Source organism: Rattus rattus, chromosome 2, assembly GCF_011064425.1.
Source record: "Rattus rattus isolate New Zealand chromosome 2, Rrattus_CSIRO_v1, whole genome shotgun sequence".
Classification (NCBI taxonomy): domain Eukaryota; kingdom Metazoa; phylum Chordata; class Mammalia; order Rodentia; family Muridae; genus Rattus; species Rattus rattus.
The window spans coordinates 129,793,739-129,937,917 of record NC_046155.1 but is presented as its reverse complement, the minus strand read 5'-3'; the positions used below and the strand labels follow the sequence as shown (position 1 = coordinate 129,937,917).

Sequence of the window (144,179 nt, the reverse complement as noted above, 5' to 3'; positions counted from 1 at the left end):
GAACAATTGGAAGTTAAAAGGTCTGTCAACAAAAAAGCATCAGATCAAGATACTTTACAGATGATGCTGTAGTCTTTTAAGAATTCAGTTTCAGTGTTATGTAAACTCTGTTTCACCAGAAAATGAAAGGTTATAATGGACCTGTTAATGTAGCTTCCAAGTGCAAAACTTGGTGACTAATTTTAGAAAGGAGCTATAAGCAGAAGACAGCCATACATCCCATAAGAATGTCAGACCAGGAGGATGACCATGGTCCCATAAGATTCAAAGGGAGCTGAAAATTCCCCATGATTTAGTGACATCACAGCTGTCCTCACGCTATAAGGCAAAGCATGACTTCCGTGTTGGCTGAGAGGCTGTAAATGAATCTGTGCTGCCAGTTATGTGAAGTGTAACAGTGCAGTTGTGAACCCGGAACAATGTTTGGATATGGACACTAAACAACTACGCTACTAGTTTATGTTTCTACTAGATTATATATCTTGTTGTTACCAAAGGAAGCTACTGTAAAGCCATCATTGCCTAATAATTCATTAGTCTTCATTCAGTCTTTAATTGAAATTTTTTTTCTGGAGCTGAGGACTGAACCCAGGGCCTTGTGCTTGCTAGGCAAGCGCTCTACCACTGAACCAAATCCCCAACCCCTGAAATGTTTTTATACGGTATATTTGGCTGCATTTTTCCATTCCCCTAATTTTTTCTAAATCCTCCCATCCTCCCTTACCGTCCAGTTTTGCTCTTTTCTCTTTCTCTTAAAACAAGACAAGAACAAAACAACAAAATTCAAGAAACACATGCTGCCCCCAAGAAAAACACAAAAGTGAAATTAAAAATAAGCAAAAGATCTCCCGTGCTCATGGATTGGCAGGATTACTATAGTAAAAATGGCCATTTTACCAAAAGGGATCTACAGATTCAATGCAATCACCATCAAAATTCCAACCCAATTCTTCAAAGAGTTAGACAGAACAATTTGCAAATGCATCTGGAATAACAAATACCCAGGATAGCTAAAACTATCCTCAAGAATAAAAGGACTTCCAGGGGAATCATCATCCCTGAACTCAAGCGGTATTATAGAGCAATAGTGATTAAAAAAAAAAAAAACAAAAAAACAAAAAACAACTGTATGGTATTGGTACAGAGACAGACAGATAGACCAATGGAACAGAATTGAAGACCCAGAAATGAACCCACACACCTATGGTCACTTGATTTTTGACAAAGGAGCCAAATCCATCCAATGGAAAAAAGATAGCATTTTCAGCAAATGGTGCTGATTCAACTGGAGGTCAGCATGTAGAAGAATGCAGATCAATCCATGCTTATCACCCTGTACAAAGCTTAAGTCCAAGTGGATTAAGGACCTCCACATCTAACCAGATACACTCAAACTAATAGAAAAAGTGGGGAAGCATCTCGAACACATGGGCACTGGAGAAAATTTCCTGAACAAAACACCAATGGCTTATGCTCTAAGATCAAGAATCGGCAAATGGGATCTCATAAAGCTACAAAGCTTCTGTAAGGCAAAGGACACTGGCCTTAGGACAAAATGGCAACCAACAGATTGGGAAAAGATCTTTACCAATCCTACAACTGATAGAGGGCTCATATCCAAAATATACAAAGAACTCAAGAAGTTAGACCGCAGGGAGACAAATAACCCTATTAAAAATGGGGTTCAGAGCTAAACACAGAATTCACAGCTGAGGAATGCCGAATGGCTGAGAAACACCTAAAGAAATGTTCAACATCTTTAGTCATCAGGGAAATGCAAATCAAAACAACCCTGAGATTCCACCTCACACCAGTCAGAATGGCTAAAATCAAAGACTCTGGCAACAGCAGATGCTGGCAAGGATGTGGAGAAAGAGGAACACTCCTCCATTGTTGGTGGGATTGCAGACTGGTACAACCATTCTAGAAATCAGCCAGAAAATTGGACATTGCTTTACGTGAGGACCCAGCTATACCTCTCTTGGTCATATTCCCAAAAGACGCTCCAACATACAACAAAGACACATGCTCCACTATGTTCATAGCAGCCTTATTTATAATAGCCAGAAGCTGGAAAGAACTCAGATGCCCTTCAACAGAGGAATGGATACAGAAAATGTGGTACATCTACACAATGGAATACTACTCAGCTATCAAAAACAATGACTTTATGAAATTCATAGGCAAATGGATGGAACTGGAAAATATCATCGTGAGTGAGGTAACCCAATCTCAGAAAAACACACATGGTATACACTCATTGATAAGTGGATATTAGACCAAATGCTCAAATTACCCTAGATGCCCAGAACACACGAAACTCAAGAAGGATGACGAAAATTCGGATGCTTCACTCTTTCTTTAAAAGGAGAACATGAATACCCTTAGGAGGGGATAGGGAGGGAAAGTTCAGAACAGAGACTGAAGGAATGCCCATTCAGAGCCTGCCCCACATGTGGCCCATACATAAACAGCCACCAAACTAGATAAGATGGATGAAGAAAACAGGTGCAGGCTGACAGGAACCAGATGTTTATCTCTCCTGAAAGACACAGCCAGAATATGGCAAATACATAGGCGAATGCCAGCAACAAACCACTGAACTGAGAACAGGACCCCGCCGAAGGAATCAGAGAAATGACTGAAAGAGTTGAAGGGGCTTGAGACCCCATATGAACAACAATGCCAACCAACCAGGGCTTCCAGAGACTAAGCTACTACCCATGGACTGAACCTGGGCTCCAAATCCATAGGTAGCAATGAATAGCCTAGTAAGGGCACCAGGGGAAGGGGAAGCCCTTGGTCCTGCCAAGACTGAACCCCCAGTGATTGTGATTGTTGGGGGGATGGTGGTAATGGGGGGAAGATGGGGAGGGGAACACCCATATAGAAGGGGAGGGGAAGGGTTAGGGGGATGTTGACCTGGAAACTGGGAAAGGGAATAACAATTGAAATGTAAATAAGAAATACCCAATTTAATAAAGATGAAGAAAAGAATAAGCAAAAGAGAGATAAGACCAAAAAATGCCCAAACAAATAAAAATGAGACAACAACTGCCTCCACAAACTATAACAACAACAAGATAACACAGGGTTCATTTTGTGTAGGACAACTACTCTTAGACTAGGTGCCTCTCCTAAGGTGTAGTTAATATACCTAGTAAGACCCTATTGGAGAAAAGTGATCTTTTCCTTAAGCAGTGAGTATCAATTGCAGATAGATCCTTGGTTAAAGGTTGGAGCTCCTGCCCATTTTCCCTCTCAGTACCAGGACACCATCCACCTTGAACCTAAGCAGACCTTGTGTGTACTGTCACAGTCTCTGAGTTTATATGTGCTTCGATCCTGTCGTATCCAGAAAGAACGCCGTTTCTTTGGTGTCATCTACCACTTTAGCTCTTAGAATCTGTTCACTCCCTCTTCCTCACAGATCCCTGATCCTTAAAGGGAAGGCTTTAATGGAGGCATATCATTTAAAACTCAGTGTTCTGAAGTTTCTCACTCTCTGCACTTTTTCTTCTTCTGGGTCTCTGGATTTGTTCTCAAGAAGCTTCTGCAAGAACCACCTTCTCTGATGTGGGCTGAGTGAGGTATTGGTCTACAGGTATAACAAAATGTCATTAACAGCCATTTAATTATTATATTCTTTAGCAGCATTATAGGATTAGGCTTTTCTCTAGACCCAGGACCTATTTAACCTCAAGTTCTTGACCTCCCAATCAGTATCGGATATGGGTTCCATATGATGGAGAGGGCCTTAAATCCAATCATAAAGTCATTGGATACTTCTGCAATGTTTGTGCCACTAATGCACTAGCTTGTCTAGAGCCAGGTCACTGTCGTAGGCTGCAGGTTGTTTCACCTGGGAGATATTGGCAATTTATCTTTCTCTTCTGGGAGAATGCAGAGTATCTTTCACTACTATGAATGCTAGTCAGTAGGGATGAAGCTTCTAGTTAGGTACCCACTCAACTTCTCTGCTAACAACACACTTTTAAGGTAATACTTGTTATTAATCAATAAATGGCCTATTAGCAAACTGAACCCATTCATATATGTAAAATGCAAGCATGTTATAGGACCACTAGATAAGATTTATCACTAGTATACAAGAGTGAATTCTAACCATTACTAGGATACAACGGTTAGTATATCCTAACCATTACAGCTGTATATATACAAATTAGCTAATCATAACATGTATAAATAATGGGCAGATTTGATTGGTTGTAATTTAGGTGATGGTGGTTAGTGGGTATCAAAACTCAGGATTCTGGCAGCTTGGATATTTCAGTGGTTGGAAGGAATCAAGGGTAGACATGGGGGTGGGAATGGAGTAATCTAACCTTAGAACAAGACTGTGGATCTTTGTGCTTATTGATTTATTTCCTGGTTTTTAAAGAATGTTTCCGTTTTGAAAATACTTTGAGGAATTCATATAATGTATTTTTAAAATATCTATTCTCTACTTCTTCTAACACCTACTCTTGCCTCCCTATCCACAATGAACACACACACACACACATACACACACACACACACACACAGACACACACACACACATACACACACACAGAGTTCAATATCTGTTGTCCATATATTTTTTCATGAATGTCCATCCATTGGAACATCATCCATCTACCAGGACTGTACCTTTAAATAAAAACTACTCTCCCTCTTCCAGGAGCTATCAGTTCCCAACAGCTCCTCAACTAGGGATGAGACACAGTGTGCCCAACTCCCCTCTTCATGCTGAGATTTTGTTTCCTGGCTTGAGATTTCAAAGGCCATGTGCATGCTAACTAATGGTTGAGAAGCATTCCTTTAAGTTGTTCGCCATGATACTTTTTCACTTTGTAGGATACACTCAAGAGAGGAGTGGTAAATAAGAAGCACTGACAGGAATTTCACTAGGTGTCATGAGGACAGTGCAACTTAGAGTTTTAATGGACCTGGTGTTAATATAGGGCCACACATTTTTACACTCATCATTAGCATGCAGTTTACTCCATCCTTGGTCAAAGAGCAGAAAACAATATATTTAAAGGGAATTTTGTAAGCTCCCTTAGAGAATATGATTGTTTAAGTTGGTTGCAAATAGTCACTTCAAATGCTTTCAAATGATTTCACCCATGGCACAAGACCTCCTGGTAATGTCAGGCCCCCTCCTGAGTCTATAGCTGCAGTCATTGTTTTTTGTAGGTTGTTAGAATGCTTTCACTGCTGGTAATTCCAGAGGCACACATACAAATGCTGGGAAGATATCTGTGACCCCTGATTTTCTCAGCTGTCTTAGCTGGACACATCTGCAGGGTGCACCATCTCTGAGTAAAAAATCTTCTAACCTCACCAAGAGGAGATATTTTCTTTCCTACTCAGTACAGCTCTATTTGAGTCCCTGGGACTCCTAGGGGACTCTAATGATGTCAGAGCAGGGAGGAGCTTTCCGGCTAGGTTTTTGTCACAGGCAGCCTTTAACCCTATTCTGAGGATGCTTTCTGCTTCATCTGTGTCTGGCATAATCTGAGAGTTAATTTAAAGGATTTCCCTTTGGTTTACCTTGAGAAAGTGGATTCTCTAGTCCACTTCTGGAGCCTTGAAAATCTGACACCTTTCCTCTAATGAGGAGAATCATCTTTGACTACAGGAGAGCAACAGTGTAGAGCTCTGTCTAAAAGATTCTGCTAAGGAAATTTAAACAAAGCAAATCATGGACACCTCAGATGCAGGACCCTGTTACTTAGGTTGGAATGATGGCTATTAGGTCAGTGACTGTAAGTCTATCCTATAAACACAGATTATAAGATTTAAACAGGGGCTTTACCTCACACAACAATGATGTCAGCAGCCAATGGTAGGAGCTGCCCTGCCATTTCTGCTTTATCATTTAAAGAGACAGTATCCAGACTTCTAGTCTACATCTATCACATAGACATATTGATTTCCTTTCTAGAGAAACACATATTTCTTCCCTCATGCTGAAAAGATAAATCTGACAGATTTAATCAAACGTAGTTGTTCACAACTATAGAAATGTGTATAGTACCTCATGCGAAAACAAATCACAGTAGCTTCTAAATGAAGAATTCTGTGCACTGTATTACGTGTAGACAAAAATTGTACTAGCACACATGTTTGGAAATATGTGTACAAACATACACACAGAGGCAGTGATAAGAGCTAAGTGTAATGTTAATTTGAGGTACTATGTCTATAATGCCATCAACAAATGTTGGTTTAATTAACATTTCTACTGAAACTTGGCTCTTGGGCTCAGTTGGTCCTGTGCTTGCCAAGCATGCATGGATCCCTAGTTCAATCCCCAGTACACATAAAGCCAGTGTACTTGTACATGCCGACAATTGCCATACTCATAAGGTGGGAGCAGGAGACTATAAGTTCAAAGTCATCCTCAATTAATAATTGAATCAAAGCCTGGGATAGAGGAGACACTCTCTAAATCAAAGTAAAACAACTACCATCAAATAAACAAAACAAAATTATTAAAAACCACAACCTCAAATAATTTTCAACTTCTTTATGAATCTGAGCGTCCGTAATGTGTAATGGTCCTAGAGGATGAATGTTTTCCTAAGATGCAACCTGACTTTCAGGCAAACATTATAAAAATGTGACTTGGGATCCTGAAGTGTCTCCATGCCTTTTGTCCGTCCAGCTCCTCTCCACCTTGGGTTTAGTCCTTGACTGTGATTTGAACAAATGCGATGCAGAGCAATTTCATTATTTCCCTTAGCAACTCTGAGTGGCTCTTATAGTTTTCAACACATTTGACGAGAGCTAAGACCTTTTTCTTCAGAATGTAGATGGACATTTAAGCTGATGACATTAAGATGATATTCAAGAGTCTGTGGGACAGAGACTCAACACAAAAAGGTTTTGGCGCTTTTTATCTCTTTCATTGATTAGTTTGGTTCCCATCATTTTAGGCAGAGTTGGTCTTAAATGGTAACTTTAAATATCTGAGTCTTCTTTTCTATGAAGTATAGATATGATTGCATATTCAGTAGAATTTCCCATTTTGGATGCCTCATTTTTGTATCTGCTAGTAATCTCTTGCTTTAGGATCTTGGCATACATCTTGTGCCAGCTCATTTTAAAGGTAAAATTTAAAAAATTAAAACAAAACCAAATCTGTATCATGAGTAGAAGTGTGCAAAAGCTACCCAAAGACTTTTTTAAGCATTTTATCATTCAACAAGCTCCACGTTTTGCATTTTATTCTCCAGTTTTGATATTATATTAAGATAAGTGATTTAAGAAGAACTATTTATTAGAAAGGAACATGTTACAGAAAAATAATGCATATATAGTGGCTTATTGTATGGGAAGAGTTATAATTGGTTTCATTGGACAAAACCGGAAAACAATTTCTCTTTTAAGATGGGAGGTTTAGAAATCTAACCACAGTATGTTGACATTGCAACACACACACACACACACACACACACACACACACACACACACAGGCACACACACACACACACACACACACAATAATTATGTCTTGTAAGCCAATTAAATTGTAAGGAATTACTGAGGATCCACCAATCACTTTGGCTGGAAATTGAGCATAGGAACTCAGTACTTTTCTTCTGTTCCATCTAGACAAGGTCCTTCTGAGAAGTACAGAGAACAGAAAGTGTGGATGCAGCATGGTTAATCAGGAGGTGCCTTGCCAGAATAGTTTTGTTGTTGCTTGATTAGGAGAGGCTGACATTTAAATTTTAAGAGAAATAGATGACAAGATTAAGATAAAAGTAAGTCTGCAAAATGGATGGACTCATTCTTTTAGATAATATGATGTCTTCTTTAACCCCCAGTCATAAACTCAGTAACTGAACATTTGTCTCAATTTCTGCCTGACTGGTAGAGTTTGAAATTTTAGCCCCAAATAAAAGGCCTTTCTGACCCAGAGAATATGTGACTCTTTCCTAAAAGAATGTTTGTGATTCTCCAAACCGTGGCTGCAAGACAATGTGAAGAGGAGGCACAAAATAGGGCTTAGAGGATGATTTAAACAAACTGCTCAGACAGTAAATTAGCCCTTCCCCGCCCTGTGTGGAGTTCTCCAAGACAGCTGTAACCCAGAATTGGGTTCTGAAACACTAAGTTTGCATGCTTAGTAAGGTTCCTTCCTTCCTTCCTTCCTTCCTTCCTTCCTTCCTTCCTTCCTTCCTTCCTTCCTTCTTCCTTCCTTCTTTCCTTCCTTCCTCATTTCTTGTTTACAAAAGAAGCAATTCATTTGTAGGGCATTTCAAGCTGGCAAATGGCCAACAATACTTTGTACCACAGCCAGGTGCAAAAGGTATTGAGAAACACACAGTGCAAGAATATTCTGAAAAGAGGAAAACAAAATGGAAAGTTATTCATCTTTCTATATGGCTTTTTAAAAAGCTACTTACAATTTCATGCTGTTTACAGGCATTTTTGTCAAGTTTCTTTGTTGAGAAGGCAGAAGAGTGAGGCGTTCGTGAGAGATTCACAAAGGGACTGAAGGGATTCCGAGTGACAGTAGAGTTTAGCCGGTGTTTGTAAGTCTTGCTAACTAGGAGAGGGGAAGGCTGATCTCCTTTACTTCTCCAGAGAGGAGATTTCAAGAACCTTACTGATGATGAAAGCTGCCTCTCGTGTCAAATGTAAGTAGTCCTATCCCAGCGACGCCTCTAACTGGAGCAGGTGGATAACTCAGAAGAAGTCTCAACACCAACAATTTGCTCACTTAACCCATACGCATGGAAATGAACTTCAAGAGAAAGGAGAGTGTGTGGGAGCCCTCACCAAGTACTTACTTATATCAGGGGTTCTCAACCTTCCTATTGTCACCTATTAATACATTTCCTCATGCTGGAGAGACCTCCGCGCAACGCAACCATAAAACTATTTTTGTTGCTACTTGTGATTCCGTAGCTCCTTTGTAGCTGTAGTTTTGCTACTGTAATGAATCATAATGTAAATATCTGATATGCAGGATATCTGGTACGGGACCCCTCTGAAACAATCATTCGACCACCATGGGGTCACGACTTACAGGTTGAGAAACATCCACTTGGATAATATTTTTTATATTACAGAGTACACAACTTTACCAGGTGTGCCATGCTACCAAGTCCTTGGCGTCATGTGACTAACTTATGCAAATTAGGTAAGGCAGCCAACTGTGGTCCCCGTCTACGTTCCATCCCACAGTTGCCAAGCAAAGTCTTTCTCACAAAGCTCCAGCTACACTATCAACATTTTATCCATCAGATTATTAATAGTTTACAGATAGTCGCTAACATCCCTAACTCTGGCATCATTAAGTAAACCCCACGTTTTTAATCTCAAAAAGGGGAAATTGTCATAATTTTCCTTTTGGGGGCTGGTGTTCCACTTAGGAATTAATTCTCGGAACTTTCTCAAAGTTCTCTGCAGCTGCTTTCAACCTAATTCAAAAGATGACATTTCCTCCAGTCCTCACCAATCCTGGAAAACAGCAGACATAGGTTTGTCCTTAGCTTGGCCTCTACCAGATATTTGACCTTAGGGAAGTCTCTAGCACATTTAAGCCCAGATTTAGAAATTAAATCTGTGAGGAAGAGTGATTTCTAGGACAGAGGAAGTCGCTCCAGGGTGTTCAGTTTAGTAAACTCCGACTCTGATAAGAGCAGCATCCCTTGGTCTCTGAAGTACCCGGGCTTCCCCAGGATTAGGTAGTTGGCTTGTTCACTGTACAGCTAGTAATTCAGAGATAATCATGTTACCAGGATGCCATTTAATCTCTGTTTGGCATATCTTGAGTTTTTATCTTCATTAATAGAGCCATCAAAGTGCAGGACAGACCAGTGAGTGATTCCTGAGGTGGGGGCTGCAACTTGCATGGGGAGCCTCTGGTTGCCAGATGGCAGGTGCTAATCTGCTTGCTGCAGGGATGGGAGGGGGTAAGCTTGCCTGGCCCCCAGCCAATGGGGCTCGCTCTCCCCTCCGATTATACAACAATCTTGGGGCTGGTATCTGTTCTCTGCTGCCTGCTTAAGGGTTCTGGGGCTAATGGATGCCTACCGAAAGGAAGCAATTGCTTTCTGGTCTCCCTATGAAAGGGATCGTTAAGAGTCTCCTTGCTGCCTCAGCTCAAGGCGACTGGAGAATAAGATCCCTAACCTGATCTCATGCTAGCATGATACAGGGCAAGGATGTAAGCCTGGGAGTCTCGGAAAACATGGCCTTGAACTCAAACTCCACCAATTAACTACTGTGTTAATTTCTCTTCCTATAATGACGTAGGAAAGTTTTTTTTTTTAAATTAAGCTCAGTCTTAGAGGAATCCAGACAGTTTAACACCAGCTCTATTGAGGGCTCCTGGCTGTATCACTCATGGGTCATCAGAACAGTGAAGTGCTTCTGAGAAGGAGAGATCGTGTGACAGACAAGAGGCCAGAATAAGAAGAGGAGACCATCCTGGGTCTCTTTCTAGTCTCAAATTCTTTTCTTTTAGATTTCTTGTTTCTCTCATATATTACATCCTCACTGCAGTTTCCCCCCTCTCCTCTCTCTAGTCACTCCCCATCTTTCCTCTCCCCCAGATCCATTCCTGCCCCACCTCCCCTCAGCCAAGAGCAGACCTCCCAGAGATATCAACTGAATATGACATAACAAGCCACAATAAGACCAGACACACATCACATCACAGGGGAATGAGGCAACACAGTAAAAGGAATAGGGTCCTGTAAGCAGGCCAAAGAGTCAATGATATCGGTTCCATTTCTTATAAGCCCACCACAGCCCAGCAGCACCCAGTGAAGACAGGCTCACAGCACATATTAGCATATTTACAATAGTCAGCAGTAACTGTGTGAATGGGTGCTGTGCCTTCCTCTCTTTGAGCTTCATATCCCCCCTTTGGCATCATGATATTACTTTGATTATATCAATCATCATAACTGGTATGCCACAGACTGGTCAAGAAGGTAGCCACTCCATGGGCCACTAGTTTAGCTGTGCCACCAGGAGAGACAAAAGAAGCTCTTTCTCGGGTCTTCTCAGACGCTGAGAACATGTATCTTATGATTGTATGTGGTTCTAAGGATAGAGACTCATGATTGGGAAGATGGATTCTGAGATGTCATAGGGATGATCATTCAATTTCATGCATTAGTTTGAAGGAATGTGCGTAAAGCTCAAAACTTAATGCTGATGGCTAGTGCCAATTGTCAACCTGACAAAATCTACAATTCCATGGTAGAGAGCTTCTTAGTGTACCCGTGGCTTATTATCTTGATTGGATGAATTGAGAGGGCAAGGCACATCTAAATGGGTGGTTCTATCCCCGGGCTGGGATCCCAGATTGTTTAACATGGAGAAAGGAAGCCAAGCGAGCCTAGCGTGCCTTCATCTGTGGCTCTGTGCTTCTTTGTTCTTTATTATGTGACTAACTGCCTCAGGCTCTCGCCACTGTGACTTCTGACAATGACTGACTGGATCCGTCATCTCCGAGAAGAAGTAAACATTTTCCTCCCTTTAGTTGCTTTCGTCTGAGTATGTTATCACAGCAACAGGAAAAGAAACCTTGGTACGTGTGTTAGGGAGGAGGAAAATAAAAGAAAACAGAAGTAAGTTAGTGCTACATGCACATCCAGGATGAGGAAATCCTGTCTTCAGAGGATGTGTACAGATTGACAGTTTATCATTCTTTAGTGCTTATAGGCTGAGAGAGAGAGAGAGAGGAAAAAGGGAGGGTATGGGAGGGGGTGGACAAATCAAAGGCTGTCTGATGATTTTGTGCTATGGCAAAGAATCATTGAGTGCACAGTCTGTACTGTTCTGTCCCTGGGTCAAAAGGAAAACAGAAATTCTGGTGAGGAGGAATCCAAAGAGGAGATTTTAATTTACAGTAGTGCAGTTGTGGGGGCAGGAGGACTGGCTTCAATCTCAGGGCACCACAACTAGCACCTGTTGTGTGCTGCTTGACTCCAAGTCTTGTTTCTCTCTCTCCTTTGGGTAGGAAGAAGTCTTAGGATCAACATGAGACTGGAATGAAGCACACAGTCTGAGAGCCTCAGTTCATCTCTCTCTCTCTCTCTCTCTCTCTCTCTCTCTCTCTCTCTCTCTCTCTCTCTCTCTCTTTCTCTCTCCGGTTTTTCAAGACAGGATTTCTCTATGTAGTAACCCTGGCTATCCTGGAACTCAATCTGTAGACCAGGTTGGTCTAGAACTTAGAGATCCACCTGTCTCTGCCTCCCGAGCACTGAGATTAAAGGTGTGCACCACTACACCTCGTTTGTTTTTTTTTTTTTAAAGGTTTTATTTACATTTATATTATGTGCATTGGTGTTTTTCTTGCATGTGTGTCTGTGTGAGAGTGCTATGTTCCCTGGGACTGGAGTTACAGACAGGTATGAGTTGCCTGCCATGTGGGTGCTGGGAATTGATGCCTGAACACTTAATCTTTCAGACTCTGGTTGTCTGAAGATATTTCCCCATTTTTTCCTCATTTCTCATAGCGCACAGTTTAAAAAAATATTTATGTCTTTATTTATTTGGTACTGGAGTCCCATGGAGCCCTCAGAAAGTGTGACGCCCTTTCACTTACAATCAGTTGAGAAGTATCTGGGTTCCTAGATGTTTGGCCCTGCAATAAAGTTTAACCATGCTTACAATCAATAGGAACTATGTATGTAGGAGGGCAGGGACACACTGCAGTGTAAGAAAGGACCACAGAGGACTCCCAACAGTTCTGAGTCTCCGAGAAATTATCAGTATGCAGTGGGACACACTTTGTAGTATCCTTTTGCTGATTTATGGTTTTAACTATGAGTGTAGGTTTATTGGAATGATGGCTTTTATCACCATGGTGTTGCACCAAATACAATGAAGAAGAGAGTTTCCACCAAATGATGTCATCCACAAAGGCTTTGTCTTGTTGGGAAAAAAAACAATAAAATAAGCAGACAAAAACAAAGAGCATCTCTGGAGGAAAGAATGATCTACTCACTTTCCACTTTAGAAACTAAATCTTGGGATAACATTGAAGATGAGAATCTGTTGGAAAAGTGTGGGCTAAGAAGCTAAATGTAGTTATTCTTCTGTTTACATGGATCTCTCTCTCTCTCTCTCTCTCTCTCTCTCTCTCTCTCTCTCGGAGGATTTTTCCCTTCTCTTCTTTATTTTTCTCCTTCTTGACTGACCTACAAGATGCCTCATCTGAGTGATTGCTGTTCTGGGATGAGGAAAGAGGCTGGCCACCCCAGTGCTTCCTTGGCATGCTGGTTAATGTTACGAGGAAAGAAGAATTCTCAATTCTAGAAGAGCCACACAGAGTCCATAACTGATGGTAACAAGATCATGGCCCAGCAGGAAGTTCATGAATAGAGCAAACAGAAGGGCATAGAGCAGAACAATGGTGAGCTGTCTGTATCACTCTACTGAATGCTTGGAATCATTCAGTCACGCCTAGTGCTAGATTACTCCAGACTCCACTCTTAGAGAAACTAGTTTTTTCTACTTTTAGTTTTAGTTTGTTTTAGTTGACTTTTTTTTTATCACTTTCTAATGAAAGATTTATAAGTAATATTCTATGCTAGGGACACAAACATATGCATATAGCCATTAAACGTTTAGAATATGCTTGTTTTATAGAAGGGATAGCCTCTGATGCAAAAGCACATGACAGATACCTTTAAATTATTTCAGATAAAGGAAATCAAATCTCTGCGAAAATTTAAGAATATTTGCCACATTGGGTAGCTGAGTTTGTATGTGTATATGCATATTTATGTGTGTATGCATATGATTAGGCAATAAGTTACATTCACTGATGTATGGGATATGCTTTTGCTTCAATGACAAAAACCAATGTGGCCTTGTGTTAGGTCATATGTATCCCATATTATCACCAGACAGAAGGAACTCATAAATACTCTGCCAATATTTTTATTTGTGACTACATTTGCCCCATGGCTGGAGGAACTATTTTCACAGTCATAGGCTGATATCTCTGACCTTAGACAACTTGCTTAACCTCTCCATGGTTTTTAGTTTTTATAGGTAAAGTGGAGATAATAATAGTAAATCCTCCAACCACTTGTTATTAAGTAATCAATAAGGAAATGCATATCAGGTACTTAGAGTAGGTGGGAGCAACGGTGATGGTTGTGATCAACTTTGTCATTGCTAGTACTCTTCTTACGGAGTGTGGTACCCTTGCACTCCAACAGTGCTCCATCTGCACATGTGGAAAACCAAACTAACAGTGCACACAGTCACATTCAAGTCACATTCTCCCTACTTACAGGCCAATGAGATGGAGACTGTTTTTCCCCCCTTCAAAGATGTCTTTTCAACAACAACCTCCAAATCCAGTAGCACGTATGAGTGCCTGGGAAACACATTTGTTTCTGCCGAAGAGTTAAAAAACATTTTTTTAAAAACCTAAATGTGGTCTGGTCTCCTTGAATGCCTTTAATGAAGATGGGAAGCCTCACAATTTAAACCTCTGGTTACAGCTGTTATCCTTGTGAGCAGACCTAATTACAGGAGATGGAATTTTTTTTTTGACAAGTTTCTCTCTCTTTAATTCATATCCCTCGAACTCAAAAATTAAGAGAAAAGTCTGAAGCAAACCAGTTTCCTATGTTGCTGGTCATTTAAAAATATATTTTTACGAAAGATCATGTGTTCCATGTTGCTGACATACACAGAATGTTGACTCTGAAACATCTAAAATTTTCTTTGTTTATCATTTTTTTTTTCATGAAACCATGCTTTTCAAATGCTAAAAATATCTACAGGAAGATCTTCCCTTGCGTAGAAAAATTCCTTTGATTAACCATTATGCAGTCCTTAATGGTAACACGTGACTCTCAGCCTTGTGTAGAACCAGAAAAGAACTGGACTTGCTAATTTCTCAGTGTTTGCTGTTAGTGTTTCTTTAGACGTTAGATCTGCGTGTTGCTTTATCCAATTCTGGGAAAATGGGTCTTTATCCAGTCAGTACTCAGGGATGGGGATGACGCTGGAGGACAGATTTCTTTACTTTTACAGGTGAGACTTTTAAACATTTGTTTTTCATAGCAAAACAAAAAAAAGGCAAAGTTTAAGAAACCAAGCTTCTTCCCTTCTTAGTCAGAGTTTGTCACCCAGAAATCTGGAAGCAGTCTGTCCTTTTCTTTTCTCTTCAAGATTCCATCACTGACCTCAGATGTTTTCACAATAAGCGAAGTTCTTCATTTTGCATCATTGATTGACAGATCTATTCCCAACCATTAATGTATGGAGAATATTTATTTCTCTGTTGTTCACTGGACCTTAAAACAATCGCCAAAGCTTCAGTTGATAGTTTAACAACCATAATTATAGATCCCAGGCGTTATAGAAAAATGAACCACATGTTTAAGGTTTGTAAATATCAAATACATTTTTAAAGATGGGGATGGGTGTTGCTGGTGGGATGGCTTATTGGATAAAGGCGCTTGCTACCAAGCCTGACCACCTGATCGACATGAGATTCCCTGGCATCTATGTGGTGGAATGAGAAAATCAGGTCCTGCAAGTTGTTCCCTGACCTGCCCATGTACAACATGACATATGTGCCCTGCCTCCTTGATATAAATGTCACACAGTTTTTAAGTAAACGTAGGATAAGGAGTTAACTTTTGCTAGAGTCTAGGAAGTGTCCTGTGCGACTTAAGAGCCACTAGAAGGTGTATTAGAATACTCATCATTTGTTGACACATGGGAGTGTTGATAACCAGTCAGTTCTAGAGAAAGGAGCCTTGGGGAAGGCTATCCTCCTGAGCTTGTTGGTGCTTTCTTTTTGTTTGAAGATAGGGTCTCTTGTATTGTAGGATAGTCTTGAAGTCACTGTTATAACCACAGATGACTTTGATCTTTTGGCCTCCACCCTTGAGGTGTTGGAATTATAGGCCTATATCACCATATCTTGTTTGATGTGATGCCAGGGATCTGATCTAGGGTCTTGGGCATGCTGGGGAAACCTTCCACTGACTAATCTACATCCCCAACCTCTCCGTGAACACTCATGACTTCCGAGCAGTTTTCCAGCGTGAAGCTCAAACTTTAAATTTAGATTCAGCAGATGTTGCGCAATGTGAAGTATTACCACATTCAAAACACTAAGTACCCCTGGGTAATACTTTTCATCCCACAGATCTACCTTCTAGTTGCCCATTCAGCTTATGCTTCTGTGTCTCCCATCATCCTCCTGGCCTCCGCTGGGTGTGGTCATCTGTCGTCTGTTGTGGGTGAGGCTGAGTTGCTGTGAGTTTGGTGACAGACTCTATCAGGAAGGTCTCTGTGAACCTTTCAGTATTCGAGCCTATACACAGCATCGTCCAGAGCCTACTTTCACAGTGATGCTCACTGCAATACCTGCCCCATCTTAAAACCTCATCCTGAGGTTCCTCTCTTTCTGGAGCACCACAATAAATCTGCAAAATCCTCTTCTAGCTCCTTGCTCTCACGTACTTGTCCATAAACTTTCAGTGCAAAATTCTAGAAGCATTACGAAAACTCATCATACAAATAAATGCCTTAGATAGGATAGAAGGATGGGGGATGTTGTCTTAGCACATTGTCACACAAATACACTTGAAAGTACGTTTTATTTTTTAATTTTTGTCATACCAAGGATTGATGATTGAATGTAGGACCTCAAGAATGTAAGGCAAGTGCCCTCCGATTGAATGCCAACCCCTGGCCAGTACGTTCCCCTTCAATGGATGGCTTTGGATAATGGGCTTAACCAAAGCGTTGATGAGTCTCAAGGGATGAACAGAGCCCTTCGTTTCCTAAGAAGTTTCTTTTGTAAATTTTGTGGTTATAACTTGGTGGCATTCTTGGGAAACTGACTACCTAGAAATGATAGCTGGACATTCAGAAACCGTCCCTGAAGGAGAAGGCTCAAAGATCTGTGGAGGATCAAACCCAGCCTCCACGCCGTTCTCTAGAGGGAGGTTCAGATATTGAAGAAGCGTGGGAGCATTCAGTAGTCAGTGGCTTCTGCATGGTATTTGCATGCAGGGAACTTTGAAAAGGTTACATTTCTGCTCTGTGTTCATATTTACTTTGTGTTAAGGTTATAGGATGTCTTTGGCGATCTTACTGTTGCTATTTTTATGAACTCCAAATCAGTGTTCAAGTGGAATAGAGTGAAATTTTGAGCTCCAGTGACAATAACCATATTTGATGTTCCCGTAACATTCAAGCTGTAGTATGTCTGAGAGTCAGAAAAAAACTTGTTCTTTGCCTCAAACTCTACAGTAAGAAAGAAACTTTTGGTTATACGTTTCAGAGATCCTTTTCCCCCCTTTATACTTAAAACAAAGTCACATGTAGATCTAACCTGCTTTAAGCAGTCTTGGCAAAATATCAAATATTTGCCTGGTTTTTGAGAGGGAGGAAAACCTTAGCTTTTCACAAACCCACATCCTCTCCGTGAGTTATAGACATAAGCCGTGTATTAGTGCAGCTTTTGATCTTGGGGTTACTGAATTCAGGTCCTACGCAGGCAGTGGGAGGAAAATATGAAGTTGGAATATTGTTCTGACCCATGTTCTGTGATCCTGCATGGATAGAATTTTACATAAAAGAATTCTGTATATAAAGACTTTATTCCTCTCTTTTAAAGAGGTAAAATTTTATATAACGATTTTGGTAAAATGGTCTGAGGATAATCAAAATCAACCCCCCAAATCGTGTATTAAGTAGCTTAATATTAACTATACTTAACTCTCTTCTAGGCACATTTAATCACAGAGGAACTGTATCTATGATGTATATGTGTTTATGTGATGTATTTATATATGTATATATAATATATGTATATGTTTTATGTGTATATATGTATGTATTATTTATCTGTCTATCAATCAAACTACAATCTATCTATGTGTTTTTGGTTCACTGTGTTTCAACATGTGGACTAGATTTTAACTTCTTTGACAGATGGGGCTCAGGAGCTCAAGAAATAAACACGTGTTCATACTGACATATATTTATATTGTAGACATGTTATTAGTAATCATATGCTGAGGTGAACTGGAAAGTTCTTATAGTAATTTTTGATGGATTCTGAATTTGAGCCTCAGATTGCGTGAGCCATTTACCGTTCCCTCTGCCCATTCACCTTTTGTCCTTCATACTAGAGTTGTGGGTGGGAGAGATCATGCTTAGAAAAGGTGATACCCTACAAGCCAGGCAAAAATAAGGTTTCCAGCAGATGATACATGTAAGTGTGTGGGTCAGGTCAGCGACAGTTGATGCAAGCCTCTTCATGGAGACCAGAGTATTGTTTATCACTGCTTGCACTTTCTTTTGGGATCAAAGGTATATCAGATGACACCTAGGACAATGGTGAGTGACCAGTAGCAGGAGTGGTAACTGTACACAGTAGACATCCGTCTTATAATCAAAGGTGGTCACCGAGTTGTGATAGTCTCAACTTCGCATCCTTGATTACCCCTTGAACTGCTGGACCATTTTACCTGAGTGCTACCTATCTGACTCATTGTAGACCAGGTTCAGTGGGACACTGTCTCAAGACAGGGCCAGCTTCAATAACTCTGACTACCCGGAAAAGTTCTACCTTATATCTTTGGGTGTCAGGTCAATATATATATATATACATATATGTATGTGTATATATATATATGTGTATGTATATATAAAACCTTTATCTCTAAGAGTCATAGTGATGAGAGCCTTACCATTCATTTCAAGTCCTACACGTAATCATGGGATGTTTATCTCTTGGCATTGTGTGAACTGATTAATTTCTGTGCAATTCATAGATTCCATGCTCATTTTATTGAGCACATGGTAAATGCTTAGTGGTTGTACTGAGTCTGGGAGCTGAGTGGGGAATGAGAAAGGCACTCTGATGGGGCTAGGCAAGCAGGGTGGAATGCCAGTTAGACATTGATATAATGAAAGATTAGATGTAGCTTAAACATCTGGGATATTTGGGATGTGGCAGATTACCTAAGCTTCATCCTACCTTCGTAAGTAGGTTTGAGTAGTTCTAAAACATTGTGAAAGTCTGTGAAATACAAGGGTTTATCCAGATGATTTAAAAACAATCTTTTATAATTCTAAATGAAGGTGTTGTCGTATTATTGCAACCACAACCTTGATCAGTGGCCGAGCAATGTGCAGAGGACTGTCCACTTCCTTTAATAAATTGTATTGTCAATTTGAAGACAAAAAGCCTTAAGCATGCCTATGGCTGGCACTGGGGTAGAATCTTGACAAAACTTTCACATCACCCCCTCTATGTGTGTGTATATGTGTGTACGCATGTGTGTTGAGGGGTAGGTGTACTTCCCTGTGCACATGTATATGAAGGTTAGACATTGATGTTCCAGGATCTTTCTCTATGGTTCTTTACTTATATTTGAGACATGGTCTCTCCCTGACCTCTAAGTCATTTTAGGGACACTGGATGGCCAGTAAGCTCCACACACCTACTTGTCCCCCCACTCCCTCTACTTCATCTGTAGTCTGGGATTACAGATGCATGCCACTGTGCCCGCCTTTAATACGGGTGTTGGTGGTGTGAGCTCGGGTCCTCATGCCTGTGTGGCAGCCATTTTATCTGCTGAGCTATCCCCCCCGGCCTCAGCCTATATGTTTTATTCACCTTTTTTGGAGAGGGGCTTGCATTACATAGATAAACATCTGTGTTCTGCTCTCATGGGGATAATGATTTAGTCAAGGCTTTTGTGTGCGACTTTCCCCTGGAACTTAGAACTTCCTTCGTGTAGCTATTGTCCCAACAACCCACAGAAATCTGTATTAATACGCTCATTTTACAGGGGACAAAACCAAGTCTTCACATTCACAACCATAGTCTATGTTACCCAGTAACTGGATAAGATGAGTTTTGAACCCATGTCAGTATAATTTCAGACCTCAGGTGATCAGTGGCTGGATAGCATTAACTTAGAGCTTTCCTCCAAAAATTTCTAACAGGCAAGGTGAACATGTTAGGCTATATTCAATTTTCTAAGGATTTAAATGTTCCTGATATCACCTTAACATTGTCAGTCAATACATTGAAAAGTCTCTTCAGAGGACAAGGAGCTAGAAAGAGCAAACTGTTACACGTGCATCAAATGCGTAATTGGGTCCGTGAGTGGGCAGATGTTATGACCCATGAGAAAAGAGCTTGAGGCTGGCCTGGGTTCAGATGTGGCCTCACAGGCAGCTGTGTAGGTGTTATCCTTGCTCCCTCTAAGCCACAGGTTTTTTTAATGGCAAAAAGTGGGGGTAAAAGTGTTTCCTTAGGGTTAGAGAGATGGCTCGGTGGGTCAGAGCTTAAGTGTGAGGACCCTCATTGGATCAGCATACCCGTGTGAGACTGTATTCCTGGTGTGAGTGTATCTAATACCAACGCTTCTATGGGAGGTCAGAGGTGAAGACAGGGGAAGCCACAGAAGCTCCAGGCCTGACATACACCTTTGCTCTGTTTCTCTCTCCGTCTCTCCTTCCTGTCACACACATACCGTACACTTTGTACATGTCTCTTAGGGTTGCTGTTGGAACCAAAAGCAAATGAGGACCAAAGAGCAAGTTGCGGAGGGAAGGTTTTATTTGATTTATACTTCCATATTGTTGATTATCAAAGGAAGTTAGGGCAGAGACTGAAGCAGAGCAGGAACCTGGAGGCAGGAGCTGCTGCAGAGGCCATGGGGTGCTGCTTACTGGCTTGTTTCTCATGGCTTCATCAGCCTGCTTTCTTATAGAACCTAAAGCCACCAGCCCAGGGATGGCATCACCCAGAGTGGGCTGAGCCACCTCTCCCCACCTCTAATCAATGACTAATTAAGAAAATGCCTTACAGCCAGATCTTATTAGTGGTATATATTTTTTTTAATTTCAATTTAGGTTCCCTCCTTTTAGATAACTCTACACTAGCCAGCACAGCATGAATATACAAACGTAAATTACTACCTTCAAGTGATATTAGAAAGACTATAGACCATAAGTCACACCTGTCCACTCAGTGCATGTTGAGTACTGAATGGCTGTCCCCAAGTTAATGGCAGGAAGTCGCTTCACCAGCTGTCAATCCTTTCCTTTTAAAACTAGAAATCAGCATCCCACCTTCCTGCAGCTGCTCAATACAACGATTGCCCAGAGGCTGGGCCTCCGTGCAGGTGTTACCAGTTCCAGATTAGCCGATCTCCCTCTGTGTGACTTCGTCTCCTTCCTTCTGTGGGCCAAGTGTCATCCATCTACCTCAGGGCCCTTGAACCTCTATCTATTGCTAAAAACCAACCAAGCCAAACCAAACCAAGCCAAAAACCAAACAACTCTTTAATCTTCTACTCTCTTTCTCAAGGCCTCAACTTAAATGTCACTTCCCATAAGGCATTATCTCTGAATATTCCCAGATATTAGCCTCTGTTCTGTCTTCCTTGCTCTCCCACTTGAGAGACTCCTCCCAGGCCTGCTAATACCCTCCATGCATCCGTCCCTGAGCATCTGCCTCCATTACACACACAGCGACATGCTATGCTCAGTTCCTGGTGTAGGGTATCAGCTTGTCCTTAATAAATACAGAATAAAGAAGTCCTTCCTTGCTTTTTTCTGTTGCCATGATAAACACCATGACCGAAAGCAACCTAGGGAGGAAAGGGTTTATTTCCCTCCTAGGCTATATAGTCCACCATGAGGGTAAGTCAGGGCCAAAACTCAAGGCAGGAACCTAGAAGTAAGCACAGAAGCAGAGTCGGTGGGCGAGTGCTGGTTGCTGGCTTGCATTTCATGGCTTGCTCAGCTTGCTTTCTTATACCTTGTGCTGCCATCTGTCCAGAGATAACATGGGTCACAGCGGGCTGGCTCCTCCCACGTCAATCATCAGCCACTACAAACTTGCCTATAGTAGGGCCTTTCTCAATTAAGGTTCCTCTTCTGAGGTGAATCTACTGTGTGTCAAATTGTCAACAAACAAACAAACAAAAAACAAAGAGAAGAAAAAAAAACAACTACTCAGAATAAAGTGAATTATTGAAAGGATTGCCTTCCCTCAAAGATTCCCCTTTTACATTTCCTAACCTGTGTGTGTAGAAAGAACACTGTACAATGTGAGTCATGAGATCTTTTCCCAAAGCTATAGAACTTTGCCCAGACTTTTGCCTTGTCCACTCCTGAAGAGGACCAACTATCCTCAGGGACCATCCATTCTCTGTGGCGCAGCTTTCTTCTCAGGTGAGCTGTATCCAGTCAGTCCAGAGAGACATTCTGGATCATAGGACGCTACCACCTCTCTGAAACAGATGCTGCATTCTATGAAGGAAGCGAAGCTGCCAGGGCCTGCAGGTGCTGGCTGACACGTGCTCTGTAGAGAATCACTAGAGTCTTTAGAAGAGGGTGCATTTACTCTACCCTAGGCAGAAGAAATGGCTTCACTTCAGCTTTATGAGAAGCATACCACGAAAGGAAGACAGATGGCCAAGATACCTTGCCGCTGGAGGCATGTTGTCTGAATTTGAAGGAACTACTAACCACGAAGGGAGCATGGCATGGATGAAACAGAGGACCAGCTAGTTCATCTTGCCAGCGTGGCCCCTTCGTGGAGAGGCAACACTCTCCGTGGAGTTCTTAGCCAATATTGTAAGGAAAGAGAGAACCACGGGACACACTACTGCAGCCCTTTGGAAGTTCCTCTGCCTGGAACTTAGGCCATTTTAGGAAGAACTTTTCTTATCTGAAAAGTCTGAATCTTAGCCTTCCAAAGGGCTTGGAGCCAATTTGCGAGAGGCCCAGGGATGGCAATGATCTTGCTGGTTGCCTTTGAGGGACAGTGCCAGCCTGTTGTTGTAGAAGTAGCTACCAACAGACACCAAGACACACAATGCATGGGTGCTTCCTGTTCCTGTGCAGTGGCAGGGCTCTTTCAAGAACTCAGTATTCTACCCCCTGGAACCCACTCCTAGCCCATTTTATATATGTATTGCCTAGAGTGGAGTTTTTCTACTCTATTGTTTAATTGCCTCATCTTCTCTGTGAGAAGAGAACATTTAGGGCCTATGATATTGGTTCAGTGAGACAGCTCAGTCACTGAGTGACTTGTCACACCTGAGTGTGATTCCTGGAACCACCATAAAGGTGGAAGGAGAGAATTGAACTTATAAAGCACAGTGGATCTTCTGCACTCCACATATATGCAATGGTACTCTCATGCTCACATGTACATATATGCACACAATACATATCATATGCACACAATAAATAATAATAATAATAATAATAATAATAATAATATAATAATAATAATGTATTTTCCAGTAAAAGAAGATCTGACTTTTCAAGGAAATTTCAAGTATGTAACACAGTATTACTATTGATTATTTTGGATTGTGAGATGCCGGGGATGGAATCGCTGGGGTTTCTCACATGCTAAGCAAGTGCTCTACCACTGAATTGTATGCCCAGGCAGACACCCTGCTACTAACTACAGTTGCCATAGGAGGCTTCAGGTCTTCAAAACATACCAATAGCTGAAGTGTCCTGCCCTTCAGCAGCACCTCCTGGTGTCCCCGTCAACCCATCCTCTGGGAGCCATCATGTGCTATCTGCTTCTCGGCTTCTATATGGTAGTCTTTTAGAGCTGTCCTTGGTGAGACATTCACCCTACATGTAGTTTCCCGATTGCCAAACACAGTTAAAAAGAGTGATAGAAAGCCTTCGCGAACCTAACACCCCTGCTTCTCTAAACTCAATGAACTTACCAGACCCTCACATTAGGAGCCAAAGCCGCTAATCGGTAGCGTGGGTATTTGTAAACAAGAAGATGGTTTAGAGTCATTTAGTGTCACTGCTATGTTTTCCTTCTATGCACGGAGTCTCTGGACAAAGAGACTTCCCAGCCCTCCCCACCCCAGTTACTCTTTTCCAGATGTTCTGAAACAATATCAAGTGACCCAGTTTACCCCTGAGAGGTTTATAGAGGTGCATTTATGGAAAGGCTGGCTGAGAGAGGCCGACACATTCCCTCAGCAGCTTAGTCCTAGATAATCTCCCCAAACACAGTATCGCATCTGACTTTCCCTACGGCACACTGGTAAGGTTTTCAGAAAACGAGATGCTAAATGCTACTGAAGTGAAGAAGAAACTTAAGAAGCTTAACAATGGCTGTCGAAATATTATCACCAGCTATCGGCGTAACAGTATCCAGTCATTCCCCACCTACAGGCACAGAATTTAGGCTTAAGCAGATGAAGACAATCCTGAGGAAGTGTGTGGTCTTAAGTGTTTAAGGATCAGCAAGTCAAGGGGAAAGGCTTCGTTAGTGTGAGACCTCAACATGTGTCATTGGCCTTTTATGTCGAATAATACGAAGACAAATGACAGTAGCCAAATCGAATATGCCCAAGAGGCATGCCATGGTTTACACAGAAATCATGGAGAAGTAATTCCACTGAAACTTGTGAGTGGAGATTGTTTTGTTCTCGGCTTGTGGGCAGCAAATACCAGAGCAATCCCTAGGGTCAGAACAGAGCTCTTGTAACAGAAGTGAGCTTCTTCTTCCTTATTTTATTTTATTTTTTCAGGAGAAACACAATGTGGCCTTCTATTCAGTCACAGCAAAAGACTCTCCAATTCCCCATACACAGGTTAGAATCTGCCAAGGAAGTGGGGTAATTCCTCCTCAATACATCCTCTATATGTCCAGGATATTGAGTGGACTATGTACATCCTATTCTTACAGTAAGCAACAAGGCAAAGGCTGGATGTGGAGATGTTGTACACCATGCCAGTCATCCAAAGGTCACTGAAGTGGAATGAACAACCTTCCTGGAATTCCCAGCAATTAAGCTGTTGAAATCCTACGCACGAAAGAGAATATGAGTTCCACACCCCAGATTGCCTGCTGGTAGCCTCCATTTGGAGTCATTTATAAAGAATACCATCACATCCTCAGCCAATTGCTGAATAGACCACAGGCCTTACGCTGAGTTCTTTGATACTTGGGCCTTTATCTTTTATCTTGTGCATCGTGGACCTGTCTGTCTAGCTCAGACACTACAAAAGAAGTGTAGCTTTGCACCCTTGAGATGGAAGGTCCACTTTTGGCTTGAAAGTGGATGTTATCGAACTACCAAGATCGGGTGTTCTGAGTCAGGTGCCACTGCTGGTCTCTGATCTGCTAATTAGAAATGTGACACTTTTACATTGCAACGTCTTTAACCATCAGTAGTGTTATTGGACATAAACTTAGTTGCTTCCTCTTCTTTCAAGGCCAGTGACAGGTTTGGGTGGTTTGAGTTGAGTGGGTTGGACAGAGGGAAATCGGCAATTTTTCTCTGCTTCTGGTAGAGTTAATCTCTCATCTAGACAGTGTTTATGCTCCTCTTTCAACAGCAGCTCCCAGGTTAGCAGGACGACAGTAAGAGCTAAGTTCTTTAGAATGTTCCAGTTCAAAGTCCAAATGATAGATGACTTCCACATCCTGAAGCAAACACTTAAGCACTTGTGTTTCTTGCAACAATTTATTCCAGTTTGAACAAGACAGTCCATTTCTCACCAAGACACGGAACCAGCAGGTTATACATTTGCAAACAAAAACATTGATTTCTATTCAATTATTGAGTTAAAACGAGAGTCCTGCAAAGGATATTAGAGTAGAGATATTATTTTATATTTTGCATTGTTCTGCATTTGGGGGTTATTCCCTGTCTGTACAGATCTCTGTTCTTTCAGGTTCTGTTTAGGAAGAGAATTGGCTTTGCTAACAATAGTCCTTGCATATTCCTGCTCTACTCTGGTCACCCCAAGATTTACTGTGACTTCTGGTGCATTATAACCTTCATTCCACCAAGTAGCCTCCAGGGCTATTGTGAAGTTGAGTTGGCTACAAACATAGAAAGTATCCCTAACCACTATTCTGACTCACTTCCTTTTGGCCACAGTGAGATACTTATTTTAGTCAATATGCTTTGTTCAAGAAGGGATAGTGAAATGGCAAAGTGTATGGAAATGCTTTCTGGAAACCCTGACAAAATGAGTTCCATGGTAGAAGGAGAGAACCAACCCCAGAAAGACGTCCTCTGATCTCTACGGGTACACTGTGTGTGTGTGTGTGTGTGTGTGTGTGTGTGTGTGTGTGTCTGTGTGTCTGTGTCTGTGTCTGTGTGTGTATGTATACATGGGACAGTGTATGTGTGTGTGTACACATGGGACAGTGTGTGTGTATTCAGGGGACAGTGTATGTGCATGCATACACATAAGATAGTGTGAGTGCATACATGGGAAAATGTATATATGTTTGTACACATGGGACAGTGTGTATATATTCAGGGGACAGTGTGTGTGCATGTGTACACATGAGACAGTGTGAGTGCGTAGATGGGAAAATGTATGTATGTTTGTACATGGAACAGTGTGTGTGCGTGATCACGCTCACGCCTGTGTGCGCAAGTCTGGAGATTGAAACCAGGTGCTCACACTTCCGGTTAAGTGCCGTGCCATGGATCTACAATTCCAGTCCTAGGTTCACTTTAACTGTACAAATACTTACCCACGGCTTCAGCCATCATACGGTAGACGGAAACTAACTCATAAACCCATAGCTGGACAGTATAGAGACTAAGAAACTTTACAATACTCAGTCCTAAATGAAATGTCTTCATTAAACCCCTCCCCTCAGGGCTCAAGCAGCTATGCGGAAGAGGAGGTGGAAAGATTGTGAGAAGCCAGAGGGGATGGATGACTCTAAGGAAGCAGCCGTCCAGACACACCGAAATGACGCAAATACGAACTCACAGAACTCTTGGCAACATGCATGGGCCCTGAATGTTCCAACCAGGAGCTGAGAGGGAGACGTGGAAACAAGCTCCCTACTCAAACTCAGAAACTATCTCCAGTCCACAAACATTTACATAGGAAAAATTAGTTTTTTTCCAACGGAGTCTTGCTGTGTGTATAGTAGAGGCAGGTCCTGTGCCCATCAGTGGAGAACCTCAAGGATATTTTTATAGATTGCTTTGTTTGGACATTTTAAATAATCTTACACACACACACACACACACACACACACACACACACATGTTTTTCAATTTTGTCTTTTTGTAGGTTTTGATTTGTATGTCTGTACCTCTGTTTATAGTGTGTGTTTATGTGTGTGTGTGTGTGTGTGTGACTGTGTGTGTATGTTACTTGTGCTTTCTACCCGTTTGTTACTTATTTATTTATTTAATTTGCCTGTTTGATTTTTATCACCAGAGAAAGAAGGCTTGTGTTAGATGGAGAGGGAGATGAGAAGTACCTAGGAGGAGATGGGATGGGGAACCCATGATCAGAATTTATGTAGGAAGCTGTACTTTCAATTAATAATAACAAATGGAATCCTTAATGCTTATACCACGAACCCCACGAAAGTCACCCCACTTCTTCCAACCAGAAGGAAAAGCTACAATGTCCATGTTCTCTGCTCAAGGGAGAGACATTCTCTAATTTTTCCAAGTGTACTTTGTAATCTATATTTTATCCACTAAGCCTCAAGGGAGCTGTACACCTTTGAATGTGGTAGTGGGTTAACTCATCTTATGATAAATCTCCCAACTGGCAAGTCCTCAGGGAATTGAATTCTGTCTCCCATGGGTCTGTCTCAGGGTGTCAATATTAAGAAGTGATATGTGCTTATTTCTCATATTTGTGGCCTATTCTGAAGGAATTTGTGTCCACAACTCTCCCTGATGTGGAATCTTCCAAGAGGCCCAATCCTACTGCAAGTCTAGGGAGGGGCTACTGACTTGCAGAAATGACTATCAATTTCCTTCCATGTTGTGATTCTAAGACTCACCTTAGTACAATTATGAGAACAACTGTGGCCCACCACAGCCACTAGCTTTAGAAAGAAGTTAAAGACAGAAATGCATCGGATACAGTTTCTTTTCAGGTCTAATACCATAGCGTCTCCTCCTGGCCCTCTATGTATCACCTTGTCCGAGTGACCAGGGCTAGTAATTTATGGCTCCCATTAAGAGGGTTGGCTAGATGTGCAGACAAGTCAATAATTATTTCTGCTGGAGCTCAAACAACAGAGGAAGTCTCTGTCGAATGCCTTGTTTTAACAGAAGACAGAACTGCCTGACCTGGGTTTTATGACAGATGTCAAATACATCGACATGTGTTGTGAAGCAGATCACCTTATTGGCAAAGAAATGAAAGCCCACCAAGAAGACAAATGGGAAGCTTCCCTCAGGGGCTTTCTCATGTCTGTGCAGGTTTGGCAGTGACCCTGAAGAAGGACCAATGCGCAGATCAGAACGGACACCCTGGAGACAGTCCTCTATCAAGGGACCTGAATACTAATAATGTCTTCATGTCCCAGAGGGCTGGGGAGAGAGCGAAAGGGAGGAGTGTGTGAGCTGACTTGAAGAAGAACACTATAGTGATCAGGAGAAACCAAGTACCCCCACTACAGAGGATACAAATTTATGTGTGCATCCTGGGGGTACCTGGGACCTGCTCGGGAATTGTTTTCTCCAGCCTTCCTTTTGTTATTCAGCTCTACACATATTTCTTGAGAGCCTACCATGCATCGTGTACCCACCAGGCACTGGGCATGTGCATGTGTACTTAGCATCAATGATGGTGCTCCAACCTGCATTCTATTTCTTAGGTCTGCAAATTATGGGTCATTGGAAAGCACTTGAGGTTTTAGGGTCTGCTTTCTGCTCCTCATTTTTCTTAACTGAAAAAAAGAAGGCTCAGGACTCATGCTTACACAGTTGCAAGGGTCGGACACGATGGCATTTCTCTGATTGGTGCATAGTAGGCATGAGAAGGGAGAGACAGGAAGCCATCCACACTCAGTGTGCCATTCCCTCAGCACTTCCCAAGGCTCCTGTGTGCTGATGCCCTCAACAGTGGAAAGCAAGCTGTCTCAAGCAATGTTAACCACATTATTCCAATACTGAGTCAGATATGTGACAATGGCTATCTATATAACTTTATGATGGAGTGGAAAAATTGCTCTAGCCTGACAGTATTGTAGTCAGAGTAAAATCAGAGAGTAACCATCACTTCGCCTCTGTGGGGATGCTAGTCTGAACTAGACCACTGTACTGTCAGGCTAATAAAAGTATAGCACATGCAGTTATAACACACAGTACATAATAAACTATGCTTATGTATCATAGGATGTATATGATATATGTGTGTGTGTGTGATATGCATATGCATGTATATGTAAGATGGAGTCTCCCTATGTATCCTGTTGCACTGATAAGTTATTTTGTTTGTTTGTTTGTTGGTTGGTTGGTTTTCATTGACTTGACACAAACTAAAGCCTTTTGGGAAGAGGAAATCTCAGTGGGCAAAATGTCTCCATCAGTTGGCCTTTCGAGAAGCCTTTGGGGAAATTCTAATGATTGGTAGTGGAAGGAACAGCCCAATGTGGGCCGGGTCATCCTGGGCTCATGCACCTGGGAGGAATAAAAAACACAGCAGACTTCGAGCTCGGAGAGCAAGTCAGATGGTTCTCCACAGCCTCAGTTTCAGTTCCTGCCATGCGTTCCTGCCTTGAGTTCCCTTCATGAGGGACTGTAAGTTGAAATCAATCTCTTTTTCTCAAAGTATCTTTTGGCTACGGTGCTTATCAGCTGACTAGAAAGTGAACTAGGACACACAGGTTGGCCTCAAACTTGCAGTCTCCCTCCTGTCATGATGAGATTATAGACATGTATCACAAAACTTGGTTTATGGTACATGTTCTATTATTTTAGAGTATATTCCTTGTACTTACTCGTTTTTAATCGAAAATCATTTTTTTCATATAATATATTCTGACCACAGTTTCCTTGCCCTTATCTCCTCTTAGGCCCCCTCCTATCTGGTAGAAAATAATTGAGTGTAGATGATGCTGTCATCGGTACTGGCACCCTTTAGGATCTGTTTGTCACCCCCTTGACTGCATCTCACATGCTGTCCTATGCCTTAAGTGACCTGCACTGTGTTGGGTGTCTGAGTCCACACCATCATGTTTACCCAGCCACAAAGCCACGTGACAGTGTGGCTTTTGACAGTTTAACATCATCTGTCCACTGTCAAGTGACATCCAGTTCTTACGAGTCTATTGGAATCAAGGAGGCAGAAGTGGGGATGGTGGAGAAAGGAACTTCTGTGTTTAGAGAGAGGCCACCCACAAGTTAAGTGGGTAGACACATGACAAAAGAGGAAACAATGACTACCCACTGTCTGCCTAAGGATGCCGAGATCCAGCTCATTCATATGACCTTTCACCAAAACAATCTTCCGCTCCACCCTGACCTCTCTGTATCCCTCAGTGGGAGGGAAGAAACAAGAGATTATGACAAATGAACTTTTTTGTAGGAAGGTGTCATTAGCACCAGTTTTCTGTACCCAGTGGGACAGGACATGATGATGCTCAGTGGTCCCGTCAACCAGGTACCTGGCCAGCACTGAGGCCCTCGTTGACAGTTTGCACTAGTCTCTCTGTTCTGTGGTACAGTGTTTAGCCTGACCCACATGCTCAGTAGAATGCTGCTCTGTAATCAATGATGGCATTATATTTTTGAAGAGATTGCTTAAGTCCCTGGAAAAGGCATAAGGGACCCATTATAGATGAAATATAAGAAAGTCAATATAACTGGACTTTTTATTTTTTTAAAAAACATTCCTACTTGTGAGATAGATGATCATAGAAGGGAACAGAACAGTTTCTTTCTGGGTGGGCCAGACATGAACCATTGAGTTCTTTGTTTCTATTTCTCTTCCTTTCCTCCCTCCCTTTCTTTCTGCCTACCTATTTATTTTGCCTGGTGTGTGTGTGTGTGTGTGTGTGTGTGTGTGTGTAGATCAGAGGAGAACCATGAGTGTTTTTCCTCTCCTTACACCTTCTTTGAGGCAGGGTCTTTTTGTTACTGCAGCAACATAAGCCTACCCAATTGACCCATGACCTTTGAGAGATCTCTGTCTCCCATCTCACTAAAGAAGTGTTGAGATTACAGACCTAACCTAACACATTCTGTCTTTAGATAGGTTTTTCAGGATGCCAACTTGGATTCTCACACTTAGTTCCCAAACGCCTTTCCACTGAGCCATCTCCCCAATCTCTCAAGGCTTAATACTTATTGAGGATCTATAAAATTGAGGGAGATGAAGCAGAAAGAAACCGAAGAACTAAGTCAATGGAAAGGTAGAGTAGAGGAGGAGGATATGGTCAACTAGCACTAAAGTATATTTGAAAAGCCTGTGTGGAAACTTACTACTGTAGAAGCTTCCTCTGCTTATTTAAAACAAAGTAGAAACAATGTTAGATGTTAACAATAAAACCTTCTGTAAATGGAAGAGCTGAGCAACCTGTTGCTTTGGGTCTTCTTTGTGGAATTATGAAGCAAGTTTGTATAGGGGAGATTCTGGCTCTGTGTGCAGCATGACCCATGAAGAGGAATGATGGGGGTAGAGCTGATTCCACGGGTTTCATTCTTGTATCCAACTGTCAGATGCTTTGTGCAGGGAACAGGACTGCAAAGCTCCTTGACTTTTGTGTGGGAAGGAAAGGGGACGAGAAGGAAGTTGGGACTCAAAGGAAGCACTGCAATTGCTTCCCTAGGATCCCGAAGAAGGTGGTGGGTCCCTGGAGACCTTTCTCTCTCAGGCTGGATGGAAGTACACTAAAAGGAAAGACTTTCTGTTTGCATTTAGGAAATGTAGGCTCTTGTCCCTCAGCATGCAGAGGAGAATGCAGCTCTGTAGTCCCTGGTGCAGTGTGCAAATTCCTATTCTCTCTCTTTCATTTTGACTCCATTATGCCCCCTTGTTCTTTTATTTCCCCCTTGAATTTGCATTAAATTCATTATCTGCTCCCAAGGGAAAGAGGTTCTCCAGGGTTTAATTGAGATGTAAGACACCAACAATAAAAAGGTGGGGAAGGGGGAGGAGCTCTCTACTGCATGTGGGACTACACCATCTCTCAAGTGTTCAAGTATTAAATGTCTTCTTCTTCTTCTTCTTCTTCTTCTTCTTCTTCTTCTTCTTCTTCTTCTTCTTCTTCTTCTTCTTCCCTCTTCCTCTTCCTCTTCCTCTCCTCCTCCTCCTCCTCCTCCTCCTCCTCCTCCTCCTCCTCCTCCTCCTCTTCCTCTCCTCCTCTTCTTCTTCTTCTTCTTCTTCTTCTTCTTCTTCTTCTTCTTCTTCTTCTTCTTCTTCTTCTTCTTCTTCTTCTTCTTCTTCTTCTCTTCCTCCTCCTCCTCTTTCCTTCTCCTTCCTCCTCCTCCTTCCTCCTCCTCCTCCCTCCTCCTTCTTCCCCCTCTTCCTCCTCCTTCTTCCTCCTCTTCCTCCTCCTCCTCTTCCTCCTCCTCCTCCTCCTCTTCCTCCTCCTCCTCCTTCTTGTTGAGAACAAGATTCTCCTCCAGGAAGCTCTAGTCTCGAAGACCTTTATTAACTTGATCCTTGGAAATGCTGTTTTAATTTTTTTCATAATCATCATACCAATTGATCATGCTGATCTCTGGGAAGAAAAGAAGTGAACCAGTGGCTTCATTAACTGGAGTGCAAAGGGACTGGTGTTCATCAGAGTTGGTGCCCTTACCCCATGGTGGCCCAGACCTCTTTCTGTGTGACTTGATCCAGTCCCCTGTGGGAAATGGGCATTGTTTCCTGCCCAGCCTGTTTAAATTGTCTCCTATATTTGCTCCCTTACAGAATAATAGAAGAATTTGAAAGGTCCCAACCTTAGCAGTGGAACTCTCTGATATATGGCTCTTTTCCAACCATTCCTTCATGACATCAAGGCTTCAAATTGCTAAGCTTTGGTCACTATCTGGGGTCAGTCAGTGTTAAAAATGTATGGCTCAAATGTGTAATTGTAAGTACTGTTTTGCTGAGCTAGAAGGGCTCCTTTGAAGCCCACATTTTAATTTTAATTTAGCACGCAGAGTGGCAAAGATAAATAGATTTATCCAAAATACATTTGGTAACAGATTTTTTGAGTCAGTTATTAATTTTATTTGAGTGGTTCCTTTTTTATTTTTTATAAACTGTGAAACTCGAGAGGAAGCAGAATCCCATGCAATGCCTTTTATTGATGGCCTGCTATGTGCCAAGAAAGGTGTTAAATGTTTTCCAATGCTGCCTCATTTATCCTGATCTTACAGACAAGCAAAAGGAGGTGCGAAGAGGTGAGGTTTCTCACCCAGCTGGAAAGTGGCAAAGTTGTTCACAGATCTGCCTCCGCTAAAAATTGCTTTATGCAACTCTTTGAAAACTAACTTCTTGGGAGCTACATACAGCTTCCCAAATGAACCTTGTTTTGCTAGCCTGGAACCAGGAAGTTACTATTCCTTTTGGGGATGTGACAGGTTCCTGAAGAAGGACTGGCCCTTGATGGTACCCAGTATCGAACCTAGTACATATGTGTGTCTTCAGCTTGTGTCTATGGTGTTCAGTAGCGGGTGCTTGGGAAAGCAATTAGGATCACATAAAGCAATATGGGTAGATATCCCATGATTTTTATGCCTGCAGCTTTATAAGAGGAAGACAGTCTCCTCCAGGTACACTCTATGCCCTTCTCTCTGCAATACTTGATGTTTTGGGTCTCTGTGTACAATAAGGCTGTCATCACCTGATAAAGTCCCTAGACTTTGCGTATACAGACCTGTAAGATGAATTAAACTTAACTTTCCTTATAAAGGACTTCATTATTATGAAAGCAGGACTCATTCAACCTCTCTTTGGAAATCTCTCAGCTACAGTGATGGAAGGGGTTTCATATTTTTAAAGTTACATATTTCTAACTCTCTAGAAAATGTATATGAATTTACTCTGACACCTACAATCTATATTGTATAAAAATTGAATGTAGTGCACACATTGCCTATTAACATATGTGGGATCCCTGATGCATGCTGGGTAGTGTGCTGTGCCTCAGGGCACACACAGTCCTGTAGGTAAGAAGAACTCTGGAACAAAATTCTGTGAGATCCAACAACCCACAGCAGGGCAAACACAAAGGAATCACTCAAGAAGAGCTTTAGATGGGCAGGAGTCACTGAAACCAAGGCTTAAAGCTTTTCAAAGGAGCTGTTATCACTGAAAAGCCAGGAAGTCACACTCTTTGGAAGAAAATATCTGATTTGACCAGAGAGTGTTATTACTCAGGAAAAAGTAACAACCATGATATGACTGATTCAAGAAGATGTGCTCAGTGGAGAAGGAAGTTTTAAGACCAAGTAAGATGTGAGAAACAGAAGCTCTCGTGCATATGTTGTTCCCTATGGGTCTTCTCACAGCCTTTAATGTGGCCCTGGGCAGCATGAATTTCCAAGGGTTCTGATCCCGTGATGAATGCTTCTTTAGGGTTGAGGCACATGGCAGCAGGCTTTAGAACTTCGGATGCGTACTGTTTCAGAGAGATAATTATGAGCCTTGAAGGAAGAATAGAACTGTCGAGAGATGAAGCCCGAGGTAACCTATAACTAGGCATTTCCAGTCTTCTAGACAAAGGAGGGTAAGGGTCACAATTCAGGCAGTGGAAGAGGAAAGCAGGATGGGTGGGGAGGATTATGAGCTATGGTGGTACCCCATGACGTAAGGGAGCTCGAGAGAAGGAAAGGATTTAAAGGGGACCCTGGGATTTTAGATGAGGAGCTTAGGCAGTGAAATGTTGGGAATGTGAGGAATTTAATTAAGCTTGAAGCATGTTATAATTTAGTTATGTGAGTTTCACACATACATATGTCTATTCTATGTTGAGTGTGTCTTTTCTTACTCCAGTCCGTCAGCTCTGTTCCTTTAGGCAGTTTCTCTTCTATTTCCTCTGATGCTAGATACTTAGGTCCTTCCATATTTTACATAGTACAGTGATGTGTAAGCTGTAAGACGAACCATCAGAGATTGTTAACAAGCAGCCGACAACTAAAAATACCTGTAGCCACACATACATGATCTTAATTTTATTTCAATCTGATATGTCAGGTGGGTCCTCATTATCTTGCAATATCTGAGGTATCCTCTCAATTAATATCAAATGTTGCTTGACCACAAGTGCATAAAACTGCAGATTATAGAGAGCTGTGTTTAAATGAGAGTAAGATACAAGACAGTTATTGGCCACGTACACTGAGAAAATGTGCCTAGCACAGCCACTACTAGCAACCACTGAAAAAAGCAACTAAAAGAACAAAAAGAAAAACAACAACTCTCGCTCAACTTGCTAGTTATACAGTTTAATTCTTTTCAATTAAAAATAGAGTGTGTGTGTGTGTATGTGTGTGTGTGTATATATATGTGTGTGTATATATGTGTGTGTGTGTGTGTGTGAATGTGTGTGTGTATATGTGTGTGTATATGTGTGTGTGTATGTGTGTGTGTCTATATATGTGTGTGTGTGTGTGTGTGTGTGTGTGTGTGTGTGTGTGTGTGTGTGTGTGTGTGTATATATGTGTATGTGTGTGTATGTGTGTATATGTGTGTGTGTGTGTGTGTGTGTGTGTGTGTGTGTGTGTGTGTGTGTGTGTGTGTGTGTGTGTGTGTACTTGCCAAAGGGTGCATCTGGAGGCCAGAAGGCAACTTGTGGGGATCTGCTCTTCCATGATATAGGACCCAGAGAAGGCAGGAAGCCTCTTTACCTGCCGAGCCATCCTGCACACCCTCTTTTAGGGTTTTTGATGTAGCATTTTTCTATATACCTCACAGTAGCCTGGAGCTCTATCTACTGTGTAACCCAGGTAGACCTCAAACTCCTCATCCTCCTACACTGCCCTAGTACTAGGTTGACAGTTGTGCCTGACTCAATTTGCTTGTCTTAAGCTCCCTGAAGACCTTCCACATGGACAGAGTAGTTACAGATGCTGGCCTTTTCTTTGCTGTGTGATCCAAGACAAGTGACAGAACTTTGGAGCGCTCCTCTTTCCCACTTCTAAAACTAACTTGAGCAGATACTTTGGGCAATATTAGTATCTTCAACATTAGGGTGTTGAAAGGATTAGGTAGGGTTAAAAGTTACCATATTTTGAATTTGTGAAATAGATTTCTTTAGGAAATAATGTATGCATTGTGATCCGTTAATAAATTTTATTATTCGTTTATTTGGTTTCCAGTTAATGGCACATAAAATCTATCTATTTGAATTGCAAAAATCAAGCTGGTTTGAATTAAGGAGGTGTGAAAAACTCTTGGGTAGAGAAAATACGTAACACTTCCATCAATTAAAAGTAGGTAAAATGTGTTAAAAATAATGAAAAGTTCATGTTGAATTGAACTGATTTTCTTCATGAGCTTATATTTTTATAAAGCTCTGTGAAACAGATTTGAAACAGTGCCCATTACGGAATCTGTGTTAATTGTTATTATCCCCATAAAGTTCAGATGATTAAGAAAAGTTTGCAATTATGCCAACCAAAAATGCACAGTACCTGCCTTTCATTCCACCCCTCCACCCCGCAGATTTATTTTTGGTACTGAAGACCAATCTCTACCTTGGCAAACAGAATGTGTGCTAAATTGAAAATTTCCTCCCAGTGCCCTGGAGACTTCAGACAGCAGATTTTCAAAATTGCAGGGTATTTTCACATATCGGACACAGTGTTCTTTGTTCTTCTTGCTTTTATCATGAGTGAAGACTGTTTCTGTACTTACCCTCATGCCCGTCACAATCTTAAATATCACTGTGCTAGAAGGCACTGCAATCTTAATTAAAAGAGCAGTCTAATTATTTACCCTGGTTGGTTCACACAAACCTCTACAGTATAAAACAGTGGACTCCCTGAAGGGGCTTCATGATATTTCAGAATGGAGTGGGAAAGTTTGGTACTGACTTGAGCTCGGCTAACATGTAATGAAGTCTGACCTACAATTCACCTTTAGGTCACCCGATCAAATAGAACTTATCTGGGCAATGTCTGAAGGCATGCACTGATATTGACTGAGTGCTGGTGGGTGGCACACTGAGAACACTTTGCAGTTACCTCCCAGAACCTCAGAGAACCTTCCATGTGTTTCTAAGGGACAGAGGGAAAGCAGAGGGTGGCCGGACAGGTCATTCCCTTTTTCACAGTCATCAAGAGAAGCCCATGAGGCAAGTTTGAGGACAGCTCAGATGACTGGAGGTGTTTTGTGACGTTCTCTTCCTGCACCTGGCCTGAGTTCTAACTGCCGATTGCAGGGTGTGCCTGGGGCCGAGTCATCTGCCTCTGGAAGTGAGGCAGAGATATTCCCAGGCCAAATTCAGGGATCACTTGTGTCCTTAAAACCTTTGTCCTTGGGTTTCTCTGGCATAATGATGTAAAGGTGCCTTACTGAAGGACACCCAAAGGGTCCTGGGGTTCTCTGAAAGTATAGTTGTGAAAAGCAGGTCCTAAAAACATTGACTTAAAGACATAAGATGAACCCAACTCCACCTTAAAACATACGTTGGTGCCAAAGGTCTACTCAGTTTGCATCATGGCCTTAGTGAGCCTGAGAAAGAAGCAAATAGTGCCCAAGCAACCCTCCTACAGCATAGCAAAAGAGCTTGGGGAGTGGGGAACAATCATAGGTATAAAATAATAAAAGATATTTAATGGAGAAAGCTATTAGAACTGTACATTTACTGAGAGGTATTGTGAGGTTTAAGAAGAGAAGGGTAAGGGGTTGGGGATTTAGCTCAGTGGTAGAGCACTTGCCTAGGGAAGCGCAAGGCCCTGGGTTCCCCCAGCTCCAAAAAAAAAAAGAACCAAAAAAAAAAAAAAAAAAAAAAGAAGAGAAGGGTAGATAGGGAAGAGAGCTTCGAATGTGCTGCTTATTCCTTTGACATGAGGAGATGTGACAACATATTTTTACTTACATAGATGATTCCGCAGCAAGATGGCAATTCATTCAGGTAACAAGGCAAGAAAAGAGATTTGATATGACCTTCCAGGTCTAATTCCATCTGCTGTCTTGGCTGAGGAAAGCCAGGACCCCAGAGTGGAAATTGACTAACTCTGTTTCATAATCCCACAGGCACTGGGAGTCAGGAAGGTCAACTGAGATGCAAAACGAGTGGAGAAGGCCTAGATGGAGCCTCCCTTGGGTGGTCTAACCAGGACGAAGCCCACATTAGGCCCTCCCTGATACAGCTCATGGATCTGACTCACAGACATAGGAATGGTAGTGTAGGGCATAAAGTCAAAGAGAAAGGCTTTATTTTGTAATGTGTTAATGTTCATAATATCGGAGAATTGGATGGGCTGTTCATAGAAGCAACTAGAAAGCACCCTTAAATACATCCTCTTGTCTCAGTAGGGAATTAGTCATCTATCTGCTTCCTCACGGCAATATTTATGACTCTTCTTACTATTCATCCTTTGCTGGAATTACAAAGCCAGACACACTCCAGACCCTACCAAGATTATAGTCAAATGAAGTATCCTGGGAGTGACACTTTTGCTGCTAAATACCTGGGGATGTGACCAAAGGGGCACAGGCTCTTGAGTATTTATTTGTTTATTTATCTAATTTATTTATTTAATATTAAGAGGACAATGTCTCCCTGGAAGAACCCGCCAGGTGGGCACAATGGATTTTGTTTGTGTCTGGTCATGCATCCACAGCTCATACGATGCAAGTTAAATCCAATGCATACTACGTTTCCTCCTTGCATTGAAATTGACAGAAGGCTCCATGAAATCCTGAAAAATTATTTCCTTAGCCTAACACTTCCCAATAGGGTCAAGGTCTAGCTCCTTTGTGCATGTAACAGGCTGGTCATCTTGTTGAACAGTTTGGGAAACACCCTTTGCACTAAGTCCAAAGCCTCCACCACCCTGGTCTCTTTTACCAGAACCCAACTTTTGAACTCCGCCTATCATCATTACTTATGCCAGCCCTCACTTTCGGACACATCCTAGTTACTTTTCCTATCATTCCAACTTTTTACCCAACTCTGATGCCACCTCCTTCTCAAAGCCATGCCAACCACCTCAGATCAGACTCATGTTGCTATTCTCTGGCCTTTGAAGACAAACTTTGGCTAAGTCACTCAGTGTTTATTTAATTATCACCCAATAATTACTCTGTACTATTTTGCTCTCTTCGCCATTTGTGCTTATAGCATTACTCTTTCCACTTTTAGGGTCATTGTATTAGCTTCTAAATCTTCTGAAGGGACTTTCATGTCAAAAGGCAGAGTATATTCATTTCTTTTCTTACTGTTGTGATCAAATAGCTGGCCTGAAACAACTTACCATAGGTAGGCTTCATCTGGCTTAACGTTTACAGCTTCCAGATCTTTTCTGGCAAATGTTAGGTTAAGCAAATAACTCTGCAGGACTTCCTGGAGCCCTTAGTGGAATTCGACCAGAGGAAGGGGTGTCATTAATCATGGTAGAAGAACATGGTGACAAGGGTGCTTGGTGTTGGTCACATTGTATCCTCAGTGAGGGAGTGAGGTTAGGCAATAAAATCTCAAAGCTTTCCTTCAGTGACTCACGTATTTCTATGAGGTTCCATGTCTGAAAGGCCTGCAAGCTTCTACACCAGGGCCACCAGCCAGGATCAAGTGTTCCAGCTTCCTGGGGGATATTTCACATCCAAACCACAGCACAGAATTGTGAAAGGACTCAGGAGAAGGCTCCATCCATCAAGTGCTTTTGGTTTTCAAAGAGACTGCCCTTGTCTTTAAAAAGGTGGGAAGTATGTCAGATGATCCACCCGTCCAGACTGTAATCATAAAACCAGCCGACAAACAAAGAATTAGTCCAAAGCAACATGACTTCCCTGTTCAGAGCGACTGTCGGGTTATATGGGAAGAGGTGCCTGGTTCCTGCTGTGGCTGGTGTGTGCACCTGGTGTTCATAGCCTGGATGTCTCAAGCATTCGGTCATTACTCAAGAGTCTGGGAAGACTCAGCTGTCTAGTGGGTCAGCTCAGTCTTCCACCCACATGGTTGCCTATGGTTAACAAAAGAGTCTAGAAAAAGAAACTTTGATTCTTCTTATATATATATATATATATATATATATATATATACATTTCAATTAAGAAAAATGAGTGTTAATTCACTAAACATTTATTGAATGCCTATTATCTGCTGCAAAGTTACTAACAGCTGTACAACAGTAAAAGAAAGACAGGTATTGTGGTGGAGGAGACAGGAAACAGGGAAACACATTAGCAGATAATAGCAGCAGTATTTACTAAAGAGTTAAATGCTAGTGGACAGTTAAAGCTGGGCATGGGAAAGAAAGGGCAGGAGGGTCAGGGAAGACTCCCCTTCTTAGGATGACATTTCAGCAGGAAGGTAAAGGGAATGTGGGAGCTATATGGGCTAAGAGTCACCTCATAGGCAAGAGAGGAAAGTGGTTTGAAGCAAGCTAAAGAAACATGCCAAGTGTTTTATTTGTAAGGGAATCAGGAGGCTATAGTGAATTCTAAGAGGACTACATTAGTGTTTGCAAAGGATCATTCTGGGTATGGGGGATGGAGAATGTGTTGAAGATCCCAAGAGAGGGGGGTGTTGGTAGAAGGACACGGCTTAGGTCATAGGAAATGTAAGATGCTAGTAGCTTGGATCAGAACAGGATTTCTTAGCACTTCGATATTTGGTGCTGGATAATTCTTAGTGTCAGGGATTTCTCATAGGATCCAAATCAGAGGTTCTCAATCTGTGGGTCATGTCCCTTTTGGGGGAGGTGTCAAATGATCCTTTCACAGGGGTCATATATCAGATATCCTGCTTATCAGATATTTACATTAGGATTCATAATAATAGTAAAATTACAATTATGACGTAGCAATGAATATATGGTTAGGGTCATCACAGCATGTGGAAACTGTATTAAAGCGTTGCAGTATTAGGAAGGTTGAGAACCTCTTCTCTAAGTATTTATCAACATCCTCAGTGTCTACCAACTAGATACCAAGATTTCCCCTCCAGTCCTTGCTTGAGTTGTGAGAACTCTAGAACAATTGCATTATTGGTAGAGGACAAATCTGAACACTAAGGAAGGAGAATTGGTGAGAAGTTCTGTAACCAGTCTGCCTAGGAAGAAGGAAGAGGCCAGATGAGAGGCTGGGTTTCCAACAGGACTACCTTTGGAAGGTGCTGGGGGAAGGATAGGCTTGTTGGGAAAGATGCCTGGTTAGCTTATGCTCCTGGGGGCAGCTCATGAGTTCCCTGAAGTATAGATTGGAACAAGAACTGAATCTCCAATTCAGGAGTACAGGAAAGGAGAGCTGCTTTGAGAGACACTTGATGGCCTATGCATGGTCACTTGGGCCATTCTGGAGAAGGGTGGTGGGATTGGTAAGAAGAGAGAGAAGAGAGCTGATGATACATCCATAACAAATCAAAAGAGCTAAAGCCTAAAGGAGGAGCTCCACCCCAAGAAGGCCCCAAGACTCACCAAAAGACCTAGTGATGAAGACGTGTAGCTCTGGAATCTGTGGCACTAGATTCCCTCACTTATACTTCCATTACCATATACATATAGTTTAGCCTTTCTCTGTGTGTGTGTGTGTGTGTGTGTGTGTGTGTGCGCGCGCGCGCAGAGCACCATTATGAGGTGTGTGCCCCTATGTGTGTGAATCTGTTGGAGAGCCAGAGGACAACTCTTAAGTGTCATCAGGTGTTACTCACCATGTATCTTTATTCATTTATTTACTTATGTGTTTATTCTTTTAGGCAGGGTCTCTCTCATGTTCTGGAACTGGTCTCACTGGTCTTATTGTTAAGTGAACAAGGTTGGCTAGCCAGTGGGCCTCAATGTTCTGCTTTCTTCCCTCATCCCCTACTCCCCCATCCCAGATCTGGAACGAAACTCATGGATACCGTAGCCAGCAATTTTTACGTAGGTTCTAAAGACTAAACTCAGTTCCTCGTCTTTACAAAGCAAGCATTTCATTGGCTAGGTTGTCTCCTCAGCTCTACTTTCTAAATAAACACTTCGAATTGTTGGAGAGATTACATGAATGCTGTGCTCAAAATCTTAAGCACAGTACCATGGACTTTAGTAGGTACTGGGTAAAATGGTAACTGCAGGAAGAGATGTGGAGAGACACAGCACTATGGGGGCTAACAGAGCTGGAGACGGTCGTTAAGACAGCATTTAACTTGGAGCCCTTGGCGGTGTGAGGAGAGGGAACCACAGCTCAGCTAGCGAGCATGAATAGGAACTGCTGTAACTCTACACAGCCCAAAGCTCGCCATGCCCCTGGGTAATGTAATGAAAGGTGTTTTCCTCCTTCTCTTCCAGGACAGGTGCTCAAGTGATACAATTTAGGGTCTCAAATTCCACAGCTTAATTGTTTGCTCTACGCACAAGTTAGCCCTGCTCAGAACACCTGTGGACGAAGTTCTTTTGATGCACCAAAGCCTGTCTTTTATTAAGCTCTTTGCGAGCAGTCAAAATAAGACCAAATGTCCATATGACGCCCCCCCCTCCAACCCCATATCCACATGGGCAAGAAATAAGCCCTCACGGGGGCTGCACAGTTAGTACTTAAAAGAGCCATCAGATCTGTGGGCTTTGGAAAATAAGGTTATGCAGTTAATGTAACCAGAGTTAGATATGAAATAAAATGAAATCTTTTATATGTATAGAAACTTGCCTAACACACACACATACATAAAATACCCTGTTAGTTCTACTTGAGGTTTATTCATGTTGAATCGATAAAAAATGATTTAGACCGGATGGCTTCCAACAGCTGGTTGTGCTTTCAGTCTTCCATAAAGAAGTTAAAATTAATTTTAATATGTTGATGGTGCTTATTGATGATAATATTCATAATAAATATCCATCGGAAAAATCCTCTGGCATATGTATGTGACAGAAAGGTCAGGAGTGCTAATGACGATCGCCACACAAAATGCAATTCAGTCAATTACTTTAATTAAATCTAAAACTACTTTATGTCTTCTCATTTATACAGTAAACTGATAGAGAGAGGGAAAGGCCAGCATCTTTATCTGGCTCCTTTTAGAGTCCAAAGTTGGGGGGTGGGCTCTCAGACAGTGCTGTAAGATTTTAGCTTTTGTATTCATTTTGGAATATTTAAAGTAATTATGGGTCTTACAAGTAACATTCTTGCTATAATAAGAGGAAGAAAGGGTGGCGATTTCCTCTTGAATGCATTTTACAGAAAGGGAGCTTTGCCTCTGCAGACTCTAATCTTGTATTTAACACATTGGGTGATAAAGGCTACAGCCAACATTCCAGAGTAAATGGTAGAAATGTCTATATTTCTTTCATTACAGAGTTGGGGATCAGAAGAGAAAGAACGTAGTTATTTGAATTCTTTACAACCTCATAGGCCCAATAGTTTAAAATTCACTTGGCATTTTCACTACACACAATGCTCTTTCATTAATGGAGGTATCCTACAGAACTTCGTATTTCTTATTATGTTGTTAAATTTGGAAACTGGAAAACTAGACTTTTTTTTCTTAGTGCATCAGACCTGGGGAAATGTCTCAATGGTGAATCCTTACCACCTACATAAAAGTGGGGAAGGTGTGGCAGCCATCTCTAATCTCAGCCCCTGGGAGACAGAGGCAGGGGATTACCCCAAAACAGGCTGGCTTGCTAGACCAACTGGAATCAGTGAGCTCTGGGTTCCATGAGAGACCTGTGTCAATTAATAACGTGGAAAGCAATCAATTTAGCAACTCTATTTCAACTGTAGGCCTACAAACACACACACACACACACACACACACACACACACACACACACACACACACGCACCCATAATGCTCCACCACCATTTGATTTTGAACAGTTACTTAGGGCTTACAACTTATCACTACAATCATATAAAACAAAGACTTCTTTGGACCCTCATAGGGATTTTATTCTAGACCAAAGGAACTGATTGATAAAAACACAAAGCAAACTGAATGTTATCAGATAGTAAAGACTTAGGGGGGGTGCAGCAAGACAATGAATGAAAACTTCCTGTGTTTCCCAAACTGTCCTGGACTTAGATAGAAAGCACTACATCTTTTTTTTTTTTTTTAATTAACTTGAGTATTTCTTATTTACATTTCGAATGTTATTCCCTTTCCCGGTTATCGGACAAACATCCCCCTAGCCCCTCCCCCTCCCCCTCTATATGGGTGTTCCCCTCCCCCTCCTCCTACCATTTCTGCCCTCCCCCAACAATCACGTTCACTGGGGGTTCAGTCTTAGCAGGACCAAGGGCTTCCCCTTCCACTGGTGTTCTTACTAGGCTATTCATTGCCACCTATGAGGTTAGAGCCCAGGGTCAGTCCATGTATAGTCTTTGGATAGTGGAAAGCACTACATCTTACAAATCCCCAGTCCTAGATGAAATTGTACCTGTGCGGACCATCGCCCTCTAAGTACATCTTTAACTGGATTAAATAAATGTCCAAAATGCTGTAGAACCCGAAACCTTTGGAGCACCATCATGGCACCACCAACAGCAGCTTCTATTCTGACCTCATGTAGTGGGGTAGAGGCACAATTCATTTGCACCAAAAGTATTATGCAAAATTGTCTTGAATTTGTGTGGATAGGGTATATCTGAAACATAAATGAATTCCTTGTTTACAACTGAGTCCCTCCTGAAGCTATCCCGTTGTAGATATGCCAATATTATAAAATGGAAACAAACCATAAATCTGAAATATTACTGGTTCCAGGCATGTGGTCAGGTGATACTCAATGTGCAATGGGAAAGAGAATGATTAGTTGACAGGCATGCCTCTTGAGGAAGGTCATATTTGAGGTGAGAGCACACAGAGTCTTTGCCTTCACACAACCACAGAAATAGAAAGGCAAACAGCGTCTTCTTCCAATGTGTTCCTCCAAAGGGGTCCATGCTTTAACAAAAAACATATGAGATGCTTTCTACCAGGCAGAAAATGTAATTTTTTATCTCATTTCATAACTCTAAGTGGTGAGCATTATTATTTCCATTTTGCACATCAGACATGTGTCTGCATGAGTTCAAAGCCTACACTGCCCGAAGGAGTTAGTGTAAACAACTTTTGGAAGAAGGAATCGCTCAATCATAGTCAAACTACTCAAAGACAAAGGGAAAGAAGGAATGTTGGAAGCAGCAAGGGGACCACACATTCCTCAGTAGGATTAACAGCTGCCTTCCTACCAGAAGCACAGAGACCACAAGGGCAACTCTTCCCACAGTGGACAGAAAGATAGAAGGATGATGTATAAAGAATTCCAACCCATGCAAGAATTATCCTGCAAAATTAGACAAGAAATAAAGTCAAAGCCAATGAAGAAGGAGAAGGAAGGAGGGGGAAAAAAAAAGAAACATCATGACAATAGATTTTCTCTGAAAAAAATAGTAAAGTGAATCCTTCATTAAAGAGATAAAAGTAACGATAAGAAGTAACTTAATAATGGGTAAATGCATCTACACAGCTAGGTATGATAACAAGGATGAGTGACTCTTCATAAATCTTTTTATAATCCAACATCATAAGCAAGAATTATTCAACAAGCATATGTGTATAAATATATGGGTTCTGATTATAATTGCACAAAGACGGTGGAGGAGATGGAGCCACGCTTAGTAATGTTATATATGATTACAATCAAGTTGGTATTAGCATAAACTATGTCATTGTAAGCTATCGTTTGCAATACTCAGGGTCACCACTAGGACAATAACTGAAATTAATGATGGAATTATTAAAATATCATACTACAAAGTATCTCTCACAAAAGGAGTAGAAATTAGGGAAAAAATGAAATAATATAAAATACATAGAAGACACATAGCAGAAATGGCAGAAGGAAACATGAACTTATGATCAGGCAGATGCAGAGATCATCACATGCATTAAAAAGATAGTTCAGGCTTTCTGCTCCTCCCTATTTCAGAGATAGCCACATCTTCTCAGGCAGTGCCAGCCTCATCCCTTAGACACAATGGTAAAGATTAGAGTGAACAGCTTTGCCTGTATTGGACTCCTGGTTACCAGGGCTACTTGCCCATCTGGCAATGTAGACCTTGTTGCCATCAATGACCCCCTTCGCTGACCTCAGCTACATGTTCTACATGTTCCAATATGACTCTACACATGGCAGTTTCAACAGCACAGTCAAGGCTGAGAAAGAAAAGCTTATCATCCGGGCTAGAGAGATGGCTCAGTGGTTAAGAACACAGACTGTTCTAGAGGTCCCGAGTTCAATTCCCAGCAACCACATGGTGGCTCACAACCATCTGTAATGAGATCTGATGCCCTCTTCTGGTGTGTCTGAAGACAGTTACAGTGTACTCACATGCATAAGATAGATATCTAGATAGATATCTAGATAGAAAGATAGAAAGATAGATAGATAGATAGATAGATAGATAGATAGATAGATAGATAGATAGATAGATAGATAGGCAAGCTTACCATCAATGGGACGGCCATCATCATCCTCCAGGAGCAAGATCCCAATAATAGCAATAAGGATAATACTGGTGCTGAGTATATTATGGAGTCTACTGGCATCTTTACCACCATAGAGGAAGCTGCAGCCCACTTGAAGGGTGGGGCTAACAAGGTCATCATTTGCCCCTTTTGCCTATACCCCAATGTTTGTGACGGGAATGAACCTTGAGAAGCATGACAATTCACTCAAGATTGTCAGCAATGCTTTCTGCATCCTCAACTGCTTAGCCTCCCTGGCTATGATCATTCATGACAGCTTTGGCTTTGAGGATTCATGACCACAGTCTATGCTATCACTTTACCCAGAAGACGGTGGCTGTTCCCTATGGAAAGTTATAGTGCTATGGCCATGGGGCTGCTTAGAACACCATCCCTGCATCCACTGGTGCTCTCAAGGCTGTGGGCAAAGTCAAGCCAGAGCTGAACAGGAAGCTCACTGGCACAGCCTTGCATGTTCCCACCCCCAATATGTCTGCTGTGGATCTGACATACTGTCTGGAGAAAGCTATCAAGTATGATAACATCAAGAAGATGGCAAAGCAGGCATCAGTGGGCCCAAAAGGGCATCCTGGGCTACACTGAGAATAAGCTTATCTCCTGTAACTTTAATAGTGACACTCATTCCTCCACCTTTGGGGCTGGCATTGCTCTCAATGATGATTTTGTAAAGCTCATTTCCAGGTATTACAATGAATACAGCTATAGTGAGAGGGTGGTAGATCTCATGGCCTACATGGCCTCCTAGGAGTAAGAAGCCCAGCACTACCCATTGCAGCAAGGTCATGAGGGAAAGAGAGAGGCCCTCAACTGGTGAGGGGTCTGGGCCCAACTAAGCCCCAGATACTCAATATCCTCTTCACAGAATCCATCTTGAACTTCCAGGATTACAGGAGGGGCCTAGGAAGCCCTAATCTCTTGAATGCCATTAGTAAAGTTCACCCACAAAAACAAATAAAGTTAGCTCAAAAAAAGGGGGTGGGGTGGGGGGCTGTGATTGGTATGTAAAGTAAATTTAAAAAGTTAAAATGTGTAAAATGTGGAAACTAAAATAAACTAAAGAAAATCCAGGGAGAGAGAGAGAGAGAGAGAGAGAGAGAGAGAGAGAGAGAGAGAGAGAGAGAGAGAGAGAGAGAGAGAGAGAGGTGCAAGGCGGGCGAGCTCGCGTCATGGAAGAACACTTGTCTAGCAAGTATAAGGTAAGGTCCTGGATTCAGTCCCCAGTTTCAGGAAATAAAAATAAATGCTTTACCTCTGTCTTTTCTAAAATAAACCAACTTTACGTTTGAGGAAACAGTAGATCAAAATTAGAAACATAGAAAAATTTACCAGGCAAATAGTAACCGAAAGCCAGCGAGAGTAACTCTATCAATTCAGAGAATATAGATATCAAGACAAACATCGTTACTGAAGAAGAGGATAGAAGCTTGAAAAAAGATCATCCAGGAAGACATAGTAATTATAAACATACATGTATCAAGGCTGGAAAGGAAAATAGTATCTCCATTTTAATATGATACTACATCATTCATAGAAAATCTTGAGGAATCAATTCAAATTTTCTTGGAGATAATAGATGAGTTACCAAGGTTGCAGAATACAAGATCAATATATGAAGATTATCTTTACTTTGACACATTAACAATAAGCCATTGGGAAATACGATTAAGAAGACAATTCAATGTACTGACATGAAAATAGCAAAACGCTTTGGAACAAGAAAGGATGCACCATTCAGAAACTGAACACTACTAAACTCATTCAACCAAGCTTGAAGCTCTAAATAGCTGCAAAGACATCCTGTGCTCATGAACTGGAAGATTCGACATCATCTGCAGAATCAACACAAATCTTTTCAAACTCCTCCTTTTTCTTGCAGTAATAGGCTGATCCTAAAAATGTGATGGTGATCTAAGGGATTCCGTGTAGGTGGAAGAAAACAATCCTGAAAACGAGCAAAATTCTAAAATGAACTAGAGCAGGCAAGAAGGTATGGCTTCAGCAGAAAGGAGAGTATTTGGATCAGTGGACTTGAACTGAGCATCCAGAAATAGTTCTTTTTCCAGTTAATTGGTTTTTGGATAAAGTGTGCCAAAACAAGTTGATGCAAAACCATCACCACAGCCACCACCACAGCCACCACCACCACAACCACCACCACCACAACCACCACCACCACCACCAACAATCATAGCAACAACAACAAAACCCCTCCAAAAGATCCCCAAACCAAACAAAGAAAAAAACAAAACAAAACAAAAAACCCTTTTAAAAAACACCCAACCTAACACAAACCAACCAATCAACGAAACAACAACAACAACAACAACAATAACAGCAGCAGCAGCAACAACAAAAACCCCCAATCTTCTCAATATGTAATACTGGGCAACTGAGTATCAATTTGCAAAAGAATAACATTAGAGCACGTGTCCCATGTCATAATCAAAAATAGCCCCAAGATGGGTCATGGAATTAAATGTATGAGCTAAGACAGAATTAAACAAGAGTTTTCTAAATATGATACCAAAGGCAATGGGAAAACATACTGTGATCTGACTTTATCAAAGTTAATAGGAAAGTTTTATGTTTCAAACCACCATCAAGAAAATGAAAAGAAAAATCACAGGACAGCAAAGCCTTTTGAAGTCATATATATGATGAAGAACTTGTAGGCGGAGTATAAAAAGTCTGTCTAAATTGAACAACAAAAGATAAATATTTTATGAAAAATGGGCCAATCTCTAGAACCCATGTAAACAGTCAGGCGTGGTGGCAGGCATTCAGAGTTTGGGGTGCTCTGACTGGCAGAGCTCTGGAGCTCACTGGGAGGTCAATCTAGCCTAAGTGAGAAGTTTTCCACCCACATGAGACCCTGCATCAACACAACAAATAAAACAAAACAAAACAAAGCAAAAACCCAAACAACAAGAGCAAAGAAAAAGACAAAAACCAAGGTGGACAGTGCCTGGCCAACATATGGCACCAACCTGAGGTCGACATATGGTCTCTGCACTTACACATATGTGCACCCCCTACACCCCCACACCTTGGGTTTTGTGTACTAGGGTTTGAGCGGATCCTTTTCTCTAAAGAAAGTGTACAAATTACCAATAAGTACATAAAAAGATGTCCAGTGTCAGTAGTTCTTAAGAAGATTCAAGTAAAACCCACAATGACATTCCACTGTCTATATCCACTAAAATGGTGAAGGAAGGAGATAATAATAAGACTTAATGCGGAGAGAACATGACAGCCTCCATGCACGGTGGATGGGAGTAGGAAACACTGCAGCCCATTTGGGAGCCAGCGTGTCCGTTTCTCAAAACGTAAACCACAGAGTTTTCCTAGGATGTAGCGATTTCACACTTAGGCATGTACCCAGGAGAGCTGAAGACCTATGTAAAAGTAAGAGCATCAAGGATCTTGTTACCCACATTGCTCAAGGTGCCAAAAGTGGAAGGCGCTCCAACACTGACCAACTGGTGATCGCATAAAGCACGAGACATCCATGCGCTGCAACATACTGGGTCATAAAGAGAAGCGAGGCACTTATATGATATATGGATAAACTTTGAAAACATTATCCACTCAGCAAGAGAAGCTAGACACTGAAGACGACACAGTGTACATCTCTATGTATATGAAATGGGACAAACGGAAAAATCCCACAGACAGAAAGTAGGTTACTAGTTGCTGTGAATCGGAGGAGAAGAAAATACAGAGACTACTAGTTGACATACATTCTAGGATTAGAGGCATAGCACCCTGTTCTAAGTGGTTAATTTCTCCAAGATGTGATAATTGGCCCAGTTCAAAATTGCCCACTAATAGACCATTTCCTCCTCTTTTTTAGATGTCGTGAAAACTTTGTCACTGGAATGTATTTCCCGGCATCCCTTGTAGGTAGGTGTAGCCGTATGTCTTCACTATATAATAACTTAAAAGGAAATTACTGGCTCTTTACCTCTTTCCTTCCCATTTTAGGTTGACTGAAGCACCCACATGGGTATTGATCTACTTCTGAGTAGGCTCTCAAGAAAAACAAACCAGAGGCTGCCACGGTGCCAATTTGAGGGCAGAGACTTCCTAGTCTCTCTAATGCCAGGGAAAAACAAACTCTCCACCATCCGTTAGTCGTTGGCACTTTAAAGTAGTCCAACTAATCTAATTTATAGAATGACATCTTTGGTGTTGTGGTCATTAAAAATATATGCGGCCTCTTTCTTTGGATCCGTTCTCAGATTGTTTCAGATGAACAGCTAAGCACAGTCCTTTCCTCCTGGGACTTGAGAAGATGGCGGAAATGTTGTTATGTGCGTAAACAGCACAGAATGCAGTAAGGAATAAGAAGAGAGATTTGCATGGTGGGTGTGGAACTACATGTGAATCTCAGAGAGAGCACAGGCAGGAAAGTGTAGGGAAGTAGTAGTTCTTGGATATACAACTCACAGGGAAGAGCCACGGTAGACAGGAGGGCCAGGGCCAGGCAGGCAGGAGAGAGTAGTACAGTAGCCAGTAGCGTAAGTGGGATGCAAGGGTTTGGGTTGAAGCACAGGGCAGCTGTCCAAGCTCGAAGCCTGCTCTTCGAAATCAAGGAAGAGATAACAACTGAAGTACAATTAGCTTCGCGTACCAACTCTCCATGTGCACTTCAATCCTTCCTATTTTCAAATCATCATTTAGTTTTGGAAGTCAAACAGTTAGAAATTAGTTTTAATGTTAGTGTTTCTATAAGTAAGAAAAACGGTGGTAATGATTTCGTGTGTGTGTGTGTGTGTGTGTGTGTGTGTGTATACATGTGTGCAGAAGCATGTCTAGGTGTGTGTATATGCAGGGCTGAGGTTTTGTTCTTCAGGAGATATCCATCCTGCTTTTTGAGACAGCCTCTCACTGTGGCTTACCAGTGAGGCCGTACTGATTCGCCAGTGCAACTCAGGAGTTCCCCATCTTTGCCTTCCCAGTGCTGAGATTTGTAGCCATTGTGCCCAGCTTTTCACAAGGTCAGTGAGGAGTCACCTCAGATCCTCATGCCTGTGAAGCCAACACCTTCCCCACCCAGCAATACTTCCAACTCCCGATTCCATTTCTTCTACCTGTAAGAAAACAGCATGGCCCTGAACAGCACAAATGGAAGTCAGGGCCTGGAATCAAATATCAGAATGTATGAATTAGGATGAGAAGTTACGTCATCTTTCCCTGATGCAAATGTTTTTTCTAGCTAGTTGATAACCACTTTGCTGAATGTTATGCCTCTCCTCCAGTAATATTTACTTATAATTATAAATGCCAATCTGGCATGAAGACACCTTATCTTTCTTGTAGCAAATTGTTTATTTTCGAAAGTTTTTTTTTTAATTTTAGAATGATGTTAGAATTATAGAACAATGTAAAATGCCACTGAAAATTTCGATTTCCTTTTAGCTTGCTTCAAAGTCAGCCTTTTATGATTTCATGATACTAAGAAAATAAGTACAATTGAGAGCAGTATTATTAAGCTCCAGTCTCCTCTTTCTTCTCCTTTTTTGTCTTCTCCTTCTCTGCCTTCCCCTTCATATCTTCCTTTTGCTGTTTTAAGTTTCACTCTACCATCTGTAATTGTCTATCGTCTTTAACATTTAATTTACTTCTTTGTCAGGGTTGTCAGACATGAAGAAGACTGGAAGGGGATCTATGGAGTGGCCACCAGTGGCCAGGTGGGTGACTAATGAAAGCCTAGGTTTGTCAAGGATCTGATTGTAGAGAGCTAGCCTTAAAGAACCCTGAAAATCAGGAAGAAATGCACCCTATGTAAGAAGATTATCTATTTAATCCTTAGCCCTGAAAACACTCCCGAGTACCGGCCATACTGTCAACATGGAGTCCAGCACTAAAGTGTGATAAGCTTCTGGTCAACTTCAGCTTGCTGGCAGTTCCAGCCTCATAAGTCTCTTCACTGAACCCTAACATTGGCCCTAGAATACCAGCTTCTACCTTCCACTAGAACTCCCCAGTGAGGATCCCATCGCAGGCTTGAAAGAGTTAATGTAGTCAGGATACTTTCCTCCCTTCCCCCTCCAGCCTGGGAGCCCTGCACCAGCGCTGTCCAGCCTGGCATGCATTAGGTTCCTAGTATGTATTTTCTTTTCCCCTGTGTTTATATCTCTGTTTTCTGTAAAAATCTCCTAAACTTTAGCCATGTCTCCCAAGATCTTTGACAGTGTTATAAATTTCATTAAGAAGATGGAGCCTTCTAGGGCAATTAACTCTAAAAGTGGCACAAAGCAAGAGCTGGAGAGATAGTGGCCGGTGGTACTTAGCTCTGAGTTCTGAAATTGAGATAAGCCTATCCACCCCGGGGTTGTGTTTAATGTTCACTGCCGCTTCCACACCACTGCTACAACCTCGCGGTCACCGTGCTAACACTCCCCAATATCTATTACAATTAGTTTTTGATTAAGAGGCCTAACATGGCTTTTGAAGCTTTTTATGTTGTGTCAAATGGCCGGTGATGGAGTGAGCCGTGCAGACACCTCCCTGTAACAAAGTGTATTGTAAAAGGTTTCAAGTGAACTATTTTATCATCCTAATGGAAACCAGATGACTTGGACTCTCCCCTTAATTTCAACTATTTACTGAAGAGTCCTTGTTTTGAATTACGGAAAGATTTATTCTGAAATAACGACCTCATGCATTAAGAATCGCTAATAACAGCCATTGGAAATTTGGGAAAGCTTTTAAAGATAGCCCAAGAGGTTTTTTCACAGAGGGTTTATCCTCGTTTATTCTCTCCGATGGTTTTTAAGAGAGCACATGCCTTTGCCCTTTTCTGGTATTTAATTATTATTCTAATTATTGTTTATGAGGATTTTCTTTGTCTAACCCCAGCTTTTCCTGCCAGGGTTTCTTTCCATACTCTTGATCTCTTACCTAAGAGAAAGGTCATGGGTGTTTTGTCAAGAAAGAGAAACTTGGCTTAGTTATGTAATGTATAATCCCACGTGCACTGAAAATGCAGGCGTGCTTTCATAAAGGTTCAGATGAAACAGAGAAAAATGACCAAAACAAATTCCACCACACCTGGAGACGTCTCTGCAAGAAGAGCGCTTGTCATGCAAGCATGAAGTCCCAAGTTCAGTGCCCTAGAATCCCCAAGTATGAAAGATGGGTGCTATGGTGCATGGCTGTAATCAAAACACTGGGAAGAGAGAGACTAGATCCCTTGGGCTTGCTGGCCCATCTGGCTTTAGCTAAATTGGTGTGCGAAAGACTGTGCGAAAGACTTGTCACTCTCAATTAGCTAGAAAGTGATTGAGGAAGACACATGATTTCAACTTCTGGCCCCTACACACACATTGCATATACATATACAAACACAAACAGGCACATGTTTGTGAACCATAGGTTGTGAATAGAACAAAGATGACTTGTAAGTGGCATATAACTCACTTGTGGGGTGGATAAGAGCTGCTTAACTTTTTAAAATATAATTTCAGTGGGTAAGTAATTGCGTCCACTCAGGGGCTACAGTGTAGTATCTCAGTCTACCTAGCAAACGCTCTCTAATCATTGGATCACTGCATCAACACCCTGGGCATTTACCATTTCTTTGTGTAAGAACACTCAAAATCCTTTCTGCAAGCTATTCTCAATTACACAATGGACTGTTCACCACAGTGTTCAAGCTTGGGTGTTTATTGTCCCCCCCCCCCAAGTCCATGTGTTAAAGGTTTGGTCCCCTGAGTGGTGGTGTTAGGAAGGAGGGATGAATGGGAGGTTTTAGGCCTTTGGGGACATGCTATTCAAGGGTCTATAGGACTATGGACACTTCTTATCCTTTAGCCTTCTAGCCATAAGCTTTGTTCTGCCATGCTCTCCTCACTATGGCCATCTGGCCTTCCCACTGGACACCTTAAATCAGTGATTCTGCCTGTTCATGGGACAGGGCTTCCTAAAGTGTCATTCAAACATTCAGAAGATGCCACCCTTCTTTAGAAGTCAGTTATCTTCATCTCATTCTAGTGATGGAAAGCTGACTAAAGCCATTATCCTACTGAGCTATAGAAGGCCAGAAGCCATTTCTCCTCTTCAGGTGCACCCTGGTACCCACTGACCAACTTCTGTACATCTCCCCTTTCTCTCCTTCCCAGTCTGTGGGACCCATCTTCTACTCTCTACTTCCCTAAGATTCTACACGGCTGACATTTTATGGTTTCTGTCTTCCAGTGCCTGCTTACTCCATTGAGCATAATGCTCTCTCAATTCATCCATGCTGCCACAAATGACAGGGTCTCATGGTTTTAGTGCTTGAATAGTTGTGTGTGTGTGTGTGTGTGTGTGTGTGTGTGTATAAGTATCATATATAGCATAGCATATATTAATATATATTTATATTACTTGATCCAACCATCTGCCAATGAGCACCTCTGTTAACTCCTTATCATATTTCTCTTGAATATTGAGGTATTTCCACAGCCTGCTATTTTCTCACATACATTTTGTAATTCTCTTTCTCTGGTTTTGATAGTCTCCTTTTCTTTGAACCTCAGTCCTCTCATCTATAATCTAGAGGTTAGACTAAAATCACAGCCATTGATTCTGTGATGTCAGAGATGTTGGAGATACTCTGCTCCTGGAGAATAAGTAGGCAGTGTGGGTAAGAATGCTGGCTCTTCCTGGGATGAAGTGTGTAGTCTTTGTATGATAACCAATTCAGTGAGACTGAATTCCTTGCATGGAAAAGAAGAATAATATACGTACTTCATAGGCTTATAGGAATCTTCTAGTAAAATAAATAAAGTTAGTTATTTAGATCACATGAAGCTCAAGAAGAAGGAAGGCTAAAGTGTGGATGCTTCAGTACTTCTTAGGAGGGGGAACAAAATACTCACAGGAGGAAATATGGAGATGAAGTGTGGAGCAGAGACTGAAGGAAAGGCCATCCAGAGACTGCCCCACCTGTATATAGTCCATCCCATATACAGTCACCAAACCCAGACACTATTGCTGATGCTAAGAAGTGCTTGATATAGCTGTCTCCTGAGAGGATTTGCCAAAGCCTGACAAATACAAAGGTGGATGATCTTAGCCATCCATTGGACTGAGAACAGTGTTCCCAATGGAGGAGTTAGAGAAAGGTCTGAAGGAACTGAAGGGGTTTGGAACTCCATAGGAAAACAACAATATCAACCAACCAGACACCCCCCCCCCGCCAGAGCTCCTGGGGACTAAACCACCAAGCAAAGAGTACACATGTACCCATGGCTTCAGCTGCATATGTAGCAGAGGATGGTCTTGTCGGGCATCAATGGGAGGAGAGGCCCTTGGTCCTGTGAAGGCTTGATGCCCCAGTGTAGGGGAATGCCAGAGTGGGAAGGCGGAAGGAAGTGGGTGACTAGGTTGGAGAGCACCCTCATAGAAACAGGGGGAAGGGGTATGGGATAGGGGGTTTCTGGAGGGGAGACCTGGAAAGGAGATAAAATTTGAAATGTAAGTAAAGAAAATATTCAATAAAAGAAAAGAAAAAGGAAAAATAGATATTATAATGCAAGTATCTAAAAAGTAAAAAAAAAAAAAATGAAAAAAAAGGGCAGAGCAAAAATAGCCTGTTAGTAGGCTCATTTTTTAGTTCCTTTCCTGTCTTGTTCTGCTTTTTGTTGTTGTTGTTGTTGTTGTTGTTGTTGTTGTTGTTTTGTTTGAGACAGGGTCTCAGTATGTCGTTCTGGTTTACTTGGAACTCTTTTTGTAGACTATTTATTTTACTAGGAGATATCCTAGGGCACTGCCAAAGCATCCACAATCAGGAAGTGAAGAGAGATGAATATTAGTGCTCAACTTTCTCCTGTTTTTCCTCTTTCTTTCAGTGCAGGGTCCTAGTCCATGTTCTACTTTCAACATTAGCTTTCTCCATCATTGAGTCTCTGGAGAAACACCCTTACAGACATGCTCAGAGGTGTGTCTCTTAGGCCAAGTCTAGATCAAGCATCATTCTGTTTCTTGCTGAAATGTTAACAGTTAAGGGTGTTGCTCAGGAGAGAATCTGGCACTGCCCCACTGAAGCTCATCGGAGATGTTGTCCTATGGCTGTGGGAACCAGTGGGAGGACACTAAGTCATGGGGATTTATCTCAGTGAATGGATTGGGTTGTTCCTCACAGTACTATGTTGGCTGTCATGGGAGTTCAGCTCTGTTGTCTCTCTTCTCTCCATGTCCACTTGACTTTCTGTTTTCAACCACACAGTAAAGTACCATGGATCCATACCGGACATATGCTTCCTGCCCTTGGGCTTTTCAGGCTTCCAAAACTCCATTCCTATATACACCTAGGCTCTTTATAAATTACTCAGACACATGAATTCTGTTACAGCAACAGAAGATGGACTAGTGTGTGTGGTTCAATGATGTAAACAGTACCTCCTGCCTTCAAAATGAAGCAACCCACGTGGGGAATTACAAAAGAGTATTCTCTTATCCCAGGGGAGAAGGCTCAGCCAAGGGCATTTGGAAGAAGAGGCATGCAGAGACTCTCAGCCTTGTAGATGCCCATGCCAAAAGCAAGGGTGGTGTAGAAAAAACTCTACGAGGCCAGATGAGGTAACCCATCTTACTGGACCTATGGTTCATGATGAGAAGAATCCACAATGTAGGCTACGGGTGAAGTAGAGAGGACTATGAAACCATTAGACCCTTGCAGTTCCTTTAATGGTGGGCTCAGAAGTATTGCCTGTAACCCTCCCTTTACTCAACTACCCTAGTTTTATTTCTTTTGCTACCAGGAAGCAAGTTTGTGCCTTATTTCATACTCCTTCCTTTCAAACACATCTCCTTTGTGCTGCCTTTGGTTTGCTTGGTTTTATAGTCCACCTTAGCAGATGGTTAGTGACTGTTATTAGTATAACCAACCTTAAATAATTTGATTTTCAGGTTGGGTACGTAACAATTTCTCCTGTGGGCTTGATAGTCAAACTATACATTTATTGAAAAAAAAATGGTTTCTCCGCATTTTATTTGAGAGCGGTGCTGGGCATTCATCTGTAAGCCACACATTAAAAATATCACAGTGGACATTTTACTCACACGGTTCTGAGTGTTTTCAGTTCTTTGCTGATACTCTGTTTCCTTATTATATGTATTGACTTATAAATATATAGTTTTATATCTGTAGTATTATAGACTATTATAGTCATACATTAAAAATAAAGAAGTCAAGAAACCTGGACTAAGTGGTTTATGTCTGTAAGTCCAGCGTGTTAGATTAGGACAGAAAGATTGACATGAGTTTCAGGTAAGCCTGGGCTATCTAGAGAGACTCTGTCTCAGAAATGGGAAGTGGGGGGAAGATGGGATGAGGAGAAGGAGGAGGAGGGAGGGGGAGGGGAAGAAGAAAGAAAACTCTATAATCACTTTTAAAGATGCACCTCCCCACTTTTTCCTGGCTAAGTTTTGAGGATTTCACTTCATTTATTTATGTGTGCATTCATTCATTTTTTTTAAAAAAAGTGAACAGATTTTAGGTGGCCTCATGTGTCCTACCCGTGCTGTCTAGTGCTTAGCTTTAGCAGGGTTTCCATGAAGTCAGAACATTTAAAAGTTCAGAGATTTCACAGACTTTGGGTTTCTCTAAACACTTCCACAAGTCTCAGGCCTTTGCTCCCAGGGAGTCTGTGGGGACTCAGGTACCTCTGTTCCCAAGTTCCTTTACACCCATAGGAGACATGCCCTAGACACCTGTTTTCCTGCCCTCCCACTCTTCATCCATAGTTCTGGACTTACCTTCTCTCCTCAAAAATCCTGGAGTTGAGCCAGGCCTGGTGTTGTATACGTGAATCTCAGTATCAGAGAGGCACAGGCTGTAGGGCCAGGAGTTGAAGGTCATCCTTGCCTACATATCGAGTTCAAGTCCAGTTTGGGCTACATGAAAGCAAGGGTCTAGAGACACTAATCTTAGAAGTTACACTTAGAAGTTTACATATGAGACACATGGTATAATAATACCATAAGAAAGCTTATATTTCCAGAATGTCAGAGTTTATAGGTTAGTGACAAATATCTCAGCAATTTTTATACTTCACAATGAAAGGCAAACAGGGGGGCTTAAATGTTAGACTAAGCATTCTTGGCTCAACACCTGTTCACGTATCTTCTCTACCAACCCACTTTTCTTATTAACATGGGTTTTGGGATCAATGTGAGAAATGCAAAAAGTTTTGCAGCCTCTAGCAACCAGGAAGCATGTCATCATCTGAGCTTTTCTGGGCTTGCTTCTGTGGGCTAGCAGTTGCCCAAGTATAGTTACAAGTGCTGCTTTTCATGCTGTTAATTATTAATGTGAGTTGCTTATGAGCCAGTTATCGGCTAACCATTAATATCTGTTTACTCATTGATGACCTTTGCAATTGCCTACCCAGCTCCTGGCTGTAAATGTCACCCCCTTCCCCTTTTTGTCATATGTTAAATGCTTTCTTCCTATCTATTGAGTACCTGGAACAACACCTTAAGAAAGTAAAATGGTATCAAACCACACAAATATAACCTTTATGTATGTGAAGTGGGGGATAACCATGCTCATTTTCAGAGGACTCATAATGGTATGTTCCTGCTGGGAATGAGCGAGATGGACATATGGGATTTCTCTCTTTTCTTTTCTTTTCTTTTCTTTTCTTTTCTTTTCTTTTCTTTTCTTTTCTTTTCTTCTCTTTCCTTTCCTTACTTCCTTCCTTCTTTCTTTTCTTTTTTTTTTTTTGAGACAAGGTCTAATGTAGCTGAGGCTAGCCTCTAATTGCTGCTTACCCTGCCTTCGTCTCCTAAATGCTGGGATTACAGGCATGAACCACTGCTCAAAAGTTCTGAGAGACTCGGGATGTGGGGGGGGAGAGCAATAACAGCTATACTGGCGAGAAGAAAACATTCTTTTAATTCATGGCTTCCATGAGTGAATACCAAGCAAGGAACCCTGATCCCATCCTCACAATAGACATCAATTTTCATTTCTCAAAATGTCTCTGTTAAACACTCGCCCAGTCGTGGAAGCCTGCACATTTTTTCTCTAGCTATCTAATCAGTCTACATTAACAAGGGCACCAGTCAGCCCTTTCCATTTCCTGCAGTTGGAGTGGCTAAACCCCTAAACCCCAGAGTGAGCCAAAGAGCTGGAGGAACACTGCAATTGGCAACCTTAACTTTACCCATCACTGACTGGAGCCTGTGTATATGTGATTTCCTAATAGCATTTGCCTAATGTAAACATATAGTAGTAACCCATGATATTTTTTCCTTTTCCTTTTTTATCTTTTATCTCTTTTCTCTTTCTCTCCTTTCTTTTTCTCTTTCTTTCTCCCCCCTCTTTCTTTCTTTCTTTCTTTCTTTCTTTCTTTCTTTCTTTCTTTCTTTCTTTCTTTCTTCCTTCCTTCCTTCCTTCCTTCCTTCCTTCCTTCTTTCTTTCTTTCTTTCTTCTTTCTTTCTCTCTTTCATTCTTATCATAGTTTCCTCTGGCTACTTCTGGAGTAACCAAAGTATTGGTTCCTTTTTTTCTGCACCATTAACATAGCAGCGCAGAGAAAGATCCACTGAAATATTATTATCTTTGTATAACAATATCATTTTAAAGTCTCAGAGCGCTTCTTAGTGAAATCTTTTAAAATATTAATATCATCCCGACCATAAATAACCATTATGGCTTTCATGGAGATTAAAGTTTAGAGATATGCCCTAGGTGTACATTCATATTTTCTCGTTCATTGAATCCTAACTTTGGCAAAATTAGTTTCTTTAGATAGAGCTGGGACACTCGCTGCGACTGTCACTTTGTGTTGAATTTATCATATAGAATTTAAGGTTGAAGACTGGGACACAATCTGTCACAAATGATTGTGTGTGTAATCTTTGAGGGTTGGCATGGGGAGGGGGGATGGAGGGGAGATGAGCTTTGTAGAAAGCTCCTGTTGTCAGGCCTCTTCATTTAGCTCAGGTAGCAACTGCAGTGTGGGGATTTTCTGGGCATCGTGTATAAAGCATGTTCTCCAGTCACGCCTGGTGTCTGTGCTTGGTGAACACAAATGTCTCTCAGGTTTTCTTAGAGAAATATAATAAACACACATGGTTTGTTGTGATGGAGGTCGATCCTCCGTCTTCTTGTGTCTTAGAATAGACAAGTCGACTCAATCTTTGTGCTGGTACCAAGTCACATCTTTCAAAGAAACTCAGGTGTTGGACATCTATGCTAGGTTAATTTGACATGAACTAAAGTGATGTGAACTAAACTAACTGCAGCTCCTAACATTATCTAAAGACTGGACCATTGTGCCAGGTGCTGAACGGATTTCCATTTTACAGATGGAAAAGGTAAGACTGACTGAACTAGGAAGGGCAGGCAATGGGAACGGGGTAGGAAAGGGTAGCCAGAGCATTGCAGAAGACTCTGCAGTTCTAGGCCGTCTCTGCCTGGAGTTCGGTATGATTCAAAGTGAAGGCTGATGTTGCCCGTTCCTTAGAGGCTCCTACACTTAGGTGGGAAACAGCCAAATGTCTCACAGGTTTGTTTTGCTTTGTTTTGTAAATGCGACCATGTCTTGGGGGAGCTTGGAGCCAGGTAAGTCTCTCTTCCATTGAACAGACAGGTCCATTATTGGGAAGTGAGGTTTGTGTTCCTGTGGCTGTGTGTTCTGATCTCTTGACACGCCAGCGGAGCATTTCTTCACATTTGCCCTTTGGAAATCAAGTCCGTGGGTTTTGATAACTTCCAGATCTGTATCGTGGAATCACAACTGCAGGCTTTTGAGTTTGGCCAAGCCAATCCTACATTTACATTTCCCTTCTATGCCACCTGGCCAAAGAACTTAACCGACACATGGAAAATTCCCTTTGCACATTTCACTCCGGGGAGGGCCGGAAATTTGGCCCCATGGAATGCACAGGCTGCCCGGAGCTCTCTTGGCTTCTCATTGGGGTTGGTTTGGGGCTCCCAGCTATGCAAGTCATCCATGGCTCTGAGCTCCCAGATTCTCTGCCGGGGCCACAATCAGAGTATGCTTGGACCCAGAAGCCATTTGGGGAAAGGGAACAGCAGTGGCTCATGCTTCCATCCCCAAAGTGAGGTAGAGGTCACTATTGAGTGCAGACTCAGGTCATTTGCTTGGGGAGTCTCACAACGTGGGATGATAGATACTACCTCTTCCACTGCATTGAAAGCCCATTGGTCAGCCTCCCACCAACAAGACTGTGGGTACCTTGGAGAGGTTAACTTTCTTCCTCAACACTGTCTGACACCCAGTAGCCATGACCATAGCTACTAACATCATCCAAAGACTGGACTGCTATGCTAGGTGCTTAATGGATTAACATTTTACAATGGAGAAGATAAGACTGAACTAGGAAGGACAGGCAATGCAACAGTACCCTGTCAGAGCATTGCAGGAGACTCTAGTTGAGTTCCAGGCCATCTCTGCTAGTTGGTTTGCTCTGCGCCTGTACATGCTCCTTCATTAAAGGATGGCCATTCCTACCCTCAATTCACTGGAGCAGCAGGTACAGGGTTGGTGACATCTACGAGACCCCAGGCCTGGCTGCAGTTTTCAAAGTACCCTCATCAAGAGTAGGCACTGTTAGCTTGGGTGGGGGGGCATTGTCTGCCATTCTGAACGTCTTACAATATGCTGAAGGGTTTATTCAATAGCCCTGTCTGACTCCCTTGTCTGAGACATGTGATCTCAGGTGAATCACTTCCGTGTGTCTCAGTTTCCTTTCCAAAGTCCACGGGGCTTGAGCATTGCCTTGAGAAGTGCCTCTTCCTTTCCTGTGGCTCATGCAACTCGGCTTGGTGATTAGCAGATTATTATTAGGCTTCACACTGTGACTCCAAGTTTGTCGTCTCTACTTTCTACTGTTTCTGCCTGTGTGCACATTCTATGTTCTGTAAATTGTAACTCTGTTTGCCCAAAAGGGCACTGCTGCGGAGTCTGGGGGTCTGGTGGTTGGTTTTGACTCAGGAAAGGCCATCCTCTTTGAGACATCGTCATTTTTCCAGAAGTCTGTCCCTGCGGGTGGCCTGATCCTCTAGCTACCCTAATCCCCCAACCCCCACCCCTCTTCACTGGAAGCCTCTCTCTACTTTCTTCCTTGTCTTCCTGCTCTCAAGGCTCCTAGCTTCGATTCCTTTCCAGCGGCTGGCTGGCGTGAACTCCTATGGGACTTTAGCTTAGGGGAAACAAAAGCCAGGTGTCTTGGCTTTGGCCTCTTAAAACAAACCTCCCCTGAGGCAGGGCAGAGAGGCCTGGCTTCCTTTGTAGCATAGAGCCAGCAAGCACTGAGATAAAAAACCCAAATTAATATATCAGTAAATTATCCTGCCACACTGACATACTCTGTAATCAGGAAGACAGTGAAAACAGGGAGAGCATGCCAGGGAGGAATCTGGAGGAGGTGGGAGGAGCCGCCCAGACAGCAGCGGGGCAGGGCAGGCCCTTGGGAGGCTTCAAAGCCTGAACTTTTCCCCTGTGATTTTGCTAGGGGTTCAAGGGGCACAGGGCCCCAACGCCACATCAGTGACAGCAGGAGACAGATGGTGGCACCTTCCCAACTTTTTAACCTAGGAAATGACAGAGTCTGGCTTGGAGGCAGTTGCTGCAGTTAGAGTTCATTTATCTGAACCACTTCAACAGCAGTCTCCCTATTGAACAGCCAGGCTCTGATCGAAGCAGCTATCTTACTGGAGGCGCATGGAGCTCAAGCAAGAGCCAGTTAGAACCTGAAGAAATTGAGACAATTAAAAGAAACTGCAGCTCGGCTCCTACGAGTTCAATAGTTTCAAAGTTTGAAAGTGAACAAATAAAGCTGTCACATTCTAAACACGATGAAGAGCTTACCCAAACATGGCGGCAGTGGTTAACTCAACCCTAGCACATACGTCAGGCTGAGAGTAGTAGGGTCATTTTCAGGTTTGGGAAACTGAAGTACAGAGAAAAGTGTGCCCAAGCCGAGTGGATAAAGTATGAACTCAAGACTGAAGACCGCTGCATCGGCTTGGAAGTCAAGTGTGAGGTGGTCCCACACTACCACAGCCCCACACACAGAGGTTGGCCAAGAAAGGGTGCCCCTTTCCTCACACAGACCGGTGGGGTTTCCCAGGGCTGATGTACAAGGTAGGCAGTGTGGCGAAGATTGTACAGACACAGAGAGAATGGGCATACTGAAGTGACCTCAGGTGAGCGTGAGGTCTGGCAGAAGGGAGGTCTCTGATGTTAGGGACATGAAGGAAACAAGGCTGAGGGAGAGAAGAGCCACAAAGGTTACAGGTCAGTAGCTTCCGAAGTGAACGAACCTGGGAAGCATTTCAAAGTAGGGTTCAGGCAAGTGAGTCAGTTAACTGTCCAACGGGAAAGGCATAGGAAAAGAAAGGACACGAGGACTGAGGAAGACTGGGTGTGTGGATGGTTAGGAAGTTGTCCTGAGAATTTGTACAAAACAAAATGAGTATAAAGCTCGGGGCAGGAAACATCTGTGAGAAGAAGGGTGTGGGAAAAATTAGAGCCACTCCCCAGTCCAGAAGATTCAGTCAGATTGACGGCCTGCTTTATGATGGAAAGAGAAATCTTCTTTATACGTGTGGTCAAAGCGCGAAGCAAAACAAATCAAAACTTAGAGCAGGAAGAAGAAAGAAAGCCGGTATCCTTTTTAGGACTTGCTAAAATCACAGTATAAACGTTGACATATTAGATCTGAGAAGACTATTTCCTAGATATATCTGATGATATGTCCTCCTACTGCTTTATGAACCGTCATATACTATCTCATAAAGCTATGGTTTTAGCACCATGGGTTTGTAAAATGGTATCTCAGTCGCTGGGTAAGTCAGCTATCTGTTTGTGCCAAAATTCTCTGAGTAGGGAAAGAATGGTTATTTTGTTTCGTGGCTTTCCAGTTTTCAGTCTATGGTCTCTACACCCTGTGTACCTACTGTGTGTAGCTGAGGGAGACTGTTCGAATCACAGAGGCCAGGAAATGAGTGAAAGGGTCTAGCCTCAAAATCTCCCTTGAGACTCTATCCTCCTGTGGATACCACCTTCTAAAGATTCTGTCCCTTTTCTGTGACACCAGGCTTGCCACCAAACATGTCTGATTTGGGGGGGGGGAGACATAAGACTGAAATCATGACTGTGGCATTCAGATATAGGTAGAGCAAATATATTTTTGCTCTCACATTTCCTCTACCCAAATTGTGTAGCTTTGGGAGGTTGGAGTCATGGCTCTTCATTCCTCTGACTCTTGCTGTGCTCACTCTGTCTGCAGAGACGCCCCCAGCCTTAGTGGATGCACTGCAAATCCTGCCTCACTGGGATTTGAACTAATTAAATGACATAGGATCTTAAGTGCTGGTTTTGGCAATATGTAAGTGAATAGGTTTGACACCCTGATGGTTTCACAGCCATTTTGACGAACCTCAGGATTTTTCTACCTACTCTCTTGGTTCTGGGCCTCCAGTCTGAAGCAGAGCTTTCCAGATACTGGACCTCCACATGGCTGATGCACGGTTGTGTTATGACTGCTAACGTTGGCATTCTGTAAAAGCCAGGGTCAGTCTGCAAATTGTGCACTGTAAAGACCCTCTAAGGAAATAGCTCGTCTGGAGATTATATTGTATACTTCAAGGACTGTTTTCAAACTTTTGTCATGCATACAGAGTCCTGTGCTGTTTACCACAGTGCTAAGTGTACTGTGTGAAAACGATAGTCTTAGGAATCTAGAGCAACTGTGGGTGAGGTTTGAAAGGCCAGGAACCCAGCCCCTGCCCAATAGACTGCCTTTCTTTAAATAGGCTCATAAGACAAGAACCCAGTTTCCCCTGGGTCCCACAAGTGTGTTTGGTGCAGGCATCCTATGGAGGATGCTTCTGTAGCTTCCATTTGATGTGTCTATTTACAGACAGCTTAAACAGAGAAATGAAATTTGGTCTCTTACCGTGGACTTAGATTCTACTGGAGAATATACTCCTATTACAGCCAATGGACCTTGGGGCTAATCTCAAGGAGAATCTACTTTAGTTCCATTTAAGGAAAAGAAAAGCTAACTCAACCAAGTACTGTAGAGGTTAAGGCAAAAACCAACCAACCAACCAACCAACCAACCAACCAACCAACCAAAAAAACAAACAAAAAATTGAGAGTTCCAGGCCAGCCTGGCCTATAAGAGCAAGCCCCTGTCTCAAACAAAACCATACCTAACTCAAGCATGAATATCACCAAGGATTGGGACAGTGGTCATTTTGTGCTACATTTTAGGGAGTTTTGTTTTATGCCTCTTTCCTACTTTGTTGTAGATTGTTTTTGGAAGAACCAAACTATTTATTCATAATTTCTAAAGTAATGGTAAATGTGCTATGAGTTCACCTTTCTATTTTATTTTTAAATATTTATTTATTTTATTTTGCCCATATGTATGCCTATGTATCATGTACATTCAGTATTCAAGAAGGCTGGAAGAGGGTGTTGGCATCCCTGGGACTGGAGTTATAGACAGTTGTGAGCCACCATTGGGTGCCAGGAAGAGAACCTGGGTCCTGTGGAAGAGCAGTCAGTGCCCTTCCCTCCTGAGCCATCTCTCCATCACTGAGTTCACCATTTAAAACATGATTTTATTGAAGCACGATTGGCAATAAACTGTGTATATTTAATGTCTGTGATTTTGTAACATTTGACATGGACCTCAAACTATAATGTCATTAGCATAAGCACAAGGCTTTATTTTTCAAAGCATGTTTTAGCATTACACAATTTAAGCACAGGAATTGAATTTAGAGGCTAAATATTCATGTTCTCTGCTTCTGTCTCCTTACCTCATCGAACACTACTCTTCTTGTTTGATCTCTATATCCAACCTACTGATGGTCTGGATTTCCTTATGCATTTCAAAGCAGGCTCTAGAAAAGGACAGCCCAGAAGCGATACAAATGCAGATTACTGATTAGGGTAGAGTATTTATTTACAAGACTTTTTTCCTTTGGAAGTACAGGAATACAACGTGTGAGCTGTAAGTGTACATTTTGAGTTTTGTTAGTAATGTTTTCATTATATGCATTTAGTGTTTGTATATATGTGTGCATGTGCACACCTGTGTATACCCCATTGGACAAACGTGAAGGTTAAAGTACAACTTTGTTGAGCGATAGATTTTCTCTAACCATGTAGGTGGTGAAGATAAAACTCAGTTTATTGTCTGGCTTGGCAGCAAATCCCTTTAGTCACTGAGCCATCTCAATGGTCCGAGATGTACATTTTGACTGATCTTTGCCAAGTGCGTACAGCCAGGGAACTCAAACAGCTAACCAGATCTAAAATGTTTCTATGAGCCTAGGGAGTCCCTTAAGGTCCGTCACAAACAATCCTTGTTCCGATTTCCTTTTTTCCTAAGAGACTATATTTTTTTGAGATGGATTCATTTTATCTGTGTTGAAATTCCATAATCCTAGAAATACCCCATAGGACAATCTGTGCAAGCCTATCGGATTCACATTCTGGAATGAATTGTGTGTCTGCACACCACCAAGCACAGTTTTAAGAGGCAGAGAGTATGCGCGTTACAGTAGAAATGCTAGGGGATCCTAGGCCAAAGTGCCTAGGATGAAACAATGCTGAAGGACTGAGAAATGTTACCGTAAGAAGAACTTTGGGGGAGCAGTAGAGAGATGGATCAGTTGGTAAGATGCTTATGATGAAGGTAAGAGGACCTGAGTCCTCCACTATAAAAAGCTGGGCATGTTGGTGGGTGGTACACATTTGTAATCTCAGCACTGGGGAAGTAGAAACATCTAGAATGCTGGAGTTTACTAATAGCCAGTCTGGCCAAGCTGGTGAGCTTCAGGCCAAGAGAGAGACCCTGATTCAGGACAACAAGAAGGACAGCAAAGGAGGGCAATACTAGAGGTGAACTCTGTCCTCCACACTTATACATACATGCACACACAACTACAAGACATACAGCCACATACCCTTACACACACACACACACACACACACACACACACACACACACACACACATAAAAGCATTTTAGGAAAGAGCATGCATGAGAACTACCTACAACTGTTTAAAGCGGCAAACATTTAGTACTACTCACAAGAGAGTAAATATTCTAGGTTTCACGGGCCATAGAAGTCTGTGTTGTAATTACTTAATCCCACCAGCAAGTTAAGTGAGCTCAAGCCATAAGTAATATGTAAATGAAGTCTCACTACATTTCAACAAAACTTTATTCATGGATACTCATATTTGAGTTTCCTAATTTCAAGCATTATATAATATTCTTTGCTTTTGATTTTTTTCCTAGCCATTTGGAAGTTTGGAATTCATTCTAATCCAACCACACTCATAAAGAGATAAGCTATATTTGCTAATACCTTATATATAATGGGCTATCAAACAAAAGAGGATGATCATCATTATTTGTATTACATTGATAGCTACGTATCTAAGATCCATTCATGTCTGTCTGTCTGTCTGTCTACCCACCCATCTATGTGTGATAGAGAATACACTCTTACTACAGGAAGCCTGCGACAGACAAAGAGCATCATGCTGGAGCCGATTCTCTCCTCCGGATTGAACTCAGGTCATAAGCCTTGGAGCCAAATGCCTTCATGTCTGAGTAATTTCATTATCCCACACAAAGGTAAAAATTATTCTTCTCTTTCAGGCTAGTGTGTGACATACGAAGAGTCAGGGAAGCACCTTTTCCTAAAATACTGAAGCTGAAATCCTCTAGCAATTAGAGTAATTCAAATGGGATGGCTAGTTGCTTTCCTTTCCCCATCTTGGTAGCACAAGGATAAGTGGCAGTGTCCACACCTGCTCTGTGTAACTTACTTCCCCGGCTCTGCTATGTCTACTCTATGAACTTGGACAGGTTAGTTAGCCCCATTCTGTGTGCGTGGGAATTCATCCGAAAATAAGAATGATAGAACCAGATATCTAGAGGTATCCTGAAGATTCAGTGTCTATAAAATCCTGAGAACAAGGGATGACATCTTCATCATCATTATGGTTGGCCTTGGTCTTGTCCCTGAGAGGCCATATAGACATGTGTGTTGCTCCATTGTTTATTATCACAAAATACCTGAGGCTAGCAACTTATAAGGAAAATTTATCTTGGCTCAGAGGGTTCAGCACATACTCTGTAGTGAGGCAGTATATATAGGGCTATATGCTGGAGGAAGCTGCTTATATTGATAACCAGGAAGGGGAAGGAAACAATAATTAGAGAGCAGGGGAGTGGGGAAAGGAGAGGTGAAGCACATCAGTGAGCTTAGAATCCCAGGATCCCATTCAAAGGAACACTCTTTATGACCTGGTTCCTCTCATTGAGCCGAACCTATTAGAGGAACTACGCTTCCCAGTAGCACCACAAATGGGGTGGGGTTTGAACCTTTAGAATATGGAACTATCGAGGAAGACACTTCACATAAAAATTAGAACAGTGTGTGTATTTTACGGAAAGGACTCCATTCCATGCGCTGGAATAACAGATGTATGTAGATGCTTGCATTTACTAGTGACTATCAATCTCCTTAAGCTACTGTCCAGTGCTTCGATCCCGAGACTCACCTGTATTAAAACTTGAGAAGAAACAGCACTGTGTTTCTAGCCGTACTGTTAGTGTGGCTCCTGTAATAAGGATAAAGAATTTCTACTCAATCTTGGCTCCTGTCCTTTGTCTCAAGTATGTTGTAAACTACAGAGTTTTATGTAGACACTGCCTGCTTGATTGTAATTCTACTTCAACTTTTTGCTTTTTCATGAGAACATGTTCTAGTCACCTTTGCTTTGTAAAGGGAAATCTGTTCAGTTATGCCCTAACCAGGGGCAGCATTATCTCTATGGGTTGTAGCCATTTATTAGGCCACAATTTGCCTGAAGAATGATTTGGCATTGTTTAGATGTCATATGACCCATGTCGTGGGCGTTACAAGCCCAACCCGATTCATCACAAGCCTAGGGAAGAGACCAGTCAATGTGGAATCAACACTAGGACTCTCTAATTCTCGTTGATCCCTTCTGGCATGAGTCTTATTGTGCTGGTTTGGTCTCATCCATTACCCAAGCCTTGTTTATCTTTACTTTGATTTTTGACCATGTGCCTTCCTTTCTGTTATCTAGCTGGAATGATAAAACCAATGTCCAGGAGCAGTAAACACAACAAGAGTCAGCAACCAGCAGAAAAGACCTGTAAGGCTGTTCCCAGCGTCATTTCCATCTTTCAGATGAGGAAGCAAAGGGGAAGATGGCATAAAACTCATGCTTCCAGCCTAAATGCTCTTCTTACCACAGTTCTTGTCTCTAAGCAGGATCTGATGGGGGAGGGAGGGGTGTTGTGAGGGTGGTCAGAAAGGCCAGGTGGACATGAGTTCATCCTTTGTCCTTTAAATAAAGTGCTTCTGGACAGCTGCCACTCGGAGCTGTACAATCGCTGGACTATTGCTATGGTGATGCAGATTCTCAGGCAACATTAAGAAGTATCAGCAGTCAAACCAAGCCTATTTCTAAAATAATGTTTATGTTTTTTTGTAGAGTTTAGTGGATTTTATTAATATTTTCTGCTGGGTTTTTTTTTTGCCAGCTTAATATTGTATTGTTATAAGTATACATTTCTTTGTTTGTAGTGGATTTTTTTAAAATTTACATTTCAAATGTTATCCTCTTTCCTGGTTTCCCGTGCATAACTCCCCTATCCCATCCCCCCACCTTCTTCTATGAGGGTGTTCCCCCACCCATTTACCCACTCCTTCCTGCCTCCCTGCCCTGACATTCCCCTACAGTGGGGTGGTCAAGCCTTGGCAGGACCAAGGGCTTCTCCTCCCATTTGTACCCCAAAAGACCATCCTCTGCTACATATGCAGCTGGAGGCATGGGTCTGCCCAGGTGTACTCTTTGGATGGTGGTTTAGTTCCTGGGAGCTCTGATTGGTTGAAATTGTTGTTCTTATGGGGTTGCAACTCCCTTTAGCTCCTTCAATCCTTTTTCTAACTCCTCTAATGGGGACCCTGTTCTCAGTTCAATGATTGGCTGCGAGAGTCTGCCTCTGTATTTGTCATGCTCTGGCAGAGCCTCTCAGGAGACAACAATATCAGGCTCCTGTCAGCATGCACTTCTTGACATCAGCAATAGTGACTGGGTTTGGTGGCTGTATGTATATGGGCTGGATCCCCAGGTGGGGCCCTCTGGATGGCCATTCCTTCAGTCTCTGCTCCAAACTTTGTCTCTGTATTTCCTCCAATGACAGGAAACACACCTCAGTGACAAAGACTGACACTACCTCAGAGAAAATGTTTATGTTTTTATATAGGAGTCTGAAAGAATGTCACTCTCAGACTTTCTATATACAAAAGCCCTAGAAGTGAGAAAGTGAACTCCTCTAGTATTGACATAGATGTTTAAAGGCCTGGATAGTCACATACGCAGATGATTCCAGAAAGAGCTTTTAGGGACCTAAAGCAACACGGAGGGGAAACATGTGCTGATGGAATGTTTGTCACATGGGGTATACAGAAGTGGTGGCATAGAGCAAGATACAAGTGAAGCAAAAGTGAAATGACAACACACAAGGAAAAGTAAGAATTAGCAAGGAGGAAAGTGGGTACCAGCAGTTTCTAGAAAGTTAAGGTAGAGAAGGAAAGCATGCAAAGCACCCCAGGAAGGGGTATCCACCACCTTACAACTCATCACTTTGTACACTTCAAAGATCCCATGTGATTTTTTTTAAATTTTTTTTTATTTTTTATTATTATTAACTTGAGTATTTCTTATATACATTTTTAGTGTTATTCCTTTCCTGTTTCCGGGGCAATCATCCCCTCCCCTCCCCTTCCTTATGGGTGTTTCCTCCCAACCCTCCCCCATTGCTGCCCTCTCCCAACAGTCTAGTTCACTGGGGTTCAGTCTTAGCAGGACCCAGGGCTAAGTTTTTGAAGGATCAAAGAATATGAGTGGACTCTTCACCATTTTCTTGTTTGACCCAAAGATGGGTGTTACCAGGTTCCAGATAAACAATGACATTTTGTGTAAAGGGGATAGTCTCCTAACCAACTGTCTAAATTTCCAATTTAGTATGTTCTGCCTTAACACAAGTGTACTCTCTCCATATAAAAATGCTTTTTAGAGTGTAATAAAAGTGATATGCTTGTATGGACTTAAATGCTCAATTGATGCAAATTTTTATACAAAATGTTATATCTATGATGCAAATTTTTATACAAAATGTTATATCTATGAATTTGGAAACTTATTTCATTTTCCCATGTAAGGCACAAATACTAATATCTTTTGATTCATTTAAAAAAAAACCCCTGAAATCCTCTTTATGTTGGAGGAGAATCAACAGTTCTTTGTACAAACAAGCTGAAAGCATGAATATATTGACTTGCAAGTTCTAAGGTCACCCATGTCCATTGGAGATTTCAGTTTAGGGTCATACCACAGCCTAGAAGAGACAGTAATTAGACGTCTGTTTTTCTTTTCTAAGTCCTGTCTATTTTTTTCACCCTCTTTAAAACACCCTCCAGAAGACAGATATATCATGAAGGTTAAAAGAAAAGAAAAGAAGAGAAGAGAAAAGAAAAGACTACTAGGAACAACGAGAGCTTTCTTTTATTGCCCAGTAGTCATGTGTAGTATAACTGCTCATCCTTAGCAAGAGAAAAATGAAGCCAGTGTTTGATAAGAAGATGTGCAACATGATAGAATACTATTCTGTTTTGTCAAGGCATAGGGAGACAAGAGCCAGGGAGGGGCCTAGCTGTTTTCCCACAGTAGAAGAAAGATGGCTTCAAAGTCGCAGCTGAAGTATTTGCTTAGAGTGGGGAGGATCGAGACTTTCTGGTATTTACAGTGAAAGAACAACATCGAGGCAACCTGTCTTTTCTGAAAGGAATGCTTGCTTTAAATTGGCTCCACTCGGCCTTAGCAACCTCAGCTCCCAGGCCACATTTTTCCCTCTCTAAGAAGCAAGTGGGAACTTGAAAAGTATGTACCATGTCGCGAAGAGGGAGCAGTGAACTTTGCCCAGGTCTGCAGCCAGCTCTGAAATCTGAAACTTCAGAAGCTGCACCACCAGGGTTTCCCTCCCCCTCCTTCCTTTTTAATCCTGCACATTTCTTGCCTTTGCAAACTCCCTTGGCCTCGAAGCATAGGAGTGTCCCTGCTAAGAGAAAAACCTGTTCTCTAAGTTTTTCTGGTATCATTAGAGAGGAAGTACTAAACAGAAAACAAAACATTAGACCCGACTTTATGCTTGGAGTGGCAAAGTTCAGACCATAGGCATTATACACAAAGATTTATTTCACATTCGTTTTCAAAGCTAATCAACAACATTTTAAGATTCCCCCATGTAGAAATGATGGGGTTGAGGAGAATTCCCTTAGTTTATTGGGGAGGGAGAGAAGTGACAAAAAGTCCTGTGTTTAGGGTGCTTTCTGTATGAAGCGCTCACAATTGTAAGTGACTTGGTAACTTGAGCTTTGTTCGCTGCTAAGATTCTTTCTCGTAATTGAAGATTAATTTGATTCCCCAGATTGTTGAGGGTGGCTGACAGTGGGGGGCTGGGCTGGGTGGAAATACATTATTCCCATCACAAAGAAGTAGGTGGGCCCTAAATGACTGCTCTATGACTGCTCATAAATGTTTGCCCTCCTAAGTAGTCACCAGACTCTCTAGTGCAGAGATTGGATTCTGCTGGTTGGGAAGAGGGCGGCCTGCCAGCATGGATAAGGCAGGTGAACCCCAGAGCAACTTCAAATATTTTGTAAAGAAAGTAATATGTAGTAATGGCTACTCCAGAATCCATTAACTTGGAACAAGCCGACTCAAGGGCTCTGGCTTTCTCAAGTGTCTAATGTAAACAATATGAACGTCAATAGTGGGGGACATTCCAAGATAGTATTAACACGATTGATTTATTGATGGTTACACAATGGGAGGTTATCTTTTGTTAATTGACTCTGTAAATAAGCTTGCAGGCGGCAGTGCATGGGAGTGGAGAGAGGGGAGTAACCTGGAAAAGCCAGGCACCTGGACTGTAAGTTTTTCAACTTCCAGACTGTTTTGGTAAATCCCAGGGTACTTACTCTTGTAGTTTCAAACTCAGTTTAGCAGTGTTAACTCCACTCAAAGTTTCATACATGTCCTTCACTGAGGGGACACTGCAGAGTGATGCATCATGGTGGAGACACTAAATATGTCCAGTTCATGTTCTGCTTCAGGAAGATGTAAAGTCTAACTATTGTAGGGGTGGGGAACAGCAGGAGGATGTGTGTGTGTGTGTGTGTGTGTGTGTGTGTGTGTGTGTGTGTGTGTGTGTGTGTGTGTGACAGAGAGAGATAGACTGAGAAAGTGACAGACTGAGAGACAGAGAGACAGACCCACACAGAAAGACACACAAAGACAGAGTGGGAGACAGAATTCATCAATTTGAGTTAGTCACAAATCTTGAAACAGGGAGTAAATGTTAACTTTAGTCCCTAGAATCTTGGAACCTCTGAGCAGTGAATAATGACCAGTGGACTCACCTCCTTGTCGCCGATGCTGTTTCTGCAGCCCCTTCTGTAAAGGTGATTGCAATTTGGTAGGTCCTACTGGGAAAGAGAAAAATCCTTTCTCAATTCTAGCCTCTCCTTAAGATTGATCAGTTGAAGTGAGTCCTTCTGGATAGACATGAAACACTGTGACCTCTTCCAGATGGGGGTGTGTGTGTGTGTGTGTGTGTGTGTGTGTGTGTGTGTGTGTGTGCATATATAAAGGGTAAGCATGTCTTTGCAGATGCATGACTGTGTGTAACTGTTAAGATCAGATGACTGTGCTGTCCACTTTTTGGCTTTATGTTTTGTTTTGATTTTTGATTTTTTTAAGGTGAGGTCTCTTTCTGGCTTGAACTTGCCTAGTAAGCTGAGCTGTGTTGTCAGTGAGTTCCAAACATTTGTGATTCTGTGCCTCCAGTGCTAGAATTCCAAGTGCCCATAATCCCATTTCACTTTTCCCATGAGTTTCAGGGATCAAACTCAGGCCTTCATCCTGGTAAGGCAAGTACTTTCTCAGATGAGCCAGCCCTGGACTGTTTTCTAGAAGTTTCTGCATCTATCAGAGACTGTCTGAAAATCGAAATGTCTCACTGTTCATCCATTTACAATTTTTAGAACATTCAAACCACATCAGCTCTCCCTTTATGCTGGCTTTCCCTCTCGCTACTGCCCATCTTCTTTGATCTGACTCTTTCCGACCGTGGCCTTTCCTTCTGCCTTGTTGGTTGTCAGATGCCCTGTTGCTCTTCCACCTGGCAGCTATGATTCCTTTCAGGAGAAGACAGAGTCACACCTGCATCAACCGGGCTTACTCTGTCTCCACTAGGAACCTACCCTGGCTTATTTCTTCCAGGACATTACTTTTCTCTCATCAACTTCCCTATCCATTCATCATTTGTTGGTTTGGTTTGGGTTGGGATTTTTGGGGGAGGCATGAAGGTTGGTTTTTTTAAGAACTAAAATTTTGGGTCTACCCCCTTCCTCTATTGTACACATAGTACATGCTCACATCTTACTGTATTCTTCTTTTGTAGTTCATCTTCTCTGTACTTGTGCCTATGAACTAGAACATGTCAGCCCACAGATGGTGCTTCTACACCGTGGTACACAAACACTGTCAAATGAAGATGTCTGTAGCCTCACATGGAATTTGTGTCTCTGCTTCATGTGCTGCCTCTCCTGATTTCTTCTGTGATCATGTTATTTCAGAGTTCTAAAATGTCCAGTACCCAATACCCAGTGTTCTTCTGCATTCAGTGGGCTTCTCCTCTTCTTCTTGCATTACATCTACAATTTATTTTTCGTGCATTCTCTAATATTAGCCAGATGTGCTGTGCTTTGTATAGATGGTTCTTGACTACAAAATTAATGTATAATTTTTCTCATTCTAATTTATTTGTTTTACTGATGACTGACTCTACTAGCCAGATATGCCGTGCTTTGAATAGATGATCTTTAAAGGTTTAATGTACAATAAGTTTTTTTTAATTCTTATTTATTTATCTGCTATACTGAGGGTTGACATTAGGGCGCCATTTTTCTACGAAGCTGACTGTATCCCCAGCCACCCTTCTTGTTTCTTTAAGTTTTATTTGAAATTATTTTTATTTAAAATGTACCCATGTTTTTCCCTTCATACCACCTTATTGAATATTAAAACAAAACAAAACAAAACAAAAACAATGAGCTCACTAAGGGTGTCAGTAACTTCTCAACAAGGTCTGAGTAAGAGTCCCCTTCTGCCACTGAACTCTTTCTTCAGCCCCAGCCAGTCTTGAACTTCTGGTGCCCCTGCTTTAGCCTCTCCAGTAGGCAGGGGCTACAGTTGTGCAGTATCCGGTCTGGTGTTACTCACACCCTCTTGATGTCATGATGGTAGGAAAGCAGTAGCATTCAGTCCAAGGTGAGCCTTCATTTTTGAACTTTAGTCTCCACCCAGGCTTGTGATTGTGGTCTAGTCCCTGTTAGGATTCTGGGCCGCCACAGTGAGGTACATCTCTGCCAGCCGTGTGCCACTGACTGGAAATCACTAAACTCTGCAGTGTTTTGTGCTACCAGTGTGTTTTGGATGCTGGCATTCAATAAATTCAGACAGGAGCTGGTCAGCGCATCACTAGAAAATGGGCTTTGTATTGGATTGGTTTGCTTGGTGGGAGGTTTTTAGGTATTCTAAATGTATTTAAGGCAGCTGATTTTAAACTTAGACGTTCAACAAGGTGTGTCTACTAAGTGTATTTTTTATATTCTCATTTGCCATGACTTTATTAGAATGCATTTTTATCTTAAATCTGCATCTCTCATTTTCCACAAAATTTATTATACTTCTCAACTTCCTGGTCTTAGCTCATCTTCAGTTCTTCAGTCTGAATGCTTATATGCTTAATCATCTCCTTCTCCTTTTTCTCTTTCCCTTCCTACCTCCCTCTTTCCTCTGTCTCTAAGGCAGGGTTTCTCTGTGTAGAACTTGTCATGGAACTCGCTCTATAGAACAGGCTGGCCTTGAATGCACAGAGAGGTCTACCTACCTCTGCCTCTTAAGTGAGGGAAACCATAGACATGCACCCCATTGCCTAGCTCAGTTGTCTTTTGAGGTTGACTTTTTCCTGGGTTTTAAAGGCCCATCTTGAATGTTTCCTGTTCCATGGAGTTATCTTTGGTCCCTCCATCTTGCTCTTTGTTGGGGACTTAATGCATTCAGCATGTTCTCTAGTTATTTCTGGACCTGGTTACATTCTTTTCCAAAAGAATATAAACACTTGGGAGGTAGTAGATAAATCTTCTTTCTTCATGACTAAGCTCTTCATGCCCCCACACATAGTAGGTACACAGAATGCTATCACTCAGTTTCATCGGTTTGCTGCTGCTCCTCCTTCTTCTCCTTTATCTTCCTCTTCTTCTATGGTGTAGACATATTTCTTTCCCTTTCAGTTGCTTATTAGTGTTCAGAATTGTGGTAAGTGTGTGTATGGAGGGGCTTTCCCATGGTCCTGTCCACTTGACTCCTTTAATCTGGAAGACAACGTTCATTAATGTTCATATGAAAGTACTCTTCAGGATGAACTCCAGATCATGGGCAAGAACCTCCTTCAGTTTGGATGCAGTTCCAGGCAGCACACTCTGAGTTTATCCCATGCCTTTCACATCTGGGAACAAGCTACACTGAAGCCCTGGGGCACACAGAGTTGCCTGCAACCCAAAAGGCAAATTCCGGCACTGTGGGCCACTGGTTAGAAGCATGTGGTCATCCAGAAAACAAAGACATCATTGTTTCCTCTTCTTGATAACAATGAAGACACGAGATTAATAGAATCTTTCAGTTCTTTGAATGATGCTTCCAGACTAGTTTGTGTTTGCTTTAACACAAAGGAATACTTTTGAACCCTAAAGGTCTCCTAAGAACTAGGAGAGGCACAGCTTATGAATGTGTGCTGGCAGATTTTTCAAGAATGACATGAGTCCTTTGCATTGTATTCTGGATTAGAAGTTCCATAGCAGAAGAGTTCTCTGTGATTTACCTCAGACAAGCATTTCCTGGGCTGAGTCCCCTGTATGGAAGGGCATATGGCATTGGAAGGAGAGGCCACTGTGCTGAAGTGTGAAAGATGGCTTCTCAATTCCCAGTCTAGAATTTATGTAATGAGCGTAACGAATGTTCTTGCCAATGGATCAGCCACAATACCTTCTCCTAACCCTGTCACCAAAGAGGAAGACTATCAGTCCTCTTTCTAATACTGTCTGCTTGGTAACCGTGCTGAAGTCGGCTTTCCTAGTTTTCAAAGTGCTAATCTTAGAATCATCTTTGCTCAGAAATAAATGAAGAACAGGGCTCAGGTTTCTCTACAGTGGGTGTAAAGGAAGCAAGGATTGAGTGCTAGTGTAAAACTCTTCCCAACAGTAGGCAAGGTGTCTGCTGCTAAACATTCTATCATAGCGTGCTCTCAGTTCTCATTATTTTTACAAGGCTGGAAGTCAAGCTTGGGTAGGGAACACATCAAGGCAATTGAGGTCCTTTCTAGAGTTGCTGGTTAGAGGGATGAGACTATATTTAGCTCTGTAGCTGTCTCTCCAGGAAAGTACCCTCTCTAGGCAATTAAATAGCAAATGGTGTGTGTGTGTGTGTGTGTGTGTGTGTGTGTGTGTGTGTGAGAGAGAGAGAGAGAGAGAGAGAGAGAGAGAGAGAGAGAGAGAGAGAGAGAATGATGATATGCAGGACGAAGGCAAGGTGGATGATAATACTAAAAGCCTTTGAAAAGATCTTCTCAGGACAAGACATTTCAAAACAGCTACACTGGTGTCGTGTAGATGAAACAGGCCACGGACTGACCACAAGTCACATACATTTACTCTAACACAATACATACAGAATCTGATTCTCTAACTCGAAGTTAGCCTGTTACCTGCATCCCAGGCCCTCTACATTAGTAATGGCAATCATAAATTCTTTGCCTTTTATTGAGTAGCTACTATATACCAAACATGGTGCCTCATGTGCATTACGTTATTTGGTATTGACAACTGTGCTCTGAGAAAAAGGGAAGGGGAGGGTTTTGCTCAGAGTACATGGCTGCTAAGTGGCAGATACAGATTGGGAACTAGTTCATTAACTCTGATTTAGTTACTTCTTTGCCCAGCTTCATGCTTCCCTCAAGATTTTAAATCCCTCTGTGAGAACTCTTGGAACACCTATACACGCATGCTCGCACACACGCACACACGCACACATGCATGCATGTATGCTCACATCTGTATGCAAAACTATGTAAGACTTGTTTACATATTAATCTATATGAAGACCTCCTGGAGCTGAAGCTTGCTCTTCTCATTCCTGGAAACTCCCTCTTCTTGTCTCCTGTTTATTAGGGTCCCCATAGATTTTTGCACTTAGCACATTTCAGATATGGGATCGTGGGAAAGGGACAGAGATGGCAGTAAGCCTGTTAGGAAAGGAAACAAAAGAGTAGCACAAAGTGGTCCCTGGTGCTTATTCTGTTCCCCACTCTACAGGGTAATGCTAGGACAAGTTCGGTGTGACATCTCTGAATTTAAACTCCATGTCAATCAGTTACACAGTAACCAGTGATTTCAAACGGAAATTGCTGATTTCTAGAAAGTTAAGTAATTTGACCTAATCTAATTATAAAATTATTCTTCTAAGAGTGCCTTTCAAAACATTCAGGACAGCTCACTGGATAGAGATCTTATTTGTTCTTACCTATCTTCTTCTTGTTTGTTAGTTTCTTCATTTTTTGTTTGTTTTTTTTTATTATTATTTTGGCTTTTTTCTTTTGATAGTGTATTACTGTGTAGCCCTGTTTGGGCTGGAACTCATTATGTAAACATTGCTGGCCTTGAGCCCACAGAGATCTAATTGCTCTTACTAGGATTAAAGGTGTACCATCATGCCTGGTGTCTTACAGGTTGGACTCAAGGCTTGGCACTTTTGGAAGATTAATAAACATCTTGTTTGAAACAATGAGAACTGATTATATATAGAAGAAATAAATTTCTTAAATGATGTGATTGCTAGTTTAATAAAGTGGAGATTTAAGAATAACCATTCTAGTGCAGAGAACCTACCAAGATTTTGTTAGAAGTAGGGAAAAAGAATACTTGGCACCCTTACTGGACCCGGGTGGACAAGATCATCTCTCAGGGTTTGCAGATGATGCTATGAATAATAACTTTCAAATTTTCATTTTTTGCCCTAGTTCTCTGGGAGCAAGGTAAGTGACCAAAGGTACAAAAGGGACTGATGAGTCCAGATATGGCTTCCTATATGAACCAAAGTCCTCCTCTCAGATCAAAGAGTGAAAGTCTCTCGATCTGTTGCTGTTTGAAGAACATGAAGAGAGGCATCCAAAATCATGGTGAAATTAAAGAGCTAGGCTTATTACAGAAACCTGGGAAGCAGTTTCCAAGTGACAATCTGGCTGCCAGGTACCTGGTATTATTTAATTATAGGCCACCCATGAAACAGGGGGAAGGTGATGGAAAATGCCAACAGTGAAAAGTGGCAAAAAAAAAAATCCTATAATCTGGCTTGGGAATTTGCTGCACGATTTTCCTCCCTTAGAAAGTTGCCTTCCTAATTCTGCTTTGTTTGTTCCGATAGTTGGTTTCCCAGGAGTAGCTCGGAAGTTAAACTGAGAAGGGAGTTGGTTGAGGAGCATGCCAATTGGAACATGGAACATGAAACATCTTCTGGCATTAGCGTAGCAAAGCTATCCCCAGAGTTATTTTCATCTTAAAGAAAATCATAATCGTGAACACATCACCAGCCTTCCACATTGTGGGAAAGGATTGAAGTTGGTTTGAATGGAGCTGTCCCTCAGACACTCATGTGGTTGGACTTGGTCTCTAGTTTCTGGTGGGGATTTAGGAGGTCAGGAATGATTTAGGAGATAGAACCTCACTGGAGGAAGTTGGCCACTGTGGACAGGACATGCCTTGAGGTTTTTGAGTCTGGTGTCACTTTCTGTCTGCTGCTTCCTGCATCCAGAGAGTGGCTGCAATGTGGCCAGCTGCCTCATACTCCTGAGAACTGGAACAAACCTTCCTCTTTGAAGCTGCTCCTTGTCAGGTATTGATTCTCAGCAATGAGAAAAGTAAAGTGTATGATTTCATTTCTTTTATTGAATATGTGAGTCTTACTTTTAGTATCTATGCTTTTGTTTTCACCCTTCTTGGAAAAGATAGCAAACACTTAACCAGATTTCTCACATCCACACCCAATGCCTGGCAAATATAGGAGCCAGGAATGAAGTGAATGCTATTGTTTAGGACAGTCTTGTTGTGTAGTTTTGAGGCAGTAGCACAGGCTAGCTCTGAAGCATTCGAACTAAAGGTGATGGAACTTGAGATTGTTAGGCTTTGAAGGTATTGTCATTGGGTTTGATAGCACTTCTCCCCTTCATTCTGTCCATGTTTTCAACCCTCTTTAATTTAATTTAATTATTTTTTTTTGAGGCAGTGTTTCATGTAGCTCAGGTTGTCTTGCCTTCAACTCACTATGTAGCTGAGGGTGACCTGGATTCTCCTGTCTTTGCCTCACAAATGGTGGGTTCACAGATAATGCTGGTTTACACAGTCCTGGGGATCAAACCCAGGGCTTCCTAGATGTTAAGCCAGTGCTCTATTGGCTGACCTTAGCCCCCTTCCTTAGCCCTCCTCCCCCATCCTTTAATTTTTTTTTCCTGAAGTTTGACTGATTTCATAGTTTAATGTTTCCTAAGTATGGGAAAACTCCAAAGTGGACAAACACTATGGCAAATCTGAAATAAATGTAGAGCTTCAGTTAAAACAGGACGACAAAATCAGCATTCAATTGAACATGTTGATTTGAAGTGACACATGAAAGGTCGCTAAGATTTGGTCACCATTCATGACTTTAGGTCATGTCAACTGGTAGACTCATCATGCTTTCTAAAGTCTTGCCTAGCTACTCTTGGAATGCACTAGACAACTCTAACCTTCTACTTAGACCACTGGAAATCATTGGAGAATGCGGCCTGCTAGTACATTCTCTGATAATCACTGGATAAGAATATATAATTCAATTTCTATCCCAGAGACAGCTTTGGTGGCTTAACAAGTATCTAATTTTTGGGAATACTTCATGTATGTATGCATGTGTATGTGTGTATGTGTGTGTATGTATGTATATGTGTGTATGTGTGTGTATGTGTATGTATGTATAAGTGTGTGTATGTGTGTGTGGCACGTGCACACATGTGCATGGGTGTGTATGTGCATGTGTGTTCTATACAGAGTCTTTCTCGGTGACTCTCCACTCTGTTTTGCAGCAGAGTCTCTCACTGAACATGAAGCTTACACATTAGCTAGACTGGCTGATCAGTGAGCCCCAGAGACTCTCTCCCATGCTGAGAGTTCGAGCATTAGCTACTACATCTGGCTTTTTACCTGGATTTCAGGCATTGAACACAGGTCCTCATGTTTGTATAGTAAACACCACGTTTCATACTGAACTATCACCCCAGAGCCCAAGGGCTATTTTTAATAAAACAAAATTAAAAATGGTGAAAACAGGGTTGGTAGATCCTGGTGAAGACACGGGAAGGCATGCGTGCACAGAAGTCCCGGAAGTCAAGCTTCATGAACTTTATACAGCCATCACGCTCAATTACCTCTCTGTTGTCTTGTTGTTTGCAGCAAAGGAATATGAACTGGGCATGAAGGGGAGCATTTCTCTTTCTAAGGATCTAACTTTAAGTATATGCTGGAACATCTAGGAATAGTTCTGAAACGCAGAAAATTGATTATGTTTGTTGATAACACAGAGATGGTTGAGAAATACCTCTGTATTCAATATTTTCCCACTGCACTTCCTAGTTGAAGATCTTGTGACACAGATGTAGGGCTCCTGTCTTATTTTGCTGCACTGAAGACCCAGGTAATAGAGTGTAGAATAGAGACAGAGGTTAGGCTCAGATTAATTTTTGTGCACAGCCACCAAAATCTACACAGACCCTGGGCTCGGGGTCTTGCCTACCTTTGGCCTAATGATCTATGGTCAGCTAGGGCCAAGGTAAACCTCAGATTGTTATTTCTTTAGGGACCAACGGGACAAACAATACAGAGGTCATGATCTGTTTTAGGGACAATGTCTCAGAGTTCAGTGGCTGTAATCAGGTGTGTTGTAAGTTAGAGATGTGAGGCAAACAACAGGCAGAGGGGACATGAACAGATCAGACAGGCAACAGAAACCAGGCTCAAGAGAATTCAGGGCTATGATGGCAGTAGGCAGGGTGGGGCGGATATAAATGTCATCATTAAGCAAGTTCATTTCTTTGGGATGTAAGACATTTCTATTTTCTTTCTCAGATAGATCTCAAGTCTGCAAGATTGTCCTTGGTCTACTATACACTGGCTCAGAAACCTTTTAAAAGATAAGACATAGATGTGGCTTTCCTTACTGTGAAGAGTTTAAAATTATTGCTATTTAAATTTTTTAATATGTTTATTTATTTACCCCTCCCCCCTTGTGAGTTGGTACATGTGTGCACATATATATGTATGTGTGTAAGTGTACACACATGCATGTTCGGGTGTGTGTGTGTGTGTGTGTGTGTGTGTGTGTGTGTGTGTAGGGGGTCACAAGCATATCACAGCACATGTATACAGGTCAGAGAAGAACGTGCAGGAGTTTCATCCAACCATCGTGGGTTCCATAGACCTGACTTAAAGTTGCCACTCTTGATGGTAGGTGATGTTATTCACAGAACCATCTTACTAGGCCCTGAAACTATTTTTCATAGAATATTGGAGAATAAAATGGGATTGATAAAACCATCTTCTTCCTCAGGCTTTCTGCCTTCTTAAGACCAGAAAATCTTCTGCAGTGTCTCTGCAAACTGGAGGCCCAACTGCACGAGAATCCAGGGGCTCACCTCTAAGAAAATATGTATATCTTGGAACATGTGAATCTTGTCCTCACAGAATCTTAACTTCCTAAATCTCTACCTTACGAGCTCCTGTGGATTTCAAGTAAGATTATGCATTGTTTCCCCATGTACCATGCCATATATGTACGTGTGTGTGTGTGTGTGTGTTAGTGATATACACCCATCCCATCCCATTTCTTTCTAATAGAAATATTCAATTCTGTCTTACCTAAAAATTGCTTCTAAATGATATTCTTTTATCTGTCACTTTATACTTAAAACATTTTTTTTTCTGGTTTCTTTCTGCTTTATTTGAGTACCACCCCTGTTCATAGTGAGAAATAATTTTTGCTGGTTTATTAATTTACTTTTTTATGAGACTTGAACTAGAACCTCAAACGTTCAGGGCAAGCACTGTAGCTGTGAGTCCGATCCCTAACCCTTGCTGGAAATTTTCCATGGTGGGGAAAAATGCTTTCGGGGAAGGGGAGGGCTTCTAAGATTTAACTCAAAGCTGTAAGATCTGGAATGTCAACATCTGTCTAATCAACCAGATCTTTAGAACAATGCTTGGGTAGAGGATAAGCCCTCAGTCCCATGCGGCTTTATCAGTTATAATACCTGAAAAAGAATTAGCCATTCTGTTTTGATAAAACGATGAGTGTGGGGTGTATTCACTTTTTCCCCAGAAATATTTGGGGGATTTGCAAGCTTAAGGGTAAACAGGTTGTTTTGTTTGAGGGACCTCCTCTGAGTTAAGAAGGGTTCATCTACTGACATTAGCTGGAGATTAAAGAGGGATTGCCATGGCTCACACAAAGAATCATGGGAACTTGACTGGGCAGGCTCCTCCTTGACTTGGCACCCTTTTCACACCCAGTCACAGACCATTTAGGTTGGCCGTGCTAGCTGCTCTATTTTTGTGGAAGCCAACAAATGTTCAGCAGGCAAAATAGGAAGCAAAAGAAGTCATAAGGAAGGATATACTTTTTTTTTTTTTTCGAGACCGGGTTTCTCTGTGTAACCCTGGCTGTTCTAGAACTTACTTTATAGATAACACCAGAACTCATAGAGATCCGCCTGCCTCTGCATTCCAAGTGCTGGGATGAAAGGGGAGGCGCCACCACCTCCTGGCTTGACTTCTGGATAGTACATTCCAGAACAACTTGTCACTCAGACCTGCTAAGGAGCCTTAAGACATAAAGGAGAAATATGTTAGAGGCAGGAGGGGAGGGACTTTGAATTTTTTTTCTCATAATGTTTTATTTTCTGTTTAATCATCCTTCCTTGACTTTGAACTTTTCACATATGCTTTTCTCTTGAAAACAATTTAATCCTTGATGGTCTTATCAACTCCTTGGGACAATGAGGTAGGTTTACCCAGGAACCTCACTGAATAAAGATGAGTTTACATTTTTTAAAACGGAAACAGCTGGATAGCCCCAGCCAGGCAGGGATGTGGCTTTTCATTAGCAAAGGGAAACTGCAGGGCCCAGAGTGAAGAACTGGGCTGGCAGCCACCACAGGGAGAAGAAAAGGAAATGCGCCATCATAAAGAACTAATCGTGAAAAATGGAAAGTGAGATAGAGCCAAGAACAACAGGCAATAAATAGATCTGGAAGCAGCAGAGACCAAGAGGCAAGCAAAACAGAAAGGGAGCAGTGAGATCGGGAGCATTCAAACCACTGGATGGTCCTCCAGATATGTCTGAAGATGCCATCAAATCCAGCCTGTGTCATTACACAGTCTGTTTCAGTGCATGAGACTTGACGAGTAATAAACTTCTGAGTGGTTGCTTTCTGCTTTCTTACAACAAAATAAAGCACATCTATGCAATCCAGCCTGGTGGTCGGAAGGAAGAGATCAGTTTGACTCTGTAGTTGGAAAACTGCATCCAAGCAGTAAGTTAGGGTCTCGTTAGGGGTTCTACAGGTCTAATTTTTAGTGCGTGTGTGTGTGTGTGTGTGTGTGTGTGTGTGTGTGTGTCCGCGTGCGCCAGAATGCATGCATGTATGCGTATATATGTACGTATGTATGTATGTATGTATGTATGTATGTATGTACCTGTGTATGCACATTTATGCGTATATGTGTGGTAATGGTGGTGTCACATAACACATGTGGCTTTAAAGTGAAGGTCCATAAAAGAAGTTTAGGAAATGCATTCTCTCTTTTTACCATGTGGAGTTTAGGGTTGGAAGTCAGGTAGGCTTGGTCTTTACCCACTGTGCTGGCTAGTTTTTATGTTAAGTTTACACAATCTGGAGTCAGTTTGGAAGAGGAAGCATCAATTAAGAAAACACCCCTGCCAGACTGGCCTGTTGGCAAGACTATGTTGCTGTTCTTCTGTTGATGATTGATATCAGAGGGCCTGCTCATTATGTGCAGTGGTCCCTGTGGGCCGCTGGTCCTGAGTTGTATTGGAAGGCAGAGTGAGGAAGACATGAGGAGCAAGCCAGTAAGCAGCACCCCTCCACGACCTGTGCATCATCTCTTGCCTCTGGGTCCTACTCAGTTTGAGTTTGTGCTGACTTCCCTCAGTCATGGACTGTGATGTGAAAGTCAAAGTACGCTCCTTGCTCTCCAGGTTACTTTTGGTCGTGGTGTCTGTCACAGCAATGAAAATCTAACTAAGGAGCTCACCAAACCATTGCAAGCAGGCAGCTTCTAGTTTTGATTAGTTGTCTCAACTACAACCACAGATAAAGTTTTATCTGTGGAAGAATTACGTAATGTCTATCTGTGAGGGGACAATGGGTCAGGACTACATGTCCAAACAGTCTCAGGTGAACTAGCATGGCTTTCAGCAGAGAGTCTAAGAGAAAAAAAAAAATCAAGCCTCGTCCATCAATCATCCTGAAATCTGTGAGCAACGTGAGCAAACATGCAAAGGTGGCCAACATTCCAGGCTTTGCCAGGGAGAAGAGTCTTTCCTAATTATCTCAGTTTTATATTGGTTATGGGTACTACCTCATCAATGAGATAGCATTGACCTTTCATTTTTTTAGGGGGGCGCTTATTAGGTTTTTTCTTTTAAAATTAGTTTTTAATGGCAGCATTTGTTTAAGGAGGAAAATGCTTGGTGGTGTCTTCTGGAATGTACATTAATCTTGTTAATGACATTGCAATTCATGGTTGGCAAAACAGAACTTTTGAATCAACCTTTTTTCTTTCTTCTTCAGTGTTTTTTTTTAAGTTATACTTCAGAAATAAAGCCAGAGAGTTAAAGATACATGAAGAGTCTATGAGGACAGGATACAGGATTTCCTATGATTTTATGTTGTTCTTAATTAGGAAGTATATTGGCAACACATGCTAACATATGTTAGTATGATTAGTTATAGCCAAATAACTGTTTTCTATTACAACTCTGAATTCCATGCTTCCTTGGAAACCATTCTGCTCTGTTCATGGCTCACCAAGTCCTCTCACAAGGTATCTTGAGGGCCAACTTTCTCTTGGCTCCCTGAGAAACATTACTTGGACTGAGTTCTCCTATAAAGTCATCTACAACATGAGAGATCAAAGTGTGGATGAGAGATGCCTTCTCATTCTGGAATTGTTTTGCCTGTGGTAACAAGTGGTTCTTAACTAGTAACTGAACTTGAACTCAGAGTTGAAAATCGGATGTTAGCAAGCCAAGACAGTGCTCTTGCAGCTGTATTTCTTTTTGTCTTGAGGAGATGCTAAGGCAAGATGATGCACAGTCTAGCAAAATAAGTGATGAATTAGGTGTATCCACCAGGAAAGTAGTTTGCTATGTACAGGGAAACGTGTACAACTCTGATGATCGAGGCTGCTTTTTTTTTCAGTACAAGAAGTTGGAAGCAACATAAATATTTATCACACGGGAATGGAGAAATATACTGTGACCTGGTGACCCCTGGAGGAACACTGAGAACTGAAAAGTCTCCACTACTTGTAACAATGGGGCCAAGCTCTTACTGTCACAAAGTACAGGGGGAAATAATCATGTTTCAGAATACAAACATTATAATATTTGATTTTTAAAAATACAAGGTTTTATGTTTTCCAGGGTATATGTAAAAAATGAAAACATTTCCTATACATTAAGAAATACAACAGGTTTAAAATTCTTTTGTCTCTAACAATCTGAGAAGAGAAAAAATAGCGAAGATGGTCAAAGAGAATTTTTAATCTCTAGTAGTCTATGATGTTGGAGGGAATAGTCATTCTCTATTTCTAAGTTAGAAACAAGTTGAAAAAGGTAGACCCAGTGAATGGTGATGAATTTATCTCCTGAAGTAAAATAACAAGGTATCTTTTCCCTTTTGGATCTTACATTCCAATCTGACTATATCATACCCACCATGATTACTGGGGTAATTAGTGCATAGACTGTCTTATTTGAGTTAGAGAAATCCTAAAAGTTTTCTTTAAATTTTTGTTTTATATCATATATATGATTCTTTTGCCTGTGAGAATAAAGGTGGACCTCATACTTGCTTAGAAGACCTCAGATCCCCTGAAACTAGAGTTATGATTGTGAGCTGTCTATGAGTGCTGGTGATGGAACCTCAGTCCTCTGTAAGAGCAGCAAGTTTCTTTTTTTTTTTTAACATTTATTTTGTTTATTAAATAAAACATTAAAATTATTAATGTTGAGGAAGCATTGTATGATGTTCTAATCAGTAAACCTTGCATGCTTAAGTCATATAAAGATCTCTTCTTACATCTACCATTTTTTCTTTTTTTTTTTTTTTTTTTATTTTTTTTTTATTATTATTATTAACTTGAGTATTTCTTATATACATTTCGAGTGTTATTCCCTTTCCCGGTTTCCGGGCAAACATCCCCCTCCCCCCTCCCCTTCCTTATGGGTGTTCCCCTCCCAACCCTCCCCCCATTGCTGCCCTCTCCCCAACAGTCTAGTTCACTGGGGGTTCAGTCTTAGCAGGACCCAGGGCTTCCCCTTCCACTGGTGCTCTTACTAGGATATTCATGAGCAGCAAGTTTCTTAAGTCATGAACCATCTCTCCAATTGTAAGACAGGATTATCTAACAATGCATGTTTCCTTGCTGTATCACAGAAATTTTATACCCAGCTGAAATAACACAGCAGCTCCTCCATACCTGTGACTCGGTTGGAGATTGCTTGCTTTCTTTCTTCCTTTCTTTCTTTCTTTCTTTCTTTCTTTCTTTCTTTCTTTCTTTTTTTAAATTGGACTTTTAATTTACATTTCAAATGTTTTCCCCTTTCCTAGTTTTCAGTCCATAAACCCCTGACTGCTTTCTTTTAAAAACAAGACTAAATCTGTGAAATTTAATTTTTAAGGCAATTGACTATCTGTTTACCATACTAGGAACACATCAAGAACTCTTTGCTTTTTGTCTCTTTAATGCCCTTATACATGCTGATTTTGTCTTCTGGAACAATCTTCCTTTGGTTTTCACATATCTTCTACCCTTACTTTGTTCAACTCTTTTCAACTGCCAATCACTATTATTGTTCCTCTTTGCAGTTATTTGTTTTTAATCCATCATTCACTTTCCTCTCCTCTTGTCTAGATGTGCATTTCAGGAAGAAGGGGATTAGGTTTTATTTTTGCTACTGCCCCTCAAAACCTAGAACCATGTGAGGAATATAGAAGATGATCAACAAATACTCTGCTCAAGGAATTTACAAGCCTATGGTATTTTTTATTATTTTTTGTATATCCAATGTTTTAACTGTTTTAAAGCACTGGGAATAATTGAATCAATTCTATGCATTTTATATGCAAAATTCCTATTCTTACTAAGACTCAGTCTTACATCCAAATTGTCTTTTTCTTATAAGTAATTCCCTTCTGTACATGGGCTCGAAATATATTTGATAAAAAAGCTATAGTGTACAAAAAGAGCTCTCCCATACTGAGAGGCAGGGTTTTTCTATATTCTTAAATGAAGACCTTTACCAAATATATCAGCTCTTTTGTAAACCATGAAATGAAATGACTAGCTATCAGAAGTAATTTTGCAAAGAAAACCTGTCATCTTCAGAGCAGTAAAATCTCTATAAAACCACATAAACTAATTACCAGGTTAAGTAAAATCACTGGAATACATCAGGACCTTCTCTTGTCTCCAGGGCAGATATAGTACAGTAATTCCCTAATAGTCACTCTGGGAAGATTCTGTAATGGGTGGGATGAACTTGTTATAATCTGTTCACTCCGTTTTGGTCCTGAGAGTCATAAAGAGAATATTGGTGGCAGATCACAGAACACAGAAGAGATGCCTATTAATTTTGCATGACACTAGCTGGCCTTGGCAGACATTTTAGTCATGAGCTCAGAGGAACCCAGGTGGTGGTAGCAAACTCATTTTTTCTGCCCAGACCTTGGATACAGATATTATATATGTGTTTGCGTACATACACATATTTATATGAACCAGAAGGAAGAGGGAAGGTGTGCATGTGTGAATGCACACACACACACACACACATATACACACACACGAGAGAGAGAGAGAGAGAGAGAGAGAGAGAGAGAGAGAGAGAGAGAGAGAGAGAGAGGAGACAAAGAGACAGGGAAACAGAGACACAGAGACAAAGACACAGAGACAGAAAGAGATGACTGTGGCTGAAACCCAGGACCTTATACATGCTTAGCAATCACTCAACCACTGAGCAACAGACCCAGTCCTCAGAGAATGGTTATCACTCTTGAAGAGTATTTGAATATGCCTCCTTACCCCTCCTCATCAAAGGGGAAAAGATAATATTTTGTATATAACACTTTTATGTTAGATCATTCAGATACTTTTGTGCATATTATGTGTTTCATGGAAGGGTGAAAACAAACTACACAGAAGAGGGAAAAAACCCATCAGAGGCCTCAAAGTAGCAGACATGCTAAGGAAGATGTCATGTTTCTTTGATTTACTAAAAACATTATTTTAAGTAGGTTTGTTGATAACTCAAGGCAAATCAGAGAGATATTCTCAACTCATTGGAACATGGACTGTTTTACTATAATTTTAAATACTCAAATGATTAAGTTGATGGCATTGTTCTTTCAAGTCCTGATCCAATCTTATGCTCAACACAGATGCTAGTCATAGTTCATTGTTCTAGGTCACGAGTGGCTGTTTTGTTATGTCTCCCTCTTGTATCATGCAGGTAAGCACTATCCTATTTGCTTTACTATGCCACATGCATTGAGTGAAGCAGATGGATTACTCTGAAGGGAGACTGATCAGGAATTCCCTTTGCAGCCATTTCATTTTAGGGATTTAAATTAGATACATTTTCTTTCTTTCTTTTTTTTTTTTTCAGAAAATTGCCACTTCTCAGATTCATTACATGTGAAAGTTGATTTCCTCATGGTGATCTCTACCCTGGCTGAAGGCTGTGATTCATGAACATTGGAAAGAACCAGATTTCATAGATGTGTGAGCATTGGCCCCTAAGCTCAAAGGTAGTATAGGAGGACTAAAATGGTATGACGTATTCACAGCTATTTGTCCAAATGCCTCCTGCAATAAAACCCAGATTGCACCTCCTCCCAATTAACATTGAAGTATATCTTTGAGCTGGATTTTTTTCTTCTTCTGTGTTTGAGCCTGCCACTGCCTGGCTAGGCTGTGAGTCCCTTTGGATTTGATAATGAGGTTCAGGACAGGAGCATAGCCCCCACTAAGCATGTCACCCCTATTTAGCACCTTTTCCAGGATGGCAGCCACTATTGTTTTATTATGTCCCTGATCAGCTGTCACTATTCATAAAGTAATCACTGCCATTAACACGTCATGCCTCAAGCCATCTGCTGCAGCATGGCACATACCAAGCTGTTGGTTCCCAAGAAAGCAGGTGTCACCTAAGAGTGACAATACCAGTATTGCCAGAGCAAAGGTAAGGGGACATTGTGGTGAGAGAGTATGTAGTATCAAATAATTCAGTTTTGTGTGTGTGTGTGTGTGTGTGTGTGTGTGTGTGTGCAGTAACAATAGCATTTCTTGCTCAACTTGAAGAAGGCTAAACTATAAAGTTTTATATGAGATACTTCTTAATCTTGGTCACTTTTGGAAACAAAAATGCCATTGCATGTGTTAATAATAGATCTAGATTCTAAGATGACTTCAACATTCAAGTTGCAATGAAGCTGAAGGCACACTTGGAAAGCCATTCTAACCCATGACATCTTTATCTGGCATACATTTATTGAGCATATATTAAGTAAGAGACAATCTCTTAAAAGAGATGGGCTGATCCAGTCGTAATTTGAAATCTCCATTTTATCCTATTTTATTTACATTTTTAAGGATGAGGACCAAATTCAAGGCCTTGTACTTGAGTACCAGACACTACCTCTGAGCGAAATCCTCAACCCAAAATTTCTACTAAAAAAATAAAAATAAAAATAAAATAAATTCCTTAATGTATGCAATGGGCATCACCAATTGCTTCTGCATTCCTGGTTCTCGTTTAATATCTTAATGCTTAACTTGATTTGGGACAACTTTATGTTTCTAATAACTTTCCATGTTGACTAGATTTTATGGGGATAAGAAACTTGCATTGGAAAATTGTAATGATTGAATGAAACTTACTAGACAAGATTGGGCATGTTCAGGGTGATATGGCTAGAGACAAACAATAAAGCCTATCCTAGCAGACAATGCCTCCATAGGATAATTAGTTATTCATACTGCTTTGTTACAAAAGGGATTTGCATTTCTCCAAATATGAATGGAGCTAACTGAAGACTTTTAAGTGTCATGAGAAGTGACATTAAGCGATCCTATAGAGATACTAGGGTTATGTTTCTGGTTTCCTTCATTCAGAAAATTCAGTTATCTTACTTACCTAAACCTCCAGTTAAAATATGTACATCTAAAACTGTAACCAGAGCAACTGCCTCCATTGTAGTTAACTTTGCTTCTTTTCCAGGAGCAAAAGATGCGGTGTAAGAGTGGATTTACAACCCCTCAGTTACCCTCTGCAACATTTTCCCACCCTTTCATGGCCTTGTTTGAATATTTGGTTGCCTGGATGGTGGCTTATTTTAATATGTTTTATCTTATAGAGCTGAGAATTGAGCCAGGGGCCTCATGCATGCTAGGAAAGTGCTCTACAATGATGCTGTGTCTCCAGCTAGGTGGTGGTTTTATGTATAAACATAGTAGCTCTACTCACTGTACTGCATCCCTGCAATGTCCCAAGAGACCTTTTAAGGGTAAATTTGTCATATCCTTGAAATCTATGGAGTAGATTCCTCAACTACAAACCTAATAAGAGTGAGGCATAATTTGAAGTTCTACAGAACACAAAGTTATGCACTATAAGTGCCACCAATGCAATAAAACCAAGACTAAGTGGGTAACTGACTGCCCAGAAGTAGGCATCTGGATGGCATAGACAACAATGGTGTCACACATGACTTAGAAATTTTCATAAAAGCCAGGAAATTTGTATACTATCTGTAAGAAACATCTTGATTACTTTATTGGATTGGTTCTTAAAATATCACAGGGCCTTGTGGTGGCCTTCTTAGAATGACTACAAGGGCAGCAAGGATCCTGGGTTCTACTGACAAGTCAGGGACTGACTGACTAGTGCTGGTCTCCAAAGGGCAGTGGCTATGGTAGATACTAGAATGACTCTTATGTCATGTCTGCTAAATTTATGTTTTCAAAAGAATCTGTGTGTATGCTTTAGGGGTATGAGTGTGGGTGGGTGTTCGCTATGGCATATGTATGGAGGTCAGAGCACAGCCTCAGGTGTGGGTCCACTCCTTCCACCTTGCTTGCAACAGAGTCTTTACTGGTAGATGGTGAGTCTGCAGGGCTAGCTCCTTCACATCTCACTTCACCATGGGAGACTGGGATTAAGGATGTTTTCTGCACCTGGTTCTGGGGATTCCAGCTTGTGAAGCAAGCACTTTCCCCCTCAGAACCATCTCTCTACCCTAAAATTTTATGGTTTTGAAAAGTCACTAAGCTTCTGAAAATTCAGAGAAATGTTCAAGAATTTTTTTTTGTGCCCAAGGAAGGAAGAACCAGAGGACTTCAAGCCAACAGGCAGGGGGCTGGAAGCGTAGTGGGCATTAGGGAAATGTGCTCCTGAGGCCTATCTTTGCAAGCATGCTTTGCCTCAGGAACAAACTTGCTCTGCCTTTGCGTGACCCACTTATACCTAAGAGGGAGGCTGGCTACATTAGTAGGCTGTGAACCATTTTTGATAGATGGTTCTATATCATCTCTTTGATGTCTTCAAGGAAAACTGTGCTGGTCATTTTGCTCCTGGGTGTCTGTCAGTCAGGATGAATTAAGTTTTCTTTGAGGAGAAACTTCAAGCCTGCCAATTTCCTACTACAGCTCTGTCTCAATCCACCTATCTAACCCACCCACCCAACTCCTCACCCATTCTTTAACAAACTCCACTCTTTCTTTTTTTCACTTAAACAAGGGAGTCTGCTAACTCTTGAGGCCTAGAACAATGTAATATAAACATGGTAGCCTCAAGTGTTACAGGAATAAATAGTGAAGGATAAATACCTCATGAACAAATTGAAGAAAACTGAAGGTCCAACTCTAAAGAGTCGTCAGGATGACATGACAATTTTTGTGATCTATAAAATAATTCCACACTTACATGATGCTTACAGCATTTATCAAAATAGAATTCATAAAAATACAATATTTTGCTTATTGAGCTACTAATTAATATTTTAAACACACATACATTTGCTATGGGATAAGCACTGTATAAATATAATCAGTTACTATTACAACGTAAAATAGAGCCAATAAGGTAAGCTCAATCCATGCTTGCCCTTTTGAAGCTTAGTGGCGTGGGGTAAGAAGGTGTGGCTGACTGGATAGCAGAATATTTTGAAGGAAAGTTCTTAGAGTGGGTGACCTTTGAACTGGCCAAAGGAAGTGAGAAGAGTTTGTTGAGGGGAAATTGCACAAAGTTTTGAACTGTGAAAGAGATGCTTTCTGCATTCTGTATACAATAATCCTTTTCTGCTTGCCTTTATTGCCATCTTATATATTCCTTAATCTACTTGCCCATTTGTAGGTGTACATGATCTCTGACCTGCTATTTGGATTCTCTTTATGGTCCTAAGCCTTTTAACAAAGGTCTAATTAACACTATTATTCATTTGTGAGTATGGCTAATAATTGTCTTATGGTTATTATATAATGATTTTTAAGGTTTGGCTTATTCAAAATCAACTTCTCTGAACCCTTATTATGGGCCTATTCTTTGATTTAATTTATTATTGATATCTTTATCCTCTCCTTCCTTTCTTGACTTAGTGGTCATGGAAAAATGACAGAAAAATGAGAAAGGAAGCATGTTAGAAATATTGTATATAACTGCTGGCTAGTTTAAATACTTTTAGATTTATCTGTTTTATTTTATATGTATGAATGTTTCACCTCTGTGTATATGTGTGCATATGGTTATGAGGTATGATGTGGGTCCTAGGAACTGAACCCGAGCTACTTTGCAAAAGCAAAAGTGCTTTGAACTGCTGAGCCCTCCCTCCTCTAGTCTTACTCTATTTTTTTATTAAAAATTTTCTGATTATTTTTTATTAAAAAGTAATACTTGAGAATCACCAGCCACCAGAGGCTTGGTTGCTATCTTTTGGTTTGGGTGACCATCTATGTCTGCATTCATGAAGGGAATATTAATTTTCCTTGGGGGACCCAACCCTGTTGGACTCAGTCCACATGATGTAGGTACTTGGTTGAGTCTTCTCTCTAAATTCTCTAAGTTGCTGCTAGTACCAAAACTGTGCCTTAAGGTCCTTATACCAGGGAAACTGAGTTTTGAGGGGAGAGAGACAACATTAGAAATTGTCTTCAACTGGTTTTTGTTGTTGTTGTTGTTGTTTGCCTGTTGTTTCTTTTTGTTTGTTCCTGTGAGCAATCTTTAGGGGATGCTCATTTTGAATGTTTATACTCTGAGACTGGAGGCTCTCTGGTTCCCATAGTCATCTGGTGATCACAGAGTGATCAACACCTTGGCTCTTTGACCTGCTCCCCAGGATCTTCAATGACTTTCCTCTTCCTTCTCCTTCACCTACTCAGAATCTGGGTAGTAGGACCAAGAAGTTGATAAGAAATGCAAATCTATTGGTCTGGGGAGTTGGTTCAGTTGGTAAAGAGTTTTCTCATATGCAGGAAGGCTAGAAATTAAATTCCCAACACCCACGTGAAGCTGGGTGTGGCACTGGGCACCGGAAATCCCCATGGCAAGGAGGTGGTAACCGGAGGATGCCATGAGCTTACTGTCTAGCCATTCATCTGAAACTGTAAGCTTTAGATTCATTGAAAGAGATCCCATCTTAAAAACATAAGGAGCAGAGGGAACAAAGAAGACACTTGACATCAAAATCTGATCTCTGTGTATATGTACCACCTCTCTCTCTCTCTCTCTCGCTTTCCTTCACACACACACACACACACACACACACACACACACACACAAATGGGGGGTGGTGGGAAGGAAAGGCACAAAGCATCAGGGAGATATCAACAGATAACGGAACCCAGATTCACTAGTGAACATGTATTCATAGTGGACATGTATTTTGAAAACAATGCCCTATTGCCACCTCCAATTCTGGGCCCTTATTCAGTGATAAACAGAAGAAGGTATTAAGGTGAAGAAATGTTTTACCAGAGAGCAATGTACAATTTCTAGAAACTAAATTAATAGGCTAATGACATTCATTCAACCTTTAAGATAATTTTCTACACTATCCTAGATAAGAACGTCTAGTACAATTTTCACCAACAGAATATTAACAAGAATCCAAGTAAGCCTCTTAGAGTTTGTCCTGTGGAAAAAGCAGGTAGATTGTAGATTTCAATTTCTCATTGACTGAAGTGTTAAGTAATATTTGCATAGAACCTTCTATAAACCATATCCATTTAAGCAAACCTGTAAATGTGTAATGGGCAAAAAAATAAAACTATTGAAATAATACATTTTCTTCATGCCAATGCTATCTTTTTTTACAGTTTCTAGCATGTAACATTACCCTTCATAAAACCCGGCATTAAAATGAGATAGCATTGGTAAAGGAAACAATGGGCAGTTAATAGAAGGAGGACCGCAAAGCTGGGCTCTGCTGGAGGAGGGAGATGAGAAAACAGAATTCATCTGGGCTTTCTCTGAGCTATGGGCCATGGTCCATAGCCTTTAAAGGGACGAGCAGTACTCAAAGCCGAGCATTTTATATCTTTACTTTGATTATTTGTTTCTTTCCTTAGAAGGAATCAAGCACAAGCCATTTGTAAAAATGAAATTCAGTTCATTATAGTACTTCATGAGTGGAGCTGGGAAATGCTCACACCTACGAGATATTTTAATATTCTTCATGGATGCATGCCTAGATGCTTCCTCTCTAAGTGTAATATGATTGACGTTCTTGTGTGAGGCCATTTGGGAAGGACGTAGGCTCTGTTGCAGAAGGCTGAGTTCTAGCCCCGATGGCAGCTGCATACCTATAACCCCATGACCTTAGGCAAGTAATTTCATCAGTGTGTGAAACAGAGGTCACAGTTCCTTCTGAGTAGGAGGTACTTCAACTGTGACAGTGTCTTTCCTTCACCACCATCCTCCCTCCTGGGGGTGCCTTTCAAATTAGGAGCAGACAACTTACTCACAACTAGGAGCCATTATAGGATTATCGAAGAGTCCCCTCTTAAGAAGCTCAAAGCCTTTTGATATGTGTGTGCCAATCAAGTCCAAATCACATCACGTGCTTACAGAGACTAAACGAAAAATAAAGTTGAAATTTTTAAATTTACGTGCAAATGAGAATCCATCCAGTGGTTCAATTCAGAAAGAGAAGCCCCCGTCCTCTGAAATGCTGTACTTCCCGATCAGTAAACCATGAAGACCTAGGAAATGCATGGCCCATACGAGATATTTAGAAGACAACTCTAAATTATGTGTGATTTTTGAACTACACAAAGCAGGAATGCACGATGGAGATCCCATGCTGAAAGTTATATGCTCCAAGATCACTGGAACTTGGAGTAGGAAGCTCATTGGTTACGATGGAGTAGAATGAAAGGAAACAGTTTCCAAAAGAGGGGCTGAGAGGTTAGTGGTGGTATCCATGTTGAGCTTTCAAGTGTGGGAAGAAATGACCAATATAGGCTAAATGGGAGAGCTTAGAGTAAGGTGACATTTTAGGAAGAAGAGCAGAGAGACCACAAGGCATAGGTAGATGATGAACCCCCAACAGTGTGTGTGTGCATGTGTATGTGTCTGTGTATGTGTGTGACTGTGTTTGTGCATGCATGTGTAGTACACATGTGAATACCCAAAGCATCATCAGACAAATAATGATGAGAGTGATACTATGGAAGGCAAGCTGGGACCAGAACATGGAAGTTTTCCTCTTCAGGCCACATTACTGAAGCCTTAGACATGAGAACAAGAGTGGTCCTGGGTAGATGCTGAAAAGCCCCTGCATAAATCTGCTCGGAGAATAGCAGTCGGGTGACAAAGCCCACTAGGAGACTGCTGCTGATGTTGGGAGCTCAGGAGTAGGCTTTAAGGGTTGAATCCAGGCAGGTGGGTGGGATGCAGAGAAGTAGAGGACCTCTAGGAGTTGGCAGCTTTTGGAAGGCATAAGAATAAGGGATAAGGGGGAGTGGGCAGAGTTGCCCAACTGTGACCACGGATACATTAGGCAAAGCTACCTGTCAAGGTAGGAAGTACATAGATACATATAGTGTTTAGGCCTTGATTTCCCACAGTAGATGAGTGATACAGAGAAGATGTTTATTACTGAATGGTGTGGTCCTTAAGTACTGGGCCATGATGGTGAATCTTAAGACGTCGAGAAGGCATGCCATGGGCAGATCTTGGAGATGGTATAGCATGGCTCAGTCTTTACTCTGTGCCTTACTGTCTTACCTGCCGTAAGTTTTAGCATTTAATGTTTCCCACAGTCCATGCATGTGTCCTGGCTCATGACTTTTGTGAGACGGTGGAATTTTAGAAGATCGGGCCTAGTGAAAGGAGCTTAGGTAACTGCATTTGTGCCCTGAGATACTGGAATCCCAACTCCTTCTCGTCTGTCTTCTCAGCTTCCCTGGTGTAGGTGCGGAATGTCACCCTAGCCCACCATGATATGGTGTGCTCAAAGGTAATAACATATGTCATTATGGGCGAAACATCTGACGTTGTGAGCCCCAATATTTTTTGTCACAGTAATGGAAAGTTGATTCAGTGTGGTAGTTCTGGGCTTGCAGTTTTGCAATCCTAAGTCTCTAGATTTTCCATTTCTTAGGAAGTTTGGCAAATAATATCTATTTTTGATAATTTTGTTTATTAGCTACCATGTCATGAGTATTGAGTACATACAGCAGTAGCAGTGCCTTCTCCTCACAGACGGAAAAACCTGGTCCTCATGTTCAACACTACCTCTGAAAAAGCATGCACACAATTCTTTTAGTTCTCTGTGTCTTGTCCAAGATTTCCTTTTCCTATGTTTTGTTTGTTTGTTTGTTTTGTTTTGTTTTGTTTTAAGTCTTAAAAAGTTTTTTGGTCTTTCTTGTCACACGTAGGGGACAGGAGTAGGATGAAGGCATTTATTCTCCTGACATTAAGAGATGTTTTGGAAAGGATAGCATCTCTTCCACAGAGGTTTCCTTAGGTGTAACATAAATCCACAGAGCTTCCCTTCTGGGTAAACTGTCCAATCTAAACACCTCTGAACTGGAGGGTTCTGGGGCAAAAGAATGTATTATAAGTAAAACAATGTGTTTTTAAATTAGCACACATGCCCCTTGAAATATATTGACTTAGTGCCCCTTAATGGCTTTCAAAAAGCCATTAGGCTCAACTCAGTGAACATTAGGAGCTTTACTAAATATGCACAGCATAGCCCACATAGGCATTTGACCCGTGTGCACAATGGGATAAGCCAGTTTCTCTCTGAATTCCACGTTCTTTTTGCCAAGTTATTTTCTTGGGCCACTTTGGAGCAAAAGGACCCATTTCCTCAAGTTTCAAGCATTCATTTGCTCTGTTCCAAAGTTCAAGGTAGAAGTAAGCCATGCCTTTGTCCCTTGTTGAGTGGCTCAAGTGAGGGACATTCTATTGGTTAAGACCTACAAGAGTCATGGTGGTCACAAAGCCGTGTGAGGAAAGCCCATAGCGATTCATAGAGAATATAAACGTCTTTAGGATGGAATAATTACCTGGGAAAACACCTCCCCCTACTCCTGCCATCCTCAATTCAAGCTTGAGACACTTTAATTGGACAGATTCAATGTTCAGATTGGGAACGTGTTCAATTGCTACCTGCTACCAGAGAGAGAAGAAGCAAAGGGGTTAATAATTACCTACTATTTTTTTTAAACAAGCAGTTTTATTGCAGAAATGGGAGCTGAACCGTAACATTCACAGTCAGAATGAAAGGGCAGGCAGACAGGTCTGGAGAACTCACTGCCGTGTGGGGAGAGAGGAAGTTTTCATGGCTTTTTAGAAAGGCCAAAGAAAATGGCCTATTTTTATCTCTGAGAACATAGTATCTCATTTCAGATTTTGAAGGAAAAGTCACCAAACATTCCCAGGTCAGAGTTCTACGGAGAAAACAGCAATGCTTCCAGTTGACATCAGGAAGGAAAGCATTCAAAGTCGTGCTCATGAGGCATATATATCTTTTAGGTGATTTTGTAGGAACTCAACATGCAATTTGATAGACTGACTTTATTGATGAAGATTTCTGCCATTAACCTGGCTACTTAGCGGTTATTGAACTACCTTGAATCATGGTACCGAATAATGGGCCGTGCCTTCCGACACTTCCCCAGTTCCTACCGGAAACAACGAGAGGCAGAGCAATCACTATAAGGTGATGAGAGAAAGGCCCACGAACGTGGTAGTGAGATAGGATTCAGTCTCGGCTCTTGCAGGCGTGCATGCATCCATGCTGGACAGATAGCCCAGTGGTCAAGAGCACTTGCTACTCTTGTAAAGAACTTGAGTTCCGTTCCCAGACAGCACACTAATGGCTCGCACCTGTCTGCAACCCCAGTGTAGGGGATTGAATCCCCTTCTGGCTTCTGAGTGCACGAGATACACACGCAGCCTGGATACACACTTGCAGGTACTCACACGTGGTCATGGGGGATAAGTAACTCACTCTATTTGATCGCAAACATAACTTACAACAAAACCATCTATCAAGCGTGCACATCCGCACATATACCTGTCTGTATCCGGTCTCCTGGGGTTCTGGGTCAAGGGGTCAAAGATCGATCTTTATGGTTTGCAGGCAGCCAGGGTAAATAACTACTGGAAAGTCACTGTGCTCCAGTGTCCTCACTTGTGAAATGAGAGTAGCACTTCCTCCCCAGCATGTAGGGTTACTGTAAAGATTAAGTACAATGGCAAACTCTTGGCAATGGTGCAATGCTTAGATGAGGGTCATTTGTTTTTTTTTAATTCCAGTGAGGGTTGGCTGTTCTAGGCTAGGGCTCCCTGAAGGGGTATTCTAAGGACCAGTAGCCACATGGGCTACCCACATTATGTTCCCTTCCTGCATCTTAATGCAATTATTAGAACCAGAGGTCCCTGACAGGATTAAAAGAAAATAAACTGGCTGAGTTGTTGAACTCAGTGCTTCCTAAAGTTACTGCATTATCTTTCTTTGGGGTGTGATTATCAATTGCTATTCGCTGTCACACACTTTAGGAAACACTTCTCTTGATTATTCCTCACTAAATGGTCTCTCATTCCAAAACCTTCCTGGGGGTTTTTAACTACTTGTTTTGGTCCAAGAGCCTGGCTTTCTGATCTACTTGAAAATGTGCTCCCTTCTGAACTGCTAATTTAAATGGACTCGTATTGTGGATAATTCTATTTAATGAGTGTAGTTTCTGTTTTAACTGGCTGATCGTGTGACAGTAGACCATGAGCAGTCTAGGAAGGAATTAAGCTATAAATGTAGATGAAATTAATAACTAAACTGTAGAAATTCATAGGTTCATAGTTGGTACAGGGAAGGCAATTACATTTTGAGAGTTCATAGCTCTCCCTGAAACTTGTGAGATAAAATTAGAACAGTAAGTTATCTTTAGAGCTAATTTAATGCAGTAGGTGAAAATAAATAGACAGAAATTTACATAAATACAATAAAAATTAAATAAATAAAAATGGATGTTGGAGAATTTTATTATTGCTTTGAAGTCAACAGTTTAAGAGCTTTGGGGGGGAGGACTCAGAACATAATTATGTAGATTTGGGACAGTGTCATTTTAGAATAAAAGGGATATCACCTTCTAGCGAATCCTCCTGGGGAAGGAAAACTTCGTTTCTGGTTGAGGCATGTTTGTAAGGAAGTCATCTATTCGATTTAGCTTGAGCAAGAAGGGGATGTGCCAGCATAGATTCATAGAGTCGGGTGAGTAGCCAAGATGACACTGAATGGGTGCAGACGTCAGGAGTCCATTTAGGTGAAGTTCAAGCAAGAACTTCCTTCAAACACTCAAACACAGAGGGAGGGAGCAAGGAGGGCGGGGGAGGGAGGGAGACAGAGAGAGACAGAGAAAGGGAGAGGGACTGAGAGAAAGAGAGAGCTTTTGCAGGTTTGGTCTGAAAATCTCAGCACAGCTTTGCTCGTGAGCTTTCCGATATTTCTGCTGTGGGCCTGGCTAGAAACCCTGTGAGAACACCCTTTCATTTGGTATTTGAGCCCTTATGCCTCCTTCCTGGCTGCAGACCAGAGGGAAGCAATTCAACGGAGCATTTCAGAACCTGAGAATAGGGAAGCAAGACTGGCTCTCTCTTTGGTTCTAAAAAGGACCCACCCGAACCTGGCTCTAAACGTTCTCCTTGATCCAGCTATTTGGAGAGCAATTTCTTAAAACAACGAATAGAAGTGAAGAAAAAAAATCAACCAAAATAGTGAAAATATAGATATCCAGTCACAATAGCTAAAGGCTAGACCTTACAAAGACGCTTTATGTTGCAATGTGAAGTGTTTGAAAGACTGACTGTAAATTTACTGTTGCGTATCTGCTCTAGAATCTTAACCTGCTCAGTCCATTCCTAGTTGGACTAGGACGTTCCATGTCCTAGGACACGCTTTTAAGGTTCAGTCTCCTATATGGGTGAGCCAGAGGAAGTAAAAAAAATAATTATATTCAAGCTAGATCTTAATAAATTAAAATTTATATTTCCTGTGTCCAGAGAGATGTCTGAGCAGTTAAGATCATTTAGTGTTCTTATAGATGACCTGCGTTTAGTCCCTAGTACCCATATCAGGGAGCTTACCAGTACCATTTCAAAGGGATCCAAAAGCCCTCTTCTGATGTCCATGGGTACTCTCTACATGTGGTGAACATGTAGTTAAGCAAGTACACAAACATATATAGAAATAAAAATAAGTCAAATACAAAAATTTAATTTCCATGATACTATGAAAACTAGTGAATCAGAGTTGGTAGGAGTTTGATTGTTACCATCAAACACATCTGGACTGCCCTCTCTGCTCCCCTTTCTAGCTCTAATGTGTATGTGTCATGAAGCTTCTGCTATCTGTCATTTCATTATCTGTGATAATGAGATAGAGTTATCAGAAGCAGCAAATGAAGGCGAGCATATAAAATGTTTGACCTATAGTCAGTGCTTTTTAAAAAAAGTCACTGGCTATTAATAAATTATAAAATGATGATAATAACAAGGATGCCTATTTCATAGTCAAAATAGAGGCGATCTCTGAGAGCCCTCAGAACTGTTCTACAGACAGTAATACGTGACCTTCAGAATCTTTTTGGTTAACACGGGAGCAATGCCAGTCTAACTTGGCTGGATTCAGAATATGCATTTAGCTCAAAGAAAAAAATTCCCAAGAGAGCTGAGCTGTAAATGTAAAGAGGGGAGATAGGAAACCCTTTCTGTGTTAAGGCCATGTAGGAAGTCCTGCTGGCCTTGGCAAGTGTTAACATCTAGTTTTACCAGTAAAGAGAGGAAGGTGGGAAGGTGTAAATATTTGCAAAGACCAAACTAAAATCACTGTGGAATTAATACATTAAACACATGCCCTCTTATATCCAAAGTAGCCGCACACATTGCTTCTGATATTGATTCTTATATTAGAGATTGGATGCTGTTGTCTTAAAGACACACAGCTACTGGCAAAAGGCCAGCTGGCTCAAAATGTGACTTGTACTTTACTTTACTTTATATTCTTATATACATTGAATACGAGAAAGCTTAATAGTCATTGGATTTGGTAGAATGTTAAAATGTCATATCCTCTCTTCAAAAAAGGTTTTTTTTTAAACAACTAGACAAACAAAAAAAGAAAACAAAACAAACAACTCTGCCCAGTAGGAATGATTAGCCCATGACTTCTCTGTGGTCATGGTTATATGGGGGTTCTCTCTTCCTCCCTTCACATTCAGAGTTTTTGAAAGAATATTCTCATAGATTTTGAGTTCCTGCTGCTATTGTCTCTGCATACCAATGAGTACTCATTCCCTCCCCCACACCCACCCAGTGATGCCTTTTCAGTTATCTTTATCCTTTGCCATTAAACATTAACCTTGGAAACCTCACTTGCTTTCTGCCTAACTGCTTCCCTCCCAGCTTGAAGAACCCTTTCTCTGGCCAGAAATTCCTTTCTCAGGATTCTCCTCTCTATGGACCATTCTTTGTTTGATACTTTATCTTTAAGCAAACCCATCCATTCTTGTTATTTTACTTATCTACTCCACCCAAAGGTCTAGGCCACCATAATTTCTCTCCTAAACTCTTATCTGTCTCCACCTGGATTTCCTCAGGCTCAGCAAAGAGTCAAAGTTCAGAGCTGTCTCTACAGGCCACTGCCCTGTCCTCTTTGTTGAAGCTATTTTGTTTGTATATGGTATAAATTTTTCCTGGTGGTACAATCTCTATATTTTGGCCTTATCTTAATCCAGTGATCTTGTCTGAGCTCTAGCGCCTTTCTGGGTTTAATTGTAAGCTCAATCAATTTTATCTAGGCATGCTGCCCACACTCACAGCTAGACAGACTGATGGGAGGGTCTGTGTTACCTCTGTGATGCTCGTTCTTATGCTCCTGTGTTAGTTGCTAGAAGCTTTCTGGCATCAAGTAAGAAGAAGGGAGAACATCAGTTTAGCAAATGGAATTGAGTCCACAACTCTTTAGAGAGAAACTTTTCAAAAAGCTCTACCCAGAAACCTTTGCATATGTAGAGAATACCAAACAGTGTTTCATTACTGTCCTGACCTACCAAGGAGACAAAGAAATACAGTTAAAGGAATTTGAGCATGATGCTGCTCCAAATATAATCATTCTAGTGACCAGGAGAAAACATGATACACAGAAACATCTGTTGCACAATTAACAATATCCACAGAGTTCATCTTCTTTCTATTTTTGTGTTTGTTTAGGATAAACTCCTACTAAGACCAGCAATATTTCTCAGCAAGCAAAAGTATCTTCCACCATGTCTGGGGGTGACCCTGGAGCCTACAGGATGGAAGAAGAGAATCAACTCTGGCTAGTTGGCCTCTGATGTTCATCAAGTTACTGCAGCATGCATGTGCACCCTCATACACAGGCAGGCACACAAAGTAAGAGAGTGTAAGTAAATTAAAAACTAAAATGAATTCCTACTGAATATGGTAGTAAGAGTTGAGGAATTCCCCACCATTGTTGTCATCATCACCATCACCATCATTACCATCATCGTCACATCTGCATCATCACTGTCATCATCACCCTCCTCATCATCAACAACAACATAGCCTCTTACTTAAGGGCACAACTGTCCCTTCGTCTGCTGCTACTATTTTCCCTGTTCATTAAGTCACTTATTCAGGATAAAAGCACTGATGATGGACACCATGCTACACGCTATGGATGAATGACTGTGACATTTGTCTCAAGTCTGATCATTACACGTAGCAAACACATCCAGTTAGCACACTGTACCCTAGAAATATGGATAGTCATTGTGCAGCTATTCCACATAAACAAATAACCATGACCTTTGTCTTCAGGGACTTACTGGTTGAGTTGAGCAGCCCAACATGGCACGAGTATCTCTCAGTGCAACATAGTAATCTGCACAATAGAGATGGATAAGAGAATTGTGGAATCAGAGAGAAAGCCAGGAAATTCAAAAGAGGATGACTGAGAAGACTTCGTTGGGGAAGAGCTGTTGTCAGCAGAGCTGTGTGTGAGCAGGAGACTACCAGGCTAACATCTAGATGATAAAATTTTTGTTTTGCAACTATAATGAGTGAACTGAGTGAAACACAGAATAGTTATATCCTTAACCTCTGGTGAATCTAAGTCTTTAAAAGAAAGTCACGGTAAGTGAAACAAGTTAAAATATAACGTTTGGGGTCACAGGACTGATAAATGAGAGAAAAACTGGCCTTAAAGAGTGTACCATACAATCACCATGCCCTGAAATTAACTGAGAACTCATTTGTCAGGAGTGCATGTACCCTACAGAGAATTCTTCCAATTAACATCAAAAGCGATCATTCTTAACCTCTCATGCATTAAGAAAAGCTTGTCTGCACCCAATGTTCTGTTCATAATCAATGGAGCCCTTTATGTATGTTATTTCAAATTTATCACCTTGCATATTACTAAAATGAATGAATTAAGAGATGAATCTGCTGTAGATCTAGAAAGCAGATTTATTTGTTGTCTGCGGGCTCTCATGGGCTTTTCCTTTGGTCTCTGAGACCCGTCACTCAACGCTTTCTCATAGGTCGGGGATCTTTATTGACACCCACTGACAGCATGTCTTGGTGTTCATAGACGGGCAACTAGATCAGAACATATTGGTTTGGAAGGGTTACTTATATTCTGCAAATGTCACGCACAGCGCTTTCAGCCTTCGCTGAGGAGGCAGTAAGGTGTGTCAGCCCAACCATAATGCATTGTTGTAAAAAGCATGCATTACAATAAATAATGCCTGATGCTTTTGAGGTGATGCGAAGATCAATATATTCATACTCTAGAGTAAAATAGTGCAACATTCTTACTGGCTACTATCATACTAGGTTAGGATGTATTTTTCAATATAGCCCCTAAGCACATTTGAAAGAATCTACTTGTGAGTTGGGCCACAGTAGGCAGGCCTCCCCATTTCCAGCTCAAATCTTCAAACCTATGCCTCTCGTGTCTCTTCATCTCTTATAATTCAGCATTTGGGCAACTCCTCACCTGTCACCTTCCACGACATTCTTCTCTTTGCTCTATCCCACTTTTGCTTCAAGTTTCTAGAATGCTCTTCCTGGATTAATCTCACTCTTATTTCCCAACATAATTTACTCATTTCTTCTACTGCAGTAACCAAGTTTTCATTTGCTGCATGGCTACTTGTGTCTCTACTGAGTTTAGACTCCCCTCCCCCAAAAGCCATGGTATCTCTTGCGTTCCTTACAGAGTGATAGCCTGTGTCACAGCCACCTGAGAGTTTGTGAACACTGCTTTTAAGTGTTTGCACCACAGGGCTCCTGGAGAACTGCCCAAGAGCCAGCTTTCCTAACAAGTTTCTGGGTTTTTGCAGCTGTTGCTGCTGATATGAGATTGAAACTTTTGAGAAACACCACTCTCGCCCGAATATGAAGAAAAGTGAACCTCAAGTGTAGAAGCCTCTGTTGTAGGGTGGTGGAGAAGACAAGGCTTAAGGCATGCTGTTTAGAAGCAGAAAGTCACATATGGATTCCATGTCTCTCATTTAACCCTTGATCCAGCAGCAAACCCTTCAGAGTTTTCACTTCCGGGTCAGACAGCTGGTGCCATCATTAAGTCAGTTATAGGTTTGTCCTGCAAGGCCAAGTGGGATCATGCTTGCAAAATGTCCTGGAAGTGCTTGCTACTAATCCTTACCTATGTATTCTACACGTTTCCTTTATGAGAAAGGTTTTTGTGCCCAGCTACAACAGTTTATCTCAAAACATTTTCCTGGACTTTTGACTAAAGAACATTTCCTTTGAGATTAATGCAATAGTAATTTCCATTTCATTTGAAGAGGCTTTGAAAAGTAAGAAATCAGGGACATCAAAATAATTATTTTATAAAGGAGCTAGCATTTTAAAAAATACAATGTATAAAACCAGGTTGCTGAGGCAAAATGTCATCTCCTACTGCTTTGTCAGTCCGGAGCATTTAGGAGTTGCAGGAACATTACAAAACACAGTTCAATTTTCTTTATTGTTACTTTTCTTGGGGGGGTTGGAGTTATTTTTTTTATTATGGATTTTATGATAAATAACTGAGCTTCAACAGCACTTTTGAATTTGCTAGACATTAAAACAATAGAGAAAGACCATCTTATAAATTGAAACTCACATGTGTGAACACTAAATGCTGGGATTTGATTTCTTTGTTTCTATAGAAACAAAAGAAAATTGAGATTAAAATAAGCTAAAATGGAATGTGTTTTATGAAATAGATAAAGGAGCTTATTTTACTTGTGGGCTGTGTGGTGCAGGGAAAATTTTTTACATTTAAAATCCAAGCTGTCTTTGGACCATTCTGCCTTATTAGGAAAGGGTCCATGGTGTGGGGGGTTGGGTTGGAGACTCTGGAAGTGGAGGTAGGGACTCGGGGTAGGACATCCTGTTGTGGTGGTGAGTAGGTAGGAAGTCAGTAGAATAGCCAGTGTTTTTTGTTTTTTTTTGTTTTTTTGTTTTTTTTTTTTTATTAACTTGAGTATTTCTTATATACATTTCGAGTGTTATTCCCTTTCCCGGTTTCCGGGCAAACATCCCCCCCCCCCCCCTTCCTTATGGGTGTTTCCCCTCCCGACCCTCCCCCATTGCCGCCCTCCCCAACAGTCTAGTTCACTGGGGTTCAGTATTAGCAGGACCCAGGGCTTCCCCTTCCACTGGTGCTCTTACTAGGATATTCATTGCTACCTATGAGGTCAGAGTCCAGGGTCAGTCCATGTATAGTCTTTAGGTAGTGGCTTAGTCCCTGGAAGCTCTGGTGGCTTGGCATTGTTGTACATATAGGGTCTCAAGCCCTTCAAGCTCTTCCAGTTCTTTCTCTGATTCCTTCAACGGGGTCCTATTCTCAGTTCAGAGGTTTGCTGCTGACATTCGCCTCTGTATTTGCTGTATTCTGGCTGTGTCTCTCAGGAGCGATCTACACTTCTGCACTTCTTTGCTTCATCCATCTTGTCTAATTGGGTGGCTGTATATATATGGGCCACATGTGGGGCAGGCTCTGAATGGATGTTCCTTCAGTCTCTGTTTTAATCTTTGCCTCTCTCTTCCCTGCCAAGGGTATTCTTGTTCCCCTTTTAAAGAAGGAGTGAAGCATTCACATTTTGATCCTCCGTCTTGAGTTTCATTTGTTCTAGACATCTAGGGTAATTCAGGCATTTGGGCTAATAGCCACTTATCAATGAGTGCATACCATGTATGTCTTTCTGTGATTGGGTTAGCTCACTCAGGATGATATTTTCCAGTTCCAACCATTTGCCTACAAATTTCATAAACTCGTTGTTTTTGATAGCTGAGTAATATTCCATTGTGTAGATATACCACATTTTCTGTATCCATTCCTCTGTTGAAGGGCATCTGGGTTCTTTCCAGCTTCTGGCTATTATAAATAAGGCTGCGATGAACATAGTGGAGCACGTGTCTTTTTTATATGTTGGGGCATCTTTTGGGTATATGCCCAAGAGAGGGATAGCTGGATCCTCAGGCAGTTTAATGTCCAATTTTCTGAGGAACCTCCAGACTGATTTCCAGAATGGTTGTACCAGTCTGCAATCCCACCAACAATGGAGGAGTGTTCCTCTTTCTCCACATCCTCGCCAGCATTTGCTGTCACCTGAGTTTTTGATCTTAGCCATTCTCACTGGTGTGAGGTGAAATCTCAGGTTGTTTTGATTTGCATTTCCTGATGACTAAAGATGTTGAACATTTCTTTAGGTGTTTCTCAGCCATTCGCATTCCTCAGCTGTGAATTCTTTGTTTAGCTCTGAACCCCATTTTTTAATAGGGTTATTTGTCTCCCTCATGGTCTAACTTTTGAGTTCTTTGTATATTTTGGATATAAGGCCTCTATCTGTTGTAGGATTGGTAAAGATCTTTTCCCAATCTGTTGGTTGCCGCTTTGTCCTAACCACAGTGTCCTTTGCCTTTTACAGAAGCTTTGCAGTTTTATGAGATCCCATTTGTTTATTCTTGATCTTAGAGCATACGCCATTGGTGTTTTGTTCAGGAAATTTTTTCCAGTGCCCATGTGTTCCAGATGCTTCCCTAGTTTTTCTTCTATTAGTTTGAGTGTGTCTGGTTTGATGTGGAGGTCCTTGATCCACTTGGACTTAAGCTTTGTACAGGGTGATAAGCATGGATCGATCTGCATTCTTCTACATGTTGACCTCCAGTTGAACCAGCACCATTTGCTGAAAATGCTATCTTTTTTCCATTGGATGGATTTGGCTCCTTTGTCAAAAATCAAGTGACCATAGGTGTGTGGGTTCATTTCTGGGTCTTCAATTGTGTTCCATTGGTCTATCTGTCTGTCTCTGTACCAATACCATGCAGTTTTTATCACTATTGCTCTGTAATACTGCTTGAGTTCAGGGATAGTGATTCCCCTGAAGTCCTTTTTTTATTGTTGAGGATAGTTTTAGCTATCCTGGGTTTTTGTTATTCCAGATGAATTTGCAAATTGTTCTGTCTAACTCTTTGAAGAATTGGATTGGTATTTTGATGGGGATTGCATTGAATCTGTAGATCGCTTTTTTGGTAAAATGGCCATTTTTACTATATTAATCCTGCCAATCCATGAGCATGCGAGATCTTTCCACCTTCTGAGGTCTTCTTCAATTTCTTTCTTCAGTGTCTTGAAGTTCTTATTGTACAGATCTTTTACTTGCTTGGTTAAAGTCACACCGAGGTATTTTATATTATTTGGGTCTATTATGAAGGGTGTCGTTTCCCTAATTTCTTTCTCGGCTTGTTTCTCTTTTGTGTAGAGGAAAGCTACTGATTTATTTGAGTTAATTTTATACCCAGCCACTTTGCTGAAGTTGTTTATCAGCTTTAGTAGTTCTCTGGTGGAACTTTTGGCATCACTTAAATATACTATCATATCATCTGCAAATAGTGATATTTTGACTTCTTCTTTTCCGATCTGTATCCCCTTGACCTCCTTTTGTTGCCTGATTGCTCTGGCTAGAACTTCAAGAACTATATTGAATAAGTAGGGAGAGAGTGGGCAGCCTTGTCTAGTCCCTGATTTTAGTGGGATTGCTTCAAGTTTCTCTCCATTTAGTTTAATGTTAGCTACTGGTTTGCTGTATATGGCTTTTATTATGTTTAGGTATGGGCCTTGTATTCCTATTCTTTCCAGGACTTTTTATCATGAAGGGTGTTGAATTTTGTCAAATGCTTTCTCAGCATCTAATGAAATGATCATGTGGTTTTGTTCTTTCAGTTTGTTTATATAATGGATCACGTTGATGGTTTTCCGATATTAAACCATCCTGCATGCCTGGGATGAAGCCTACTTGATCATGGTGGATGATTGTTTTGATGTGCTCTTGGATTCGGTTTGCCAGAATTTTGTTGAGTATTTTTTGCGTCAATGTTCATAAGGGAAATTGGTCTGAAGTTCTCTTTCTTTGTTGGGTCTTTGTGTGGTTTAGGTATAAGAGTAATTGTGGCTTCATAGAAGGAATTCGGTAGTGCTCCATCTGTTTCAATTTTGTGGAATACTTTGGATAATATTGGTATGAGGTCTTCTATGAAGGTCTGATAGAATTCTGCACTAAACCCGTCTGGACCTGGGCTCTTTTTGGTTGGGAGGCCTTTAATGACTGCCTCTATTTCCTTAGGAGTTATGGGGTTGTTTAACTGGTTTATCTGTTCCTGATTTAACTTCGGTACCTGGTATCTGTCTAGGAAATTGTCCATTTCCTGTAGATTTTCAAGTTTTGTTGAATATAGGCTTTTATAGTAAGATCTGATGATTTTTTGAATTTCCTCTGAATCTGTAGTTATGTCTCCTTTTCATTTCTGATTTTGTTAATTTGGACACACTCTCTGTGTCCTCTCCTTAGTCTGGCTAGGGGTTTATCTATCTTGTTGATTTTCTCAAAGAACCAACTTTTGGTTCTGTTGATTCTTTCTATGGTCCTTTTGTTTCTACTTGGTTGATTTCAGCTCTGAGTTTGATTATTTCCTGCCTTCTACCCTCCTGGGTGTATTTGCTTCTTTTTGTTCTAGAGCTTTTAGGTGTGCTGTCAAGCTGCTGACATATGCTCTTTCCTGTTTCTTTCTGCAGGCACTCAGCGCTATGAGTTTTCCTCTTAGCACAGCTTTCATTGTGTCCCATAAGTTTGGGTATGTTGTACCTTCATTTTCATTAAATTCTAAAAAGTTTTTAATTTCTTTCTTTATTTCTTCCTTGACCAGGTTATCATTGAGTAGAGCATTGTTCAGTTTCCACGTATATGTGGGCATTCTTCCCTTATTGTTATTGAAGACCAGCTTTAGGGCGTGGTGGTCCGATAGCACGCATGGGATTATTTCTATCTTTCTGTATCTGTTGAGGCCTGTTTTTTGACCAATTATATGGTCAATTTTGGAGAAAGTACCATGAGGAGCTGAGAAGAAGGTATATCCTTTTGCTTTAGGGTAGAACGTTCTATAAATATCCGTTAAGTCCATTTGGCTCATGACTTCTCTTAGTCTGTCTCACGCTCTGTTTAATTTCTGTTTCCATGATCTGTCCATTGATGAGAGGGGTGTTGAAATCTCCTACTATTATTGTGTGAGGTGCAATGTGTGTTTTGAGCTTTAGTAAGGTTTCTTTTACGTATGTAGGTGCCCTTGTATTTGGGGCATAGATATTTAGGATTGAGAGTTCATCTTGGTGGATTTTTCCTTTGATGAATATAAAGTGTCCTTCCTTATCTTTTTTGATGACTTTTAGTTGAAATTGATTTTATTTAATATTAGAATGGCTACTCCAGCTTGCTTCTTCTGACCATTTGCTTGGAAAGTTGTTTTCCAGCCTTTCACTCTGAGGTAGTGTCTGTCTTTGTCTCTGAGGTGTGTTTCCTGTAGGCAGCAGAATGCAGGGTCCTCGTTGCGTATCCAGTTTGTTAATCTATGTCTTTTTATTGGGGAGTTGAGGCCATTGATGTAGAGAGATATTAAGGAATAGTGATTATTGCTTCCTGTTATATTCATATTTGGATGTGAGGTTGTGTTTGTGTGCTTTTCTTTTCTTTGTTTTGTTGCCAAGACGATTAGATTCTTGCCTCTTCTTGGGTATAGCTTGCCTCCTTATGTTGGGCTTTACCATTTATTATCCTTTGTAGTGCTGGATTTGTAGAAAGATATTGTGTAAATTTGGTTTTGTCATGGAATATCTTGGTTTCTCCATCTATGTTAATTGAGAATTTTGCAGGATACAGTAGCCTGGGCTGGCATTTGTGTTCTCTTAGGGTCTGTATGACATCAGTCCAGGATCTTCTGGCCTTCATAGTTTCTGGCGAGAAGTCAGGTGTGATTCTGATAGGTCTGCCTTTATATGTTACTTGACCTTTTTCTCTTACTGCTTTTAATATTCTTTCTTTATTTTGAGCGTTTAGTGTTTTGACTATTATGTGACGGGAGGTGTTTCTTTTCTGGTCCAATCTATTTGGAGTTCTGTAGGCTTCTTGTATGCTTATGGGTATCTCTTTTTTAGGTTAGGAAGTTTTCTTCTATGATTTTGTTGAAGATATTTACTGGTCCTTTGAGCTGGGAGTCTTCACTCTCTTCTATACCTATTATCCTTAGGTTTGATCTTCTCATTGAGTCCTGGATTTCCTGTATTTTTGGACCAGTAGCTTTTTCCGCTTTACATTATCTTTGACAGTTGAGTCAATGATTTCTATGGAATCTTCTGCTCTGAGATTCTCTCTTCCATCTCTTGTATTCTGTTGGTGAAGCTTGTATCTACAGCTCCTTGTCTCTTCTTTTGGTTTTCTATATCCAGGGTTATTTCCATGTGTTCTTTCTTGATTGCTTCTATTTCCATTTTAATTCCTTCAACTGTTTGTTTGTGTTTTCCTGGAATTCTTTCAGGGATTTTTTTGATTCCTCTCTGTAGGCTTCTACTTGTTCTCTAAGGGAGTTCTTCACGTCTTTCTTGAAGTCCTCAGCATCATGATCAAATCTGATTTTGAAACTAGATCTTGCTTTTCTGGTGTGTTTGGATATTCCATGTTTTGTTTTGGTGGGAGAATTGGGCTCCGATGATGCCATGTAGTCTTGGTTTCTGTTGCTTGTGTTCCTCGCTTGCCTCTCTCGCCATCAGATTATCTCTAGTGTTACTTTGTTCTGCTAATTCTGACAGTGGCTAGACTGTCCTATAAGCCTGTGTGTCAGGAGTGCTGTAGACCTGTTTTCCTGTTTTCTTTCAGCCAGTTATGGGGACAGAGTGTTCTGCTTTCGTGTGTGTAGTTTTGTCCCTCTACAGGTCTTCAGCTGTTCCTGTGGGCCTGTGTCTTGAGTTCACCAGGCAGGTCACTTGCAGCAGAAAAGTTGGTCTTACCTGTGGTCCCGAGGCTCGAGTTCGCTCGCGGGGTGCTGCCCACGGGCTCTCCGCGGTGGCAGCAACCGGGAAGATCTGCGCCGCCTCTTCCGGGAGCCTCCATGCACCAGGGTTCCAGATGGCCTCCGGTGTTTTCCTCTGGAATCAGCAATGTGTGTAGAGAGCAGTCTCTTCTGGTTTCGCAGGCGTGTCTGCCTCTCTGAAGGTTTAGCTCTCCCTCCCACGGGATTTGGGTGCAGAGAACTGTTTATCCGGTCTGTTTCCTTCAGGTTCCGGCGGTGTCTCAGGCAGGGCTCCTGCCTCACCTGGGCCCTCTCCCACGGGAGCCCAGAGGCCTTATACAGTTTCCTCTTGGGCCAGGGATGTGGGCAGGGGTGGGCAGTGTTGGTGGTCTCTTCTGCTCTGCAGCCTCAGGAGTGCCCACCTGACCAGGCAGTAAGGTATCTCTCCCACGGGTTCTGGGAGCAGAGAGCTGCTGCGGGCCGGGATCCGCGGGTGTGGGCCAGTGTTTTTTGTTATTTCCTTCCTAGAAACATTTTTGGTGCATGATTGGATAAGAAGTGATGAAAACAGTCTTCAATGTAAAAGGACAGACCAATAGCCTCTGTGGTGCTAAAGTCATGGTAACAGTTTAGCCAAGACATCAGGGATAATGAGTCTTTGGGTTGCTAAATATAGACCAACAGCCAGATAGTGGTGGTACATGACTTTAGTCCCAGCACTTGGGAGGCAGAGACAGGTAGATCTCTTTGTTCAAGACCAGCCTCATGTGTAGAGTGGGCTCCAGAACAGCTAGGGCTACACAAAGAAACCCTGTCTTGAAAAAGAAAAAGAAAACAAAACAACAACAAGGACAAACAAACAAAAACAAAACAAAAGACCGGCCAGTAGCAGGATAAATCAAAGAGCCAATGTTCTCTGTAACAATGCAGAAGAAAGAGATGATCCCCAGGGAAAGAGGCCCAGTCTTGTAAGACGCATGGTGCTATCTGAGGAGGACTGAGGAGGGAGGTCATCTCAACTGAAGGTCATGTTCAGGCCCATGTGTAATTGGGGTGCTATGCATGTGTGTGGAGACCGAAGGATGACCTCAGAGGCTGTTGCTCAGAAATACTATTCACTTTGCTTCTGGGGGACTTTACCAGACTCCAGGTAGATTAGGCTATCCCAAGAACCTACCTCTCTCTGTCTGCCTTCTCAGCATTAGTTTTACAAGGTTATAGCAGTAGGCCGGGCTGGATTTTTGAAAGATAGGCTCTGGCTGATTGAACTTAGTTCTTATGCTGGTAAGTCAGATGCTTCACTGACCCAGCCACCATCCTGGTCCTGCCAAAGAGCATTTTCCACACGGTGTTTAACGTGCTAGTTTGGCTGTACTTACTTCAGTGGAAAACTACTTTATTTGTTATAGTGGTATGTGTGTCAGTGTGTGCACCAAGGAAATAAATGTTGGGTGTGTTACAGTAACAGGTAGAAATAATAATATCTACAGCAGATGAGATGTGAGTGTTTAGCATTTGAAGGGTGGGGAAACAGAAATTCAGAAGTCACCACTATTATCTAAGTCATTAGGACTTTGCAGAAACATTTTAAAAGGGGTGTGTGTCAGCTTTTCATTATTATAACAAAGTATCTGGGATAGTTAACTTATCAAAGGGAAAGTTTTATTCTCTGTCACAGTTATAAAGTCTCTAGTATATGGTTGATTGGCCTTCAGTGTTTTGGGCCTATGGTAAAGATCTTTGGGGGGACCATTTAGTTGAGGAAAACTGTTTATCTCATGTCCAGAAAGAACAGGGGTGGGGAGGGGAAGTGGCTGAGAGTCCACAATGGCCTCAATTAGTTGGACTAGTCTTCTGACCAGAGCCCAGCTTCTAAGGGTCCCATTGTCTCATAGTGCTGCCATTTTGAGGAAGGGGCTTTTAAAATTTGGGCCCCTGGAAGAAATGTAATCTCTGAAGTCTGTAGCCAGAATGTAGACAAACTGAGTAAACTGACATTTCGGTTTCATCAGTAATAGTTGGACAATATTAAACATACCTGCTTCTGGTGTCACAGCCTGTAGATGCTTTTGTCCTTGGTGTCTAATTCAAAAGTGTTTTCATGTATTACAAAGGTTCTAATCAAGTTATATATAGACCCTTGAATTCCACCAATGACTTTCTTCCTGTCCTTTTACAAAATTGCAAGTGACTTGAAAAAAACAATCTTTGAAGATGTAAAAAGTCTAAAATCAATATCTTAGTGAGTGCTAAAGTTGATGCTTCTGAAATATAACACGTAGAATCCTTTACCAAAAGTCAAAACGAGCATTTGGAATTAATTGCTGAACCTGTTGAAAATGGATAAATGTGTTTTACTGCCTAAACATGTATTTTCTTTTTTTCATGTAAGAAAGGAAGTACACATAGCACATATCACACACACACACACACACACACACACACACACACACACACACAAGAGGAGGGAGAAGGGGAGAGAAGGAGAGGGGGAGAACTGGCTGTTTTTCAAGCTTGATAAGCCAACCTTCACAAGTTCTTATGACATTAAGGATTACAGAAGATGATTAGGGCCAGCTTCTTAAAGCTTCTCAGAAGGCCCTTTCCTTATACATGGTTCAACTCTATGATGCTCAGGATTATGAAACCAGAGTCTCTTCATTTCCATCTTATTAGGTTCCACAGGGTACGCAACCAGCACTGAAGGTGAGCGTGACTCTGTAAGCTTTAGTCATTTTGTCCTTGAGCAATCTTACCTGCATTTCCACTACAGCAACCACAGCCAGATGTGTTGTTCCATGAGATCTGGGTGGTTTACTCCCCAACCCCAGGGAAAATTTGATTGGTTTAAAGGTAGACTCTTGAACAAATTGCTTGAACCTGTGGTGTGATACTGTAGCCTACTGGTTCTCAACCTCCGTGGTACTGACTCTTTAACACAGTTCCTTATGTTGTGGTGACCCCCAACCATAGAACTGTTTTCATTGAGATTTCATAACTGTAACTTTGACACTGTTATGAATAATAATAATGTAAATCTGTGTTTTCCAATGGTCTTAGGCGACATCTATGAAAGGGTTGTTCTATACCCAAAGGAGTCACAACCAATAGGTTGAGAAATGCTACTGTAGACAGTGTGTGTGTCCTAAATGGTAGCACAGGGAAAGTGAGCAGCTTAAACATACATGGCTTCTGTCTTCCTTCTTTAACAAACATAGTATGGAGAGTTTGAATATGATAGGAAATTTAAATATTTTTATAATCAAAGAACATCCAATTCAATCTATCATCCATAAGAAACCATGTTTGCTAGGACACGGAGCTCAACAGAAGAGAGACAAATGAAACAGAGACAGACAGACAAAACAAAGCAAATCCACCTTGGGGATTTGATAATATAACTACTAAGAATTCATGTTGTATCCTTGATAATCCTTCTAAGCACATAAAAATGATGATTCTGTTCATTCTTCTAGATGGTACAGCCCAGTGGGGAAAGTTTCAAATTGACAGCTGACTCTTCTGTGATTTATGAGATGTTCTGCTCTTCTGGGTCTCAGCTAGACAGCCTGAATTAACAGAATTCATAATTTCCCTATCAAATCCACAGCACAGTATTCAGAACTAATAGTATGTTACAGAAAGTGGTTGGATCAGGCATCAAGATGGAAGTGAATCCCAAGCCTCTCACTATGTGCTTCTGCTGAAGTCCAAAAGGAATTAAGCTATAATCGATATTTTGCTTAGGTCTACATGTAGGCATCCTTGTGATTGATGTACTTGTTCAATATTAGACGATCTCACACATAACTGAAGATACAGTTTTCCTTAAGCTAGGAGAAGTGCTGAGAAAGTGCATTCATTCAATAAGCACAGTGTCCCAAACACTACACTGGTGGGAACTTTCCCTGTGTATTCAATGAGGAAGAGAAACCAATAAAACCACATGTGACAGAGACATGGGCAACTGTGTAGGGAATTTGATCGTGATGTGTTTGACAGCCACTGGGAAGGCTAATTTCTCTTAAATGACACTCAGGAGGACAGGTGGCAGCTCTGAAGTAGATTGTTGTTGTTGTTGTTGTTATTGTTGTTTGGTTTTGTTTTTCAGTCAATCAAAATGACACCATTAGAAATTCAGGCCTATCCATGTCTGCGCTCTGTCATTCTAAGTGTAGCCTTATCCCACATTGAATCAGAGTTTTGTTGCAATGTAAACATCATTTAGTTGAATTTAGCTCATGACAGGGGCAATATACTTTGCCCAAACCCTGACAAAAGCATAGTATTTCTATAATGGCTTCAACTCAAGAACTCTTGAAATTAGTTCTTTCCACTGTATTGTGGAGCCTAGCTTTTAGTTATTCTGCCGAAAGATCAGCTTGGGATTTTTGTTTGTTTGTTTGTTTGTTTTTAAGATTTACTACGTATATAGTATTCTACCTGTATATACTCCTGCAGGCCAGAGAGGGTACCAGATTCCATTATAGATGGTTGTGATCCACCATGTGGTTGCTGGGAATTGAACTCAGGACCTCTGGAAGAACAGCCAGTGCTCTTAACCTCTGAGCCATCTCTCTAGCACTGGAGCCTAGCTTTTAAAAATAACCGTGGTTTAAAGACTTAGCTTGGTGGTGGCAGTGGTAGTGATGGTGGCGGTGGTAGTGATGGTGGTGGTGGTGGTAGTGGTGGTGGTGGTGGTGATGGTGGTGGTGGTGGTGGTGTGGTGGTAGCAGAAAACAAACCACAGATAATTTATGATGTGAGCAAGATTCATTGAGAAGATATTTGCATTCTAAAAATATCCAGAGAGTTCCTGCATACTCCCGTACATACATGAAGTATATGTATAGTTACCCAGTAGGGGAAATATGGCCTTTCCTAAAATGATTTTTTTTTACATCCAAGTTGTAATGAGGAAATCAAACAAAGTTCCCAGATTTTAACACAGAGGAAACAAGAAATCTGAAATGGTAACATTTGTCTAGAAGTCTCCTTACCCTCTCAGATTTTGGTATGATTGCCTTTGATCCGGCTGGAGGACTTGTGGAAGACTGTTTTATTTGGCTTGAGCCCACATGGCCCCTCTCATTTGCCTGGTTCTCCATTTGCTTGATTTTATAATCTACTCACTTGCATCTTGAAGAAAGACACTTTACAACTGAGAAGGTGCATACATCAATTTTGAAATTGTATTAAACTTCTTGAACTTTCCTAAAACTTTTAAACTCCATTTACGGTGGAAAGGAGTAATTTGAGCTAGGACTCAAACCAGGAAGTACTCTACTTAGGAAAGATTGACCTTAAATCTTTTTAGTAATGCTTTATAAGGGAAACGTAAAATTTAACCAGTTAGCTGGCCCTTGGCTGGAAGTGTAAATCTGAATGGCTTTGTAACATGTTAAAGATATGATGTAATTTTAGATCTTGTCACCATATAGCCTGCTTCTAACCCTGCAGTGAGCACCACACATCACTTTTAGTGTGTATGTATGTGTCAGTGTGGGGTGTGCATGAAGGTGTGTGTGTACCTGTACCTGCAGTGTGCTGCGAACATGCATGTATGTGTGTGTACCTGTGCATGCCAATGAGTATACCTGCATGTAGAGGTCAGAGGTTGACCTCAGGCATCCTCCTCAAATTCCTCTCCACCTATGTTTTTTTTTGGGGGGGGGGTTGACACAAGTTATCTCGCTGAACCTCAGAGCTCCGGAATTTAGTTAGGCTAGCTTGTCAGGAAGCTTCCAGAGTTCTACTTGTCTCTATCCCCACACCTTAGGACTGAGGGCTGGAGATGTGTGCTACCATCCCTGGCTTTTTATGGAAGTGTGAGATTGAAACTAGGCCCTTGTGCTTGTATGCACGTGCTTTACTTACAGAACTGTCTCCCCAGCTCTGAGCACCACATATTTCCACTTTATTGCTCTCTTGATAAACCCATCATATTAAGAGTATCTTCACTCACATTGACTCAGATAACAAAGCTACCAAAGGTTAGATGAGTTTGTGAAGGTTCTGGATGCTTTAACATTAGAATTCTGACCCAAAGGAGATAAGTCTTCATAGGTGTTAAAGAATTTCCACTTATTGCTAGGAATCATGCGCCTGTCTTAAAGGCAAAAAATTTGACAGTACAGACAGCTTACATTATAGACTGTCCTTCTTTCTGTGCTTAGTCAAATCTAGGATTCTTTTACTCCTGTGGATTTCATTAATTCTCTAACATGACTGTACATATAAGTTGCCAATAAAGTTAGATGATAAAACATGTTGTAGTTGTTCAGAGGTAAAATAAAGTGTATTTTTTAAAGAGAGCAATTTCATCATTTCTAATCTAGACATTATGGATATCTTGGGCTCCAGTTTCCCCCGTTCTACTCCTTAAGCTTGTTAGTTGCTAGGAAACCCATTGATCTTTGACATCTTCCAAACTGGTACTATATGAGTTTATACTGTCTCACCATGGTGACACAAGCCTGTAGTCCTGGGAACTGGGGAGGCTGAGGCAGAAGAAGATCAAATCCTGGGCTACAGAGCAAATTGTAACCCCACTGGCACAGCTTAATGAGACTATCTCAAAATAAAAAGTAAAACAACAAGAAAAGCAAACAAAACACACAAACAAAAAACTGCAGACCAAACAAACAAAAAAAACCCAAATAAAACAAAAACACAAAAAGTCCAGGGTGTAACTTAGGGGTAGAGTCTTTGCCTACCATGCATGAAGCCTTCAGTTCAATCCCCAGTATGAAACAAACAAAGAAAGAAAAATAAAAAAGATATTGAAGTCATAATATGAACTGTCTTGTCTGGCCTCAGTGGGAGAGGATGCTCCTAATCCTATAGAGACTTGATGTTCCCCACCTCCCACAATGGGTGCACCCTCTCTGAGGCAAAGGGGAAGGAGAGGCAACATTTCGGATGTAAATAAATAAAATAATTAATAATTATTATATATAAGTATCTGTTGAATGAATAAATGAACTTAGTAATAATGTTAATTATTTTAATCATTACAATATCTGCACAATGGGAAAATAATTTGTTTTCAAGTACTTAGAACACAGAGAGGGTTTATGTTACAAGAAGGGAAACTTTGTGTAATGGTAATTTTTTTTGAAGAAGGCATAAGTATAGAGCTCCCCTTAATTACAGGAAGCCCTCCCAAATGTGTGTTTGTAGTGGTATGTCTACATTGGCATGCAAGAAGTGCAGGGATGGCAACATCAAATGTTTTGCTCTTGGTCATTAGACCGAACTTACAGAGTGTCAGTGAGACATTTCCTTCCATTGTTTTGCATTTAAAAAAAAAGGCAATGAATAACTCTTGGCAATAGAGAAGACACTTTTGAGTATGTCAGTTTCTAGGCCAAAGGTCAGACTTCCCTCTGCTGCTGACATTTAAAACATTTTTTTCCAGTTTTTAATTACAATATAGTCACATCACTTCCCCCCTTTCTAGTCTACCTCCAGGCCCTCCCAAGTCCCCACACCTGTTCCTCCTCAACTACATGGCCTCTTATTCCTTATTTCTTACTCATATGAATTAATATGTATTTAATAAATATTTAAATATAACCTGCTGAGTCTTCTCAATATTGCTTACATGCACAATGGTTAGAGCTGAAGTTTTGATCATTTTACAATTCCTTGATATCTTTACTATGATGGGAATAGAGTGAGAGCCAGTCATAGATTCTGTCCTTTTCTGACAGAATGTTTATCCACGAAGATGCTGGTGTGTGGCAAAGAACAAAATAATGGGTAGAGAAAACCATCTCTGGGGGATCGGTTTGAATAGAAGTACCTTGCCCTCTGGATCTCAAGTTCATTTTGGCTTGTAGCTGACCTGAAGGCTCTCATTCTGGCACGGTCATGAGAATCAGTAATTTTTCTTAAAGATTTATTTATTTATATATCTTACGTATATGAGTGCTCTGTCTCTCTGTCTGCCTACATGCTGGAAGAGTGCATTGGATTCATTACTGATGGTTGTAGGCCTTTGTATGGTTGCTGGGAATTGAACTTAGAACCTCCGGAAGAGCAGTGTTCTTACCCACTGAGCCATCTTTCCAATCCTGAAGATTTACTTACTTTTACGTGTATGGGTATTTTTTCCTGCATGTAAGTTTGTGCACGATGTCATTACAGTGCCAGCAGAGGCAAGAAGGACAGTGTTGGATCCCCCTGGACGTGGAGTTATAGATGCTTGTTAGCCAGCATGTGGGTGCTGGAAGTCAAACCTACATCCTCTGGAAGAGTAGCCAGTGCTCATCATCTGAGCAATTGTCCAATTACCAAGGGTCTTCTGCAAATCTCAAAACACCAGTTGAGGTAAGTTCAAGATGATCAGCAAATGAAGTGTTTCTTCTTCTGTGTTTCTTTTGGATGATCCCACTTCCTTTTAGACGGCCATAATGTGGTCTCAACGTAGACTTTACAGCAAGGATACTGAGTTTTAGTCTAGCTCCAGCTTACACTACCAGGGAAGTAGCTTAACTACTTACACCTTAATAATACTAATGCCTGCTTTTCAAGACTTTGGAAGGGCTAAAGGTTCATATATGTAAACTACTTAGAACAGTGTAAGGCACATGGTAACATACTTCAAACTATCAATGCCAGTTTTGAAATGTTCTTCCTCTCGTTCTGTTCCAGGGCTGTTGTACAGCAATTCCTTCTAAGATAAAACATTTGGGATCACTGGCAGTGCCACTGGGATCACTGGCAGAGGAGATTGTGCAGCAACTTTCATTCTGTTCCTGCTGTGAGCATTACAAGCTAGAGCCGAGTACACAGGCTGGCCATCATGTCACGTTACAGTATGGAGGAGAAAGCAAGGGATATGTTGGTAACCTGGGAACTGGTGCAGATAAAGGAGAGTTAGAAAGAGCATTCAGTTACTATGGGCCCTTAAGAATTGTATGGATTGCCAGAAATCCTCCAGGATTTGCCTTTGTGGAATTTGAAGACCCTAGAGATGCAGAGGATGCAGTTCGAGGATTGGGTGGGAAAGTGATTTGTGGTTCTCAAGTGAGGGTTGAATTATCAACAGGCATGCCTCGGAGATCTCGTTTTAATAGGCCACCTGCCTGTCATCCCTTTGATCCTAATGATAAATGCTATGAGTGTGGTGAATAGGGACATTATGCTTATGACTATCATCGCTGTAACCGACGAAGAAGCAGGTCACGATCTAGATCACATTCCAGATCCAAGGGAAGGCGATACTCTTACTCACGCAGCAGGAGTTGCGGAAGGAGGTCAAGATCAACATCTCCTCGACAATCAAGGTCTGTGTCTCTTCCTAGTTCAAGATCAGCTTCACTCAGAAGATCTAAGTCTGGTTCTATAATAGGATCGAGATCCCACAAGGTCTAGATCAAGATCTAGGTCTATTTCACGACCAAGAAGCTGCCAATCAAAATCCAGATCTCCATCTCCTAAAAGAAGTCATTCCCCATCAGGAAGTACACATAGGAGTGCAAGTCCAGAAAGAATGGACTGAAGTTTTCAAGTTCACCGTTAGGAAAAAGGTTTTTTTTGTTTGTTTGTTTAAATTATTATAAGGGATTTGTTGTGTCTGTAAGTATAACCTAGGAAGGATCAACAACTATCTAATCAAAATGGATCTGGATTATTATTCTGTAAAATTCACAGCAGCAAATGTTATTTTTGTTGAAAGTATTAACATCTTATGATCTGAAAATATGGGTTTTTATTTGACACATTTAAATAAAATGTTTATAACTAGGAAAAAAACATTCCATCATGGAAGGAAGATTATTAAGACTCAAGATGTTCTAAAGGGAGATAATCCAGATTCAGAAAAGAAACAACACAAAAAAACCTTCAGGAAGTTCCTAAAACTGACTAGATTCCTGAGGTTCTTCATTGCCCAGGCATGTATAAACAGTAAGTTCTGCTGGACTCTCAGACCAGCTGAGCTTCTCTGAAAAGCTAGTTTCCAATCAATTAAGCTGTCAATAAGTCATATAACTGAGCTGTGATTCATACTAGAGTGGACTTTTGTTAAACTAGCTTTGAGCTTGTTCTACTTCTGGAGGTAAACCCTCACCCATACTCCCACAAGTAACACCAATAAAATTCACTAGTTTTCAAGCTGGGCTCTCTGGTGGTATCCTTATTTGGCCTATCATTGGTTCCTTATTTGGGATGTGTAGATATTTGTTCATATCTCCCTGGATAAAATGACATATGCTTTCTTTGGTAAACCTGTTTCTGAAAGCCAGAATATTATCAACTTAAAAATGTAGGTGTGAGTATTTGAAGACATGGATGACTTTCACTCTGTCATGAAAACAGTCTGTTCTGGGGTTGGGGATTTAGCTCAGTGGTAGAGCACTTACCTAGCAAGTGCAAGGCCCTGGGTTCGGTCCCCAGCTCTGGAAAAAAGAAAAAAAAAAAGGAAAACAGTCTGTTCTAAGAGTGAGACTATTGTACTATGGATGTGTAAGTCATGTAACCTGAAGACAGATCCCAAGGACATGTTATTAGAACGGAGCTCCAGACAAAGAATTTATGTGATCTGGTGTATATTCAAATTCAGAGCTATTTGGCCTCAAAGATTATCAGAAAAGGAAAGAAAGGTATCTCTGTGTCTCTCTGTCTCTGTCTTTCTCTCTGTGTGTGTGTCTTTCTCTTTATCTCTGTCTTTCTCTCTCTCTCTCCCTCTCTCCTAGATTTGATTCATATACCAAGCTTGAACTGGTAATCCTCCTGTTTCACACAACCACATCTGATTTACCTTCCTTTCTCTGTAAATAAAAACCAACAATGGACAGCCATTCTACTTAGGTTGCTGTTATTAACATAAAAAAGTAGAAAACCAACTCTAACAAAAAAAAAGATTTTACACCAGAGAAACATTTCCTATGAGTGATTCATGTAACAGGCTCTAGGGACAATTGTCATTACTTGGCACAGGTGACCAAGGCAGGAGTTGGAGTCATGGTGGTGACATGCCAACCTGCCTCTCTCAATCTCCAGGCTTGTTTAATGGCAAGAGACCTGATGGGAGGTTTGCTTGATATTAACTCACAAACATGGAAGCCAGTGAGAGATGCTGTAGTGTAGCTGGGTGGCTGGGGACTTTTAAGGGTGGGGACTCTTCCCTCTAATTTCATGTCAGCTAGAAGGATTTTGATTTTGGGAAAAGTGAAGTTAATATGTTGCTCTGTGCTGACAGGCTGACTGAACAGGAATTGCTTTATGCATGGTGTATGCTTTGCACATGTTTGATCATATACATATATGCATGTCTAAATATTGAAGATTAGTCCTAAATATTTTCAAGTCCATCTTCACTCATGCATATTTTCCACCTTTCTCCCTAAGACTATTGCCACCCTGTTTGCCCAAAATATTACATTGTCTCAAGGAAAATGGAAGTTATTCAACTGGAGAACAGAAAGAAAGGGAACACAAACTTAATTTGCTTTTCAGTTCACTCTCATGGTAGTGAAAATGAAACAAAAATCAAAATTAAATCAAGATTTTAGAATTATGGTAGAAGCGTGGAATTAAATGGTCTATAGATATCCTTCTTCAGCAACCAGAACATTTGAAAACTCTTGTGACCAAAGGAACTTGTTTTCCCCCAACACTAAGAGCAGACTCACTGACTCCAGACAGAAAGCAATTACGTGGGGATCTTGTGTTGCTATTGCCTGCAATTTAGATAAAGCAAGCAGAGAGCTAGTGGCTAAGGCATGCGCAAGCGCGCACACACACACACACACACACATACACACACACACATCCTTTCTCCACAAAACTAGTCTGACAACATACTTAAGCTTTTCTTTTGTTTCTGGAACAAAGTAAAAACCTCCCCTCCTAAAACACTATGGGTCACAAAACAAACAACAAGCAAGCAAAAGACCCTCACAACTTGCTTTTAGGAACAAGTAGAAACTACTTCTCAGGGCACACATCAAGTTCAGGTCATGTAGTTGACACCTCAGTAGCATTTCAAACATTTAAAGCAATCACTGTCCAACTCTATTGCCATGCAGGGAAATGTACAAGGAAATGCTTTTCTATGCTTTGTTTCTTCCTCTTAACTTAAAGATAAGAGCTATGATCTTCAATTAGATAAGGACTCACCTCCATTGCTTCTCGTCTTATGCCCAACCCCATCAACCAGGTTGGTTGCCCTGCATCTCCTTGCATAGACACGTAGCAGCCTCTGAACCTTAAGCTGTTATAATAGACTATAAAATGTGACCTTCCTCACATGGTCAGCGATGGGGCCACAACAACACAACATTGTCATTTGATAAGCTAGGGTCAGGAGTCACTTGATTGCTCTAATTAGATGGTCCAGTGTTAAATACTTAATTTTTTATAAGTAAATTACCCAAACATGTATGGTCCTGCTAGACATCTTACCTGAGGCCAGAGGGTATTTGCAAGGCCTGTGGATAAGGATGGCCAGGGGCTGTTTATCTGGCGTGGTATAACTCTGTGGGAAAAGCTTCTGGTGAGAATTAGAGGTTGATTTGGGGGAGCTCATGTGCATTGTGATCACAGAATCAAGCAAAAACCAGAAGATATGATATTATATGAATAAATTAAATGGTTTTTTTCTTTCAAATGTTGACACTGTCTATACTCTGGGGAAGAAAGTCCTCTTGTCAATAGAACCTTAATAAAGGGAAGAATGTTTTCTTAAAGTCTAATTCATTATAAAGATAGAGTTAGCTTGTAGAGATCTTTTTATATGTATAAATCTACATAAGTATTGTCTGCACATATTTATGTGCACATATGCACATATTTCTATGCATACATGTGATGTATAATACACACACCACACACATCACTCACTTCTCACAACTCAAGCCTGAGAATTCTTACTTCTACACTGCTTACCACCAGACATCTGCATGAGCATAGTGATAGAATACCTTGGATCTACAGAACGTAAGATGAGTGCCCTTCTATATTTTACATCACATTCTTGGTTTGGGGTCACCATATTAATTGGCATGACTCAGAGAGTCAATTCCATAAAGCATTTAACCAGTGAGAAGTGTAAGCTCACATAACTCTGAGGATCCCAAATCTGAGATTTCAATGGAACCTTCTATCTCACATGCCCTTCCAAGACTGACCTTGCATACATCTTACTGAAAAGGTATGTTTCTGAATTTCTCTCCCTAGACTTACCCATCAAGTGTATTTCCCCACAGGAATACCCAGTACTATTGAAGTGGATAATTAACATTCAAGGTGCCGAGACTATGTCCACATGATGAAAAGTGTTTTGGAAGGGAATAAATGAGTGCATTACTAATGAACGATTTTTTTCCCTTTACAAAAAGTCACTGAATTACTCTATCCAGTCAGCCCACTGTCCGATAATGCATTGATAAATGGGGGAATAGACAATCACATTAAGAATGCCAGAACATCATTTGCGATTCTTAAAGTTGGTATTCAGAATCAACAAGCAATGGGCAATGGACTTCCTCTCAGAATTAGAGGTGCTAACTCACTTTACAGGGCTATAGCAATGTCCTCAATTGAGGGCTGGGAAATAGCTCTAACATAAAGTATTTGCCTAGTGCATGCAAGGCCTTGGGCTCCTCCCCCAGTTTTGCCAGACAAAAAAAAAAAAAAAAAAAAAAAAAAAGGAACAGATAGCCTCTATTCTCTAGGGCTGTTATTTCCGGGAAGTAGTTCCCAAACTGTTTTGGCTGGGACCTACAATGAGAAATATGCTTCACATTTTAATGCAAATCCATATGATGTACAGCTGAGATAAAGGTCTCTAAAGTAATGCTTACTTTACTATTGAAACTGTAGGCTGGTGCTTTTTAATTTCATTGCATTATATTTCACTGTAAAAAATAAATGCTAGTTTCAAACCATGAAACTAGTATCCCTAAAGGGGAGTCATGGTACACAGTTTGCAAAACAGTGGTTTACTAGTTAGACCTGCTTTGTGTGTGTGTGTGTGTGTGTGTGTGTGTGTGTGTGTGTGTGTGTGTGTGTGTGTGTACAGGTGTGCTCCTCCATTCAGTTCAGAGGACATCATTGATTGTTTTCTCCCAGCACTTCCTTACATTATTTTGGAGGGACTAGTCCTGTAACCAAACCGGAAGCTTTATGGTTCTGTTAGAATAACCGTCTGGTGAACTCCCTGGATCTGCCTGCCACCCATCAACCTCACCTCCACCCCATCCCCATCAGCCAATGCTGGGAGTTCCAACCCATGCCACCTTGACTAGATGTTAACAATGATCCAACCTCAGGTCCTATACCTTTCACAGAAAGTATTTCACCCACTGAGCCATCTCCCTAACCCAACGCCCCTCATCTGGATTTTTATGAGTATAGCTCATAGATGAAGAAACCGTTCTCTAAAATGTGTCCTGGTGGGCTGAAGAGATTAAGGACTACGAATGATAGACAAATGCAGGATGAGGTAGCACATGAAAGGGTGTTAATAAAAAGACAAGGAAAATGTAACAGAAAAAAAGTAGAGTAAAAAGCAGGTACCACGGAAAGACCACAGTGGATGGGCAGTTACACCGATCAAAGAACTCAAGCACACAATGGAGGTTAGGTCTCAGTGCCAGATTCTCCCCTTCCTAGCTGTGTAAACACAAGTGTGCTCCCCCCGGATCAGAGGCCTGGTTCCACGGTCTCTAATCTTGGCAAGCTAGAGTCTGACTAACCAGAGTATGGTAAGAATTTCTAATAATAGTGTTTATAAAGAACACAGCAGGGCCTGGCGTGAAACAAGCATTCGGGAAGTACGTCAAGAGATACTCTTTTGCAAGTCAGACGTTGGTCATATTGGTGAGTAGCAGTTTTCTTTCACCTCCAATCTGGCTTTAGCATTCTAGCATCCTGAACGGAGCCCTGCGCATTCAAAATGTTTCATCAGGCAAGGTCATAACTCCTGTTCACTAGCAGGCAAGAGCAACAGCTCACCTTCCTTCCTTCCTGACTGTAAACCCAGTTGACGGTTAGTGTACCAGTGAGGAAAGGCATTCCCTGGCCATGGCTCTTAGAGATCAGTGTAGAGGTCCCAAGCCTGCTTTGAATCCTGCCTTATTATTGGTGCCACATTTTAAAGCCAAGTTTTGGGAGCTCCATCTTCAGCAAGAATGGAATAAAACAGCAGACTATGCCGGGTGCCCAATTTGGAACTTTCTGGAAATGACGGACTGAAGCCATGTTTCCATAAGCCTAAGGGAGAATGTGCCACAGGAACCTTTGGGTAGTTAGAGTTTGGGTGATGTGGCTCTACTAGGTGTTTAGCAACCCTGAGCTTGCTAAAGATAGATCTTTTTCCCTTTTTCTTCCTGTCCAAATATCTTCTCTTTTTTCATTCATAGTTGGAAGATGTATAATGTTTCCTTATAGTCATCTCTATTTTTTGGCCTAGGTACATCGAAGGAAAATTAATTTTCACAAGTTGTATATGTTTAAGATATAAAAACATGTCATTTTTAGGAGTGTGTGTGTGTGTGTGTGTGTGTGTGTCGAAGCTGGTGGTCGCTTAATACATTTTAAAGGACTGTGCTTAGATATGCATACATTATATTGGCACCTCTTAAACTCTTAAGTACCCATTGCATAATGCTAAGGGCTTCGATATTCACAAACATTTTACATTTCAATTTTACCTAGTGAGACAACATAATAATGTAAATCGATCACTTGGTTTGGCACAGAAGTATTTAGTTATAATTAGACTATAAAGAATAAGGACATTACTTTATGGACTTCAAAAGAACATGTCTTTTCAAGATGCGGGGTTTAAAAAATGATAAAAAGCTGTGAACAATGATAATTTGTAGAATGCTTCATTCAAACTTCATTCTTCTATGAACAAGATGAACAAGTCAAGGATGGGATGTTTGGGCTGGGGACAGGGTGCTGCCGACAAGGCCTGTGCTCTTTGTTAAAGCCTCAGTGTCTCTCCGAAGGATGAGGTGTCACAGGAGAGAATGGAGTGTCTCTGCTGAGGGCAGAGTGTCTCAGATATTTTTGGTGCATTTCAAGTTTATTTGGGGTGTTCATCAGGAATTTGGAGCTTAAATTCTCTCTCCAGCAGATTCTGACTCAAAAAAGCTAGAGATGAAACTCAAGGATGACTACCTAGCCCTGCAGATCATTTTGACTCTAACTCGAGATGTTGGTCTAGGATACTTTCTACAGGTTTTGAATGCTTTTTGCCTTTAGAGATCTTGCTTAATTTTTTATTGTTATTAATTTTTCATACAATATGGTTCGATCATGTCACCCCTTCCCCAAGACCTCCCAGACACTACTCATCTCTCTACCTACCCAATTTCATTGCTCTCTCTCTTTTTCTTTGTGTCCCTTGTACCTGCCTATTATGCAAACTCTTTGTCCTTGGATATAATACCACGGAACAAGTCTGAAGCAGGCTTCTGTGGGAATGGACTGTCAGACCCAGAGGACTTGGGTAAGATGATATTTTATACACCCATTGTGTGTTATACCTAAAGTCTCCAAGGAAAACAAGATTTATGTCATTTCCGTGTTTAAGACAAATGATCTCACATCTATAAAATACTTCGGCATCTACAGAGCTTTATGTAGGCCTCATTGCTGCCTTCATCATTTTTGTTTTATGAGCAGTAATCTTAAGAAAATAGACTCATGTGCTGTTTATGCTAGGAGACCCGAGATGGGCAGTGGATGGTTGTAGGGCACTCCCTGGTTGGAATTCTGAAGGTTCCATTCACTCAGCTTCTGAGGGACTAAGTTAGTAACCAATGTCCTGGGTTTTGGTCCAGCATAAAACTATACCCTGGGGGTTGGGGATTTGGCTCAGTGGTAGAGCGCTTGCCTAGCAAGCGCAAGGCCCTGGGTTCGGGCCCCAGCTCCGAAAAAAAGGAATAGAAGAAAAAAAACTATACCCTGCAGGCAATCTCTGAACATCAAACCATTCTCTAGCCTCTGAGTCCTATACTGACACCTTCCCTTAAACCCATTCTTCTCCGTCCATCACCCTCCTGCACAAAGCAGCAACCCCTATCATACACTATTTGGAAACATTCCTGCAAAGAACTAGAATACTACTCTTCCCAGTGTGTATTAGAAACAGACAAGAAAGAGAACGAGACAAGGGTAGGCATAAGCCAACCAACTCCCTGTGCACCCATGCCATTTACAAGGCAATGACATTCATGAAGCGTAGATGGGTAATCACTCTTAGAACCCAATACTTGTGGGTAATGATTTTTATGGGAATATATTGTATGAGGGTAGAACCACCAAACTCTGCTACATATTTAAGGCTTAACCCTACTTGGACACTAAAGGGTAATCTCTCCCGTAGATATTCTCAAACTTTTATAGGCAGAAATACTTCTATTCCAGGAAGAAGTGTGAGAGGAATGAGGAGGATATCTTGGGAACAGCAACAATCTTCTCAAGGCCAGGACAAAGAAACCATGAGTACTGTTTGGGTACAACTCAGCAAACTGACAGACACACAGAAATCCCACTTCCCAAGAAGCAAGAGAGCTTGTTGGTGACTACTCTTAGGGCTATTTTCTAGCCCAAGAAACAGGTCTCATTAAAAAGCATCATGCAAATATGTATTGTCTCTACCTGAAAGTCTCATGTGTTTTCTTCTAACAGAGGTTACTGGATGGTAGGCTGAGTGGATGGAAGCAAGGACGCTGGATCAAAGACACCAAAGTACAGTGAGACAATGACACTGAGAGCCTGCTCTCTGCTGCAGTCAGATGACTATGGCTCCCAACAGCCTACTGCACATCTTATGAAGAATTACATTGTGAAGGTATAGAGAAGAAAAGGATGTGACAATTCTCTGCCTTATCTTTGCATAGTGCAAGCAAGCACTGGATTATTACACTGGACTCTCAAAAATATGTCCTCTGATCTTTACACACACACACACACACACACACACACACACACACACACACACACACACACACACAAATTTTAAAAATCATAATAAAAATACTAAATTTGTCCTGCCGACTGTGCTATTTATTGCAGATGTGCTGGAAGAGTTCACTGATGCATTCTCTGCCTTTGTTGTACTTCTGCAGGAAATACAGATGAGTGCTAGCCATACATCTGACGGTCTTAGATCCAAAGGTCAGCATCTCTAGGCTCTGTCTTGCACATAATCAATGTGTGCTGAAGGCCTCACCCAGATGATGTCATTGTCTGTCTCTTCAATGTCTCCTGTTAATAGAGAATTCATCTTGCTCAATCTAGCCCTCCCCCCTGCCCGCCTTATTTGATCTGGGAGCAGGGGGAGGGTCATGTCTCCTTGCCCCTTGGCATAATTCCAGTTTTGTGGAACAGGGCCAGCCGTGAAGGAAGGCTGTGGTAGCAGTCTACACAGGCTACCTCCAAACCTACTGAAGGTGACATTGAACTTCTTCTGGTTCTACATTCCTGAGGTTAGATCACTGGTATACACCAGCATGCGTGCTTTTATGTGGTAGTGAGGATCAAACCCGTTGTGCATGCTAAGCACTTTATCAACTAAGATCCTTTACCATTTCTTACTGGCCAAACTCTTGAAGACCCTTGGATTTGAACCTCCTTTTCTGAAAAGGAAGACAGGGGATAAAGAGGATTAACCTTATCTTAATTTCTGGTGAGAATTTCAAAAGTCAATAAGGAGTTGGGTACAGAATGTTAAAGGCTCTGAATGATCAAATAATTGTTTGTTTTCTCAGTTCGTCCAATGAAATTTGTTATTCTAAAAAGGTTATTGAAAACATGCTCATTCATCCAGTTACGTTTGGTGAAAGGGGAATGTTCCAGAGGCCAGAGGGTTTTTTCCCCCCTTTACGTAAAGGCACAGCCATGCTCTTTGGAAATAGCTGAGTCATGGAACATCTGCGGGCCTCCTCCTCCTCCTCCTCCTCTTCTTCTTCTTCCTCTTCTTCTTCCTCTTCTTCTTCTTCTTTTTCTTCTTCTTCTTCTTCTTCTTCTTCTTCTTCTTCTTCTTTTTCTTTTCTTTCTTTGTGTGTGTGTGTGTGTGTGTGTGTGTGTGTGTGTGTGTGTGTGTGTGTGTGTATTAATGAGAAGCTTAGCCCTTACTACAAGGTTAATTTACTTGGGATGAACTACAGCTGGTTCGACTTCCTATCACATTCCCCAGAAAACTCTGCAGTCTACCATCCTCCAGGCAAAATTCATTTACATTTTTTATCTCCCTACAGTCGAGTATGGAATTCCAGCGGTCATGTTCAGGCATAGCTTAACATAAGAGTCACCTCGGTGAGCAACGGCTTAATTTTCAGTGACATTTTGAGTCTGCAGATCTGGGCTGGTGGAGCCTTCTCTGCTGTGACACGTTCATTCTAGTGAGTAAAATTTAGTGTTTAAGATACTGATTTGAAAATTCAAAGTAGTTTTTATTCCACGGGGTTCTTCTGTCCAGGCAAGGAGGGTGGCTTCTTTCCTCCTCCTTGGAAATATGCCAAAAAGAGGCAGAAAGAACTTTGACTGTTCCCTTGTGGGAGATGGTTTGTAATGTGTGGGGTAGAGAGGTAACCATGTGGGAAGCTGGTGGACTTGACCTCAGAGCCCAGCTCTGCTTCTCACTCACCATATGATTAACCTCTTCACTGCCAGGGGGTTGGGGGGAGAGTCAGGAGTATACTATATTGCCCCCCCCCCTATGTAAAAATTAGTGCCAGTCATCAGTTTACTGTAGGCAAACTCACCAGGGATAGATTTGGCCCGATTCACCTGGGGTTATTCTAATTTCTGTGTTGAGAACCGAGGTGGCTCCACAAAGACCCATGTATTTGGTATGTGCTTACACCGTACTGGTTCCCAGCCCCAATCACTGGGTGAAATTCACTGGAAATCAAGACTTCACAAGTCAAATAAATCCCTGAGAGGAAGAGAGGCTAGACCTAAAATGAAAGAGGCACATATTTAACTACTTAATGAGGCATATATTTGACTACTTCATGTGTAGATCCAGTGGGCGGTACAGACAGCAGTGGTCTGGGGCTAGAAGGAGGACTTCTTGGGGAATACTTGACTCACAAGCCTGTGGATCTGAGTTCAATGCCAGCACCCATGTAAAACAGCAAGGACTCGTGCTACACTTGTAATCTTCGGGAAGCAGCCACAAGAGGATCCTTGGAGCTTGTAGCCTGGCCTGCCAGCCCTACTTAGCAAGTTTCAGGTCAGCAAGAGACCCCCATATCAATTAACGAGGTGGTCAGAACTTCAGAGACAACACGTAAGGTTTTCTTATGTACAGATGTACAAACACACACATACACATTCACACGCACATACACAATCACACAAGCACACACAATCTCACAAGCACACACAATCTCACACACAAACACACACATACCCCCACACTCCCACACAGTTAAAGTCTCTACTCATACTTGAAGGATTAAGTGTGCCTTCCTTTTTCTTCTCAGAGGGTCAAGGACCCCAATCTTTGCTGGAAACCACAGCGTGGAGGCACAACCTTTCAAACAGTTTTACCTATTACCATAGACTTAGACCTGTAAATTCTTACTTTACAGGCCTCAGAAGGAAGCTTAGTGGACTCTGGGAACTTTTCTAGAGCCTCAGAACAAAAGGTGGCAGGTGTTAGGGTCAGCTGTCACATAGGTTTGGTGTGAAATCAGTCTTTCCCCTAATTCCAGGTGGCTTCTGTGGTATGAGGAAGTTAAAAAGGTGTTGAGGCCTGTGGTCTGGAAGAGTCAGCCAGCTGCTTAAGAGCTTTACCTGAATGACTAACTTCGAGCAAAGGGTTCATGAATGACAAAGTGGGCAAAAGGTCACAGCTGCAGGAAGTTGTGGAGCAGACCACTTACAGCCCGAGGTTTTAGCATCAGGACACTGATCTCAGTGAACACACACTGCTCTACTAGACTTAAAACCAAGATGAACTAGAACGTTTGTTCTGACGTGGCCCTTGGGGAAGGAAGGAGCTAGAGTGACCCTTGCTGCTTCCTTGTGGGATCTGGACAGAACCTATTTCTATACATGTTGCATATGTTGGTTGCAAGTTTGGCCCCCCATGATTAGGGCCTCCCTCTTGAACACAACAGCTTGGAAACATAACCTTAACACTTGTGAAAAATGCACAAATGTTGCCTTTCTGGTTAGGTATAAATAGAAATGGCTCTCTTTTGCTAGTTTCCCTGGCTTGATCCAAACACTGCCCCGCCCCCCTAAATCTATGCAGAATAGCTGACATTCTTCCTTCCCTCTTAGAGGGCAGATTAGCACCACCTGTCTTGGCTAACATTCACGGGATTCAGCAGGAAAACTAGTATTAGGGAGGGAGAACTCCCTGAATGTGGTATTTTAGGATTATTTCTTTGGTTGCAAAACCTCTACCTTTGTATTCAAAGGTGATGAGACATTTTTTTTTCTGGCTAGAAACAGAGTTTGTCACAGTGAGGTGTCAAGTTCAAAGGAGACCCTGAAAAGATCTAAGCCCCATTTGAGCCAAAGCCTTGGGAGGAAGGTGAGTGATGGGTGGCAAGGCTTGCTTACAATTTCGACTTACTGTTACAGTGGGGGGAGGATTGTGGTCATCCCCTTGCTGAGCCATCCCACCCCTTCTTCTGTGGAAGGTATTAACATTGGCCCTCCTTCCAACTGGCTCTTTGCCAGCTAGCTGGAGCGGTTCAATGGCTTCCTCTGTGAGGCAGTGTTAGGGAAGTTGCCAGTGTCTCCAGGTTCAAAGGGCTTCTAGCTGGGTGTGCTGGATTTGGCGGTCAGAAAGGAGGGCATCCTGGGCTGCTTGTTTAACCTTTTGCTGTCTGTGGGTTTCCTTTTTCCACGATGATAGTGGAGTGCTTCCGCAGGCATGTTGAGAAGATTACCGAGTTAATGTTTGGTGAAAGGCTTTGAGATCCTCAGATGAGAGGTGTTCCACAACAATCACAGTCACACAATGTTCTTCCCTAGTGCCTTTCTTCCAGGGAGCTCAGACTGCTTGGTAAAATCCTCACAGCATCCCTTCAGCAATTATTATCTTCTGTTCTCATATCAGAAATCTGGAACACGGGAAGCCAAGTGTCATGGCTAAAGTGACCCAGCAGGTCACTAGTAAAATCAACAGTGGGATTCAGGCTCCATCCATCCCTCCATTGATTCATTCCTTGGCCAAATATTTGTCCACAATTATAAGCCAGACACTGGCACTATTGAGCAGGAAGAATATTTTGGGAAATTCAGGAACGTGCAGTGCATTCTCAGTTATTGTAGAGATGGAGCCCGTGTACTTGAGTTAGTAGGTAAATAACAATATAACATTCTGTCACACAGAAGAACCAGCATGAGTCCAATGTAGTCAAAAAAGGGGGAAAAAAACCCAAGCAAAAACCCCCACCAGTTAGAAACTCGGGTTGACAAAGGACGTCGTACATATGAGCATCGTTTTGAAAGATGAGTTTACCGGCTTGCTGGTAGAAAAAAAAAACATGCCGAAGAAACATGTCTCACACAGGAGCATGGAGGATCGTGAGGAATCTCCATCTGGCCTGGTGAGAGCAGCGAGAACCTGAGCAATGGGCGCTTTGTGCGTGAGGTAACTGAGCAGCATCAGAGATTGCTGGAGGAGAAGGAATGAGGTCACCTTTACAAGGAGAGTTCTCCTATCAGAAGTTGGACTGTTTCACTGTTGCGACTTCCCTGGAGCCAAATGCATTCTGCAAACTGCCAGTAGAAGACTCCACACAGAAGCAATTTGTAAGTGGTAAGCTATCCTTTCCGAATAGTGTGAGGCAATCTCGCCCTTTTCTATTGTATCCCACAGAGGACTCTTACCTTCCCCACTCCACCTTTGACCTGGATACCAGAGGCCATGCTGGTTATCAGATCAACTATCAGGATATTACCTCATTTATGTTCAAGTAATCCTTATTTTATTTAATATACTACTCACACACAGAGTGGAGGCCTTGGCCATTTTCACATGTCAAACGGAACCATGCAATGCTTCCTTCGGGCGTCATTACTAGAAGGGTAAATCAAGTGAAACGAGTTGACAGACGTGGATACCATCACTGTAGTTCTTAGCTGTTACAGGCCCCCTTCAGACAGTAACAGTTGCCACAGCACACACAGTCCACAGAGTCCCAGAAGGCTACCCTTGTCATTGAGATATTCTGCGCTGTATGATTTACTCTGTGTGTGTGTGTTGTTGTTGTTGTGGTGGTGGTGGTGGTGGTGGTGGTGGTGGTGGTGGTGGTGGTGGTGGTGGTGGTGGTGGTGGTGGTGGTGGTGGATTAGAACCCAGAGTCTTCAACACGCTAGGCAAGTGTTCTTCGGGTGAGCTTCACCCCAGCTCTCTTTTCAACTTTCTATTTTGAGACAGAGTCTCACTAAGTTTCACAGGCTGGCCTTGAGTTCACTCTGTAGCCCAGAGAGGTCTTGAACTTGCAATCCTCCTGCCTCTGCTCCCATGGAACTGGAAATACAGGCCTGTGCTAGCAGGTCCAGTTCTCCTAAGTGGTTTTAGAACCGCACTGCTGTTTTGAAATTCTACAGGGGAATGACCAGAAAAGAGCTGTAATAATGCTCTTTCATGGCTACGATGTTTCCTCATTTAAAGAAGCATAGAACTGTCTTGTTAAAATCAAATGATCTATAACACAGCTTTTCAATGATGGTGCCGTGAGTGACTGTCACTCTTCTGCTTTGAAATCCATCAGGCAAAGTGGTCGAGCCTCCTTCAGTATGACTCATTATAATAGAAAGGGAGCCTTTGTTACGCTGTTGGTTCCATATCTCTTCAAATTAGATACAAGAGAATGGTCGTCAATGAAAATGAGTGTGGGTTTTTATTTTTTTATTTCCCATGACTAAACATTCTGTGATTAGACATATTTATTTTTATTTTTGCCCATTCTTATAACCGTGAAGTCAGTTTTAAGAATGGGTCCCTGATCACTTGTATTTCTTTTTCTTTATTTTTTTTTTCCTTGTCAAAATCTTCTAAATGCCTGTCAGGAAAAATTGGAAAAGTCATTTTGCTGTGTTAGAGGCTCTAAAATGTTTTTCAGGTGTGAATGGATGTAGAGCTATAGACTACTTGTGGAATAAATGAGGAAGGCCCAGTTGGAGTTGGAACCATAGCTGTTCTGGACCGGTCCTGACTTTTGCCATTCAGAGAAGGGAATGAGCTAGGAAAGGCACTAATTCAAAAATAGTCTACGAAATTTAAATCCTGACATGTGACCATTTAAACCAGGCTGTATTTTAATCAATCAATCAATCAATCAATCAAGTTATTTATTTATTTATTTATTTATTTATTTATTTATTTATTTATGTATATGTGTATGTGTAAGCCAAAACTCACTTGTGTGAGTAAGTTCTCTCACTCTACTGTGTCAGTCTCAGAGATTCCACTCAGATTGTGGGGCTTGAGGACAACAGGGGACGTTAGCAGTTAAGAGTCTCCCAGGATACTTCTGTACCTTTTGATACGTGAGAAAAGCTGCTTGACCGTTTATCCGTTAGCTTATTTCAAGTGAATGTTTTCTGAGCAACACTTTATGTACCAAGCTGGTCCTTACACTATGGGGAAGTGTGTCAGCTGGGTCAGGGAAGGCTGCAGTGTGAAACATCTCTAGGTAGTGGCACTTTAATAAGAGAGGTTTTATTCTAACTCACGCATCGAGGGCACACGGCATGTCTAAGAGAGTTTGCAGAGTGCATTGTTGAGGGCACAGAGATGAGGTTTCCTCTCCTAGCAGCTTACTGCTAGCTTGCTGAAACTGAAAAAGAAAATTCAAGTGGTGGTAATGGAAAGCTTTCCCAAACTGACTCCTCCTGTTAACAGTTCAAAGCAGGTCACATGTTCACGCCCAGCTTTAAGGAGATGGGAACGACAATCTGTGCATGTCTACAAGATGGGACTCAGCAAAGACTTTAAAGTATAATGCTCAATTGACAGTTAATATTTTCCTTTGAAAAGAAAACCCCACATTATTACCACTTCTAAAACATGCCTCTTAACATTGAAAATCAAGTAATCTATTATCTGCGGTGTTGATGGAGGACATAGTAGTGTTGTTAATATGATATGCCCTATGATGTGAGATTATTAGTTGATTAATGTTCCTTTATTTCACCGTAAATTATCTAATCCCATTTTTAATTCCCTAGAAAAATCTTTAAAATTTTTCCAGAGTTGGACTTCTAGCACATTTTCCAAATTGTACATTAAGAAAAAGCAAAATATCAAATGTCATTTTTGGAAAGCATTTTTAAAATTTGGACAAGACCTTGGTCAGCTAGGGTCCTGCTGTGTGGACTCTGTGGGAGGTCAGTGTGTTCTCTCTTGGCACATCTGGGCACCAGAGAATGTTCTGTGTTTCCTGTCTCTCTTGGAATCTGAAAATAGGCAAAGGATCACAAGAAGAATTAGTAGACAACGGGAAGCTACTTTCCTTTTTTCTTTTTCTTTTGTGTGTTATGAGTGTTTTGCCTACATGTCTGTATGTGCACCATGTATATGCGTGGCGTCTACAAAGCCAAAAGAAGGTGTTGGAAACCCTGGAATTGGAGTCCTACAGGGTTGTAAGCTGCCACATGGGTGCTCGGAACTGAACTGTTTCCCCTGCAAGAACAGCAAGTGTACTTAATGGTTGATCAGTCCCTCCAGCTTTGTGCAAGTTACTTTTTATTAGGCCGTCACCAGTCATTGTAGAAAGTCCTTAGGTTGGTCTCAAAGTGCTATGCTTTTACCAAACACTTCCTGAAGTTCACCCGTCAGCAGTTCCCAAGCAACCCTAAGGGGCAAAGCCAGAAGCCTTCAAATACAAGAAGACAGCCAGTTTAAAATTCCTTAAAACTGTAGGTTACCCAAAGGTGACCACAGTTGTTGTCCTTGGAGCGGGAATAGAAGTGATGGAGAGTGGATGATCTCAGGCAGTCAAAAGCAGCCACAAATCTTCTGGTGTCTATAGCTCGCAAGATCTGCCTTTGGACACCTTATTTTATTAACAGCTTTGGCAAAGTCAATTTTCAGAGTAGATGTCACAGATGCGGGTAGAAGGAAGAAAGAGATGTTAAAAACCAGAAAAGGCTAAACAGTTAGGGCTTGGAGATCGTTTTACTGTGTTTGCTTATAAAACACACTACTTGCTTTTGTGAACTAGGGTACATGTGAGAAGAGGGTTCTTGGGTGAGAAGTCTGTCTTTCTGTCATGGAGCGGTCCTTCTTAATAGTCACCTGGATTTGGCTGGCTAAGCTGCTATACTGAGCTGGGTCATATGTAAATTTTCGCTCTCTCTCTTTTTTTTAAAGGCTAAACGCATTTACATAACGTGCAATGTTTGTGTTGGTGTCTAATTTAGATCCTGACTCTGGGCTGCCCTCTTTTCCTTCCTCTTGGTTCCCAGGTGGCTTCCACACAGCAAACTTTGAGATTTCAGACTCCCTGTGCTCATCTTCCCAATGATCCATTCCAGGAAGGTGATTTTCATGCAATAATTTTCTGCGAGGAGTTTTAACCTCTTTTGGCGCTTTTCTATTATTTCTTTGTCCTTACTGGTGGTTACACCAGCTCCCAGCTTAATATCATTTGCACATTTCATTAATATGTGGCTTACTCCCTCTTCGAGATCCTTAATAAAGATGTTAAATTAGATTGTATCTGACATTGACCCCTGGGGCACAGCAATGCTTTAACGATATCCCGTTTCCCTGTCTATTGAGTTCTTGCAGAATGCACGAGACACGGCTTCGACCTGGGATAAATCTTCAATTTGAATTCTCAGGCAGAAGTCAAGTCATGTGGTTTGGGATAACTTGACATTGCCAGAGCGCACTTGTACTTGCTATGAAGTCATATTTTAGCAATTAAGTTCAAGTTTGCCAGGATGATATGTCAGACTGCCAATCTGCTGACAATTACAGGAGACCGTCTCTCTGTCCGGCCTAATGTGCTTCTGTCAGACTGAGAAGGGGCTTGTTGTATAACATGAAGCTCAGCTTTTTTTTTTATTTCAAGCCTAGAATCACCTTTCACCAGCTTTTAAGCAGCACGTGTCTTCTGTGTTTTAAAGAAACAGTTGAATCAATATACCCAGGGAGGCAAACTCTGAGGAAACATACCGGGTGCCCAGTGAGGATCTGGATGCACAACCAATGTTCAATTTTACGAAATTTACAGGTTCTCCTTCCAAATTGGAAACATTCATTACTTAAAAAAACAGAGAGGGTATAATACCATATGATGCTATTGGCATGAAATTTAATTCTTTCCCAGTATTTGGTGAAATCAGAGGAATCTAATGTATTTATTTCAGAAACAAATTTTCCTCAATTAAGTTAAAATGCCTTCAGAAATAGGTGGTGTTACCAGATCATTCCAAATGATCAAATATAACCAACTTCTTTCGTTATATACCATGAGGTAGATTTTTTTTTTTTTAAATTTGGTTACTCCTAGGCACACATTACAATATTTCTTAAAGAAGGGAGTTACTGGAGATTCAATGAACACAGGATTTGGAAGGGACTTGCAGATATCGTTTTACAGAATGATAAGCTCACCTGGAAGCACCTTTCCATCCATTGGAGACGGTTATCCTGCTCTGTGATAATTTTTTTCAGACATGTGGTGTCTTGGGAAGTTTTTACCCCACTGCTGTACTGTGTTGGAGACTTGGATTCCAGAGCATTCGAATGCATCCCTCAGTGACCCTTGTTTGCCACTTGCGTGCCTCCCCTGTACCCCACCACAATGAAGAACGAACGATGAACTTCGTCTGCATTGAGAAATGTGCAGGTCACGCAGGCAACCAAACCAAAGAGAGGAACAGGCCTGTGTAATGGAACATTCCAGTACTGATTGGTTGGGGTAAAGGCTCCTCCATGCTTGTCTTTTTATTTTGAAAGCATCGCTGAGCATACGAGCATTACGTTATACTTTTGTAATCTAGATGCAAGGTAAAGAAGTCTGTGTGAAAGGGTTGACATACTGTGTGCGTAGGCGAAGTGGCAAGAGAGGCTAGATGGGCGCATGCGCCTGCTTTCCAGGGACTTGGCTTTGATCTGGAGCGATCTCCCCCCTTTGTGACCCCTTCGCTGGCTTCTAATTCTAAATAGTTGTCTGGCATCCTTTCTCTTGGCCCCTTTGTTCTTTTATTCAACAATTGCATCTTAAAACCTAAGAAGCCACGGGGACTCGCACAGGTGGTGCATCTTTCATCTTTCCCCCTGTGTTGTGAGATACACTGGGCCTAGCACACTTCCGGGGTAATCCAGCTTTTGTATACTCAGGGCAGCTAGTCCACAAGTGTGACTGGAGGTATCGTGCCTTCCGTCTGCAGCTGGTATCTTTGGATGGTTGATTTAGCTCCAGCATTGTTGGCTAGGCCTGTATTCAAGAGAGAAAATGCCAGCTGTGCCTCAATCCACACAGAGGTCAACATACAGTCCTTCTTTTCAGTAATCCGGACGAGAAAGGAGCGATGTCCCTGCTGTGTTTTCACCCTTCCTTTTCAGGAATATCAAATGTGAGGTTCAATGTTGCCCTTAGCATCCGGACGTGGAGCCAAGACCCGAGGAAAGAACGCCCAGCGGCCATCTGCCTAGGATGTGGGTGAATGGTGGCCGGAGCCCCCAAAAAGCTGCAGAGCCTCTCGTCTGCTCTAGGGTAAGACGTGGTACCTTCCCTTCTGGAGTGGGATCTGTTTGCTTGTCAGAACCGAACAGAATGCTGTAGGCCACATTTTCCCTCCAAATCGCATGCTTGTTTAATACATCTTCGATTTTAGAAAACCTTCCTGTAATAATCATCTGGCAAGTCATAAAAAGTTATTTTATATGGACAATATGCTGTGTCTGTAATAGATGTTGAAATCTGTTTTACAATGGGGAACATTGCTGTTATTTTTATACCGTTCTGGTCTTTGAGTCAAAGGCCTACAAAGGTTTGCAAAGCAAAACAAAACCCAAATCCAAAAATGAGCAAGCCAACAGAACAAAAAGAATAACAATGACAAAGGCAAACAGTGATGATGGTGATGATGATGGGCATGGGGATGATGATGATGATGGTAAGATGATGATAATCAATGAAGTCCTTAGGTAGCCAAGAGCATCTGAAAATGTGCTCTCTCATACCTGCTAGTGTCCAACCTTTACCTGGGATTACAATAGCATTGGATGGCGTGTAGCAGAAGTGGAACAGATCTGTGATAAAATACGGAAAACATCACTCTACACATACATGGGCACAACATCAATTTGAACGTGTGCACAGACAGACACATACACACACACACACACACACACACACACACACACACACACACACACACTGACTACTCTCTGCACAGTATTTTCCAGTGTGTGAATGGATCCCAGGGGCAAGAGTGCAGGCACCACTTAAGGAAGCATGGAGACAAGTACAGATTCACTTGCTGGTCACCTAGAAAGTGTTTTAGGAATCATGTTAATGCGGTAAAATTGCCCCTAATTTTGAAATCTGGTTGTCTTTTAAATATGAGTACTTTCCTATTCTATTGCTGTGTATCCTCATCAGTTGCAAGTGCCTGAAACGAGATATTTATTAACAAAAATGAAATTTAGGTGACACTTTTCATTTGCTGTCCTTTGGAGTCTAAGGATCACACACTCCCTCTGGCTCTGCATCTTTACATTTTTTTAAGACTAAATTAGAACTTATTTAGCATAAATTAGCTTCAAACTTTAAGGTTTTTCTTTAAAAAGCAAGGCTCCAAGGTATCACAGCTCTACGACAATGTAAGATATCTTTAAATGAATGAGAACTCGTTTTTTCGAAACTGGGGTTTTTCTCATTGGGAGCTTTTATTATAGTTCTATCTCAATGGAAAATTAAAACTAACTGTTCCTGTCATAGCTCTGTGAGGATAGACACATAAGGTTATCTGGCTAGTTTAGCAGTGGAAGGCAGAAGCATTCAGAGCTGAGTGTGTGGAGACGGCAGGCTTTGAGAACTGACAACCGAAGTCTAGGGCTGCTCTAGAGAAAAGCCTTACATTTTGCACACAGGAATTCTTCCTTAACCGGTGGTCAGTCTGTGCAACAAGTAATTGAAAGGTACACAGAGGCGATAAGGAGGGGGCCATGCATTTTCTTTTACCTTCTACGAAGTTCGAATCCTGCATCATCTGTACCGAGCTTCAGGAAGCACGTTGAGACAAGCGTGCTAAAGTTCATCATACTTCTTGTTTCGAAAGTGACAGGCAATCTATTGGAAAAGTCTTTATTTCGTAGCAATGAATTTTAAAAAAGCAAAAATAAAAAGGGGGAAGCACGATCATCACATTTGAAA

At 41.5% G+C, this 144,179-nt stretch overlaps 1 pseudogene; it reads left to right on the top strand.

Moving 5' to 3' along the window:
- Positions 1–47,541: 47,541 nt before the first annotated feature.
- On the top strand, positions 47,542–123,358 carry LOC116893249 (annotated as a pseudogene).
- The last annotated feature ends 20,821 nt before the right edge of the window (positions 123,359–144,179 follow it).